The sequence below is a fragment of the Nerophis ophidion genome, linkage group LG20, assembly GCF_033978795.1.
Source record: "Nerophis ophidion isolate RoL-2023_Sa linkage group LG20, RoL_Noph_v1.0, whole genome shotgun sequence".
Lineage (NCBI taxonomy): Eukaryota > Metazoa > Chordata > Actinopteri > Syngnathiformes > Syngnathidae > Nerophis > Nerophis ophidion.
The window spans coordinates 47317068-47444567 of record NC_084630.1 but is presented as its reverse complement, the minus strand read 5'-3'; the positions used below and the strand labels follow the sequence as shown (position 1 = coordinate 47444567).

Below are 127500 nucleotides of genomic sequence, written 5' to 3'. Positions count from 1 at the left end.
GTACACAAACCACAGTGTATGTACACAAACTACAGTGTATGTACACAAACCACAGTGTATGTACCACTAGTAGTACACAAACCACAGTGTATGTACACAAACCACAGTGTATGTACACAAACCACAGTGTATGTACACAAACCACAGTGTATGTACCACTAGTAGTACACAAACCACAGTGTATGTACACAAACCACAGTGTATGTACACAAACCACAGTGTATGTACACAAACCACAGTGTATGTACACAAACCACAGTGTATGTACACAAACCACAGTGTATGTACCACTAGTAGTACACAAACCACAGTGTATGTACCACTAGTAGTACACAAACCACAGTGTATGTACACAAACCACAGTGTATGTACACAAACCACAGTGTATGTACACAAACCACAGTATATGTACACAAACCACAGTGTATGTACACAAACCACAGTGTATGTACCACTAGTAGTACACAAAACACAGTGTATGTACACAAACCACAGTGTATGTACCACTAGTAGTACACAAACCACAGTGTATGTACACAAACCACAGTGTATGTACACAAACCACAGTGTATGTACACAAACCACAGTATATGTACACAAACCACAGTGTATGTACACAAACCACAGTGTATGTACCACTAGTAGTACACAAACCACAGTGTATGTACCACTAGTAGTACACAAACCACAGTGTATGTACACAAACCACAGTGTATGTACCACTAGTAGTACACAAACCACAGTGTATGTACACAAACCACAGTGGTACAAAACATGTATTTAATATTAATACACTAAACAAGTATTTAATATTTACACATTAAACATATATTTAATAATCATATACCAAACATATATTTAATATTATACTAATTATATATTTAATACTCATACAGTAAACATGTATTTAATAATCATATGCTAAACATATATTTAGTGTTTATATAGTAATCATATATTTAACATTCATACAGTAAACATGTATTTATTATTCTCTAAATAAGGTGCACTCAGAAATAATTAATTTCTTTGTGTGCAGTTGCGGCAGAAGTCCACTGGAGGGCATACGTTCCCTCTTTATAAATCTGGTCATTCATACACTAAACAGGAATTTGAAATTCATCCACTAAACATGTAATAAATCATTATACACTAAACATATAATTAATTTATACGCCAAACATGTATTTAATATGAATACACTGAACATGTATTTAATATTAATACACTAAATATGTATTTAATATTAATACACTAACCATGTATTTAATATTTATACACTAAACATCTATTTAATAATCATATACTAAACATATATTTAATTATATACGAATCATTTATTTAATATTCATACAGTTAACATGTATTTAATATTTATACAGTAAACATGTATTTAATATTCATACACTAAACATGTATTTAATATTTATACACTAAATATGTATATAATAATCATATACTAAACATATATTTATATATATACTAATTATATATTTAATATTCATACACTAAAAATGTATTTAATATTCATACACTAAACATGTATTTAATATTTATACACTAAACATGTATTTAATAATCATATACTAAACATATATTTAATTATATACTAATATTATATTTAATATTCAAATACTAAACATATATTTATTCATATACTAATCATATTTTTAATATTGATACAGTAAACATGTATTTATCATTTTTACACTAAACATGTATTTAATAATACTATACTAGACATTATTAAATTTAATAATCCTATACTAGACATGGGCTTCACAGTGGCAGAGGGGTTAGTGCGTCTGCCTCACAATACGAAGGTCCTGCAGTCCTGGGTTCAATCCCGGGCTCGGGATCTTTCTGTGTGGAGTTTGCATGTTCTCCCCGTGAATGCGTGGGTTCCCTCCGGGTACTCCGGCTTCCTCCCACCTCCAAAGACATGCACCTGGGGATAGGCCCCTCCCACCTCCAAAGAAATGCACCTGTGGATAGGCCCCACCCACCTCCAAAAACATGCACCTGGGGATAGGCCCCTCCCACCTCCAAAGACATGCACCTGGGGATAGGCCCCTCCCACCTCCAAAGATATGCCCCTGGGGATAGGCCCCTCCCACCTCCAAAGACATGCACCTGGGGATAGGCCCCTCCCACCTCCAAAGACATGCACCTGGGGATAGGCCCCTCCCACCTCCAAAGACATGCCCCTGGGGATAGGCCCCTCCCACCTCCAAAGACATGCCCCTGGGGATAGGCCCCTCCCACCTCCAAAGACATGCACCTGGGGATAGGCCCCTCCCACCTCCAAAGACATGCACCTGGGGATAGGTTGATTGGCAACACAAAATTGGCCCTAGTGTGTGAATGTGAGTGTGAATGTTGTCTGTCTATCTGTGTTGGCCCTGCGATGAGGTGGCGACTTGTCCAGGGTGTACCCCGCCTTCCGCCCGATTGTAGCTGAGATAGGCGCCGCGCCCCCCGTGACCCCAAAAGGGAATAAGCGGTAGAAAATGGATGGATGGATGGATAAACATGTATTTAATATTCATACACTAAACATGTATTTAATAATCATATACTAAACACATATTTAATATTCATATACTAATCATATTTTTTGAATATCCATACAGTAAACATTGCGGCAGAAGTCCATTGGAGGGCGCACGTTCCCTCTTCATAAATCTGGTCATTCATACATTAAACAGGAATTTGATATTCATCCACCAAACATGTATTAAATAATTATACACTAAACATATATTTCATTTATATGCTAAACATGTATTTAATATTCACACACTAAACATGTATTTAATATTAATACACTAAACATGTATTGATTATTCATACATTAAACATGTATTTAATATTTATACACTAAACATGTATTTAATATTCACACAATAAACATGTATTTAATATTCATACACTAAACATGTATTTAATATTCAATCAATCAATCAATGTTTATTTATATAGCCCCAAATCACAAATGTCTCAAAGGACTGCACAAATCATTACGACTACAACATCCTCGGAAGAACCCACAAAAGGGCAAGGAAAACTCACACCCAGTGGGCAGGGAGAATTCACATCCAGTGGGACGCCAGTGACAATGCTGACTATGAGAAACCTTGGAGAGGACCTCAGATGTGGGCACCCCCCCCCCCCCCCCCCCCCCCCCCCCCCCTCTAGGGGACCGAAAGCAATGGATGTCGAGCGGGTCTAACATGATACTGTGAAAGTTCAATCCATAGTGGCTCCAAGACAGCAGTGAGAGTCCCGTCCACAGGAAACCATCTCAAGCGGATCAGCAGCGTAGAGATGTCCCCAACCGATACAGGCGAGCGGTCCATCCTGGGTCCCGACGAGCGGTCCATCCTGGGTCTCGACTCTGGACAGTCAGTACTTCATCCATGGTCATCGGACCGGACCCCCTCCACAAGGGAGGGGGGGACATAGGAGAAAGAAAAGAAGCGGCAGATCAACTGGTCTAAAAAGGAGGTCTATTTAAAGGCTAGAGTATACAGATGAGTTTTAAGATGAGACTTAAATGCTTCTACTGAGGTAGCATCTCGAACTGTTACCGGGAGGGCATTCCAGAGTACTGGAGCCCGAACGGAAAACGCTCTATAGCCCGCAGACTTTTTTTGAGCTCTAGGAATCACTAATAAGCCGGAGTCTTTTGAACGCAGATTTCTTGCCGGGACATACGGTACAATACAATCGGCAAGATAGGCTGGAGCTAGACCGTGTAGTATTTTATACGTAAGTAGTAAAACCTTAAAGTCACATCTTAAGTGCACAGGAAGCCAGTGCAGGTGAGCCAGTATAGGTATATATGTATGTATATATGTATATAAAGGTATATACAGTACAGGCGTAATATGATCAAACTTTCTTGTTCTTGTCAAAAGTCTAGCAGCCGCATTTTGTACCAACTGTAATCTTTTAATGCTAGACATGGGGAGACCCCAAAATAATACGTTACAGTAATCGAGACGAGACGTAACAAACGCATGGATAATGATCTCAGCGTCTTTAGTGGACAGAATGGAGCGAATTTTAGCGATATTACGGAGATGAAAGAAGGCCGTTTTAGTAACGCTTTTAATGTGTGACTCAAAGGAGAGAGTTGGGTCGAAGATAATACCCAGATTTTTTACAGAGTCACCTTGTTTTATTATTTGGTTGTCAAATGTTAAAGTTGTATTATTAAATAGAGGTCGGTGTCTAGCAGGACCGATAATCAGCATTTCCGTTTTTTTGGCATTAAGTTGCAAAAAGTTAGCGGACATCCATTGTTTAATTTCATTAAGACACGCTTCCAACTGACTACAGTCCGGCGTGTTGGTCAGCTTTAGGGGCATGTAGAGTTGGGTGTCATCAGCATAACAGTGAAAGCTAATACCGTATTTGCGTATGACGTCACCTAGCGGCAGCATGTAGATGCTGAAGAGTACAGGGCCAAGGACCGAACCCTGGGGAACTCCACACGTTACCTTAACATAGTCCGAGGTCACACTGTTATAGGAGACGCACTGCATCCTATCAGTAAGATAAGAGTTAAACCATGACAGGGCTGAGTCTGACATACCAATTCGTATTTTGATACGTTCTAATAAAATATTATGATCGACGGTATCGAAAGCAGCGCTAAGATCGAGGAGCAGCAACATAGATGACGCATCAGAGTCCATCGTTAGCAATAGATCATTAGTCATTTTTGCGAGGGCTGTCTCCGTGGAGTGATTTGCCCTGAAACCGGATTGAAAGGTTTCACATAGATTGTTAAACGCTAAGTGCTCATTTAGCTGCTCTGCAACAATTTTTTCGAGGATTTTTGAAATAAAGGGAAGGTGAGACACCGGTCGGTAGTTTACCATGAGGTCAGGATCGAGGTTAGGTCTTTTAAGGAGAGGATGAATAACCGCTTTTTTGAATGCAACGGGAACAGTGCCCGAGGAAAGTGATAAGTTTATAATATTTAGCACTGATGGACCTAATAATACAAAAAGCTCCTTGATAAGTTTCCCAGGAAGTGGGTCAAGTAAACATGTTGTTTGTTTTATTCCATTTACACGTTGTAACAATCCTTCTAATGTTATTTCATCAAAACGAGAGAAACTATTTTGGATATTTGCAGTATCCGCCGTATATACAATCGTATCTGTGTTACTATAACCCCGTTGTAGCTGGGACGCATTGTCTTTAATCTCCTTTCTAATAAGTTCAATTTTCTTATTAAAGAACTTCATAAAGTCATCTGCCGAATGGGTGGAGCTACTGGAAGGAGTCCCTTGTTGGGTTAGCGATGCTACTGTACTAAACAAAAATTTATACATACACTAAACATGTATTTAATATTTATACACTAAACATGTATTTAATATTCATACACTAAACATGTATTTAATATTTATACACTAAACATGTATTTAATATTTATACATCAAACATTATTTTACTATTTGTACACTAAACATGTATTTAATATTTATACACTAAACATGTTTTTAATATTTATACACTAAACATGTATTTAATATTTATACACTAAACATTATTTTACTATTTATACACTAAACATGTATTTAATATTCATACACTAAACATGTATTTAATATTGATACACTAAACATGTATTTAATATTAATACACTAAATATGTATTCAATATTTATACACTAAACATGTATTTAATATTTATACACTAAACATGTTTTAAATATTAATACACTAAACATGTATTAAATATTTATACACTCAACATGTATTTAATATTTATACACTAAACATGTATTTAATATTTATACACTAAACATGTTTTTAATGTTAATACACTAAACATGTTTTTAATATTAATACACTAAACATGTATTTAATATTTATACACTAAACATGTATTTAATGATCATATACTAAACATATATTTAATGTTCATACAGTAATCATATATTTAACATTCATACAGTAAACATGTATTTAATATTCTCTAAATAAGACACACTCGGAAATCCATCCATCCATCCATTTTCTACCGCTTATTCCCTTTCGGGGTCGCGGGGGGCGCTGGCGCCTATCTCAGCTACAATCGGGCGGAAGGCAGGGTACACCCTGGACAAGTCGCCACCTCATCGCAGGGCCAACACAAATAGACAGACAACATTCACACTCACATTCACACACTAGGGCCAATCTTTAGTGTTGCCAATCAACCTATCCCCAGGTGCATGTCTTTGGAAGTGGGAGGGGCCTATCCCCAGGTGCATGTTTTTGGAAGTGGGAGGAAGCCGGAGTACCCGGAGGGAACCCACGCATTCACGGGGAGAACATGCAAACTCCACACAGAAAGATCCCGAGCCTGGATTTGAACCCAGGACTGCAGGACCTTCGTATTGTGAGGCAGTTGCAGCAGAAGTCCACAGGAGGGCGCACGTTCCCTCTTCATAAATCTGGTCCTCTCTCTCTCTTTTTCCTTTTTTTTTTTGTTTCTTTTATTTTTTTTACACAAGTTTGGTTTCTCATACAATTATATTTATACACTAAATATTTATTTAATATTTATACACTAAACATGTATTTAATATTTATACACTAAACATTATTTTACTATTTGTACACTATACATGTATTATTCATACACTAAACATGTATTTAATATTTATACACTAAACAAATATTTAATATTAATACACTAAACATGTATTTAATATTAATACACTAAACATGTATTTAATATTCATACATTAAACATGTATTTAATATTAATACACTAAACATGTATTTAATAATCATATACTAAACATATATTTAATGTTTGTATAGTAATCATATATTTAATATTCATACAGTAAACATGTATTTATTATTCTGTAAATAAGGTGCACTCAGAAATAATTTATTTTTTTGTGTGCAGTTGCAACAGAAGTCCACTGGAGGGCGCACGTTCCCTCTTTATAAATCTGGTCCTCTCTCTCTTTTTCCTTTTTTTTTTAATTCTTTTATTTTTCTACATAAGTTTGGTTTCTCATACACTTATATTTATACACTAACCATGTATTTAATATTTATACACTAAACATGTATTTAATATTCATACACTAAACATGTATTTAATATTCATACACTAAACATGTATTTAATATTAATACACTAAACATGTATTTAATATTCATACACTAAACATGTATTTAATATTTGTACACCAAACATGTATTTAATATTCATACACTAAACATGTTTTTAATAATAATACACTAAACATGTATTTAATATTTATACACTAAAAATGTTTTTAATATTCATACACTAAACATGTATTTAATATTAATACACTAAACTTGTATTTAATAATTATACACTAAACATGTATTTAATATTTATACACTAAACATGTATTTAATATTCATACACTAAACATGTATTTAATATTCATACACTAAACATGTATTTAATATTCATACACTAAACATGTATTTAATATTAATACACTAAATATGTATTTAATATTTATACGCTAAACATGTATTTAATATTTATACACTAAACATGTTTTAAATATTAATACACTAAACATGTATTAAATAGTTATACACTAAACATGTATTAAATATTTATACACTAAACATGTATTTAATATGTATACACTAAACATGTATTTAATATTCATACACTAAACATGTTTTTAATGTTAATACACTAAACATGTTTTTAATGTTAATACATTAAACATGTTTTTAATATTAATACACTAAACATGTATTTAATATTCATACATTAAACATGTATTTAATATTAATACACTAAACATGTATTTAATAATCATATACTAAACATATATTTAATGTTCATACAGTAATCATATATTTAACATTTATACAGTAAACACGTATTTAATATTCTCTAAATAAGACACACTCGGAAATAATTTATTTTTTTGTGTGCAGTTGCAGCAGAAGTCCACTGGAGGGCGCACGTTCCCTCTTTATAAATCTGGTCCTCTCTCTCTCTTCTTCCTTTTTTTTTTAATTCTTTTATTTTTCTACATAAGTTTGGTTTCTCATACACTTATATTTATACACTAACCATGTATTTAATATTTATACACTAAACATGTATTTAATATTCATACACTAAACATGTATTTAATATTAAAACACTAAACATGTATTTAATATTCATACACTAAACATGAATTTAATATTTATACACCAAACATGTATTTAATATTCATACACTAAACATGTTTTTAATAATAATACACTAAACATGTATTTAATATTTATACACTAAAAATGTTTTTAATATTCATACACTAAACATGTATTTAATATTAATACACTAAACTTGTATTTAATATTTATACACTAAACATGTATTTAATATTTATACACTAAAAATGTTTTTAATATTCATACACTAAACATGTATTTAATATTAATACACTAAACATGTATTTAATATTTATACACTAAACATGTATTTAATATTTATACACTAAACATGTATTTAATATTCATACACTAAACATGTATTTAATATTCATACACTAAACATGTATTTAATATTAATACACTAAATATGTATTTAATATTTATACGCTAAACATGTATTTAATATTTATACACTAAACATGTTTTAAATATTAATACACTAAACATGTATTAAATGGTTATACACTAAACATGTATTAAATATTTATACACTAAACATGTATTTAATATGTATACACTAAACATGTATTTAATATTCATACACTAAACATGTTTTTAATGTTAATACACTAAACATGTTTTTAATGTTAATACATTAAACATGTTTTTAATATTAATACACTAAACATGTATTTAATATTTATACACTAAACATGTATTTAATGATCATATACTAAACATATATTTAATGTTCATACAGTAATCATATATTTAACATTCATACAGTAAACATGTATTTAATATTCTCTAAATAAGACACACTCGGAAATAATTTATTTTTTTGTGTGCAGTTGCAGCAGAAGTCCACAGGAGGGCGCACGTTCCCTCTTCATAAATCTGGTCCTCTCTCTCTCTTTTTCCTTTTTTTTTGTTTCTTTTATTTTTTTTACATAAATTTGGTTTCTCATACAATTATATTTATACACTAAATATGTATTTAATATTTATACACTAAACATGTATTTAATATTCATACACTAAACATGTATTTAATATTCATACACTAAACATGTATTTAATATTTATACACTAAACATGTATTTAATATTCATACACTAACCATGTATTTAATATTTATACACTAAACATGTATTTAATATTTATACACTAAACATGTATTTAATATTCATACACTAACCATGTATTTAATATTCATACACTAAACATGTATTTAATATTCATACACTAACCATGTATTTAATATTTATACACTAAACATGTATTTAATATTTATACACTAAACATGTATTTAATATTCATACACTAACCATGTATTTAATATTCATACACTAAACATGTATTTAATATTTATACAATAAACATGTATTTAATATTCATACACTAACCATGTATTTAATATTTATACTTTAAACATGTATTTAATATTCATACACTAACCATGTATTTAATATTTATACTTTAAACATGTATTTAATATTAATACACTAAACATGTATTTAATATTCATACACTAAACATGTATTTAATATTCATACACTAAACATGTATTTAATATTTATACTTTAAACATGTATTTAATATTCATACACTAAACATGTATTTAATATTTATACACTAAAAATGTATTTATTATTCATACACTAAACATGTATTTAAAAATGATACACTAAACATGTATTTAATATTAATACACTAAATATGTATTTAATATTTATACACTAAACATGCATTTAATATTAATACACTAAACATGTATTTAATATTTATACACTAAACATGTATTTAATATTTATACACTAAACATGTATTTAATATTCATACACTAAACATGTATTTAATATTTATACTTTAAACATGTATTTAATATTCATACACTAAACATGTATTTAATATTTATACACTAAAAATCTATTTATTATTCATACACTAAACATGTATTTAAAAATGATACACTAAACATGTATTTAATATCAATACACTAAATATGTATTTAATATTTATACACTAAACATGCATTTAATATTAATACACTAAACATGTATTTAATATTTATACACTAAACATGTATTTAATATTTATACATTAAACATTAATTTACTATTTGTACACTAAACATGGATTTAATATTTATACATTAAACATTAATTTACTATTTGTACACTAAACATGGAGTTAATATTTAATATCTAGCTGCTGTGTTGGATCCGCTCTGGACTGGACTCTCGCGACTGTGTTGGATCCATTATGGATTGATCTTTCACAGTATCATGTTCTCATAGTCATCATTGTCACCGACGTCCCACTGGGTCATTATTGTCACCAATGTCCCACTGGGTGTGAGTTTTCCTTGCCCTTATGTGGGCCTACCGAGGATGTCGTGGTGGTTTGTGCAGCCCTTTGAGACACTAGTGATTTAGGGCTATATAAGTAAACATTGATTGATTGATTGATTGATTGATACACTAAACATGTATTTAATATTCATACACTAAACATGTATTTAATATTTATACACTAAACATGTATTTAATATTTATATACTAAACATGTATTTAATATTCACACAGTAAACATGTATTTAATATTTATATACTAAACATTATTTTACTATTTGTACACTATACATGTATTATTCATACACTAAACATGTATTTAATATTTATACACTAAACAAGTATTTAATATTAATACACTAAACATGTATTTAATATTTATACACTAAACATGTATTTAATATTCATATACTAAACATTATTTTACTATTTGTACACTATACATGTATTATTCATACACTAAACATGTATTTAATATTTATACACTAAACAAGTATTTAATATTAATACACTAAACATGTATTTAATATTTATACACTAAACATGTATTTAATATTAATACACTAAACATGTATTTAATATTCATACACTAAACATGTATTTAATATTTATACATTAAACATGTATTTAATATTTATACACTAACCATGTATTTAATATTAATACACTAAACATGTATTTAATATTCATACACTAAACATGTATTTAATATCTATACATTAAACATGTATTTAATATTCATACACTAAACATGTATTTAATAATTATACACTAAAAATGTATTTATTATTCATACACTAAACATGTATTTAAAAATGATACACTAAACATGTATTTAATATTAATACACTAAACATGTATTTAATATTTATACACTAAACATGTATTTAATATTTATACATTAAATATTAATTTACTATTTGTACACTAAACATGGATTTAATATTCATACACTAAACATATATTTAATATTCATACACTAAACATGTATTTAATATTAATACACTAAACATGTATTTAATATTTATATACTAAACATGTATTTAATATTCACACAGTAAACATGTATTTAATATTTATACACTAAACATGTATTTAATATTCATACACTAAACATGTATTTAATATTTATATACTAAACATTAATTTAATATTTATACACTAAACATGTATTTAATATTCATACACTAAACATGTATTTAATATTTATATACTAAACATGTATTTAATAATCATATACTAAACAAATTTAATATTCATATAATAATCATATTTTTAATATTAATACACTAAACATGTATTTAATATTTATACACTAAACATGTATTTAATATTAATACACTAAACATGTATTTAATATTCATACACTAAACATGTATTTAATATTTATACAATAAACATGTATTTAATATTTATACACTAACCATGTATTTAATATTAATACACTAAACATGTATTTAATATTCATACACTAAACATGCATTTAATATTCATACACTAAACATGTATTTAATATCCATACATTAAACATGTATTTAATATTCATACACTAAACATGTATTTAATAATTATACACTAAAAATGTATTTATTATTCATACACTAAACATGTATTTAAAAATGATACACTAAACATGTATTTAATATTAATACACTAAACATGTATTTAATATTTATACACTAAACATGTATTTAATATTTATACATTAAACATTAATTTACTATTTGTACACTAAACATGGATTTAATATTTATACACTAAACATATATTTAATATTCATACACTAAACATGTATTTAATATTAATACACTAAACATGTATTTAATATTTATATACTAAACATGTATTTAATATTCACACAGTAAACATGTATTTAATATTTATACACTAAACATGTATTTAATATTCATACACTAAACATGTATTTAATATTCATACACTAAACATGTATTTAATATTCATACACTAAACATGTATTTAATATCTATACATTAAACATGTATTCAATATTCATACACTAAACATGTATTTAATAATTATACACTAAAAATTTATTTATTATTAATACACTAAACATGTATTTAATATTTATATACTAAACATGTATTTAATATTCACACAGTAAACATGTATTTAATATTTATACACTAAACATGTATTTAATATTCATACACTAAACTTGTATTTAATATTTATATACTAAACATTAATTTAATATTTATACACTAAACATGTATTTAATATTCATACACTAAACATGTATTTAATATTTATATACTAAACATGTATTTAATAATCATATACTAAACAAATTTAATATTCATATAATAATCATATTTTTAATATTAATACAGTAAACATGTATTCATTATCCTCTAAATAAGGCACACTCGGAAATAATTAATTTATTTTTGTGCAGTTTCGGCAGAAGTCCACTGGAGGGCGCACGTTCCCTCTTTATAAATCCGGTCCTCTCTCTCTCTCTTTTTCCTTTTGTTTTTGTTACGTTTATTTTTTTTTTTTTACATAAGTCTGGTTTCTCATTCACTTATATTTATACACTAAACATGTATTTAATATTTATACACTAAACATGTATTTAATATTTATACACTAAACATGTATTTAATATTTATACACTAAACGTGTATTTAATATTTATATACTAAACATGTATTCAATATTTATACACTAAACATGTATTTAATATTTTTATATATTAAAAATGTATTTAATATTCATACACTAAACATGTATTTAATATTTATACACTAAACATGTATTTAATATTTTTATATATTAAACATGTATTTAATATTCACACACTAAACATGTATTTAATATTTATACACTAAACATGTATTTGATTGATTGATTTAATATTTATATACTAAACATGTATTTAATATTTATATACTAAACATGTATTTAATATTCTTACACTAAACATGTATTTAATATTCATACACTAAACATGTATTTAATATTTATACACTAAACGTATTTAATATTAATACACAAAAATGTATTTAATATTTATACAGTAAACATGTATTTAATATTCATACACTAAACATGTATTTAATATTTATACACTGAACATCTATTTAGTATAATACACTAAACATGTATTTATTTCATTTTCAATTCAATTCATTTCATTTTTATTTGTCTCATTCATTGATGTGCATTTAGAATGATTCATAATTATATCAAAATTATACAATTTAAATTCACACAATTCCTTAGAAGGAGCAGGATGAAGAAAATCTTATAATTTCCTGCCCCCTTTGACATAGTACATTATCTGACTTCATGAATATCATTGAATAGACTAAACATGTATTTAATATTCATACACTAAACATGTCTTTAATATTTATACACTAAACGTATTTAATATTAATACACAAAAATGTATTTAATATTTATACACTAAACATGTATTTAATATTTATACACTAAACATGTATTTAATAATCATACACTAAACATATATTTAATGTTTATATAGTAATCATATATTTAACATTCTTACAGTAAACATGTATTTATTATTCTCTAAATAAGGCACACTCGGAAATAATTAATTTATATGTGTGCAGTTGCGGCAGAAGTCCACTGGAGGGCGCACATTCCCTCTTCATAAATCTGGTCATTCATACACTAAACAGGAATTTGATATTCATCCACCAAACATGTATTAAATTATTATACACTAAACATATATTTAATTTATACGCCAAACATGTATTTAATATTTATACACCAAAAAAGTATTTAATATTTATAAATAAATAAATGATAAATGGGTTGTACTTGTATAGCGCCTTTCTACCTTCAAGGTACTCAAAGCGCTTTTGACACCACTTCCACATTTACCCATTTACACACACATTCGCACACTGATGGAGGGAGCTGCCATGCAAGGCGCCAACCAGCACCCATCAGGAGCAAGGGTGAAGTGTCTTGCTCAGGACACAACGGACAGGAATTTGATATTCATCCACCAAACATGTATTACATAATTATACACTAAACATATATTTAATTTATACACCAAACATGTATTTAATATATATACAGTAAACATTTGTTTAATATTTATACACTAAAAACGTATTTAATATTTACACACTAAACATGTATTTAATATTCATACACTAAACATGTATTTAATATTTATACACTAAACATTTGTTTAATATTTATACACTAAAAACGTATTTAATATTTACACACTAAACATGTATTTAATATTCATACACTAAACATGTTTTTAATATTTATACACTAAACATTTAATATTTACACACTAAACATGTATTTAATATTTATACACTAAACATGTATTTAATATTTATACACTAAACATTTAATATTTACACACTAAACATATATTTAATATTTATACACTAAACATGTATTTAATATTTATACACTAAACATTTGTTTAATATTTACACACTAAACATGTATTTAATATTTATACACTGAACATGTATTTAGCAGAGGTGGGACCAAGTCATTGTTTTGCAAGTCACAAGTAAGTCTTAAGTCTTTGTCCTCAAGTCTCGAGTCAAGTCCCGAGTCAGAACAGGCAAGTCCCGAGTCAAGTCCAAAGTCAAGACTAGAAAGTCTCAAGTTAAGTCCCAAGTCCTGCATTTTGAGTTTCGAGTCCTTTCAAGTCATTTTAATCACAGACTAATAAAATTACACGGATTGTTCATGTTTTTAAAATGCTGTATTTATCTATTAAAACCAAGTGCATTTGAAATTGCAGGAAAAAAAACAGTGCTGACATTGCAACTCATAATAGCAATATTAACCAGTCATTTTAAACATTTAACTCATTGCTTTACAGAATAAAAACATTTGGAAAAACAAGTTCAACTGTACTTATTTGCACAAAAGTGTTAACATTGTATTTCCAATTCATATTGCATTGGAACTAGTTTCACTGCAGTTTCTATCCTGTTCTTACCTTATCTCATTGATCTCATCTCATTCTGTTTGTGTGTTGATGTGTGCGTACACATGAAAAACATCACAAATACATGAAAATAACAATGAAGAGAGTTGTACTTTTTAGATGTCAGAGCCCTATGCAATATGTACACATATTCTTAATATAGTATACATTTTAACTGACCTTTATTTGACTATGTTTGTCTTTTTGTAGGTGGCTAAAATACGCGGTGCTGCTGACCGCCGTCTAACGTTGCGTTACTGTGTGTGATACATTCCTAACGTAACGTTATGTGTAGGTACCTCATGCAACCCTGCTTAAAAAAAATCACTTGACAAAAAGTATGAATAAGGTAGCAAACTGCAGTGGATGCAACAGATTGCCGTGTTTGCAATGACGTTATAACCATAGACATCTTATAAGTAGACGCCGCATTGGCTGCTGTGACGCGAGCAATTTGGCCGCCATCTTGAAAAGGTGATGAGGAGCCGGCGAGCAGCCTAAACTGACAGTTGACAGGTAGAAAACAAAGATGCCGGGCGGTGTTCAGCAGTTTCCTGTTAAAATGAGCGGACTGTTGAAAAATAGGAATTGGGGGATTACTTTTCACAAGTAAGATTTAACATTAACGTACTATTGCCTTCCGCCTGAATGTAGCTGAGACAGGCACCAGCGCCCCCTGTGACGCCAAAGGGAATAAGCGGTAGAAAATGGATGGATGGATGGTTGTATTTTGTGAAAAGAATATCACCACAGAGTTGTGAAGGAGCAAAGATCTTCAATATTTGTATGTGAAAATCACAAAGAAATCTTCTGGGGGAGGATGACCCCGCCCCTACAGGTATTTGCTTTACAAACTTTCAGGCCCACCTAAAACAAAATTCACCAGTCGCCACTGATTATGATGCATTCTCATTTTAGGCAAAATATAAGACGATACTTTCTTAACAGTATGTATGTATCCAGGAATAAGTCTTCAAGTAACAATATTCAAATACTAACATTGTTGGGTAAAACAGAATTTAGTTTTATTCTGAATCCAGTCAAACAGATTGGTGGTTTTAGCTGATATAAAAACTTACAGGTTAAAGTAAAGTAGCAATGATTGTCAAACACACACTAGGTATGGTGAAATCTGTCTTCTGCATTTGACCCATCCCCTTGTTCACCCCTTGGGAGGTGAGGGGAGCAGTGGGCGCCCGGGAATCCTTTTGGCTGATTTAACCCCCAATTCCAAGCCTTGATGCTGAGTGCTAAGCAGGGAGGTAATGGCTCCCATTTTTATAGTCTTTGGTATGACTTGGCGTGTTAATATATGTTTATGTTGAAGTATTTGGCAGACGCATTAATCCAAAGTCCATCCATCCATCCATCCATCCATCATCTTCCGCTTATCCGAGGTCGGGTCGCGGGGGCAGCAGCCTAAGCAGGGAAGCCCAGACTTCCCTCTCCCCAGCCACTTCGTCTAGCTCTTCCCGGGGGATCCCGAGGCGTTCCCAGGCCAGCCGGGAGACATAGTCTTCCCAACGTGTCCTGGGTATTCCCCGTGGCCTCCTACCAGCTGGACGTGCCCTAAACACCTCCCTAGGGAGGCGTTCGGGTGGCATCCTGACCAGATGCCCGAACCACCTCATCTGACTCCTCTCGATGTGGAGGAGCAGCGGCTTTACTTTGAGTTCCTCCCGGATGACAGAGCCTCTCACCCTATCTCTAAGGGAGAGACCCGCCACCCGGCGGAGGAAACTCATTTCGGCCGCTTGTACCCGTGATCTTATCCTTTCGGTCATGACCCAAAGCTCATGACCATAGGTGAGGATGGGAACGTAGATCGACCGGTAAATTGAGAGCTTTGCCTTCCGGCTCAGCTCCTTCTTCACCACAACGGATTGATACAACGTCCGCATTACTGAAGACGCCGGACCGATCCGCCTGTCGATCTCACGATCCACTCTTCCCCCACTCGTGAACAAGACACCTAGGTACTTGAACTCCTCCACTTGGGGCAGGGTCTCCTCCCTATCCCGGAGATGGCACTCCACCCTTTTCCGGGTGAGAACCATGGACTCGGACTTGGAGGTGCTGATTTTCATTCCGGTCGCTTCGCACTCGGCTGCGAACCGATCCAGTGAGAGCTGAAGATCCCGGCCAGATGAAGCTATCAGGACTACATCATCTGCAAAAAGCAGAGACCTAATCCCGTGGCCACCAAACCGGATCCCCTCAACGCCTTGGCTGCGCCTAGAAATTATGTCCATAAAAGTTATGAACAGAATGGGTGACAAAGGACAGCCTTGGCGGACTCCAACCCTCACTGGAAACGTGTCCGACTTACTGCCAGCAATGCGGACCAAGCTCTGACACTGATCATACAGGGAGCGGACTGCCACAATAAGACAGTCCGGTACCCCATACTCTCTGAGCACTCCCCACAGGACTTCCCGAGGGACACGGTCGAATGCCTTCTCCAAGTCCACAAAGCACATGTAGACTGGTTGGGCAAACTCCCATGCACCCTCAAGAACCCTGCCGAAAGTATAGAGCTGGTCCACAGTTCCACGACCTGGACGAAAACCACACTGTTCCTCCTGTATCCGAGGTTCGACTATCCGGCGAAGCCTCCTCTCCAGTACACCTGGATAAACCTTACCGGGAAGGCTGAGGAGTGTGATCCCACGATAGTTGGAACACACCCTCCGGTCCCCCTTCTTAAAGAGAGGGACCACCACCCCGGTCTGCCAATCCAGAGGTACCGCCCCCCGATGTCCATGCGATGCTGCAGAGTCTTGTCAACCAAGACAGCCCCGCAACATCCAGAGCCTTAAGGAACTCCGGGCGGGTCTCATCCACCCCCGGGGCCTTGCCGCCGAGGAGCTTTTTAACTACCTCAGCGACCTCAGCCCCAGAAATAGGAGAGTCCACCACAGATTCCCCAGGCACCGCTTCCTCAAAGGAAGAGGTGTTGGTGGGATTGAGGAGGTCTTCGAAGTATTCCCTCCACCGATCCACAACATACGCAGTCGAAGTCAGCAGAACACCATCCGCACCACACACGGTGTTGATAGTGCACTGCCTCCCCTTCCTGAGGCGGCATATGGTGGTCCAGAATCGCTTCGAAGCCGCCCGGAAGTCGTTTTCCATGGCTTCCCCGAACTCTTCCCATGTCCGAGTTTTTGCCTCCCCAACCGCTAAAGCTGCACACCGCTTGGCCCGTCGGTACCCGTCCACTGCCTTCGGAGTCCTATGAGCCAAAAGAACCCGATAGGACCCCTTCTTCAGCTTGACAGCATCCCTCACCGCTGGTGTCCACCAACGGGTTCTGGGATTACCGCCACGACAGGCACCAATAACCTTGCGGCCACAGCTCCAATCAGCCACCTCGACAATAGAGGTTCGGAACATGGTCCACTTGGACTCAATGTCCCGCACCTCCCTCGTGACATGTTCAAAGTTCTCCCGGAGGTGTGAATTGAAACTCTCTCTGACAGGAGACTCTGCCAGACGTTCCCAGCAGGCCCTCACAATGCGCTTGGGCCTGCCAGGTCTGTCCGGCATCCTCCCCCACCATCGCAGCCAAGTCACCACCAGGTGGTGATCGGTAGAAAGCTCCGCCCCTCTCTTCACCCGAGTGTCCAAAACATGAGGCTGCAAATCCGATGACACAACTACAAAGTCGCTCATGGAACTGCGGCCTAGGGTGTCCTGGTGCCAAGTGCACATATGGACACCCTTATGTTTGAACATGGTGTTTGTTATGGACAATCCGTGACGAGCACAAAAGTCCAATAACAAAACACCACTCGGATTCAGATCCGGGCGACCATTCTTCCCAATCACGCCTCCCCAGGTTTCACTGTCGTTGCCAACATGAGCGTTGAAGTCCCCCAGTAGGACAAGGGAATCACCCGGGGGAGCACTTTCCAGTACTCCCTCGAGTGTACCCAAAAAGGGTGGGTATTCTGAACTGCTGTTTGGTGCATAAGCACAAACAACAGTCAGGACCCGTCCCCCCACCCGAAGGCGAAGGGAAGCTACCCTTTCGTCCACTGGGTTGAACTCAAACGTGCAGGCTTTGAGTCGGGGGGCAACAAGAATTGCCACCCCAGCCCGTCGCCTCTCACTGCCGGCAACGCCAGAGTGGAAGAGGGTCCAATCCCTCTCGAAAGAACTGGTTCCAGAGCCCTTGCTGTGCGTCGAGGTGAGTCCGACTATATCCAGCCGGAACTTCTCTACCTCGTGGACTAGCTCAGGTTCCTTCCCCCCCAGTGAGGTGACGTTTTACGTCCCAAGAGCTAGCTTTTGTAGCCGAGGATCGGACCGCCAAGTGCCCTGCCTTCGGCTGTCGCCCAGCTCACAATGCACCAGACCTCTATGGCCCCTCCTATGAGTGGTGAGCCCATTGGAGGGATGACCCACGTTGCCTCTTCGGGCTGTGCCCGGCCGGGCCTCATGGGGACAGGCCCGGCCACCAGGCGCTCGCCATCGTGCCCCAACTCCGGGCCTGGCTCCAGAGCGGGGCCCCGGTGACCAGCGTCCGGGCGAGGGAAATCTGAGTTCATTTTGTTGTAATTCCATAGAAGTATTTGAGCTGCTCTTTGTCTGATCACTCACCTAGGACCTGTTTGTCTTGGGAGACCCTACCAGGGGGTATGAAAGCCCCCAGACAACATAGCTCCTAGGATCATTGGGACACGCAAACTCCTCTACCACGGTAAGGTAGCAGCTCAGAGAGGAGATTTATCCAAAGTGACATACATAAAAAATGCATATAAAACAATCACTGAAAACATGATCATTTAAGGGAAGAATGTAATAGAAAATATCAATACAAAGTGTCAAGACAGAATAAACTCCCTGCTGCTGCAGCAACAGAGATGCAGTATATAGGTCCCTAAGATATATAGATATCTAATGTATTCATACATTGTTTATGTAGAATATATGCATATATATATAACCTAATCATATTGTTTTCTTTCACATCGAGAGGACCCAGATGAGGTGGTTCGGGCATCTGGTCAGGATGCCACCCGAACACCTCCCTAGGGAGGTGTTTAGGGCACGTCCAACCGGTAGGAGGCCACGGGGAAGACCCAGGACACGTTGGGAAGACTATGTCTCCCGGCTGGCCTGGGAACGCCTCGGGATCCCCCGGGAAGAGCTAGACGAAGTGGCTGGGGAGAGGGAAGTCTGGGTTTCCCTGCTTAGGCTGCTGCTCCCGCGACCCGACCTCGGATGAGCGGAAGATGATGGATGGATGGATGGATATTGTTTCTTCAACTTAAAAATAGCTGACCGTTTTACCCGCCTTTTCTGGGATTATTATTCCCAGTTTTGATCTTGGACGTCTGGTCACTTATAGCATATAGAATATTCTATTACTGTTAAGCAAACTATAAAAAATAAAACACACCAAAACATGTGTCCTTTTATCATAGTTACACGTATGACAAAAAAGCGGGTGAAAATCAGTGTTTTTTAGTGAGGTAAGATGAATGAAATGCGCCGACTGTTCATTGCTCCTGACAAATGAATGGCACTGAGTGGAGCGGATCACCACTCCAAGATGGCGGCCGACTGTTCATTGCTCCTGCCAAATGAATGGCACTGAGTGGAGCGGATCACCACTCCAAGATGGCGGCCGACTGTTCATTGCTCCTGACAAATGAATGGCACTGAGTGGAGCGGATCACCACTCCAAGATGGCGGCCGACTGTTCATTGCTCCTGCCAAATGAATGGCACTGAGTGGAGCGGATCACCACTCCAAGATGGCGGCCGACTGTTCATTGCTCCTGCCAAATGAATGGCACTGAGTGGAGCGGATCACCACTCCAAGATGGCGGCTGACTGTTCATTGCTCCTGCCAAATGAATGGCACTGAGTGGAGCGGATCACCACTCCAAGATGGCGGCCACGCGTCTCGTCTCCTCAGCGCCAGTAGCAGAAGTGCTCTATGCTGCGTCTACTTAGAAGATGTTTAGGATTCTAACGTTAGCTGTGAGTTTACAGCCTCACTCATTTAACTACACAGCAAATAAAAGTCACGTTACTCAGACAATAAACTTTAGCTTAAAATCAAAACTTACCCTTCTTTGTGCATCTTCAAATGTCGAACGAAATTGGAAGTTGTCGCTATTCGAACTGCATGTTTTGCGTACGGCAATTTGTTTTTTTGTTGACCAAGTCGTAGTTTTTATACCCGAACAAAACCAACTTTGGCATATTTTTATCTCAATGGCGTGTTGTTTGAGAATGATTCTTCCTTGGTTTTCCTGCAATGTGATTGGATGAGTGCTGTGGGAGCAAAAGAGCAGTACTAATGTGATTGGCTGTTGTACTGAGAGCATACAAGCTGACCTGCAATATGATTGGATGAGTGCTGTGGGAGCAAAAGAGCAGTACTAATGTGATTGGCTGTTGTACTGAGAGCATACAAGCTGACCTGCAGTGTGATTGGATGAGTGCTGTGGGAGCAAAAGAGCAGTACTAATGTGATTGGCTGTTGTACTGAGAGCATACAAGCTGACCTGCAATGTGATTGGATGAGTGCTGTGGGAGCAAAAGAGCAGTACTAATGTGATTGGCTGTTGTACTGAGAGCATACAAGCTGACCTGCAATGTGATTGGATGAGTGCTGTGGGAGCAAAAGAGCAGTACTAATGTGATTGGCTGTTGTACTGAGAGCATACAGGCTGACGGGAACAACACGCAGACACACACAAGTACTAAATGATTGATACGGAGCGCTCCTGAATAACTTTTTAATCTTTGGGTTTTGGGGAAAGTTGCAAGTCATGTCAAGTCAAAAGGCTCAAGTCCAAGTCAAGTCACAAGTCATTGATGTTAAAGTCTAAGTCGAGTTGCAAGTCTCTTTACATTTTGTCAAATCCAGTCTAAAGTCATCAAATTCATGACTCGAGTCTGACTCGAGTCCAAGTCATGTGACTCGAGTCCAAACCTCTGGTATTTAATATTTATACACTAAACATGTATTTAATATTAATATACTAAACATATTTAATTATATACTAATTATATATTTAAAATTCATACATTATACATGTATTTTTTTTAAACATGTATCTAATATTTATACACTAAACATGTATTTAATATCAATACACGGAACATGTATTTAATAATCATATGTTAAACGTATATTTAATTATATACTAATCATATATTTAATATTCATACAGTAAACATGTATTTATTATCCTCTAAATAAGGCACACTTGGAAAAAATTAATTTCTTTATGTGTGCAGTTGCGGCAGAAGTCCACAGGAGGGCGCACATTCCCTCTTAATAAGTCTGGTCATTCATACACTAAACAGGAATTTGATATTCATCCACCAAACATGTATTAAATAATTATACACTAAACATATATTTAATTTATATGCCAAACATGTATTTTTTATACACCAAAAACGTATTTAATATTCATACAATAACATGTATTTCATTTTTATACACTAAACATGTATTTAATATTTATACACTAAATATGTAATTAATATTAATACACTAAACATATTTAATTATATACTAATTATATATTTAATATTCATACAGTATACATGTATTTTTTTAAAACATGTATCTAATATTTATACACTAAACATGTATTTAATATAAATACACGGAACATGTATTTAATAATCATATGTTAAACGTATATTTAGTTATATACTAATCATATATTTAATATTCATACAGTAAACATGTATTTAATATTTATACACTAAACGTATTTAATATTAATACACAAAAATGTATTTAATATTTATACACTAAACATGTATTTAATATTTATAAACTAAACATGTATTTAATAATCATACACTAAACATATATTTAATGTTTATATAGTAATCAAATATTTAACATTCTTACAGTAAACATGTATTTATTATCCTCTAAATAAGGCACACTTGGAAAAAATTAATTTCTTTATGTGTGCAGTTGCGGCAGAAGTCCACAGGAGGGCGCACATTCCCTCTTAATAAGTCTGGTCATTCATACACTAAACAGGAATTTGATATTCATCCACCAAACATGTATTAAATAATTATACACTAAACATATATTTAATTTATATGCCAAACATGTATTTTTATACACCAAAAACGTATTTGATATTCATACAATAACATGTATTTCATTTTTATACACTAAACATGTATTTAATATTTATACACTAAATATGTAATTAATATTAATACACTAAACATATTTAATTATATACTAATTATATATTTAATATTCATACAGTATACACATATTTTTTTAAACATGTATCTAATATTTATACACTAAACATGTATTTAATATCAATACACGGAACATGTATTTAATAATCATATGTTAAACGTATATTTAATTATATACTAATCATATATTTAATATTCATACAGTAAACATGTATTTATTATCCTCTAAATAAGGCACACTTGGAAATAATTAATTTCTTTATGTGTGCAGTTGCGGCAGAAGTCCACTGGAGGGCGCACATTCCCTCTTAATAAGTCTGGTCATTCATACATTAAACAGGAATTTGATATTCATCCACCAAACATGTATTAAATAATTATACACTAAACATATATTTAATTTATACGCCAAACATGTATTTTTTATACACCAAAAACGTATTTAATATTCATACAATAACATGTATTTCATTTTTATACACTAAACATGTATTTAATATTTATACAGTAAATATGTAATTAATATTAATACACTAAACATATTTAATTATATACTAATTATATATTTAATATTCATACAGTAGACACATATTTTTTAAACATGTATCTAATATTTATGTACTAAACATGTATTTAATATCAATACACTGAAAATGTATTTAATATTAGTACACTGAACATGTATTTAATAATCATATACTAAACGTATATTTAATTATATATTAATCATATATTTAATATTCATACAGTAAACATGTATTTATTATCCTCTAAATAAGGCACACTTGGAAATAATGAATTTCTTTATGTGTGCAGTGGCGGCAGAAGTCCACAGGAGGGCGCACGTTCCCTCTTAAAAAGTCTGGTCCTCTCTCTCTCTCTCATTTTCCTTTTTTTTTGTTTCTTTTATTTTTTTTACATAAGTTTGGTTTCTCATACACTTATATTTATACACTAAACATGTATTTAATATTTATACACTAAACATTGATTTAATATTTCTACACTAAACATGTATTTAATATTCTTACACTAAACATGTATTTAATATTCCTACACTAAACATGTATTTAATATTTGTACACTATACATGTATTATTTATACACTAAACATGTATTTAATATTCATACACTAAACATATATTTAATTTATACGCCAAACATAGATTTAATATTCATACACTAAACAGGTATTTAATATTTATACACGAAACATGTATTTAATATTTATACACTAAACATGTATTTAATATTTATACACTAAACATGTATTTAATATTCATACACTAAACATGTATTTAATATTTATACACTAAACATGTATTTAATATTAATACACTAAACATATATTTAATATTTATACACTAAACATGTATTTAATGATCATATACTAAACATATATTTAATGTTCATACAGTAATCATATATTTAACATTCATACAGTAAACATGTATTTATTATTCTCTAAATAAGGCACACTCGGAAATAATTTATTTTTTGTGTGCAGTGGCGGCAGAAGTCCACTGGAGGACACACGTTCCCTCTTAATAAGTCTGGTCCTCTCTCTCTTTTTTTCCTTTTTTTAAAATTTCTTTTATTTTTTTTTACATAAGTTTGGTTTCTCATACACTTATATTTATACACTAAACATGTATTTAATATTAATACACTAAACATGTATTTAATATGTATACACTAAACATGTATTTAATATTCATACTCTGAACATGTATTTAATAATCATATACTAAACACATAATATTCATATACTAATCATATTTTTTAATATTAATACAGTAAACATGTATTTAATATTTATACACTAAAAATGTATTTAATATTCATACACTAAACATGTATTTAATATTCACACACTAAAATGTGTTAAATAATTATACACTAAACATATATTTAATGTATACACTAAACATGTATTTAATATTTATACACTAAACATGTATTTAATATTTATACACTAAACATGTATTTAATATTCATACTCTGAACATGTATTTAATAATCATATACTAAACACATATTTAATATTCATATACTAATCATATTTTTTAATATTAATACAGTAAACATGTATTTAATATTTATACACTAAAAATGTATTTAATATTCATACACTAAACATGTATTCAATATTTATACACTAAAAATGTGTTAAATAATTATACACTAAACATATATTTAATCTATACACTAAACATGTATTTAATATTTATACACTAAACTTGTATTTAATATTTATACACTAAACATGTATATAATAATCATATACTAAACATATATTTATATATATACTAATTATATATTTAATATTCTTACACTAAAAATGTATTTAATATTCATACACTAAACATGTATTTAATATTTATACACTAAACATGTATTTAATAATCATATACTAAACATATATTTAATGTTCATATAGTAATCATATATTTAACATTCATACAGTAAACATGTATTTATTATTTATACACTAAACATGTATTTAATAATCATATACTAAACATATATTTAATGTTTATATAGTAATCATATATTTAATATTAATACAATAAACATGTATTTATTATCCTCTAAATAAGGCACACTCGGAAATAATTAATTTATTTGTGTGCAGTTGCGGCAGAAGTCCACTGGAGGGCGGACTTTCCCTCTAAATAAGTCTGGTCCTCTCTCTCTCTTTTTCCTTTTTTTTTTTTTTTTTTTTTTTACATAAGTTTGGTTTCTCATACAATTATATTTATACACTAAACATGTATTTAATCTTTATACACTAAACATGTATTTAATTTTAATACAATAAACATTATTTTACTATTTGTATACTCTACCAACCGGCTTAGCTCGGTTGGTAGAGTGGCCGTGCCAGCAACTTGAAGGTTGCAGGTTCGATTCCCGCTTCTGCCATCCTAGTTACTGCCGTTGTGTCCTTGGGCAAGACACTTTACCCACCTGCTCCCAGTGCCACCCACACTGGTTTAAATGTAACTTAGATATTGGGTGTCACTATGTAAAGCGCTTTGAGTCAATTGAGAAAAGCGCTATATAAATATAATTCACTAAATATAAAAAATATAATTCACTATTCATTCACTAAACATGTATTTAATATTAATACAATAAACATATTTAATCATATACTAATTATATATTTAATATCCATACAGTATACAAGTATTTTTTTAAACATGTATCTAATGTTTATACACTAAACATGTATTTAATATTAATACACTGAACTTGTATTCAATAATCATATACTAAACATATATTTAATTATCTATTAATCATATATTTAACATTCATACAGTAAACATGTATTCATTATTCTCTAAATAAGGCGCACTTGGAAATAATTAATTTATTTGTGTGCAGTTGCAGCAGAAGTCCACTGGAGGGCGCAGGTTCCCTCTTAATAAGTCTGGTCCTCTCTCTCTCTCTTTTTCCTTTTTTTTGTTTCTTTTATTTTTTTTACATAAGTTTGGTTTCTCATACACTTATATTTATACACTAAACATGTATTTAATATTTATACACTAAACATGTATTTAATATTCATACACTAAACATGTATTTAATATTAATACACTAAACATGTATTTAATATTCATACACTAAACATGTATTTAATATTAATACACTAAACATGTATTTAATATTCATACACTAAACATGTATTTAATATTAATACACTAAACATGCATTTAATATTCATACACTAAACATGTATTTAATATTAATACACTAAACATGTATTTAATATCCATACACTAAACATGTATTTAATATTTGTACACTAAACATGTATTTAATATTAATACACTAAACATGTATTTAATATTCATACACTAAACATGTATTTAATATTTATACACTAAACATGTATTTAATATTTATAAATCAAACATCATTTTACTATTTGTACACTAAACATGTATTTAATAGTTATACACTAAACATGTTTTAATATTTATACACTAAACATGTATTTAATATTTATACACTAAACATTATTTTATTATTTGTACACTATACATGTATTATTCATACACTAAACATGTATTTAATATTTATACACTAAACATGTTTTAAATAATGCACTAAACATGTATTTAATATTTATACACTAAACATTATTTTATTATTTGTACACTATACATGTATTATTCATACACTAAACATGTATTTAATATTCAAACAATAAACATGTATTTAATATTTATACACTAAACATGTATTTAATATTTATACACTAAACATGTATTTAATATTCATACACTAAACATGTATTTAATATGTATACACTAAACATGTATTTAATATTCATACACTAAACATGTATTTAACATTTATACACTAAACATGTATTTAATATTTATACATCAAACATTATTTTACTATTTGTACACTAAACATGTATTTAATATTTATACACTAAACATGTTTTTAATATTTATACACTAAACATGTATTTAATATTTATACACTAAACATTATTTTACTATTTATACACTAAACATGTATTTAATATTCATACACTAAACATGTATTTAATATTCATACACTAAACATGTATTTAATATTAATACACTAAATATGTATTTAATATTTATACACTAAACATGTATTTAATATTTATACACTAAACATGTTTTAAATATTAATACACTAAACATGTATTAAATATTTATACACTAAACATGTATTTAATATTTATACACTAAACATGTATTTAATATTTATACACTAAACATGTTTTTAATATTAATACACTAAACATGTATTTAATATTTATACACTAAACATGTATTTAATGATCATATACTAAACATATATTTAATGTTCATACAGTAATCATATATTTAACATTCATACAGTAAACATGTATTTAATATTCTCTAAATAAGACACACTCGGAAATAATTTATTTTTTTGTGTGCAGTTGCAGCAGAAGTCCACTGGAGGGCGCACGTTCCCTCTTCATAAATCTGGTCCTCTCTCTCTCTTTTTCCTTTTTTTTTTGTTTCTTTTATTTATTTTACATAAGTTTGGTTTCTCATACAATTATGTTTATACACTAAATATGTATTTAATATTTATACACTAAACATGTATTTAATATTTATACACTAAACATTATTTTACTATTTGTACACTATACATGTATTATTCATACACTAAACATGTATTTAATATTTATTAACTAAAAAAGTATTTAATATTAATACACTAAACATGTATTTAATATTAATACACTAAACATGTATTTAATATTCATACATTAAACATGTATTTAATATTAATACACTAAACATGTATTTAATATTTATACACTAAACATGTATTTAATAATCATATACTAAACATATATTTAATGTTTGTATAGTAATCATATATTTAACATTCATACAGTAAACATGTATTTAATATTCTCTAAATAAGGCACACTCGGAAATAATTTATTTTTTGTGTGCAGTTACAGCAGAAGTCCACTGGAGGGCGCACGGTCCCTCTTTATAAATCTGGTCCTCTCTCTCTTTTTCCTTTTTTTTTTATTCTTTTAGTTTTTTACATAAGTTTGGTTTCTCATACACTTATATTTATACACTAAACATGTATTTAATATTTATACACTAAACATGTATTTAATATTTATACACCAAACATGTATTTAATATTTATACACTAAACATGTATTTAATATTTATACACTAAACATGTATTTAATATTTATACACTAAACATGTATTTAATATTCATACACTAAACATGTATTTAATATTCATACACTAAACATGTTTTTAATATTCATACACTAAACATGTATTTAATATTTATACACTAAACATGTATTTAATATTTATACACTAAACTTGTATTTAATATTTATACACTAAACATGTATATAATAATCATATACTAAACATATATTTATATATATACTAATTATATATTTAATATTCTTACACTAAAAATGTATTTAATATTCATACACTAAACATGTATTTAATATTTATACACTAAACATGTATTTAATAATCATATACTAAACATATATTTAATGTTCATATAGTAATCATATATTTAACATTCATACAGTAAACATGTATTTATTATTTATACACTAAACATGTATTTAATAATCATATACTAAACATATATTTAATGTTTATATAGTAATCATATATTTAATATTAATACAATAAACATGTATTTATTATCCTCTAAATAAGGCACACTCGGAAATAATTAATTTATTTGTGTGCAGTTGCGGCAGAAGTCCACTGGAGGGCGGACTTTCCCTCTAAATAAGTCTGGTCCTCTCTCTCTCTTTTTCCTTTTTTTTTTTTTTTTTTTTTTTACACAAGTTTGGTTTCTCATACAATTATATTTATACACTAAACATGTATTTAATCTTTATACACTAAACATGTATTTAATTTTAATACAATAAACATTATTTTACTATTTGTATACTCTACCAACCGGCTTAGCTCGGTTGGTAGAGTGGCCGTGCCAGCAACTTGAAGGTTGCAGGTTCGATTCCCGCTTCTGCCATCCTAGTTACTGCCGTTGTGTCCTTGGGCAAGACACTTTACCCACCTGCTCCCAGTGCCACCCACACTGGTTTAAATGTAACTTAGATATTGGGTGTCACTATGTAAAGCGCTTTGAGTCAATTGAGAAAAGCGCTATATAAATATAATTCACTAAATATAAAAAATATAATTCACTATTCATTCACTAAACATGTATTTAATATTAATACAATAAACATATTTAATCATATACTAATTATATATTTAATATCCATACAGTATACAAGTATTTTTTTAAACATGTATCTAATGTTTATACACTAAACATGTATTTAATATTAATACACTGAACTTGTATTCAATAATCATATACTAAACATATATTTAATTATCTATTAATCATATATTTAACATTCATACAGTAAACATGTATTCATTATTCTCTAAATAAGGCGCACTTGGAAATAATTAATTTATTTGTGTGCAGTTGCAGCAGAAGTCCACTGGAGGGCGCAGGTTCCCTCTTAATAAGTCTGGTCCTCTCTCTCTCTCTTTTTCCTTTTTTTTGTTTCTTTTATTTTTTTTACATAAGTTTGGTTTCTCATACACTTATATTTATACACTAAACATGTATTTAATATTTATACACTAAACATGTATTTAATATTCATACACTAAACATGTATTTAATATTAATACACTAAACATGTATTTAATATTCATACACTAAACATGTATTTAATATTAATACACTAAACATGTATTTAATATTCATACACTAAACATGTATTTAATATTAATACACTAAACATGCATTTAATATTCATACACTAAACATGTATTTAATATTAATACACTAAACATGTATTTAATATCCATACACTAAACATGTATTTAATATTTGTACACTAAACATGTATTTAATATTAATACACTAAACATGTATTTAATATTCATACACTAAACATGTATTTAATATTTATACACTAAACATGTATTTAATATTTATAAATCAAACATCATTTTACTATTTGTACACTAAACATGTATTTAATAGTTATACACTAAACATGTTTTAATATTTATACACTAAACATGTATTTAATATTTATACACTAAACATTATTTTATTATTTGTACACTATACATGTATTATTCATACACTAAACATGTATTTAATATTTATACACTAAACATGTTTTAAATAATGCACTAAACATGTATTTAATATTTATACACTAAACATTATTTTATTATTTGTACACTATACATGTATTATTCATACACTAAACATGTATTTAATATTCAAACAATAAACATGTATTTAATATTTATACACTAAACATGTATTTAATATTTATACACTAAACATGTATTTAATATTCATACACTAAACATGTATTTAATATGTATACACTAAACATGTATTTAATATTCATACACTAAACATGTATTTAACATTTATACACTAAACATGTATTTAATATTTATACATCAAACATTATTTTACTATTTGTACACTAAACATGTATTTAATATTTATACACTAAACATGTTTTTAATATTTATACACTAAACATGTATTTAATATTTATACACTAAACATTATTTTACTATTTATACACTAAACATGTATTTAATATTCATACACTAAACATGTATTTAATATTCATACACTAAACATGTATTTAATATTAATACACTAAATATGTATTTAATATTTATACACTAAACATGTATTTAATATTTATACACTAAACATGTTTTAAATATTAATACACTAAACATGTATTAAATATTTATACACTAAACATGTATTTAATATTTATACACTAAACATGTATTTAATATTTATACACTAAACATGTTTTTAATATTAATACACTAAACATGTATTTAATATTTATACACTAAACATGTATTTAATGATCATATACTAAACATATATTTAATGTTCATACAGTAATCATATATTTAACATTCATACAGTAAACATGTATTTAATATTCTCTAAATAAGACACACTCGGAAATAATTTATTTTTTTGTGTGCAGTTGCAGCAGAAGTCCACTGGAGGGCGCACGTTCCCTCTTCATAAATCTGGTCCTCTCTCTCTCTTTTTCCTTTTTTTTTTGTTTCTTTTATTTATTTTACATAAGTTTGGTTTCTCATACAATTATGTTTATACACTAAATATGTATTTAATATTTATACACTAAACATGTATTTAATATTTATACACTAAACATTATTTTACTATTTGTACACTATACATGTATTATTCATACACTAAACATGTATTTAATATTTATTAACTAAAAAAGTATTTAATATTAATACACTAAACATGTATTTAATATTAATACACTAAACATGTATTTAATATTCATACATTAAACATGTATTTAATATTAATACACTAAACATGTATTTAATATTTATACACTAAACATGTATTTAATAATCATATACTAAACATATATTTAATGTTTGTATAGTAATCATATATTTAACATTCATACAGTAAACATGTATTTAATATTCTCTAAATAAGGCACACTCGGAAATAATTTATTTTTTGTGTGCAGTTACAGCAGAAGTCCACTGGAGGGCGCACGGTCCCTCTTTATAAATCTGGTCCTCTCTCTCTTTTTCCTTTTTTTTTTATTCTTTTAGTTTTTTACATAAGTTTGGTTTCTCATACACTTATATTTATACACTAAACATGTATTTAATATTTATACACTAAACATGTATTTAATATTTATACACCAAACATGTATTTAATATTTATACACTAAACATGTATTTAATATTTATACACTAAACATGTATTTAATATTTATACACTAAACATGTATTTAATATTCATACACTAAACATGTATTTAATATTCATACACTAAACATGTTTTTAATATTCATACACTAAACATGTATTTAATATTTATACACTAAACATGTATTTAATATTTATACACTAAACATGTATTTAATATTCATACACTAAACATGTATTTAATATGTATACACTAAACAAGTATTTAATATTTATACACTAAACATGTATTTAATATTCATACACTAAACATGTATTTAACATTTATACACTAAACATGTATTTAATATTTATACATCAAACATTATTTTACTATTTGTACACTAAACATGTATTTAATATTTATACACTAAACATGTTTTTAATATTTATACACTAAACATGTATTTAATATTTATACACTAAACATTATTTTACTATTTATACACTAAACATGTATTTAATATTCATACACTAAACATGTATTTAATATTCATACACTAAACATGTATTTAATATTAATACACTAAATATGTATTTAATATTTATACACTAAACATGTATTTAATATTTATACACTAAACATGTTTTAAATATTAATACACTAAACATGTATTAAATATTTATACACTAAACATGTATTTAATATTTATACACTAAACATGTATTTAATATTTATACACTAAACATGTTTTTAATATTAATACACTAAACATGTATTTAATATTTATACACTAAACATGTATTTAATGATCATATACTAAACATATATTTAATGTTCATACAGTAATCATATATTTAACATTCATACAGTAAACATGTATTTAATATTCTCTAAATAAGACACACTCGGAAATAATTTATTTTTTTGTGTGCAGTTGCAGCAGAAGTCCACTGGAGGGCGCACGTTCCCTCTTCATAAATCTGGTCCTCTCTCTCTCTTTTTCCTTTTTTTTTTGTTTCTTTTATTTATTTTACATAAGTTTGGTTTCTCATACAATTATGTTTATACACTAAATATGTATTTAATATTTATACACTAAACATGTATTTAATATTTATACACTAAACATTATTTTACTATTTGTACACTATACATGTATTATTCATACACTAAACATGTATTTAATATTTATTAACTAAAAAAGTATTTAATATTAATACACTAAACATGTATTTAATATTAATACACTAAACATGTATTTAATATTCATACATTAAACATGTATTTAATATTAATACACTAAACATGTATTTAATATTTATACACTAAACATGTATTTAATAATCATATACTAAACATATATTTAATGTTTGTATAGTAATCATATATTTAATATTCATACAGTAAACATGTATTTATTATTCTCTAAATGAGGCACACTCGGAAATAATTTATTTTTTGTGTGCAGTTACAGCAGAAGTCCACTGGAGGGCGCACGGTCCCTCTTTATAAATCTGGTCCTCTCTCTCTTTTTCCTTTTTTTTTTATTCTTTTAGTTTTTTACATAAGTTTGGTTTCTCATACACTTATATTTATACACTAACCATGTATTTAATATTAATACACTAAACATGTATTTAATATTTATACACTAAACATGTATTTAATATTTATACACCAAACATGTATTTAATATTTATACACTAAACATGTATTTAATATTTATACACTAAACATGTATTTAATATTCATACACTAAACATGTTTTTAATATTCATACACTAAACATGTATTTAATATTTATACACTAAACTTGTATTTAATAATTATACACTAAACATGTATTTAAAAATTATACACTAAACATGTATTTAATATTAATACACTAAATATGTATTTAATATTCATACACTAAACATGTATTTAATATTCATACACTAAACATGTATTTAATATTTATACACTAAACATGTATTTAATATTTATACAATAAACATGTATTTAATATTTATACACTAAACATGTATTTAATATTAATACACTAAACATGTATTTAATATTTATATACTAAACATTAATTTAATATTCATACACTAAACATGTATTTAATATTCATACACTAAACATGTATTTAATATTTATATACTAAACATGTATTTAATATTTATACACTAAACATGTATTTAATAATCATATACTAAACATGTATTTAATAATCATATACTAAACACATATTTAATATTCATATACTAATCATATTTTTTTAATATTAATACACTAAACATGTATTTAATATTTGTACACTATACATGTATTTAATATTCATACACTGAACATGTATTTAATAATCATATACTAAACAAATTTAATATTCATATAATAATCATATATTTAATATTAATACAGTAAACATGTATTCATTATTCTCTAAATAAGGCACACTCGGAAATAATTAATTTATTTTTGTGCAGTTGCGGCAGAAGTCCACAGGAGGGCGCACGTTCCCTCTTTATAAATCCGGTCCTCTCTCTCTCTCTTTTTCCTTTTGTTTTTGTTACGTTTATTTTAATTTTTTTACATAAGTTTGGTTTCTCATTCACTTATATTTATACACTAAACATGTATTTAATATTTATACACTAAACGTGTATTTAATATTTATACACTAAACATGTATTTAATATTTATACACTAAACATGTATTTAATATTTATGCACTAAACTTGTATTTAATTGATTGATTTAATATTTATACACTAAACATGTATTTAATATTTATTCACTAAAGGTGTATTTAATATTTTTATATATTAAACATGTATTTAATATTCATACACTAAACATGTATTTAATATTTTTATATATTAAACATGTATTTAATATTTACACACTAAACATGTATTTAATATTCATACACTAAACATGTATTTAATTGATTGATTTAATATTTATATACTAAACATGTATTTAATATTTATACACTAAACATGCATTTAATATTTTTATATATTAAACATGTATTTAATATTCATACACTAAACATGTATTTAATATTTATACACTAAACATGTATTTAATATTTTTATATATTAAACATGTATTTAATATTTAATATATTAAATACATGTTAATAAAAACGATCCAAAATTTTTGTTTAGTACAGTAGCATCGCTAACCCAACAAGGGACTCCTTCCAGTAGCTCCACCCATTCGGCAGATGACTTTATGAAGTTCTTTAATAAGAAAATTGAACTTATTAGAAAGGAGATTAAAGACAATGCGTCCCAGCTACAACTGGGTTATAGTAACACAGATACGATTGTATATACGGCGGATACTGCAAATATCCAAAATAGTTTCTCTCGTTTTGATGAAATAACATTAGAAGGATTGTTACAACGTGTAAATGGAATAAAACAAACAACATGTTTACTTGACCCACTTCCTGGGAAACTTATCAAGGAGCTTTTTGTATTATTAGGTCCATCAGTGCTAAATATTATAAACTTATCACTTTCCTCGGGCACTGTTCCCGTTGCATTCAAAAAAGCGGTTATTCATCCTCTCCTTAAAAGACCTAACCTCGATCCAGACCTCATGGTAAACTACCGACCGGTGTCTCACCTTCCCTTTATTTCGAAAATCCTCGAAAAAATTGTTGCAGAGCAGCTAAATGAGCACTTAGCGTTTAACAATCTATGTGAAACCTTTCAATCCGGTTTCAGGGCAAATCACTCCACGGAGACAGCCCTCGCAAAAATGACTAATGATCTATTGCTAACGATGGACTCTGATGCGTCATCTATGTTGCTGCTCCTCGATCTTAGCGCTGCTTTCGATACCGTCGATCATAATATTTTATTAGAGCGTATCAAAATACGAATTGGTATTTCAGACTCAGCCCTGTCATGGTTTAACTCTTATCTTACTGATAGGATGCAGTGCGTCTCCTATAACAGTGTGACCTCGGACTATGTTAAGGTAACGTGTGGAGTTCCCCAGGGTTCGGTCCTTGGCCCTGTACTCTTCAGCATCTACATGCTGCCGCTAGGTGACGTCATACGCAAATACGGTATTAGCTTTCACTGTTATGCTGATGACACCCAACTCTACATGCCCCTAAAGCTGACCAACACGCCGGACTGTAGTCAGTTGGAAGCGTGTCTTAATGAAATTAAACAATGGATGTCCGCTAACTTTTTGCAACTTAATGCCAAAAAAACGGAAATGCTGATTATCGGTCCTGCTAGACACCGACCTCTATTTAATAATACAACTTTAACATTTGACAACCAAATAATAAAACAAGGTGACTCTGTAAAAAATCTGGGTATTATCTTCGACCCAACTCTCTCCTTTGAGTCACACATTAAAAGCGTTACTAAAACGGCCTTCTTTCATCTCCGTAATATCGCTAAAATTCGCTCCATTCTGTCCACTAAAGACGCTGAGATCATTATCCATGCGTTTGTTACGTCTCGTCTCGATTACTGTAACGTATTATTTTCGGGTCTCCCAATGTCTAGCATTAAAATATTACAGTTGGTACAAAATGCGGCTGCTAGACTTTTGACAAGAACAAGAAAGTTTGATCATATTACGCCTGTACTGGCTCACCTGCACTGGCTTCCTGTGCACTTAAGATGTGACTTTAAGGTTTTACTACTTACGTATAAAATACTACACGGTCTAGCTCCAGCCTATCTTGCCGATTGTATTGTACCGTATGTCCCGGCAAGAAATCTGCGTTCAAAAGACTCCGGCTTATTAGTGATTCCTAGAGCTCAAAAAAAGTCTGCGGGCTATAGAGCGTTTTCCGTTCGGGCTCCAGTACTCTGGAATGCCCTCCCGGTAACAGTTCGAGATGCTACCTCAGTAGAAGCATTTAAGTCTCATCTTAAAACCCATCTGTATACTCTAGCCTTTAAATAGACCTCCTTTTTAGACCAGTTGATCTGCCGCTTCTTTTCTTTCTCCTATGTCCCCCCCTCCCTTGTGGAGGGGGTCCGGTCCGATGACCATGGATGAAGTACTGACTGTCCAGAGTCGAGACCCAGGATGGACCGCTCGTCGGGACCCAGGATGGACCGCTCGCCTGTATCGGTTGGGGACATCTCTACGCTGCTGATCCGCTTGAGATGGTTTCCTATGGACGGGACTCTCACTGCTGTCTTGGAGCCACTATGGATTGAACTTTCACAGTATCATGTTAGACCCGCTCGACATCCATTGCTTTCGGTCCCCTAGAGGGGGGGGGTTGCCCACATCTGAGGTCCTCTCCAAGGTTTCTCATAGTCAGCATTGTCGCTGGCGTCCCACTGAATGTGAATTCTCCCTGCCCACTGGGTGTGAGTTTTCCTTGCCCTTTTGTGGGTTCTTCCGAGGATGTTGTAGTCGTAATGATTTGTGCAGTCCTTTGAGACATTTGTGATTTGGGGCTATATAAATAAACATTGATTGATTGATTGATATTTACACACTAAACATGTATTTAATATTCCTACACTAAACATGTATTTAATTGATTGATTTAATATTTATATTCTAAACATGTATTTAATATTTATATACTAAACATGTATTTAATATTCATACACTAAACTTGTATTTAATTGATTGATTTAATATTTATATACTAAACATGTATTTAATATTCACACAAAAAACATGTATTTAATATTTATACACTAAACATGTATTTAATATTTATTCACTAAACATGTATTTAATATGTATATACTAAACATGTATTTAATATTCATGACAAAACATTTATTTAATATTTATATACTAAACATGTATTTAATATTCACACAAAAAACATGTATTTAATATTTATACACTAAACATGTATTTAATATTCACACACTAAATATGTATTTAATATTTGTACACTAAACATGTATTTAATATTCATGACAAAACATTTCTTTAATATTTTTATACTAAACATTAATTTAATATTTATACACTAAACATGTATTTAATATTCATACACTAAACATGTATTTAATATTTATATACTAAACATGTATTTAATAATTAATATTTATACACTAAACATGTATTTAATATTTATTTACTAAACATGTATTAAATATTTATACACTAAACATGTATTTAATAATCATATACTAAACACATATTTAATATTCATATACTAATCATATTTTTAATATTAATACAGTAAGCATGTATTTAATATTTATACACTAAACATTATTTTACTATTTGTACACTATACATGTATTCAATAATCATATACTAAACAAATTTAATATTCATATACTAATCATATTTTTTAATATTAATACAGTAAACATGTATTTATTATTCTCTAAATAAGACACACTCGGAAATAATTAATTTATTTTTGTGCAGTTGCGGCAGAAGTCCACTGGAGGGCGCACGTTCCCTCTTTATAAATCTGGTCCTCTCGCTCTCTCTTTTTCCTTTTGTTTTTGTTACGTTTATTTTTTTTTTACATAAGTTTGGTTTCTCATTCACTTATATTTATACACTAAACATGTATTTAATATTAATACACCAAACATGTATTTAATATTTATACACTAAACATGTATTTAATATTTATATACCAAAAATGTATTTAATATTCATACACTAAACATGTATTTAATAATCATATACTGAACACATATTTAATATTCATATACTAATCATATTTTTTAATTTTAATACACTAAACATGTATTTAATATTCATACACTAAACATGTATTTAATATTCATACATTAAACAATATTTTACTATTAATACACTAAACATGTATTTAATATTTATACACTAAACATGTATTTAATATTCATACATTAAACATGTATTTAATATTCATACACTAAACATGTATTTAATATTTATACACTAAACATGTATTTAATATTCATACATTAAACATGTATTTAATATTCATACACTAAACATGTATTTAATAATTATACACTAAAAATGTATTTAATATTTATACACTAAACATGTATTTAATATTAATACACTAAACATGTATTTAATATTTATACACTAAACATGCATTTAATATTTATACATTAAACATTAATTTACTATTTGTACACTAAACATGTATTTAATATTTATACACTAAACATGTATTTAATATTTATACACTAAACATGTATTTAATATTTATATACTAAACATGTATTTAATATTCACACAATAAACATGTATTTAATATTTATATACTAAACATGTATTTAATATTCATACACTAAACATGTATTTAATAATCATGTACTAAACATGTATTTAATAATCATATACTAAACACATATTTAATATTCATATACTAATCATATTTTTTAATATTAATACAGTAAACGTGTATTTAATACTTATACACTAAACATGTATTTCATATTTATACACTAAACATGTATTTAATATTCATACACTAAACATGTATTTAATATTCATACACTGAACATGTATTTAATATTTATATACTAAACATTAATTTAATATTTATACACTAAACATGTATTTAATATTCATACACTAAACATGTATTTAATATTCATATAGTAAACATTAATTTAATATTCATACACTAAACATGTATTTAATATTCATACACTAAACATGTATTTAATATTTATACACTAAACATGTATTTAATATTTATACACTAAACATGTATTTAATAATCATATCCTAAACACATATTCAATATTCATATACTTATCATATTTTTAATATTAATACAGTAAACATGTATTTAATACTTATACACTAAACATGTATTTAATATTTATACACTATACATGTATTTAATATACATACACTAAACATGTATTTAATATTTATACACTAAACATGTATTTAATATTTATACATTAAAAATTAATGTACTATTTGTACACTCAACATGTATTTAATATTTGTATACTAAACATGTATTTAATATTTATATACTAAACATGTATTTAATAATTATACACTAAAACGGAATTTAATAATACACTAAACATGTATTTAATATTCATACACTAAACATGTATTTAATATTTATACACTAAACATGTATTTAATATTTATACACTAAACATGTATTTAATATTCATACTCTGAACATGTATTTAATAATCATATACTAAACACATATTTAATATTCATAAACTAATCATATTTTTTAATATTAATACAGTAAACATGTATTTAATATTTATACACTAAACATGTATTCAATATTCATACACTAAACATGTATTTAATATTTATACACTAAACATGTATTTAATATCCATCCATCCATTTTCTACCGCTTATTCCCTTTCGGGGTCGCGGGGGGCGCTGGCATTTAATATTCACACACTAAACATGTATTTAATATTTATAAGCTAAACATGTATTTAATATTTATATACTAAACATGTATTTAATATTTATATACTAAACATGTATTTAATATTTATATACTAAACATGTATTTAATATTCATACACTAAACATGTATTTCATATTTATATACTAAATATTAATTTAATATTTATACACTAAACATGTATTTAATATTTATATACTAAACATATATTTAATATTTATATACTAAACATGTATTTAATATTTATATACTAAACATGTATTTAATATTTATATACTAAACATGTATTTAATATTCATACACTAAACATGTATTTCATATTTATATACTAAATATTAATTTAATATTTATACACTAAACATGTATTTAATATTTATATACTAAACATATATTTAATATTTATACACTAAACATGTATTTAATATTCATACATTAAACATTGTTTTACTATTTGTACACTAGACATGTATTTAATATTTATACACTAAACATGTATTTAATAATCATATACTAAACACATATTTAATATTCATATACTAATCATATTTTTTAATATTAATACAGTAAACATGTATTTAATACTTATACACTATACATGTATTTAATATTCATACACTGAACATGTATTTAATAATGATATACTAAACAAATTTAATATTCATATACTGATCATATTTTTTAATATTAATACAGTAAACATGTATTCATTATTCTCTAAATAAGGCACACTCGGAAATAATTAATTTATTTTTGTGCAGTTGTGGCAGAAGTCCACTGGAGGGCGCACGTTCCCTCTTTATAAATCTGGTCCTCTCGCTCTCTCTTTTTCCTTTTGTTATTGTTACGTTTATTTTTTTTTTTACATAAGTTTGGTTTCTCATTCACTTATATTTATACACTAAACATGTATTTAATATTAATACAGTAAAAAAATGTTTAATATTTATATACTAAACATGTATTTAATATTTATACACTAAACATGTATTTAATATTCATACTCTGAACATGTATTTAATAATCATATACTAAACCTTTATTTAATTATATACTTTGATTATTTAATGTATATAATTATTTAATTATATACATTATTTTACTATTTGTACACTATACATGTATTTAATATTCATCAATCAATCAATCAATGTTTACTTATATAGCCCTAAATCACTAGTGTCTCAAAGGGCTGCACAAACCACCACGACATCCTCGGTAGATCCACATAAGGGCAAGGAAAACTCACACCCAGTGGGACATCGGTGACAATAATGACCCAGTGGGACGTCTGTGACAATAATGATTATGAGAACCTTAGAGAGGAGGAAAGCAATGGATGTCGAGCGGGTCTAACATGATACTGTGAAAGTTCAATCCACAATGGATACAACACAGTCGCGAGAGTCCAGTCCCGTTCATACACTGAACATGTATTTAATAATCATATACTAAACACGTTTAATATTCATATACTGATCATTTTTTTAAATATTAATACAGTAAACATGTATTTAATATTAATACACTAAACATGTATTTAATATTCATACACTAAACATGTATTTAATATTTATACACTGAACATATATTTAATATTAATACACTAAACATGTATTTAATATTATACAATAAACATGTATTTAATTTTAATAAACTAAATATATATTTAATATTTATACACGAAACATTTATTAAATAATTATACACTAAACATGTATTTCATATTAATACACTTAACATGTATTCAATATTAATACAAAAAACATGTATTTAATTTTAATTAACTAAACATGTATTTAATATTTATATACTAAACATGTATTTAATATTCATACACTAAACATGTATTTAATATTCATGCACTAAACATGTATTTAATATTTATTCACTAAACATGTATTTAATATTAATACACTTATCATGTATTTAATATTTATACACTAAACATGTATTTAATGGTAATACACTAAACATGTATTTAATATTAATACACTAATCATGTATTTAATATTTATACACTAAACATGTATTTAATATTCATACACTAAACATGTATTTAATATTAATACACTAATCATGTTTTTATATTTATACACTAAACAGGTATTTAATATTCATACACTAAACATGTATTTAATATTAATACACTAAACATGTATTTAATATGTATACAATAAACATGTATTTAATATTCATACACTAAACATGTATTTAATATTCATACACTAAACATGTATTTAATGGTAATACACTAAACATGTATTTAATATTAATACACTAATCATGTATTTAATATTTATTCACTAAACATGTATTTAATATTAATACACTTATCATGTATTTAATATTTATACACTAAACATGTATTTAATGGTAATACACTAAACATGTATTTAATATTAATACACTAATCATGTATTTAATATTTATACACTAAACATGTATTTAATATTCATACACTAAACATGTATTTAATATTAATACACTAATCATGTTTTTATATTTATACACTAAACAGGTATTTAATATTCATACACTAAACATGTATTTAATATTAATACACTAAACATGTATTTAATATGTATACAATAAACATGTATTTAATATTCATACACTAAACATGTATTTAATATTCATACACTAAACATGTATTTAATGGTAATACACTAAACATGTATTTAATATTAATACACTAATCATGTATTCAATATTTATACACTAAACATGTATTTAATATTCATACACTAAACATGTATTTAATATTCATACACTAAACATGTATTTAATATTAATACACTAAACATGTATTTAATATGTACACACTAAACATGTATTTAATATTCATACACTAAACATGTATTTAATATTTATACACTAAACATGTATTTAATATTCATACACTAAACATGTATTTAATATTAATACACTAAACATGTATTTAATATTCATACACTAAACATGTATTTAATATTTATACACTAAACATGTATTTAATATTCATACACTAAACATGTATTTAATATTAATACACTAAACATGTATTTGATATGTATACACTAAACATGTATTTAATATTTGTACACTAAACATGTATTTAATATTTATACACTAAACATGTATTTAATATTTATACATTAAACATGTATTTAATATTCATACACTAAACATGTATTTAATATTTATACACTAAACATGTATTTAATATTCATACACTAAACATGTATTCAATATTCATACACTAAACATGTATTTAATATTTATACACTAAACATGTATTTAATATTCATACACTAAACATGTATTTAATATTTATACACTAAACATGTATTTAATATTCATACACTAAACATGTATTTAATATTTATACACTAAACATGTATTTAATATTCATAAACTAAACATGTATTTAATTGATTGATTTAATATTTATACACTAAACATGTATTTAATATTTATTCACTAAACGTGTATTTAATATTTTTATATATTAAACATGTATTTAATATTCATACACTAAACATGTATTTAATATTTTTATATATTAAACATGTATTTAATATTTACACACTAAACATGTATTTAATGGTAATACACTAAACATGTATTTAATATTAATACACTAATCATGTATTTAATATTTATACACTAAACATGTATTTAATATGTATACACTAAACATGTATTTAATATTTATACACTAAACATGTATTTAATATGTATACACTAAACATGTATTTAATATTTGTACACTAAACATGTATTTAATATTTATACGCTAAACATGTATTTAATATTTGTACACTAAACATGTATTTAATATTCATACACTAAACATGTATTTAATATTCATACACTAAACATGTATTCAATATTCATACACTAAACATGTATTTAATATTCATACACTAAACATGTATTTAATATTTATACACTAAACATGTATTTAATATTCATACACTAAACATGTATTTAATATTTATACACTAAACATGTATTTAATATTCATACACTAAACATGTATTTAATATTCATACACTAAACATGTATTTGATATTAATACACTAAACATGTATTTAATATTCATACACTAAACATGTATTTAATTGATTGATTGATTGATTGATTTAATATTCATACACTAAACATGTATTTAATATTTATACACTAAACATGTATTTAATATTCATACACTAAACATGTATTTAATATTCATACACTAAACATGTATTTGATATTAATACACTAAACATGTATTTAATATTCATACACTAAACATGTATTTAATTGATTGATTGATTGATTGATTTAATATTCATTCACTAAACATGTATTTAATATTTATACACTAAACATGTATTTAATATTTATATACTAAACATTAATTTAATATTTATACACTAAACATGTATTTAATATTCATACACTAAACATGTATTTAATATTAATACACTAAACATGTATTTAATATGTATACACTAAACATGTATTTAATATTTGTACACTAAACCTGTATTTAATATTCATACACTAAACATGTATTTAATATTTATACACTAAACATGTATTTAATAATCATATCCTAAACACATATTCAATATTCATATACTTATCATATTTTTAATATTAATACAGTAAACATGTATTTAATACTTATACACTAAACATGTATTTAATATTAATACACTAATAATGTATTTAATATTCATACACTAAACATGTATTTAATATTTATACACTAAACATGTATTTAATATTAATACACTAAACATGTATTTAATATTTGTACACTAAACATGTATTTAATATTCATACACTAAACATGTATTTAATGGTAATACACTAAACATGTATTTAATATTAATACACTAATCATGTATTTAATATTCATACACTAAACATGTATTTAATATTTATACACTAAACATGTATTTAATATTCATACACTAAACATGTATTTGATATTAATACACTAAACATGTATTTAATATTCATACACTAAACATGTATTTAATATTCATACACTAAACATGTATTTAATATTCATACACTAAACATGTATTTGATATTCATACACTAAACATGTATTTAATATTCATACACTAAACATGTATTTGATATTAATACACTAAACATGTATTTAATATTCATACACTAAACATGTATTTAATATTCATACACTAAACATGTATTTGATATTAATACACTAAACATGTTGTGGAGAGGGGCGTGTCCTACGCGTCCCCTGAGGGCGAAGTGTTGCAGGGGCCGGCCACGAAGCAGCAGACAGGTGAGCAGATACCTCAGCTGGAGCGAGTCATCTAATCACCTGTCCCCTTTATCAGCAGCGTTGGAGATATTTGAGAGGGGAGATGATGAGAGTGACGGAGGAAAAAGAACACACAGCGAGAGACAGTGGACGCATTGGAGAGCAATGGACTGATGCAGGTGTTTGTACTGCAAGTCATTAAAGAGTGGGATTCACTGAGGCCCAGTGTGGTCATTCCAGCCAAGCAACGGGGGATCTGGGAAAGAGTCCTCCCACACATGTATTTAATATTTATGCACTTAACACGTTTTTAATATTCATATATTAAACAGCTGTTTAATTCATACTTATACACTAAACATGTAAAGGAGGAATTGGAAGTCTGGGACACTAAATAAGGCACACTTGGAAGCAATGAAGTTCTTTGTGTGTGCAGTTGCAGCAGAAGTCCACAGGAGGGCGCACGTTCCCTCTTAATAAGTCTGGTCGTCTCTCTCTCTCTCTCTCTCTCTCTCTCTCTCTCTAGCGTGCTCTTCCCCCCCAGTCCTTGTCTACTTTTATCGGCCAGCCCTATTGGCCATTTTCTTATTTTTTTTAACATCAGTTATGTGTCTATCATTATATATATTATATTGTTTTACAGCCCAGCCCTATCGGCCTTTTTTTTTTTTTCCACATAAGTTAGGTTTCTCATACTCTTATATTTATACACTAAACATCAGAGGTGGGTAGAGTAGCCAGAAATTGTACTCAAGTAAGAGTACTGTTACTTTAGAGATTTATTACTCAAGTAAAAGTAAGGGGTAGTCACCCAAATATTTACTTGAGTCAAAGTAAAAAGTATGTTGTGAAAAAACTACTCAAGTACTGAGTAACTGATGAGTAACCTGTTTGTTTAATGATCACGGCAACAAATAATGCACAAAAACATAAAAATAGCAACGAGCAAATTCAGAGCCAGGAATATCTCTTAAGCAACTAAAACAATATTATATATTAAATAATAGTACATTAAAATAAAATTTAAAAAATGTTTGTTTAATGATTTTGATTGATTGATTGATTGATTGATTGATTGATACTTTTATTAGTAGATTGCACAGTACAGTACATATTGCGTACAATTGACCACTAAATGGTAACACCCCAATAAGTTTCTCAACTTGTTTAAGTCGGGGTCCACGTTAATCAATTCATGGTACAAATATATACTATCAACATAATACAGTCATCACACAAGTTAATCATCATAGTATGTACATTGAATTATTTACAATCCGGGGGGTGGGATGAGGAGCTTTGGTTGATATCAGTACTTCAGTCATCAACAATTGCATCAACAGAGAAATGTGGACATTGAAACAGTGTAGGTCTTATTTAGTAGGATATGTACAGCCAGCAGAGAACATAGTGAGTTCACATAGCATAAGAACAAGTATATACATTAGAAGTACATTTGATTATTTACATTAGGTTATATATAATCCAGGGAGTGGGATGTGGAACTTTGGTTGATATCAGAGAAGTTAAGTCCCTACCTTTAGTCAAAAGTGATTTATGACCCCCCATAAAACAATGATTTATGACCCTCAAGGTCAAAGGTCAATGATTTATGAGGGGTCAAGTTCAAAGGTTAATGATTTATGAGGGGGTCAAGGTTAAAGGTCAAAGTCAAAGGTCAAAGGTCAGGTTCAAATGTCAAGGTCAAGTGGGTGTGGCTTACCCGGAAGAGGGTGGAGTTAAGACCTGCGGTGGGAGTGGTTAAACCAGGAAGAGGGTGGAGTTTTAAACAGAAAGAGGGCAGAGTTAAGACCTGCGGTGGGAGTGGTTAAACCAGGAAGAGGGTGGAGTTAAGACCTGACAGGGAACAGAGGAGGGTTCAGTTTTTTTAAGAAAGCAATGTCATCTGAGCAGCATGTGACCATATATTTGATAGTTTAAATGTTTACGATCGTTTGAAACAACTTCCAGATTTCGATGTATTGATGGCTGGGAATGTTACGTGTGGAGATGTGGACACGCACGCACTTCACACACACACACACACACACACACACACACACACACACATTCGTACGCACTGTTATTACCATGTTATTAGACATTGTCTTAGTCATTATTTGGAGCTTTATACGTTAGCGTAAAGACTTTGTTCGATTCGGTCATGATTAGTGAAACGCCTGTTTCGATTGATAAAAATAATAAAACTTACATTGACGCTCCGCAAAAAAGTCGAGTGTTTCTAAATCGTATTCAGTTTTCAGCTAAAAGAAAGAAGAGACGGAAGCCCTTTCTCGATATTTTCATCGTTATCTACCGTGGATTGGGAAGTTTTTGGTGGACACGCACACACGCACACACACACACACTTCACACACACACACACACACGCACGCACGCACGCACGCACGCACACACACACACACACACACACACACACACACACACACACACACACACACACACACACACACACACACACACACACTCGTACGCACTGAAACAACTTCCGTACCTCACGAAAACATATTTAAACAGATGGAAAAAACTATCGCAGAACACAGTGTCACGTAGCAACTGGTCTTTACGGTCGTTTGAATCAACAGGTCAGTTTGGGGGACAAAAGGAGGGTTCAGTTTTTACTGACTTCCCATCTGACAGTTTAAATGTTTATGACCGTTTGAATCAACAGGACACGCACGCACACACACACACACGCACGCACACACACACACACACACACACATACACACACACACACACGCACACACACACACACACACACACACACACACACCATTACCTCTGCTTTACCATGTTATTAGACATTGGTTTAACTCCATTTAAGCATTTAAACGTTAAAAGCATTGCACTTGTACGACGATGTAATACCTTTTTTTTTTTAACAACCGATGACGACGAAGTGAAAGACGATGAACTTTGCTTAAACGGTCTTACAAAGTTGGAAGATGATTTTCGAGGTGTGTTTAAACCTTCAAATTATTTAATATTATGTGTATTCATTATTTAGTTTCATAGAGGATTTGCCGTAAGATCCTAACGCGATCGTTTTAACACAATCGCAGTCTGGTGAGTCAAATGATTCTCATTTTACAAGAAAAAAAACATGCGGTATACGATACATATATACATATATTTACTTACAGATTTTCCGTTTACATCTCTTGCTCACTGGTCTCCCTTAAAGCTGGCGGGTCCGTCAACGGCCGTTCCAGGCAGAGGAGAAGGCTTGATTGCGCCAAAGACTCCAGACATCGAATCCTTGCTCCGAGGGGAAATCATCGAAAACGACGGTGAATGTCCGACAGGCACCCGCTGTAAGTTTTTCTCGTTTTCTGTAAGCTTTTTAAGATTCTCAGGAGCTTTAAAGAGCTCCTCTCATTCCAATGTCTTTCGCTCAAATGAATTTCGCGCCTAAGGGGAATGGGCGGGGACTGATTCCGGAGGTGGGCGGTTGTTTCCGCCAAGCAACCTTCTGGTTGAAATGGAGTGTGGATCAAGATGGATCCCTACTCTATATTCTTTTATTTAACCCAATGTTTTTTAAATACGTGTATAATGCTTTATATCCTATGTGTTGTGAATTCCATCCTACAATATCTTCCAAGGAACCCAAAGAAATGTTACCACACCTCCCGCTTTATTTATTCTATAGATTGCCTGAACTATTTCATAAACTAAATCTTGTCTTGTTTCTGATGCTATGTTTTTTATGCTCATCAATGCACTGTTGGACTGCGAGCACACAACTACTTTCCTTGCTTTGTTTTCCTCTATCCAGTTAACTGCCATATAAATTGCTACCAATTCCCCCGTAAAAACAGATAGTTTATCACTGATTATTTTATTTAATACTATGTTTCCTTGTGGGATAACTGCTACAGCTCTTACCTTTATTTTTTTTTATATAGTTTTTGATGCATCCGTATATATCATATCTCAATCCATTTTTCTATCCGGTAACTATTTAAATTTCTATTCTTTAGTAATTGCATGTTTTCTTTTGGGTTATCAAACATCCACGGTGGTATTGCAGGCATTGGTACTGTAGGACTAACTTTAATATTGTCAATTTTAACTTTATTACATATGACTCCTATAATCCACCCAAAACTATTCTTTTTTGTTTTCTCTTTTTCTTGGCAGATTGGTAGCACTGGACAAGTCGGATATCCTTGCTTGGATCCTTTTAAAGTTGCCCGATAAACTGCTGAGAGTTGATCTCTCCTCTTGTCCAAAGGTTTTTCGTTCATTTTTACTTGTAATACTGCCACTAGGGTTGATGTAGTAGCTCCACAACATAACCTTAAAGCCTGTGACTGGATCCGGTCTATTTTCCCAAGTCATGTTTTTGAAGCAGATTGGTAAATAATGCATCCGTAATCAATAACAGATGGAATTAAAGTTATAAATACATACATGTATTGTTTTCAACGTTAACCTATCAGCCCCCCAATCATTACCCCTCAAAGACCTCATTATATTTAACACCTTTTTACTTTTTCCCCTATTTTTTTATTTTCCGGAAGGAACACTCCTGAAGGAATAAATAAAGTACTATCTAATCTAATCTAATCAAATCTATTTTGCTGATGTGGGTTGACTAGTTCATATTTTTATCAAACCATATTCCTAAATATTTAAATACTTGTACCTCTTCTATATTTTCACCTTAGAGTTTTTATTTGGAGCTTGTTTGGTACTTTTGTCTTTGTAAAATGTATGACTTTTGTCTTTCCAACAGAGAATCTTAAACCTCAAGCCGTTCCCCAGTCTTGAACATTATTTACCACTTTGTTAGTTTTTTGATTATTTCTTTTGACTCTAAATAATATACTAGTCTTTCATTAATCTTTTTTTTTTTCCATTACTTTTCCCCAAATTTATAATTTCCTGCCTCTTCCGGGTCTTACCCTGACTTGCATATTGGAATTGTTACCGCTAATTTTCCCCTCTGCCGGTCATTCTCCTTCTTCATATATCCTGTCATATCATTTCAAGACCACTTCTTTGACGATGCCACCTAAGTTTTTGATCATTTGATAACCCGCTAGGTCTTTCCCCGGTGACGTATTTTTAACCTTTTTCAAAATTCGAACCATTTCATTCAAAGAAAATGTCATATCCATAGTGTTGGTAAAGCTATTAACGTTGTCTTCCATCATTTCCCCAATATTTAAACTCATTGTTTTTTCTCTCTTTTGTTTTTCCACATTTCTCAAATTATCATTACTGTGCACTTCAACAAATGTTTTTGCTAAAGGTTCTGCTGTTTCTTTACCCGTGACTACATCTTCTTTGATAAATGTGGCACATCATCCTCTTTACCCTTCATTCCTATCTTTACGAATCGTTATATATCCTTTTATTATAAAGTTTAATTTTGGCTTCAGCCCTGTTTCTTGAATACAAATTATACGTGGTTTAGTTTTCATATTTTTAATATATCCCTTTAATTCATGTTCGGTTGCTATACAACTTCTGGCATTCCACCGGACCATTAACAGGGTGTTGGAATGTGGTGACATGACTCCGTCACGTCTACTCTCCGTAGTACAGCTTGCACCCGGTACCAAGATAGTTCTTTCAACAACTTTGATGCTGCTTTGACAATTATTTTGATCTTCTCAGTCTTATTTTTACTTTCATTTTGTATCAAAGCTGAGTTGTGCTCTCTGGTTTATTTTGCAAATGAACCGACAGAACATGATCATGTACAAGACTCGCCTACCCACAATGCACTGCAGCCCAACGCTCCTGGTCGGATGTTTTTTCGGGGTTCATGGAGAGATGCGGTAAAGAGTGGTAGCCAAGACACACGGTCACACACGGTCACACACGGTCACACACGGTCACACACGGTCACACTCCGCAATTATTTTGACCTGGGGAGCAGATATAGAGGAAAAAATGTGTCTGGGGGGCCGGGATATCTGATTTTCAGGTACAAAAAAATTCACAATGACACAAAATAAACACAACAGTTAAACCTCACACTAAAAACAAGACATTGACTTGTACGTTCAAAAGACAGAATAGAACAAGTCAAGACATGCAATGCCATCTACAAAATGTTATGTAAATGTTAGTCATTACACACGCGGCTATGGTTTTGATGTATTTGTTACAGACATGTTTACGTCAAGTAACATCACATGGTTCCATTTGCACCTTTCAACAAATCTGAAAAGGAATATTAAGAAGTAAAACTTATATTTAATCCTACCTCTTCTCCGAGCACACGGTGACCGTACATACGGGTCGAAAAATGTTGACCTAATTCAGCATTTCTCAAAGTGTGGGGAATAGAGACATGACAGGTGGGGCGCGAGGAAAGGGAGGGAATTTTTTATTTTTTATTTTTTTTTACTATGCTTTCATTTTCTATACACACTGTAAATCACTTTGTGATTCTGTCTGTGAAATCCGCCGTATAAATAAATGTAAATTACTTATTTTTCCTGTAGGCTTTAAATTTCTCGGCAGGAGCGAAAGTTTGACAGACATAGCAACAGTAACTTTTGCAGGCAGGGCTAAGAGGAACAAACTTTCGCGCGGATGGGTAGCAGGCTAATGTGCGAACCACAATTACACAAAATGGATACATTTGCAACTCGCACCTCAAAGGTCTGCGGAGAAACAAAAATATGACGGGTCTAATCAACCAAAAAGTCAACCTAAAAGAAAATATGGCGAAGGGTATCTTGCTCTTGGATTCACGGCAGCGGAGGTGGGGGCAGAGGAGAGACCCCTGTGTGTTCTTTGTCTAAAACGGCTAGCAGCAGACAGCCTGAGACCCAACAAAGCAAAGAGACAACTCGAGACCACACATGATGTCCAATAAATTGTTTTGTTGGGGCGATGGGGGTAGGTGGGCCTTGAGTCTAAAGTGCTGATGACAGAAAAAAAAAAGTTTGAGAAGCCCTGACCTAATTGTACGGATCTCACTTTAAACGGCAAACCGATCATTTAAATGTTTTCACTTTGAATATGAAACGAGGAGTAAAATGTACAATATTATCAATTATTTCACAAGGACATGTTTTAAGGATATTGTACAGTATAATTAAATCTAAAATGAATGTGATCACTTTCAGGATCATTTTATTTTTAGCCAGTAAACAACTGTTATGTACTTTTGAATCGGGTTTTCAAAAAAAAAAAAAAAGGGAGGGACAATCAAGGATCAACAATGGCACGACTTTAACTAACTTGCGTGAGGTCAAAAGACAAGAGATTTTAGACCAATGCTGCTTTGGATCTGTTCCTGCTAAACTAGTAAGTGACTTTCAATGCTCAAATCAGAATAATAATACTAATTTTAGCTACTGGAAATTTGTGTGGTAGCAATAAATACCCACCAGCGCGATACTTTGCAGTTCCACACTGACCAACCACGCAACAAACTCAAAATAACTGTACAAGGAAAAAACAATGCAGTGACTTCAAACTGCAAATATAAGGTTTGAGTAAAATATGTAGGTTGGTGTGAATGTTGTCCGTCTATCTATGTTGACCCTGCGATGAGATGGCGACTTGTCCAGGGTGTACACCTCCTTCCACCCGATTGTAGCTGAGATAGGCGCCAGCGACCCCCACGTCCCCAAAAGGGAATAAGTGGTAGAAAACGAATGTAGGTTCCTACTGTGGAAAGTTCAGTAATACAGAATCATTGTGGCATTATCGTGTCAGTTGGACGCTATATGCGCTAGTCCTCATGGTAAATGTGGTTTTCCTTTTGGGAAAACGCCATCGCTTTGGTTCACTGGTGCGGCCAATATAAACCAAAACTGAAAATTCTTAAGTGGGGCTTTAAGTAGAGTTTATAAATCTTGTATCTGTGCCACATATAGCCTTATTTCAGTGTCAACAGTCTCCAGCTTACTTGCTACACATGTTTTGGCTCTGCCCATCCCTGTGCAGTTATTGGACCGACATTTTTAATACTTTGTCTGATGTTGTAATTACCTACTAGGCCTTCTTTGCCTTTATTTGTTGTTGTATCTTTATGTTAGCAATTGGGACTTTTTGAATGAAATTGTCTGTGGCTCCATGTTAACGAAGTTGCCTGTACTATTTGACTGATGCATTTTATTGATTGATTTATTAGCAGTAATTGCACAAAGGCATTCTTCTTATTTTAGTTTTCTGACAGCACGTAGGCGTTCGCATCAACTTTCGTCTTTTTAACAAATGGGTAAAGGGGGAATGATGTATGCCGTAAAACTAGTTGGCACATTTAATATTTAATAATAATGAATATTGTAAAATTCTATAATTTTTGTTATTTAAAGGGGAAAACCCGATTCAAAAGTACATAACAGTTGTTTACTGGCTAAAAATAAAATGATCCTGAAAGTGATCACATTCATTTTAGATTTAATTATACTGTACAATATCCTTAAAACATGTCCTTGTGAAATAATTGATAATATTGTACATTGTACATTTTACTCCTCGTTTCATATTCAAAGTGAAAACATTTAAATGATCGGTTTGCCGTTTAAAGTGAGATCCGTACAATTAGGTCAGGGCTTCTCAAACTTTTTTTTTTTCCGTCATCACCACTTTAGACTCAAGGCCCACCTACCCCCATCGCCCCAACAAAACAATTTATTGGACATCATGTGTGGTCTCGAGTTGTCTCTTTACTTTGTTGGGCCTGATGCTGTTTGCTGCTAGCCGTTTTAGACAAAGAACACACAGGGGTCTCTCCTCTGCCCCCACCTCCGCTGCCGTGAATCCAAGAGCAAGATACCCTTCGCCATATTTTCTTTTAGGTTGACTTTTTGGTTGATTAGACCCGTCATATTTTTGTTTCTCCGCAGACCTTTGAGGTGCGAGTTGCAAATGTATCCATTTTGTGTAATTGTGGTTCGCACATTAGCCTGCTACCCATCCGCGCGAAAATTTGTTCCTCTTAGACCTGCCTGCAAAAGTTACTGTTGCTATGTCTGTCAAACTTTCGCTCCTGCCGAGAAATTTAAAGCCTACAGGAAAAATAAGTAATTTACATTTATTTATACGGCGGATTTCACAGACAGAATCACAAAGTGATTTACAGTGTGTATAGAAAATGAAAGCATAGTAAAAAAAAATCAAAAATAAAAAATGTCCTCCCTTTCCTCGCGCCCCACCTGTCATGTCTCTATTCCCCACACTTTGAGAAATGCTGAATTAGGTCAACATTTTTCGACCCGTATGTACGGTCACCGTGTGCTCGGAGAAGAGGTAGGATTAAATATAAGTTTTACTTCTTAATATTCCTTTTCAGATTTGTTGAAAGGTGCAAATGGAACCATGTGATGTTACTTGACGTAAACATGTCTGCAACAAATACATCAAAACCATAGCCGCGTGTGTAATGACTAACATTTACATAACATTTTGTAGATGGCATTGCATGTCTTGACTTGTTCTATTCTGTCTTTTGAACGTACAAGTCAATGTCTTGTTTTTAGTGTGAGGTTTAACTGTTGTGTTTATTTTGTGTCATTGTGAAGTTTTTTGTACCTGAAAATCAGATATCCCGGCCCCCCAGACAAATTTTTTTTCCTCTATATCTGCTCCCCAGGTCAAAATAATTGCCGAGTGTGACCGTGTGTGACCGTGTGTGACCGTGTGTGACCGTGTGTGACCGTGTGTCTTGGCTACCACTCTTTACCGCATCTCTCCATGAACCCCGAAAAAAACATCCGACCAGGAGCGTTGGGTTGCAGTGCATTGTGGGTAGGCGAGTCTTGTACATGATCATGTTCTGTCGGTTCATTTGCAAAATAAACCAGAGAGCACAACTCAGCTTTGATACAAAATGAAAGTAAAAATAAGACTGAGAAGATCAAAATAATTGTCAAAGCAGCATCAAAGTTGTTGAAAGAACTATCTTGGTACCGGGTGCAAGCTGTACTACGGAGAGTAGACGTGACGGAATCATGTCACCACATTCCAACACCCTGTTAATGGTCCGGTGGAATGCCAGAAGTTTGATAGCAACCGAACATGAATTAAAGGGATATATTAAAAATATGAAAACTAAACCACGTATAATTTGTATTCAAGAAACAGGGCTGAAGCCAAAATTAAACTTTATAATAAAAGGATATATAACGATTCGTAAAGATAGGAATGAAGGGTAAAGAGGATGATGTGCCACATTTATCAAAGAAGATGTAGTCACGGGTAAAGAAACAGCAGAACCTTTAGCAAAAACATTTGTTAAAGTGCACAGTAATGATAATTTGAGAAATGTGGAAAAACAAAAGAGAGAAAAAACAATGAGTTTAAATATTGGGGAAATGATGGAAGACAACGTTAATAGCTTTACCAACACTATGGATATGACATTTTCTTTGAATGAAATGGTTCGAATTTTGAAAAAGGTTAAAAATACGTCACCGGGGAAAGACCTAGCGGGTTATCAAATGATCAAAAACTTAGGTGGCATCGTCAAAGAAGTGGTCTTGAAATGATATGACAGGATATATGAAGAAGGAGAATGACCGGCAGAGGGGAAAATTAGCGGTAACAATTCCAATATGCAAGTCAGGGTAAGACCCGGAAGAGGCAGGAAATTATAAATTTGGGGAAAAGTAATGGAAAAAAAAAAAAGATTAATGAAAGACTAGTATATTATTTAGAGTCAAAAGAAATAATCAAAAAACTAACAAAGTGGTAAATAATGTTCAAGACTGGGGAACGGCTTGAGGTTTAAGATTCTCTGTTGGAAAGACAAAAGTCATACATTTTACAAAGACAAAAGTACCAAACAAGCTCCAAATAAAAACTCTAAGGTGAAAATATAGAAGAGGTACAAGTATTTAAATATTTAGGAATATGGTTTGATAAAAATATGAACTAGTCAACCCACATCAGCAAAATAGATTTGATTAGATTAGATTAGATAGTACTTTATTTATTCCTTCAGGAGTGTTCCTTCCGGAAAATAAAAAAAATAGGGGAAAAAGTAAAAAGGTGTTAAATATAATGAGGTCTTTGAGGGGTAATGATTGGGGGGCTGATAGGTTAACGTTGAAAACAATACATGTATATATTTATAACTTTAATTCCATCTGTTATTGATTACGGATGCATTATTTACCAATCTGCTTCAAAAACATGACTTGGGAAAATAGACCGGATCCAGTCACAGGCTTTAAGGTTATGTTGTGGAGCTACTACATCAACCCTAGTGCCAGTATTACAAGTAAAAATGAACGAAAAACCTTTGGACAAGAGGAGAGATCAACTCTCAGCAGTTTATCGGGCAACTTTAAAAGGATCCAAGCAAGGATATCCGACTTGTCCAGTGCTACCAATCTGCCAAGAAAAAGAGAAAACAAAAAAGAATAGTTTTGGGTGGATTATAGGAGACATATGTAATAAAGTTAAAATTGACAATATTAAAGTTAGTCCTACAGTACCAATGCCTGCAATACCACCGTGGATGTTTGATAACCCAAAAGAAAACATGCAATTACTAAAGAATAGAAATTTAAATAGTTACCGGATAGAAAAATGGATTGAGATATGATATATACGGATGCATCAAAAACTATATAAAAAAAAATAAAGGTAAGAGCTGTAGCAGTTATCCCACAAGGAAACATAGTATTAAATAAAATAATCAGTGATAAACTATCTGTTTTTACGGGGGAATTGGTAGCAATTTATATGGCAGTTAACTGGATAGAGGAAAACAAAGCAAGGAAAGTAGTTGTGTGCTCGCAGTCCAACAGTGCATTGATGAGCATAAAAAACATAGCATCAGAAACAAGACAAGATTTAGTTTATGAAATAGTTCAGGCAATCTATAGAATAAATAAAGCGGGAGGTGTGGTAACATTTCTTTGGGTTCCTTGGAAGATATTGTAGGATGGAATTCACAACCCATAGGATATAAAGCATTATACACGTATTTAAAAAACATTGGGTTAAATAAAAGAATATAGAGTAGGGATCCATCTTGATCCACACTCCATTTCAACCAGAAGGTTGCTTGGCGGAAACAACCGCCCACCTCCGGAATCAGTCCCCGCCCATTCCCCTTAGGCGCGAAATTCATTTGAGCGAAAGACATTGGAATGAGAGGAGCTCTTTAAAGCTCCTGAGAATCTTAAAAAGCTTACAGAAAACGAGAAAAACTTACAGCGGGTGCCTGTCGGACATTCACCGTCGTTTTCGATGATTTCCCCTCGGAGCAAGGATTCGATGTCTGGAGTCTTTGGCGCAATCAAGCCTTCTCCTCTGCCTGGAACGGCCGTTGACGGACCCGCCAGCTTTAAGGGAGACCAGTGAGCAAGAGATGTAAACGGAAAATCTGTAAGTAAATATATGGATATATGTATCGTATACCGCATGTTTTTTTTCTTGTAAAATGAGAATCATTTGACTCACCAGACTGCGATTGTGTTAAAACGATCGCGTTAGGATCTTACGGCAAATCCTCTATGAAACTAAATAATGAATACACATAATATTAAATAATTTGAAGGTTTAAACACACCTCGAAAATCATCTTCCAACTTTGTAAGACCGTTTAAGCAAAGTTCATCGTCTTTCACTTCGTCGTCATCGGCTGTTAAAAAAAAAAAAGGTATTACATCGTCGTACAAGTGCAATGCTTTTAACGTTTAAATGCTTAAATGGAGTTAAACCAATGTCTAATAACATGGTAAAGCAGAGGTAATGGTGTGTGTGTGTGTGTGTGTGTGTGTGTGTGTGTGCGTGTGTGTGTGTGTGTATGTGTGTGTGTGTGTGTGTGTGTGCGTGCGTGAGTGTGTGTGTGTGCGTGCGTGTCCTGTTGATTCAAACGGTCATAAACATTTAAACTGTCAGATGGGAAGTCAGTAAAAACTGAACCCTCCTTTTGTCCCCCAAACTGACCTGTTGATTCAAACGACCGTAAAGACCAGTTGCTACGTGACACTGTGTTCTGCGATAGTTTTTTCCATCTGTTTAAATATGTTTTCGTGAGGTACGGAAGTTGTTTCAGTGCGTACGAATGTGTGTGTGTGTGTGTGTGTGTGTGTGTGTGTGTGTGTGTGTGTGTGTGTGTGTGTGTGTGCGTGTGTGCGTGCGTGTGTGCGTGTGTGTGTGTGTGTGTGCGTGTGTGTGTGTGAAGTGTGTGTGTGTGTGCGTGTGTGTGCGTGTGTGCGTGTCCACCAAAAACTTCCCAATCCACGGTAGATAACGATGAAAATATCGAGAAAGGGCTTCCGTCTCTTCTTTCTTTTAGCTGAAAACTGAATACGATTTAGAAACACTCGACTTTTTTGCGGAGCGTCAATGTAAGTTTTATTATTTTTATAAATCGAAACAGGCGTTTCACTAATCATGACCGAATCGAACAAAGTCTTTACGCTAACGTATAAAGCTCCAAATAATGACTAAGCCTTACACCGCCCTTTTGTACACATCCTCTGCGTGTGTGTGTGTGTGTGTGTGTGTGTGTGTGTGTGTGTGTGTGTGTGTGTGTGTGTGTGTGTGTGTGTGTGTGTGTGTGTGTGTGTGTGTGTGTGTGTGTGTGTGAAGTGCGTGCGTGTCCACATCTCCACACGTAACATTCCCAGCCATCAATACATCGAAATCTGGAAGTTGTTTCAAACGATCGTAAACATTTAAACTATCAAATATATGGTCACATGCTGCTCAGATGACATTGCTTTCTTAAAAAAACTGAACCCTCCTCTGTTCCCTGTCAGGTCTTAACTCCACCCTCTTCCTGGTTTAACCACTCCCACCGCAGGTCTTAACTCTGCCCTCTTTCTGTTTAAAACTCCACCCTCTTCCTGGTTTAACCACTCCCACCGCAGGTCTTAACTCCACCCTCTTCCGGGTAAGCCACACCCACTTGACCTTGACATTTGAACCTGACCTTTGACTTTGACCTTTGACTTTGACCTTTAACCTTGACCCCCTCATAAATCATTAACCTTTGAACTTGACCCCTCATAAATCATTGACCTTTGACCTTGAGGGTCATAAATCATTGTTTTATGGGGGGTCATAAATCACTTTTGACTAAAGGTAGGGACTTAACTTCTCTGATATCAGTACTTCAGTCATCAACAATTGCATCAACAGAGAAATGTGGACATTGAAACAGTGTAGGTCTTATTTAGTAGGATATGTACAGCCAGCAGAGAACATAGTGAGTTCACATAGCATAAGAACAAGTATATACATTTGAAGTACATTTGAGTTGTTTATAATTCGGGGAGATGGGATGTGAATGGAGGAGGGTATTAGTAATGTGTTGAAGTTGCCTGGAGGTGTTTTAGAGCGCTTTTGAAGGAGGATAGAGATGCACTTTCATACCTGTTGGAAGTGCATTCCACATTGATGTGGCATAGAAAGAGAATGAGTTAAGACCTTTGTTAGATCGAAATCTGGGTTTAACGTGGTTTGTGGAGCTCCCCCTGGTGTTGTGGTTATGGCGGTCATTTACGTTAAGGAAGTAGTTTGACATGTACTTCGGTATCAAGGAGGTGTAGCGGATTTTATAGACTAGGCTCAGTGCAAGTTGTTTGACTCTGTCCTCCACCCTGAGCCAGCCCACTTTGGAGAAGTGGGTTGGATTGAGGTGTGATCTGGGGTGGAGGTCTAAAAGTAACCGGATTAGCTTATTCTGGGATGTTTGGAGTCTAGATTTGAGGGTTTTGGAGGTGCTGGGGTACCAGGAGGTGCAAGCGTAATCGAAGAAGGGTTGAATGAGAGTTCCCGCTAGAATCCTCAAGGTGCTTTTGTTGACCGGCAACAAATCATGCACAAAAACATAAAAATAGCAATGAGCAAATTCAGAGCCAGGAATATCTCTTAAGCAACTAAAACAATAATATATATTAAATAATGATACATTAAAATAAATAAAAAATTAAGGCAAATTGGGCCACAATAACTTAACAGCACCATAGGCACAGTAGGCATTCATTGATTGATTGATTGAAACTTGTATTAGTAGATTGCACAGTACAGTACATATTCCCTACAATTGACCACTAAATGCTAACACCCCAATAAGTTTTTCAACGTTAATCAATTACTTAATCAATGACCAAGTCGAGGTGATCTACCTCATATATACATACACACACATATCATATATATATATATATATATACATATACATACACACATATCATATATATATATATATATATATATATATACATTTATATATACAGTATATAATTTATATTTATTTATTTTGCCGATTTTGTTGACATGTTAAAGGTGTTTTAATGAATATACATGCATGTTTAACACATAGATTCCTATCTTTAATGAAGACAAGAATATAAGTTGGTGTATTACCTGATTCTGATGACTTGCATCGATTGGAATCAGACAGTATAGTGCTGATAAGTCCCGGTTTTCAAATGGAGGAGAAAAAAAGTTCCTCCTTCCTGTCTAATACTACATGAAAGTCGTTGGTTTTTGGCATCTTATTTGTCCAGCTTCCATATTCGTTTTTATACACTTTACAAGAAATACATTGGCGGCAAACTCCGTAGCTTGCTAGCTTGTTTGCGCTGGCTTTCGGAGACTCTTATTTTGTTAGCGCAGGCGCGATGGAGCGGCGCTTTTATTGTGAAGACAGGAAGTGTGCGATCAGTCTTTAGGCTTGTGACGGGAAGTACGGTTGAAATAAAAAGTGTCTTTTTTCCTTTACACTTTTGATTGATTGGTTGATTGATTGAAACTTTTATTAGTAGATTGCACAGTACAGTACATATTCCGTACAGTTGACCACTAAATAGTAACACCCCAATAAGTTTTTCAACATGTCCGGTTCAACGTGTGACGGTCACGTGACCACCTGGCTCTCTTTGATTGGTCCAACGTCACCAGTGACTGCATTTGATTGGTGAAACGCAAGCGTGCGTAGTTCCTACTTTGAATGCGTGTCTGACAACATCAAAACAAACAAAGCGTGCATTAACAGATCGATATAAAAAAAAAAAAGTAGCGAGTAGCGACCTGATTGCAGATAAATGGAGCGGAGTAAAAGTAGCGTTTCTTCTCTATAAATTTACTCAAGTAAAAGTATGTTGCATATAAACTACTGTTAGAAGTACAATTTATCCCAAAAGTTACTCAAGTAGATGTAACGGAGTAAATGTAGCGCGTTACTACCCACCTCTGCTAAACATGTATCTGATATTCATACACTAAACATGTATTTAATATTCATACACGAAACGTGTATTTAATATTCATATACTAAACATGTATTTAATATTTATACACTAAACATGTATTTAATATTCATACACGAAACGTGTATTTAATATTCATATACTAAACATGTATTTCATATTCATACACTAAACATTTATTTAATATTTATACACTAAACAGGTATTTAATATTCATACATTAAACAGTTATTTGATTAAAATGTATACACTAAACAAGTTTTTAATATTCATATATTAAACAGCTGTTTAATTAATACTTATACACTAAACATGTAAAGGAGGAATTGGAAGTCTGGGACACTAAATAAGGCACACTTGGAAGTAATTAATTTCTTTGTGTGTGCAGTTTCGGCAGAAGTCCACAGGAGGGCGCACGTTCCCTCTTTGTAAGTCTGGTCGTCTCTCTCTCTCTCTCTCTCTCACCCCCCCTCCCATCCCCCCACATAAGTTATGTGTCTATCGTTATTTATATTGTATTGTTTTACAGCCCAGCCCTATGTTTTTTTTTCAAATGACTGTTTTTTTAAATGGTTTCAATTTGATGTCTTTTGCAATATATATTGACATCGTTTAATCGCCCAGTCCTATCGGCTTTTTTCCATTTTTTTTCCATTTTTTCTATCTATGTGTCATGCTATTAAATTGATATATCGGAGGCGTGTGTGGACTAATGGAGGGGGTGTTTCCACCAGGCGTGTATGGAGGCCTATTTCATTCAGGGGAGGAGCCAGAAATGATGACGTAAGAAGCCCCGTGACCGCTTCGGGAAGCAGTACAGATTTGCCGGGAAATTCGACAACTTATAAACCGCCCAAGCTCCATCGAAAATGTTGGCTTTTGAGTCTTGTGGTCAGTTGGGAATATGGAGAGAGAATAAAAACAGTTTTTTAAATGCCACTAGAATCAAAGAAGGATGACAAACTGAATCAAAACAACAAACTTGATGTCCATTTCATAAACATTAGATTACTGATTGTTGTTGGTAACGTCAACACAACTTTGATAGCACAATGGCTTGCGCGTTGGCCTTTTATTCTACAAGACATGAGTTCTATTCTTGGCAACGTCAGTTCCCAATTGTGTTTACCAATGGAAAACAATACACTTATTAAAGTAAAGCTTTCTGTATTAATTATTTTTAAGCAGCTACCAGAAATCCATAGCTGAATAATAGAGAGGTTTTGTGAAAAAATAATAATACAAAAGAATTGCCTAAAACCAAAACTAAAAATGAACTAAATCTCCTCTGTTCTGTACATCATTGTCCAAGTGACATTAGATTGTCATCTTCCTCTTTATGCCATTTCCTCAAGGTGACAGAAAAACATGATACAACCTGCCTATCATGTGATTCTACCATGTTGGCAAAATACAAACACACAATATATTGACATATATAACACATAAAACATGGAATTAGAAGTGAACAATACCCATCCCTACCAGCAGGTGTTGTTGTACTGGAAACTAATTTACAAACACAACTTCATCACACACAATACTCCACTATGGAATTGTTTTTATACTAAAATGAGAAACAAATCCATCTTTGTACAGCAATGGTTTGAAAATGGCATTTGGTCACTGATGCACTTATTGACTGATAAAAGTATTTTATTATCTGAAAATTTCATTAAGTGCAACCTGCAATTAAAAATATTACAACATTAAAAAGGCTTTCATTCAAAATATTTTAATTACAGTGTATCATTCTTTTTAATTATTTACTATTTCTTCTTTACTGTATGTTCTCTGGAACAAAACAAAACTCATAACTTGAAAGTTTCCATTCTTCCTAAGGCAAAGGAGTTCATTTAAGAAAAAAAGACGGAATTGACCACTTAAAAAAATCTTTAGGGTGTTTTTTTTGCAATTGAATACAACATTTGTTCATTCTGTGATAGGAAAACAAAATAAACAGTTTATTTTAAGAATGTATGCAAAGTAAATTTCTGTGGGATGATGTACAATATTGGCTTTTGTCCGACACTCCGAACTTTGATTGATATTGATGTTGTTTTGGGGATGTTAAAAAGAAAAACAACCATAAAAAATGTTGAAAACACAATAAAGGGAGTTTTTTTTTAATCCACAAATGTAAGTTTGTAAAAACAAAACCATATTTCCTTCACACAAACAATTCAGTCATTCTCTGTCACTTTTATATTGCATAAAGGTCTGGGGACATACATATAAAACAATCACAACACAATCATCATATTACAAAAAAGTAATATAATTAATAAAATGGATGAATAGAGACGCAACAAATGATTCATAAAGTCACATTTCAAAACTGTATAAAAGACAACTGTTCAAATGATGTATAAAGTAAATAATAATATGCTTCCTGAAGTGGTCCAGAAGATGTTTCAGATGTGAACCAGTACATATGTATATCATATAAAGGTGATAATCTATGGGATTATTAACAATTGGAAATAACATTATGTAACACTTCAATATTCCAAACACGTATAAAAACAGTATTATGAATAAGTCTAAAATTGTATTATGAATATATACACACATACAATGTTTATTGTGTGTAAAAAAATGTATTGTACTGTTTACTCTCACCTTTTCAGTCAAACTGTTCCGTTAATTTTTTTAATAAAAGTACACAATGTTGCATATTAATGCATGTATTTGACTGAAAAAAGCCCTGTAATAAAATATCTCAGCAATAAATGTAGAAGCATATTAAAAAGGTTGTTACACAACAATGTCACACATGTTATATGTGCTGATGTTGTTAGAAAGTCAAAATGAAAGTCTGGACAGTTTATTTCAAATCCTGCAGTTTCATTTGCTGCTGCTGTTCTCACCAGCACACTTGTGTTTCTTACACTGGTACTTAGAAGACAATCTTTCACCACACACACTGCAACTCAACACTTTCTCTCCTGGGTGTGTTCTCATGTGTCTTTCAAGCTTTGATCGTTCCCCAAAGCTTCTGTTGCAGATTAAACAGGAAAAAGGTTTTTCACCAGTGTGTATTCTCTTGTGTCTTTTCAAAGTTAGACTGTCTGTAAAACCTTTACCACAGCTTGAACAAGAAAAAGGTTTTTCACCGGTGTGTGTTCTCTTGTGTACATTCAAATTATGACTTTGTGTAAAACCTTTACCACAGACTACACAGGAAAAAGGTTTTTCACCAGTGTGTGTTCTCAAGTGTACTTTCAAATCCTGACTTTGTGCAAAACCTTTACCACAAATTGAACAAGAAAAAGGCTTTTCTCCAGTGTGTGTTCTCATGTGTTTTTTCAAATCCTGACTTTGTGCAAAACTTTTACCACAGATTGAACAAGAAAATGTTTTTTCACCAGTGTGTGTTCTCATGTGGACTTTCAAATTCTGACTTTGTGTAAAACCTTTACTACAGAGTGAACAAGAAAAGGGTTTTTCTCCAGTGTGTCTTCTCATGTGGGTTTTCAGAAGACTATGGTATTTAAAAGTTTTGTGACAGTGAGAACATGTGAAGTGAGTGTTGTCAGTGTGACATGTCGTATCATCTTTAGAGTCTTCATCATCAGTGTCAGGAGAGTGTGACGTTGTGTCCTCACTATCTGATAGTGGAGCTAAGAGCTTGTCTGCTTGTGATCCTCCACAGTGGTCTCCATCAGCTTCTGTTGTCATGTGTTGTGTTGAGCTGCTGCTTGGAGGCTCCCCCCCTCCCCTCTCCTCACTTTCACCTTTCACCTCATCATCTTCACTCTTCACAGGGACACCAGTCACTGGGAACTCCTCCAACCATTTAGGCTGACTGATGCCCTCTTCCTCCTCTTCCTCTTTAATGTGTGGCGGCCCTCGGTCCTCCTTTTCCTCTTTAAAGTAGGGGGTCGGTGGGTCCTCCTCTTCCTTTTTAATGTGAGGGGTCAGCAGGTTCTCTTGCGCCTTAAAGTGAGGGGTCAGTGGGTCCTCCTCTTCCTTTTTGATGTGTAAGATCAGTGAGTCCTCCGCTTGCCCTTTAATGTGAAAGGTCAGTTTAACACGATGGGTCTGTGGCATCCCGTCTTCCTCTTTAATGTGGGGGGGCTGTGGCTCCTCTATTCCCTCTTTAATTTGTTTGGGATGTGGTACCTCTTCTTCCTCATGTATGTTGGAGGACTGTGGTTCCTCCTCCTGTTCATTAGGTAGAGGTTCTTCTTCGACGTCTAACAATACAGGAGAAAAAAACATTCTTAGAAAAGTTCAACTTTGCTCAGTCTTATGAGACATTGTTCTGCACCAACATTAAATAGGATGAAGTAATCAGATTACTGACTACTCCTTCAAAAGGTAACTTGTTTATCATTAATAATAGTAATAATGGATTAGATTAATTTAGTGCGTTTCTGGACACTCAAATTGCGTTATAGTGAGAACTGAGAAGGCATTATTCATGCAGTCCACACATGCAATGTGGTGAGCTACATGTAATTATAATAATAATAACAATAACAATAATAATAATAATAATAATAAGTAGATGAAGCAATTGCTGAAGGAATTGTGTGTGAAAGCTCAAATACTGAAGTTGAACTGAAATGCTGACAGAATGTAGTATGAATGTAAGAATAGTTTGAATATTAGAGAGGTTTGAATGTTGAAGAGTTGGAATTCCCAGGAAAACTGGAATTTGGTTTAAAACTTGGGAACATGTTAGTTTGAATGTCCAGGATGAGTGGAATAAGTTGATGTTGGAATGGTTTGAATGGGTTCATATCAATGGTAACTTCTTGGAAATTTGGGCAAAGCGGGATTTTTTTGAAAATGATGAAGAGCATGAACAAGTTGAATTGGTTAGTGTTGGAATTGTTTAAATCTGTCAAGAAATGTTGAAGTAGTAACAGTTTTTTAATTGAAAAATGGTATTACTGAAGTTTGTGAAAACCGGGAATTTTTCTAGTTCTTAAAGGCCTACTGAAATGAGATTTTCTTATTCAAACGGGGATAGCAGCTCCATTCTATGTGTCATACTTGATCATTTCGCGATTCTGCCATATTTTTGCTGAAAGTATTTAGTAGAGAACATCCACGATAAAGTTCGCAACTTTTGGTCGCTAATGAAAAAGCCCTGCCTTTACCGGAAGTATGTGCTTGTGACGTCACGAATTGCAGGGCTCCACACATATTCACAGTGTGACCGGGCAGTAATTCAAGGCAGGCGCATACTATATGCCCGGCGGCAATTCAAGGAAATACGGTTGTTCTGAAGGTTTGCATGTTTGTTTAATAGTTACTTTAAGTTCTCCAGTTAGTAGATAATTTCTGTTAAGGGATTATTGTTATTATTATTATTATTTATTTCTATTTAATACGTATCATATGGGAAAGCCAAAATGTGTATATTTAAGTTGTTTAACCGTTGCTATGGCTTCCGTTGCCGCAGTAACGGGCAGTTCCTTTTCCGCTGGTAGAAAAAGGTTTAAAAGAGTTCCGGCACTAGCAGTGCAGTGTCGGTAGTTCTACATGGAAGACAGTTTACCACGACTGCAGATTGGCGAAAGAACCACAGTAAGAGTATTATTTCCAAGTGTAAGTGACAGTGTATCATTTGCACTGGTTTAAGTTTAGGACATTTGGGCACTTCACGTTGCCAGTATACGTGAAGTGCATGCTAACCACTAGGAAGCTAACCGCAGCTCGTACTTGTGGTTGTGTGCTGCACCATGACTTAAAGAACGGCATCTTTAGTCACGTTTGCTTTCAGTTTGTTAGAGAGACCCTCTCCCCGTTGACTGTGTAGTTTGGAGAGCGAGTGTGGGACAATATAATGAGCTTAGTTGCGTGCTACTGTTGCTACGTCGCTGCGAGGGACCCAGACAGCGCTAGGTTGGCGTGTCCATTGCACGCGCTCACGGACTAGTCGACAGAGAGGTGACCCAGGACGAGGCTGGTTCTCCTCTCGCTCCAGACTGGACCTCCTGAGTCGTGCTAAAGGAAGCACGGCCGTGCTTTCCTCTCCCCATCTCTACTCCACAACGGGAGGTGTCCCCCCCCTCCAACACCCCCTTTGTATCCAGCAGTTTCAACTCACCACCACACCCCTAAGTGCACCACCGATTCATCAGGCCCGCAACAGACAATCTTCTGGCCCAACCAAGGGGCCCAGGTTGGACTGTGTGAGTGATTGGTTTAGTGTGGGTTGTTCAAATGGGGAGGTAGCGTGTGAGTGGGGAAGAGTGTATGAGTGTAATCAATGTCTGATTATTGTATTTTAATCCGGTTATTGTAAAGTAAATTGTTCAACTTTATAAGCCGTCTCCTCTCGCTCTCTCTTAGAGTAGATTCTTACATAAATATTGAATAATTCGAGTCATCCCAATAAGGTGAAATACAGTCCTTTACAGGCTCCCGTACAACGGTATTATATATATATATAAATATAAATGTGGAAAATGTGGGTGAATGTGGAAGTAGTGTCAAAGCGCTTTGAGTACCTTGAAGGTAGAAAAGCGCTGTACAAGTACAATCCATTTATCATTTATATATATACATACCCCGCCTTCCACCCGATTGTAGCTGAGATAGGCTCCAGCACCCCCCGCGACTCCGAAAGGGATAAGCTGTAGAAAATGGATGGATGGATATACCGTATTTCCTTGAATTGCCGCTGGGGCACTAATTAATTTAAAACTTCTTCTCACTTCTGCACTTACCAAAAGCATGCGGTAGAAGTAAGCATGTAACTTAGATATTAGGTTTCACTATTTAAAAGCGTTTTGTGTCACTAGTGAAAAGCGCTGTATAAATATAATTCATTTCACTAATTCACACGATTGATGATCATTCATTTTTAAATGGTGGTGTTAAAAAGCAAATAAATCTCCATCTTTAGTGATAAATGTGGCCCCCGGATGAACATGTGTCACAAACATTGTATTAGATGATATGTGGATGTTGTGCTTACTTGGACTGTGATGAAGCTGTGAGGACTCAGGTGGTTTGTCTTCATGCTCTTCAGTCTTCACAGAGACAACAGTCAGTGGAAACTTGCTGACATCAGCCTCCTCCTGCCCTACAGGACACTCTCCCTCCTGACTGATCCACACTTCCTCCTCTTCCTCTTTAATGTGGGGGGGCTGTGGATCCTCCTGCTGCTGAAGGGGACGTTCTTCTTGACGAGCGTTCATCTGTTGGACGTCCGCAAGACAACACAAACAAACTTCAGCTCAGATGTGTCAAATGTTGTTTAGTCTATCAAATATAAAATTTTCCAAGTGGACTGACACCAATTTGTGGTGATGTTCTTCTACACATGGAATAATCATCAGTTATTGATTATTATGAATTGTGTAATTGATCTTGTTTTCCGCATTTACATTAATTATTGATAAAAAGTAACAACTTATAGAAAACCTCCTGCTGGGATTTTAATACCGTCATGACTGCAAGAAGTCAGTCTGCACGTATAAAAGTTTCATTGTGCTGCAGCATCAAGTGACGCCAACTGGCTCCTCCCACTACCAACCTACCAGCCAACCTTGACGTGCACCTCCAAAATAGTCCCACCTCACGTCAACGGTGACCAGGACTACAGAGCTGTGGTCGGTTGGCTTTACTTTTATGCGCAATATCCTCTCCTTGTTTTTCCTTCTGCGAAAGCAACATTTTTAGCCCAACAGAAAACGAACAGAAGTGCAGCGAAGCACGTGTAACAAGTGCAAGCAAGTGTGGCCGTGTGATAGTATGTTGGGTGATAGTATGTTGGGTGATAGTATGTTGGGTGATAGTATGTTGGGTGATAGTATGTTGGGTGATAGTATGTTGGGTGATAGTATGTTGGGTGATAGTATGTTGGGTGATAGTATGTTGGGTGATAGTATGTTGGGTGATAGTATGTTGGGTGATAGTATGTTGGGTGATAGCATGTTGGGTGATAGTATGTTGGGTGATAGTATGTTGGGTGATAGTATGTTGGGTGATAGTATGTTGGGTGATAGTATGTTGTGTGATAGTATGTTGGGTGATAGCATGTTGGGTGATAGCATGTTGGGTGATAGCATGTTGGGTGATAGTATGTTGGGTGATAGTATGTTGGGTGATAGTATGTTGGGTGATAGCATGTTGGGTGATAGCATGTTGGGTGATAGCATGTTGGGTGATAGCATGTTGGGTGATAGCATGTTGGGTGATAGCATGTTGGGTGATAGTATGTTGGGTGATAGTATGTTGGGGGATAGTATGTTGTGTGATAGTATGTTGTGTGATAGTATGTTGGGTGATAGTATGTTGGGTGATAGTATGTTGGGTGATAGTATGTTGGGTGATAGTATGTTGTGTGATAGTATGTTGTGTGATAGTATGTTGTGTGATAATATTTTGGGTGATAGTATGTTGGGTGATAGTATGTTGTTTGATAGTATGTTGGGTGATAGTATGTTGGGTGATAGTATGTTGGGTGATAGTATGTTGGGTGATAGTATGTTGGGTGGTAGTATGTTGTGTGATAGTACGTTGGGTGATAGTATGTTGGGTGATAGTATGTTGGGTGATAGTATTTTGGGTGATAGTATGTTGGGTGATAGTATGTTGGGTGGTAGTATGTTGGGTGATAGTATGTTGGGTGGTAGTATGTTGGGTGATAGTATGTTGGGTGATAGTATGTTGGGTGGTAGTATGTTGTGTGATAGTATGTTGGGTGATAGTATGTTGGGTGATAGTATGTTGGGTGATAGTATTTTGGGTGATAGTATGTTGGGTGATAGTATGTTGGGTGATAGTATGTTGGGTGATAGTATGTTGGGTGATAGTATGTTGGGTGATAGTATGTTGGGTGATAGTATGTTGGGTGGTAGTATGTTGTGTGATAGTATGTTGGGTGATAGTATGTTGGGTGATAGTATGTTGGGTGATAGTATTTTGGGTGATAGTATGTTGGGTGATAGTATGTTGGGTGATAGTATGTTGGGTGATAGTATGTTGGGTGGTAGTATGTTGGGTGATAGTATGTTGGGTGATAGTATGTTGGGTGATAGTATGTTGGGTGATAGTATGTTGGGTGGTAGTATGTTGGGTGATAGTATGTTGGGTGATAGTATTTTGGGTGATAGTATGTTGGGTGATAGTATGTTGGGTGATAGTATGTTGGGTGATAGTATGTTGGGTGATAGTATGTTGGGTGGTAGTATGTTGGGTGATAGTATGTTGGGTGATAGTATTTTGGGTGATAGTATGTTGGGTGATAGTATGTTGCTTGAACCTTTTAATCTTGATGCTGTAAAGCGTTTTTGAGTATGTGACTTATTCCAGACTTAAAGTACAAGACGTTCGTTTCTTTCTAGTAACAAATGTTTAATGTCTTTAAGCGTGACTGTAATATACAAAAAAAACTGTTAAATTATTAAATAAGTCAATGTAATTCTCATAGAGAAGATATAAAATACACTCCTAAGAAAAAAACGCTTATATATATATATTTGCTACAAAGGCCTGCTAGCGGGCTAACGCTAGCACGTTAGCTTCGAACAACATATCAGGTAAATAAGATAAATAATATGAAAATATATCATGTATATTACCTCATAAGCCGCGTGTAGAAGAGAGGAGTGGAATATATTCTTCCTATTGTTACACCAGCAACTCTTTCTTTTTTCTTCTGTGGCCGGGCGAAGGAAATGTGCACCACTCACTATTGTCCCAGTGAAACACGTGTTTGAAGGAAGTGTGCACCACTCACTATTGTCCCAGTGAAACACGTGTTTGGCAAACAATTGTTCCGCGGTTGAGAACACCTCGATGACGTCACACAGAAGGAAGAACAAAACAAGATGGCGACTGGCGAAGAATACGTTGTTTTGGTTATTATGGTTTTTAGGTCTTAATTACAACGTACATGTGCACATTTGTGTCGTTTAACACAGTAAACGTCGTCATTAATTGTTTGTATGCGGATACATTAGTCTGAGTGCACTTTGACGTGCTAGCCCAGCCTGCTGGTTAGCTTAGCTTGTTAGCTGCTAACAAAGAGAGGCGGAAGTGATCGACACATCAAAGCAGAGATCCAATGTAAGTGGAAAGTGTTTTTATTGTGTGAACATGTCTACATTACAAATGATGTGAGTGTTGCATAATCAGCGACTAACTGCTGCCGTTGAAGAAATATTTGTGATGTTAGAAAAAAAGAAAAAATGATAGCAAAGTACAAGGTGGAACTTTGATCAACAAAAGAGGAGAAGGAGCGACAACATCAACTACTGGACGCTGTTTTCAAGAAACATCAAGTTGTGTTACACATCCATCCATCTATCTTCTTCTGCTTATCCGAGGTTGGGTCGCGGGGGCAGCAGCCTAAGCAGGGAAGCCCAGCCTTTCCTTTCCCTAGCCACTTCGTCCAGCTTTTCCCGGGGGATCCCGAGGCGTTCCCAGGCCAGCTGGGAGACATAGTCTACCCAACGTGTCCTGGGTCTTCCCCGTGGCCTCCTACCTGTTGGAAGTGCCCTAAACACCTCCCTAGGGAGGCATTTGGGTGGCATCCTGACTAAATGCCCGAATCACCTCATCTGGCTCCACATGATGGGGAGGAGCAGCGGCTTGCTTCTCACTCTATCTCTAAGGGAGAGCCCTATTTCAGCCACTTGTACCCGTGATCTTGTCCTTTCGGTCATGACCCAAAGCTCATGACCATAGGTGAGGATGGGAACGTAGATCGACCGGTAAACTGAGAGCTTTGCCTTCCGGCTCAGCTCCTTCTTCACCACAACGGATCGATTCAGCGTCTGCATTACTGAAGTCGCCGCACCGATCCGCCTGTCGATCTCACCATCCACTCTTCCCTCACTCGTGAACAAGACTCTGAGGTACTTGAACTCCTCCACATGGGGCAGGGCACTGCACCCTTTTCCGGACTAGAACCTTGGACTCGGACTTGGACGTGCTGATTCTCATCCAAGTCGATTCACACTTGGCTGCGAACTGATCCCGTGAGAGCTGAAGATCCTGGCCAGTTGAAACCATCAGGACCACATCATCTGCAAAAAGCAGAGACCTAATCCTGCAGCAACCAAACCGGATCCCCTTGACTGCGCCGAGAAATTCTGTCCACAGAATCGGCGCCTTGGCGGAGTCCAACCATCACTGGAAAAGTGTCCGACTTACTGCCGGCAATGCGGACCAAGTTCTGACACTGATCGTACAGGGATCGGACCGCCACAATAAGACAGTCCGATACCCCATACTCTTTGAGCACTCCCCACAGGACTTCCGAGGGACACGGTTGAATGCCTTCTCCAAGTCCACAAAGCACATGTAGACTGGTTGGGCAAACTCCCATGCACCCTCACTGACCCTGCCGAGAGTATAGACCTGGTCCACAGTTCCACGACCAGGACCAAAACCACACTGTTCCTCCTAAATCTGAGGTTCAATTATGTGGCGTAAACTCCTTTCCAGTACTTCTGAATGGAGGCTGAGGATGCTTGTACATATTGACACAAATATATAAAAAACACTAACCTTATGACGGATGCTCTTGCAATTGTTCTCTTTGATCTTTCACAACACCTGGTGGCCACAATAATTCATGAAGTCAAGCTCATGGCTCAGAATGTTGGCTAATGCGGACATGTTTGTTACTGGATACTTTCTATCAGACTTCTGTTCTGGAGACTTTTTGTACGTATTAAGCAACTATAATTATTTGATATGCTTAAAAGTGCTGTTTTAGCTTAGCTGTTGAGTAGCTGCTAACTCCTGGCGTGTCCAAAGTGCAGCCCATAGCTATGTTTTTTACCGACAACGGGGAGTGTTGAAAATGTGGTATTTGCGTGTCGGTCCAATCAGCGGCAGCTACGCCCTGTTTTGTGATTGGACCTAAGTCTTTGGCTTGGTAGGCGGGTACGAGGCTACCAAGCCAGGTGGTACGAGCACGAGCACGGAGGAGCCTTTGTAGTGGTGTCGCAGCTCGGTGGTCGTGCCGTCAGGTAACACCAGGAAGGTTCTTTCTGTGCGACATTCACCGGTGCTTTTTTTCTCCCTGGACTCCGACTTCATATCTGGTGTTGTCCTTCAGACCTCGGCCAAGAAGCCACGTAAACAGTGTGAAGAATGTGGGCGATAAGAGTGTGTGTGGGTGGGCATGAACTTGCACCCACTTTCAACTGGAACTCAGGACATATGATTAGTTGCACGGCCTATTCTTATCTATATTAAACATTTCTTAATCACTTCATCCTTCATTATCTTAATTGTATCCCAACTTCATCCATCCATCCATTTTCTACCGCTTATTCCCTTTCGGGGTCACGGGGGGCGCTAGCGCCTATCTCAGCTACAATCGGGCGGAAGGCAGGGTACACCCTGGACAAGTCGCCACCTCATCGCAGGGCCAACACAGATAGACAGACAACATTCACACACTAGGGCCAATTTAGTGTTGCCAATCAACCTATCCCCAGGTGCATGTCTTTGGAAGTGGGAGGAAGCCGGAGTACCCGGAGGGAACCCACGCATTCACGGGGAGAACATGCAAACTCTACACAGAAAGATCCCGAGCCTGGATTTGAACCCAGGACTGCAGGAACTTCGTATTGTGAGGCAGACGCACTAACCCCTCTGCCACCGTGAAGCCCAACTTTAACTACCTGTAAAAATGAGTGACTTATTGTTGTCCATTTGTAAATAAATTGTTTTTCTAAATTATAGTCTCCTCACTTTAACCAGACAGTCGATAGGACAAAAGACCCTGCGAGGACTTTGCCCTTTAAAAGGTAAAGCCCAAAAAAGGACAGTATTAAGATGAGTTCATTACATTTGCTATGAGGCATTTTGTTATTGATATATTTTTTTTTTGTTACTTGGGGCGGTATAGCTCGGTTGGTAGAGTGGCCGTGCCAGCAACTTGAGGGTTCCAGGTTCGTTCCCAGCTTCTGCTATCTTAGCTGTTGTGTCCTTGGGCAAGACACTTTACCCACCTGCTCCCAGTGCCACCCACATTGTTTTAAATGTAACTTAGATGATGGGTTTCACTATGTAAAGTGCTTTGAGTCACTTCACATGACATGTTGTTGTTCTATTTTGTAATATCAAGGGGAACTGCACTTTTTGGAATCATTCACAGTCCCTATGTAAGGTAAAGTTAAGGTCCCAACGGTAGTCACACACTAGGTGTGGTGAAATGATCCTCTGCATTTGACCCATCCCCAAGTTCACCCTCTGGGAGGTGAGGGCAGTGGAGGCCGCGCTCGGGAATCTTTTGGTGATTTAACCCCCAACCCTTGATGCTGAGTGCCAAGCAAGGAGGCAATGGGTCCCGTTCTTATAGTCTTTGGTATGACTCGGCCAGGATTTGAACTCACGACTCTCCAGTCTCAGGGCAGACACTCTAACCACAAGGCCACTGAGCAGGTCAATGGTTAATGCATCCTAAATAGAAAATAAACCTTAGCAAAAGTTAGCTAACAATTAAATCATTGGTAGCCCTTCTATTCTGCCTATAAAGTGCTCCAAATAACATCCTAAAACCTTCAACATTTTAAATACACACTGTAAGTATATATGTAATGTAGTAACATTCTTATTAAAGGGGAACATTATCACAATTTCAGAAAGGTTGAAACCAATAAAATTCAGTTCCCAGTGGCTTGTTTTATTTTTCAAAATGGTTTTCAAAATTTTACCCATCATGGTATATCCCGAAAAAAGGCTTTAAAGTGCCTGATTTTCGCTATCTGTATATCCACCCGTCCATTTTCCTGTGACGTCACTGCGTGACGCCAATACAAACAAACATGGCGGATAGAACAGAAAGATATAGCGATATTAGATCGGATTCAGACTCGGATTTCAGCGGCTTAAGCAATTCAAAAGATTACGCATGTATTGAAACGGATGGTTGGAGTGTGGAGGCAGATAGCGAAAACGAAATTGAAGAAGAAACTGAAGCTATTGAGCCATATCACGACAGACAGCGGCAACGAGTACGAATTCGGTGATCGCCGTCTAACCAACGATTGCATCTTTTGAACACTGGAACAACTTAAATCCGTCGATTGGTATGTGTTTGTTTGGCATTAAATGTTGGTGGAGGGAAAGGCTGGATGCAAATATAGCTACAAATGAGGCATAATGATGCAATATGTACATACAGCTAGCCTAAATAGCACGTTAGCATCGATTAGCTGGCAGTCATGCCGTGACCAAATATGTCTGATTAGCACATAAGTCAATAACATCAACAAAACTCACCTTTGTGATTTAGTTGTCTTTATTGTTGGAAATGCATCTGCTTTGGGTGTCGCAGGATATCCACACATCTCTGTGCCATCTCTGTCGTAGCAGCGCTATCGTCTGTAAAATGTGCGGAACAAACGAGGGACTTTCACATCTTTTGACCACTGGTGTACTTGAATCCGTCGATTGGTATGTGTTTGTTTGGAATTAAATGTGGATGGAGGGAAAGGCTGGATGCAAAAATAGCTACAAATGAGGCATAATGATGCAATATGTACATACAGCTAGCCTAAATAGCATGTTAGCATCGATTAGCATGCCGTGACCATAATGTTTCCAAGGTACGGAAAACAGTCGAAAAAACGGAAAATAATCAATCAATCAATCAATGTTTATTTATATAGCCCCAAATCACAAATGTCTCAAAGGACTGCACAAACCATTACGACTACGACATCCTCGGAAGAACCCACAAAAGGGCAAGGAATACTCACACCCAGTGGGCAGAGAGAATTCACATCCAGTGGGACGCCAGTGACAATGCTGACTATGAGAAACCTTGGAGAGGACCTCAGATTTGGACAACCCCCCCCCCCCCCCTCTAGGGGACCGAAAGCAATGGATGTCGAGCGGGTCTAACATGATACTGTGAAAGTTCAATCCATAGTGGCTCCAACACAGCCGCGAGAGTTCAGTTCAAAGCGGATCCAAGACAGCAGCGAGAGTCCCGTCCACAGGAAACCATCCCAAGCGGAGGCGGATCAGCAGCGTAGAGATGTCCCCAACCGATACACAGGCGAGTGGTCCATCCTGGGTCTCGACTCTGGACAGCCAGTACTTCATCCATGGTCATCGGACCGGACCCCCTCCACAAGGGAGGAGGGGACATAGGAGAAAAATAACAGTGCTGATTTGACTTGCTGTGTGTAATGTGTTTGAGAAAATGGCGGATTGCTTCCCGTTGTAACGTCACGGATGAAAGGTCATTTCTCCGGCAGCGAACAATGGAAGGGCGTTTCAATCGCCAAATTCACCCTTTTAGAGTTCGGAAATCGGTTAAAAAAACATGTGGTCTTTTTTCTGCAACATCAAGGTATATTTGGTATATGATTGATGAAAGAATAATTTTAAAAGAGGTTACAAAATCTCCTAATTTGGCAGCTGACATATGCAGTCACATATTGTATCATTTGTAATTGTATTATTTTGTCGAAACAATTCTTTTTAATGTACTTGTTTATTTACTGTTAACATCTGGTTACTTTATTTGAGAAAATATTACTGGAAGTGATGTAATATTTTACTGCATATTTCAGCAACCAAATTAGGAGCCTGTGTAGCCTGTTTTAAAATGGTTCTATTATTAATTCAATACGAAATAATATATGGTAAAATAAATTTTAAACCAAATCGTCTATCCATAGTAAAAAGTCCTGTTATTCTAGTTGGTTTTTAGTTTCCTGTGAATAATGTTGTAAGAGCAGTGTGTTTGTGCATCACTGAGATTTCAAGACAGTTCATATGATAACTTGTTTTTCCTAAGTACTGAATGCATTGTGTGACTGAGCAGAGATGGATGTTTCTCAAACTTGTGTTTGTCTTGCAGACGTCTGTGAAGAACATCTTCACCCTGAGCAACAGAAGTGGAGCTTTAGGATGCGGACGGAGGAGCCACAGCACAACCTCATTAGGAAGGAAGAGGAATACCAACTGATCCCCCATTTTAAAAATGAAGAGGAACACCAACGGATCCCCCATTTTAAAGACGAGAGAGAAGACCCACTCACACTCCATTTTAAAGAGGAAGCGGTGGATCCACTAAGCCTTCCCATTAAGGAGGAAGAGGAGGATCCACTGACCCCTCACATTAAAGAGGAAGAGGAAGAACACAGCATCAGTCAGCAGGGAGAGCATCTAGAAGGACTGGAGGAGGTTGATGTCCCCAAGATGCCAGTGACTGGTGTCCCTGTGAAGAGTGAAGATGATGAGGTGAAAGGTGAAAGTGAGGAGAGGGGAGGGGGGGAGCCTCCAAGCAGCAGCTCAACACAACACATGACAACAGAAGCTGATGGAGACCACTGTGGAGGATCACAAGCAGACAAGCTCTTAGCTCCACTATCAGATAGTGAGGACACAACGTCACACTCTCCTGACACTGATGATGAAGACTCTAAAGATGATGCAACATGTCACACTGACAACACTCACTTCACATCTTCTCACTCTCACAAAACTTTTAAATCTCTTAGTAAATTGAAGACACATGAGAACACACACTGGAGAAAAAAGGTTTTCATGTTCAATCTGCGGTAAAGATTTTACTCATAGGCACCATTTAAAGGCACACATGAGAACACACACTGGAGAAAAACATTTTTCGTGTTCCATCTGCCGTAAAGATTTTCATCAAAGACAAAATTTGAAAGCACACATGAGAACACACACTGGAGAAAAACCTTTTTCATGTTCAAACTGTAGTACAGGTTTTACTCAAAAGCAAAATTTTAAAACACACATGAGAATACACACTGAAGAAAAACCTTTGATATGTTCAGTATGTGGTAAAGATTTTTGGCAAAGGCACTATTTCAAAGTACACATGAGAACACACACCGGAGAAAAACCTTTTATATGTTCAGTCTGTGGTAAAAGTTTTATAGAAAGACAGCAATTAAAAGCACACATGAGAACGCACTCTGATATAAAAACATACTCCTGTTCAAACTGCAACAAAACCTTTCGTCACCTAATCACTCTTAAAGTACACATAAGAACACATACAGGAGAAAAACCTTTTTCATGTTTAATCTGCAGTAAAGATTTTACTGGAAGGCAGTATTTCAAAATACACATGAGAATACACACTGGAGAAAAACCGTTTTCTTGCTCAGAATGTGGCAAAAGTTTTGTAATAAAGCAAACATTAAAAGTACACATGAGAATATACACTGGAGAAAAACCTTTTTCCTGCTCAGAATGTGGTAAAAGTTTTGCAATGAATCAAAGTTTAAAAATACACATGAGAACACACACTGGGGAAAAACCTTTTTCATGTTTAATCTGCGGTAAAGATTTTACTCTAAGGCCCCATTTCAAATCACACATGAGAACGCACACTGGTGAAAAACCATACTCCTGTACAAGATGCAATAAAAGTTTTCATCATCCAAACTCTCTTACAGTACACATGAGAAGACACCCAGGAGAGAAAGTGTTGAGTTGCAGTGTTTGTGGTGAAAGATTGTCTTCTAAGTACCAGTGTAAGAAACACAAGTGTGCTGGTGAGAACAGCAGCAGCAAATGAAACTGCAGGATTTGAAATAAACTGTCAAAACTTTAACTTTGACCTTCTAAGAACATCAGCACATCGATTCTAACAGTTGTAGATTAGATATTTTAAATTATTTCCTTTTTTTCAGTCAAGTACATGTTTTAATATACGACATTGTGTACTTTTATTTAAAAACAAACAACATTTTGACTGTAAAGGTGAGAATAAACAGGAGAAAACATGTTACAAATACGTTTTATGTGAGATTTAGAAATCAATTTTAACTTTTAATGATGTTATAGATGAACTCCTTTAAATGATGTACATATTTGTTTTACATGTGTTCATACCTTTGCTTTTGAATACTCATAAATCCCTCTTAGTTCATATTTACTGGTTCACACCTGAAACATCTTCTGGACCTCTTCTGGAAGCATATTATTATTTACTTTATACAACATTTGAAATGTTGTGTTTTATACAAGATCATTTACTTTTAAAATGTGTGACTTAATAAAGGATTTGTTGGGTCTCGATAATCCATTCTTTTAATTATCTTTGTTACTCTCTTTCTTAATATGATTATTTTTTTATATGCATGTCCCCTTTATGCAATAAGTAGATGAGATAAAATATCAACATTATATGTGGAAGGTTATGAAGAGTAATTTTGTTTTTAATAATCTACATTTCTTATTAAAAAAACTACACATGACAATTGTTTTTTGAAGTGGTTCATGATTTTTTTCTACCACTTGTCCCTTTCATTTATATGTATAGCAAACTTGTCCGCCAAAGGGTGTTGCGTTTTGGAGAAACTCCTTCTGTCAGAGTGCTGTTCAACACAGTAAAGAGGAACCCAAAGATGCACAGGACGCTGAGTAAAACACTTCTTTTACTGCGGAAATCTACTCACAGAAACAATCCAAACAGGAGGTAACAAAAAGCGACGGTGCGAAAGAGAGAAGACAAAATGTGCATCGTGGAAAAAAGAACAAAAGATACTTATAAAATAAAATAAACTCAACTTGGTTTGGAGTTAGAAGACGTGCACACTACCAAACAACACCAAGATGGATGGCACTGGGAATGGCCAAGGGAGCAAAATATTGGAAGCATAAAATCAGGTGGCGGGGAGCGGATTCACCGAGTGCCATCCGGCTGTCAAGGTGCTGCTTAAAGGCCTACTGAAAGCCACTACTACAACCACGCAGTCTGATAGTTTATATATCAATGATGAAATATTAACATTGCAACACATGCCAATACGGCCTTTTTAGTTTACTAAATTGCAATTTTAAATTTCCCGCGATGCATCCTGTTGAAAAGGTTGCGGAAGGATGACGCGTGCGCGTGACGTCACGGGTTGTAGCGGACATTTTCTTCCACACCGATCACAGCTACAAGTCGTCTGATTCAATGGCATAATTACACAGTATTCTGGACATCTGTGTTGCTGAATCTTTTGCAATTTGTTCAATGAATAATGGAGACTACAAAGAAGAAAGCTGTTGGTGGAAAGCAGTGAATTGTGGCCGGCTGTAGCAACACAAACACAGCCGGTGTTTCTGTGTTTACATTCCCTAAAGATGGCGATGAAGCTCAAGCGAACACGGTTGGATTGGACCACACACACAAAGTACAGTGTATTATGCAGCCATCATTTCGAAAGATCGTGTTTCGAAGAGGGTCCCTTGCGAAGGGCAGAGATGGGCGTCGCCACCACCTGTCGACTGCTGCTAAAGAAAGGTGCGAGGCCAACTATTTTCAACAGACCACAACCAGCCATCAGTGGCAGTGCTTCCACAAGTTCAGACCATCCCACGCCGTCCACAAGTGGACAGACCATGCACATGAGGTCTGCATTTGCCAAAAGGGAAAAGGAGAGGGTAAAGATCTTAATTTCTAGTTTCGATAGTCATACTCACAGACATATATAGTCATAGACTACTCCATGAACAATGAAATAAATTAACAATAAAATAGTCTACATATAATTATTGCTCCAAGTTCTAGTCAAATTCCTCTGCAGTATAAAGTATCATACATTTACTGACATTACTGTCAATAGATTACAACAGACCAGTGGTTTTCAAATGGGGGTACACTTGTTTAACAGTGCAAAATATTGCTCATTTGTAGTGGTCTTTCTTCAACTATTTGGGAAAAAAAATGTAAACACTGAATATTGCATTGTTGCATTTATTTTCACAGTTTATGAACTTACATTCATATTTTGTTGAAGGACACTCGACACTTTGTATCATGATAAGTTTATTATGTTGTGAGCAGGAAAATGTACAATTGTAATTTGCAGGCTACGTAGACGACTTGATCAGGGAGGTTTTTGCTGGCTCCAGACAGACCCCTGACGAGAGAAGACCAGTCAGCGTCACCGTGGATGTGCCTCCCTTCCTCTGCGACGAACTGGAGAGACAAGGAGGAAGCCTTCACCAAGCACAGGAGTCGCTTCGCTAAGCGTTAACTACAGTGGCCATGTGGATTCTGTTGCAGTCACTGCACGTCTTGGAACCCCGTGTAGTCCATCCATGGATATGTTGTTCTGATCTTATGTACTACACAAGCTGGTAGTGCCACCCTTATCTCCTTCCCCTGATATCCCCAGCAGAAGCGGACAGACTGTCGACATGCTGTGTATCGTCTCCACCTGGAAGTACAAAATAGTTAATAGCAAATTATGGCACCTGTTATTATCCAGACATGGATACACAGTGACTCACTGTTCTCAAAAGACATTGTCATGCATTCTATTCATTTGTCATTTACTGTTGCAGTAAATCGTAAATATTGTTGACATCTACGGTCCATGTATGTACTACTTCTATGATATATAATGTCATGTACATTGTAGCACAGTACATTTCACAGAATAAGAATACGATAAGAAATTGCTCATTCTGACTTATCTTCCAAAGGTTGATAGAATAAAGAATAATTTAAACCTCTCTCATTTTGCTGTTGCTGCGGCACACCATATTGCTGTTTGTAGGCGTAATACGCTGTCTGCAGCACCCATTCATCCAAACATACAGATTGAAAGCCAGGGTGGTCTCAGATGCACGTCTCCACCCCCTCCTGCTCCATGGTTGTGGCCACTGCCTGTATCTCATGACAGCAGGCACACTCAGCCACTGTCTCCATGTTCACGCAGTTGTGACATTTACACCTGGAAATAGAAATATTCATAATATTTGTAAATCAATTCATATTTTTGACACCTGCAATCTGCATACATGTGCTAAAATTAAAATGATCATTGTCTTGTTGTGGATCTTATTAATCTACATGTTTTTTTTTACGTGCATGTTTTTAATATTGGTATATGGAGCTGTGGCCCATAGGAATAATGTCTCCCAGCTGGCCTGGGAACGCCTCGGGACCCCCCCGGGAAGAGCTAGACGAAGTGGCTGGAGAGAGGGAAGTCTGGGCTTCCCTGCTTAGGCTGAAGCTGCGGCTAAGTGGAAGAAGATGGATAATTAGTTTTGACATTGTGTCAATGATAGATACTTAGTCCTGTGCCTGGGGTGTAAGTTGTAACACTAACAATAACAGTGCAAGACTAGGCCACAAGCTAAAACTAGTCTATAAATAAATAACATTTTACCATTCTGTATTCTGAAGGCGATCTATGTGGTGTGCTACTCCAGCATCAATATCATCAGCGTCCTCCTGACCGTCACTGTCAGCGTCGGGTTCAAAACGGTATGGCTCTATCCCTTGTTGGAGGTGGCCGAGTAGTAGCTGCCACCCCCATGGCTGCCATGGCGCCTCTCACAGCATCTTCCCTATCTGAATCGCTCCCACTGGCCTCTAATCCTTCACTCTCACTTTCCTCATCCACAAATCTTTCATGCTCGCTCCAATTAATGGGGAAATCGTTGCTTTCTCGGTCAGAATCGCTCGGGCTGCTGGCGTCCATGATTGTAATTAAAGTGTGGATGTGAGGAGTCAGACAATCTGTGATGTCACGCGCACAACTTCCGGGAAAGGCAAGGCTTTTTTATTAGCGACCAAAAGTTGCGAACTTTATCGTCGATATTCTTTACTAAATCCTTTCAGCAAAAATATGGCAATATTGCAAAATGATGAACCTGCTATCCCCGTTTAAATAAGAAAATCTCATTTCAGTAGGCCTTTAAGTCCTGTCGGTTTGCTATCAAACTTCTGGCATTCAACTGAACAATGAACATGGCGTTGGATTGTGGTCACATGACTCAGTCTCATCTACTCTCTGGAGTTCACATCGCACCGGTTCCCATGATAGTTCTTTTACATTTAAAAACTTTGACCATTATTTTGATCTTCTCAGTCTTATTTCTTGCCTGTTCTGTACAGTTTATTATGTATGCCGGGAAGACAACTAGTTTGTCCATAGAAATTTCTGTATTTGTTGTTTTTTATCACTTGAACTGTTCTCACTTCTGCCTTGTTCTCCACTATCTTGTTATCTTACTTTAACTGCCTCTGCATATGTAATATTTCTTTCTACTTTGATATGCTGTACTTCTGTTGCTTGTTTCCTTCTGACAGAGCCCCCATATGCTGCTGTGTGATTCCCCCACAGTTCATCTGTTCATGACTTCCACATTGTCCATACTCCTGCTCCCCTCCACACCTTCCACATCTCATCTTAGCATGACACACACTAGCAATGTGCCATAGTGTTGCCACTTAAAACAAGGTAGTGGTGGTGGGACGTAAAGTCTAATTTAGAAGCTTAAAAACCCTATCATGATTCTTTCCGGGAGGATTTCCTCGACAAAGTGCACTAGCACAGATTCGCTCTCCATCGTTTCTAAATGCCATCAAACTCATCATCATTGTGACAGTTCCCCCTTGTATTTATTTCTCTTTTCAAATCTTTTAAGTTTTCTTTTTCATTTCCTCACTTCTATTATTTCCTTCAGTATCTTATTGCACAGCTTTTGCAATCGCATTGCTTTGTTCTTTTAGCCTCGATTTTTACATTTAATCCAAAGACTTCCGTCCTTTAGCACTGTGGCCATCTCCACCTCTCCAATGTCCTTCTTTCATCCCTTAACCAGTGTCATCAAACTAATATCTTTCATGTCTTCATCTGACTTCAATTCATATATAATCTAGCAATTATCTACCATAATCTTTTTCCTCCTTTCTACTCTCTTAGCGCTCTACTTTCCTTCATGACCTCCTCTCCCCTTCTTTCGTCTCTCCCTTCTAGTCCTATCTATGTCCATATCTTCCTCATACATCAGCTGACTATCCCCTTCCATGTCTTTTTATCCAGCTACCAGAAATCCATAGCTGGGTAATGGTGAGGTTTAATGAAACAAAAACAAAAAAGAATCGCCTAAAACCAAAACTAAAAATGAACTAAATCTCCTCTGTTCTGTACATCATTGTCCAAGTGACATTATATTGTCATCTTCCTCTTTATGCCATTTCCTCAAGGTGACAGAAAAACATGATACAACGTGCCTATCATGTGATTCTACCATGTTGGCAAAATACAAACACACAATATATTGACATATATAACACATAAAACATGGAATTAGAAGTGAACAGTACCCATCCCTACCAGCAGGTGTTGTTGTACTGGAAACTAATTTACAAACACAACTTCATCACACACAATACTCCACTATGGAATTGTTCTTATATTAAAATGAGAAACAAATCCATCTTTGTACAGCAATGGTTTGAAAAAGGCATTTGGTCACTGATGCACTTATTGAGTGATACAAATATTTTAATATTTGAAGATTTCATTAAGTAAGACCTGCAAGTAAAAACTATTACACATTTTAAAAAGGCTTTCATTCAAAATATTCTAGTTACTGCATATTTTTAAATTCTTTACTATTTCTTCCTTGTTATTGTTTTGTCTGGAACAAAAAATACTCATAAATTAAAAGTTTCCATTCTTTCTAAGGCAAAAAAGTCAATTTAAGAAAAAAAAAGATGGAATTGACCACTTAAAATAATTTTTGGGATGTTGTTTTGCAATTGAAGACAACACTTGTTCGATCTGTGACTGGGAAACACAATAAACAGTTTATTTTAAGAATGTATGCAAAGTAAATCTCTGTGGGATGATGTACAATATTGGCTTTTGTCTGACACTCCAAACTTTGACTGATATTGATGTTGTTTTGGGGATGTTAAAAAGAAAAAAAAAAGTTTAAAACACAAAACTGGATTTATTTGATGTATCCACAAATGTAAGTTTGTAAATACAAAACCATCCTTTCACAAAAAAAATCTGCCGTTTTCTCTCACTTTTATATTGCATAAAGGTCTGGGGACATACATATAAAACAATCACAACACAATCATCATATTACAGAGTAATAACGATAATGAATAAAATAGATTATAGAGACCCTGTGACGTTTGGCTGGCATGGTGTTGCGGGTCGTTCTCTTAAGATGCAGTTCGGGCTCGGACACAGCGTAAGGTAAGAAATATAGATTTATTTACACTTATAAAACAGACTAAGAACAGAAAAACTGGCACCAGGCACAAAAGGCAAAACCAACAGAACTAGCATGAGAGCTAGAAAAAAACAAAAGCATAGCGCAGAAGCTAGCAAGTACAAAATCGGGAATCAGCGTCGTCACTCTAAACATTTCTTCAGAGAAAATAAAATCCTTAACATGAATATTTATGAAACATGTCCACAAAAAAAATCTAGCTGTCAACACTGAATATTGCATTGTTGCATTTCTTTTCACAGTTTATGAACTTACATTCATATTTTGTTAACGTATTATTCAATAAATATATTTATAAAGGATTTTTGAATTGTTGCTATTTTTAGAATATTTTTTAAAAATCTCACGTACCCCTTGGCATACCTTCAAGTACCCCCAGGGGTACGCGTACCCCCATTTAAGAACCACTGATCTACGGGATTATTAACAAGTAGAAATACAAATATGTTATACTTCAATATTTCATATGAATAGGTCTAAAATTGTATGATGAACATACACAAAATATATATTTATATATGAGTGTGTGTATACATACACACATGTTTATTGCATGCAAAATATGTATTTCATTGTTTACTCTCATCTTTTTGCTCAAATTGTTCTGTCAATTTTTTAATAAAAGTACACAATGTTGCATATTAATGCATGTACTTGACTGAAAAAATGGTAATATAAAATATCTAATCTATAAATGTAGAAGCATATTAAAAAGATTGTTAGACAAACAACAATGTCACACATGTTATATGTGCTGATGTTGTTAGAAAGTCAAAATGAAAGTTTTGACAGTTTATTTCAAATCCTGCAGTTTCATTTGCTGCTGCTGTTCTCACCAGCACACTTGTGTTTCTTACACTGGTACTTAGAAGACAATCTTTCACCACACACACTGCAACTCAACACTTTCTCTCATGTGTCTTTCAAGCTTTGATCGTTCACCAAAGCTTCTGTTGCAGATTGAACAGGAATGTGATTTTTCACAAGTGTGTTCTCATGTGTCTTTTCAAATTCTGACTTTGTGTAAAACCTTTACCACAGGTTGAACAAGAAAAAGGTTTTTCTCCAGTGTGTGTTCTCATGTGTTTTTTTAAATCCTGACTTTGTGTAAAACCTTTACCACAGGTTGAACAGGAAAAAGGTTTTTCTCCAGTGTGTGTTCTCATGTGTACTTTCAAATCTTGACTTTGTGTAAAACCTTTACCACAGATTGAACAGGAAAAAGCAGTTTCTCCAGTGTGTCTTCTCATGTGTACTTTTAAATATTGACTTTGTGTAAAACATTTACCACAGATTGAACAGGAAACAGATTTTTCACCAGTGTGTGTTCTCATGTGTCTTTTCAAAGTATTACTGTGTGCAAAACCTTTACCACAGATTAAACAGACAAAAGGTTTTTCACCCGTGTGTGTTCTTGTGTGTGATTTCAAATGTTCACTTAGAACAAAACCTTTACTACATACTGAGCAAGAAAAAGGTTTTTCACCAGTGTGTCTTCTCATGTGGACTTTCAAATTCTGACTAAGTCCAAAACCTTTACCACATAGTGAACAAGAAAAAGGTTTTTCTCCAGTGTGAGTTCTCATGTGTCTTTTCAGACGACTTTGGTATTTAAAAGTTTTGTGACAGTGAGAACATGTGAAGTGAGTGTTGTCAGTGTGACATGTTGCATCATCTTTAGAGTCTTCATCATCAGTGTCAGGAGAGTGTGACGTTGTGTCCTCACTATCTGATAGTGGAGCTAAGAGCTTGTCTGCTTGTGATCCTCCACAGTGGTCTCCATCAGCTTCTGTTGTCATGTGTTGTGTTGAGCTGCTGCTTGGAGGCTCCCCCCCTCCCCTCTCCTCACTTTCACCTTTCACCTCATCATCTTCACTCTTCACAGGGACACCAGTCACTGGGAACTCCTCCAACCATTTAGGCTGACTGATGCCCTCTTCCTCCTCTTCCTCTTTAATGTGTGGCGGCTCTCGGTCCTCCTTTTCCTCTTTTAAGTAGGGGGTCAGTGGGTCCTCCTCTTCATTTTTAATGTGAGGGGTCAGCAGGTTCTCTTGCGCCTTAAAGTGAGGGGTCAGTGGGTCCTCCTCTTCCTTTTTGATGTGTAAGATCAATGGGTCCTCCGCTTGACCTTTAATGTGAAAGGTCAGTTTAACATTATGGGTCTGTGGCGCCTCGTCTTCCTCTTTAATTTGGGGGGGTTGTGGCTCCTCTCCTCCCTCTCTGATGTGTTGGGAATGTGGTACCTCTTTGTCCTCATGTATGTTGGGGGACTGTGGTTCCTCCTCCTGCTCACGAGGAAGATGTTCTTCATCAACGTCTGCGGGACAGGAGAAAACAAACATTCTTTAGAAAAGTCCAGCTTTGCTCAGTCACATGAGACATTGTCCTGCACCAACATATGATCTCACACTCTCATCAGTTTCCCCTCACAGCAGTCAGGGTACTTCCAGCTGACACATGAAGAAGACTTTCAGGAGAATGCCTTCCCAGGCCAACCCCCAATCCACCTTATTCATATAAAAACATCCTAAAAGTCATTCCTGCAATCCTTAATGGTAGATGCCATACGTGAAAGTGTGCTGTTCTCCCTTTGAATAAATCATACACACACAGGAAATAATGTACCACATGCCAGCCTCCACACAGTAGTACTAGTGATGAGCTCCCCCTGCTGGTGGACAATAATTACAGTGATTTTCACATACATCTTTAGAGACATGTCTGCTCTACAAAAGCATGAGCATAGTCAACATCCGTCCATCCATTTTCTACCGCTTCTTCCATTCTGGTTACGCATATTGGCCAAAAAACAAGGCATCTGTTTTGCTTTCATTTAGATAGTGTCGCTACTAGGGCTGGGCGATATTGCCTTTTTTTAATATCGCGATTTTTTTAGGCCATATCGTGATATACGAAATATATTACGATGTTTACCTTATTATTATTAATAATAATGGATTGGATTAATTTAGTGTGTTTCTAGACACCCAAATTGCGTTACTCTGAGAACTGAGAAGGCATCATTCATGCAGTCCACACATTCTGTATGGTAAGCTACATTTAATTATGATAATAATGATCAGATGAGGCAATTGTTCAAGGAATTGCTTGTGAATGCTGAAATTTAACTGAAATGCTGACAGAATGTAGTATGAATGTAAAAATAGTTTGAATGATGAAAAGGGGTTAAATGTTGAAGAGTTTGAATTTCCAGGAAAACCAGAATTTGGTTTGGAACTTGGGAAATTGTTAGTTTGAATGTCCAGGATGAGTGGAATGAGTTGATGTTGGAATGGTTTGAATAGGTTGAAAAATGTGGGGATTGTTCAACTTGGAAAAGTGTCACTCTGGTGGGTGTACGGATGTGTGGAAGGTACGTAGACACAGAAAACTCCCCCACAAGCATGTTTGTGTGACTGACAGAAATATTTCAAGTCAATGTCCAGAAGTATTAGAACATTAGTCAATCAATCACACAAACGGTCAATGAACTTTGCAGTCATGGATACACTGTGTGTTTATTTTCTCCGGCTGCGGCTCTCAAACTGCACACAAAATGTCTTCTTTTGTTCGTTTAGTCCGAAAGTGTAACAAAGCGCTGCCTCAATACGGAAAAAATAAAGCGCGTCTGGGGGCCCAAACGTTGCCATTCTTTTGTGAGTGTAGGCGTGTCGTCCTTATGTGACATCATCACGTCACCTTCATGAGGAAGCTGAGCTTGTTTCATACACGACTCCCCTCAGCTGTCTCCACTCCAACACACGAGCAGCTAACTTGGCTAACATTAGCAGGTGTGGTGATGCACCACACGTGACCTACGGTGGCCTGGGATGGACAAACCAGACAATTCTCACAAGACCACAACTCTTCATCTCTCACCTTTCCAAAGTAATAATCCAATCAATAATCACTGAACTCAACAAAAAAAATAAGGCATATTATTTCAACAATGACTTACGGAGTCAAAGAATTGGCTAATATAACAAAATCTACTGTTCATTGCAGAATATCAGGGAAACGGACATAAATGTAAGAGAAATGTTGTCATTGTGAGGAGAAGCAACATTTTTAGGGAAAATAATGTGTTCTCGACCACTCATTCATCCTATAAACACTCAACCGTCCCATCCTTGAGGCGGTCATTCGAAATAGCGACTAAACTACGAAGCTAAAGCTATCAAAGAAAATCCATACACCCACAACACATCTCATCTGCTTGTGTTGTTGTGAACGACATCATCCATGTTGCAACAGTCGCCTCCACAAATTAAGCTGAGAACAGCAACACACTTTCCCCTTCACAATAATAGGTATATTATTAATAAAAGTTTAAAGAAAAAAAACCTTACACAAGCATAATTAACTTATTGATGCATTTACACTATTATACTTTGACCCAAAGTATGGGTCAAAATTGTCCAAAGATTTATTGCACAAATAAATGTGAGCGATTCTGCATTTAATTAAACTGGAAAGAAAAAAACCTTTGCTTTGGAGACCTTCTAACTTGCCTTGGTGCCCTAAAATATGAGCCCTCCTTTAAGGCAACACTTGTCTTGACCTTAAAAAGTAAAAATTTGAGGCCTGTCTATGATGGGCCTTTTTCCCATCCATCCATCCATTTTCTACCGCTTGTCCCTTTTGGACTCACAGCAGGGCAGAAGGCGGGGTACACCCTGGAAATTTCCATAAAACCTTTACACTATTTATTTAAATCGTATCCTAACTAAAAATGTATCCTCCAGTTTGTGGCTATTGTAAGGCATATTTCCAGAGGATATGCATTTTTACAGCATGTTTTAAAGAGATAGCGATTAAAAAATGACTTCTGGGTATATTATATTGATCAACTAATTATTATTTAGGGGGCTTAATGAGCGGAATAGAGGCGCTCCCATTGACTCAATGGATACATCTAGGACAGTTAAGATTTTGCTGACGTTTCTTTAGAACTTAGAATGCATAAAATAAAAAACAAAACATGTTATTGTTTAACATAAGGTTCGTGAACGATAGGCAAAGTTAAAAGAAAAAATCTGATCCCCTTTGATTTGTTTTCTACATCTTGTGAACGGGTTGATGCTGTGGTGAAAGTGAGAAAATAAATGCATGTCGGGAAAATGAAAATTTCAGCAAAAATGGCTGGGAAACGTTTTAAAACCTGGTTAAAGATACACATGGCAGAAAGGCATGTGTATGTTGTCAAATGATGGTAGAATTAGCTTTATTATTTGGGTCATGCCCCTGGCCCGGCTCTGACCTGTTCCACCACTGACAGTTTGTAGTACAAATGGACTGGGATATGTAACTCCTCTTTAGTAGTTACATTCCACAGAACACCAACAACCACGTGGTTGCAAGACCACGTTGCAAGTAGCAGACGGAATGCATCATCCTCACAAGACAACACAACTTCATATACACAATATATTAAACATAGTGTTACTAATGAAATATAAAGTTAGTGAAGATGTGAGAGTAAAAAGTAAACAAACCTGTTCTGTGTAACACAACTTGATGATGTTTCTTATAATAAACATCCAGTAGTTGATGTTGTCGCTCCTTCTCCTCTTTGGTTGGACAAAGTTCCTCCTCATACTTTGCTATCATTCTTTCACACATTTTCACACAATCACAACACTTTACTCCCACACTTGATCTCTACTTAGCGATGTGTTGATAACTTCTGTGTCTTCTGTTAGCAGCTAACAAGCTAAGCTAACTAGCGAGCTAAGCTAACTAACAAGCAAAGATAGCACGAGAAGCGGCACAGTGCTTCTAGCGCATCGAGACCACTTTATCCTTAAATAAAGATTCAAAGATGTATTTTATACGACGTAAATATTTCAAACTGGAGAACAAATAATAAGACTGACTTATTAGTCCTGCTCGCGGCTTTCTGCGTCGATGTGCTTTCACGACAGTTGGCACACTTCCGCTGCCTTCTGTTTACGCCGGAAGCTGGGAATGACGTCACAGCCGAGTGGACGAAGAGGTAAAATATTGCCTGCTGTCACTGTTACCATGCTTTTCTTTCCTGTAATATTTATTTGAATAACAATGTGATATAAAAGAGTGTCTTTTAAAAAAAAAAAAATTAAAAGTATACCAGACAACGCTTTAATGTTGGGGTTCAGTGGCGCCCCCGTGCGACATTCATTGCAATGACAGGAGTGAAAGTGCTAGAAATTGTAGCGATATTACTGCCTGATTTATTTAGATTTACCCTTCCACGTGTTTTTATTGTTGTTCCCTACACCTCATTCCTACTTGCTCATTTCATCCCTAATACTCTCATTTATTTCTTCTCATTATTATTGACGCTCTTCTCTTTTCAACAACATCAATCAGTGAATAGTTTGCATCTTCATTTGTTGCTCAAACTTTTAACGAGTCAAACTTGTTCAAGTTGTCTCACTTAAACAGCAACATACATCAAACTTTTTACTTTAGCATTTCCGGAATCGTTGGTTTCATTTCTAAATAAGAAAATAACAATAATATAATCCAGGAAACAATGAGTAGTATCAGTTATGAGATGAGATGTAGATCAGAATAATTTAATGTACACAAAAATCACTCTATTGGTGGGAATTATTCCGAAATAATGGACATAATTGACCCCAAAGGGACAAGCGGTAGAAAATATTAATATAAAATAAGAGTACACAGATCCAGTTACAATAAAAGAAAGGAAAAATGGAAAGAGAGGAAAAAAAAGTTCTCAAACTGATAATATGAAAGATGAACTGTTAAGTCTAAAAAGTGACTGTGGCGGCCAACAGCTGTCTCGTCAGCTGATGCGCGTGCTCGTAACCTCGGCGACCTGGCAACCAGCCAAAACCCATTTAAAAAAATAAAATAAAGTAATATTTTATGGTAAAGTACATCGGCACCCCCTATTCGCCTTGGCAACCCCAGGTAAATAATAAATCATCCGGCATTAGTTCAGCCAGTCTGTTTATATGATCACCCCATCTATTCACGTTCACGCGCAGGTAGAGCGCCGCGCGCTCCCGTCTCACCTGCTGGTGCGCGAGCCCGATAATTAGACTGCTGCGTCGAATCAAGGAGAGCATAAGTCAGAAGACGCCACCGCAGCGCAGAGTGGGAGAAAGTTTGCTATCCTTGACGATAACCCACAGTTGTGACAAAAGCAAAAGCTGAACGGACAGCCGGTAAGATTACGCTTTATTACCCAAAAATATGTAAAACTATTGAAAAAATACTCGTTGACTTTATTTGGAAAAACAAAATTCAGTATATTTGTAGGAGCCAAATAGAGGGCCATACTTGAATTGATGTTTATTTGATTGTTGTTGAGTGATTCATGCGTGTATGTCAGTGTGCACACTTTGCAGGTGGTGTAAAGTTCCCACGCAGGCCTATAAGGGGCAGGAGCGCGCTGGGCGCGTGATTGGCAGTCGGGCACCAGCATACCGTCTGTAGACCTCACCTGTCTGTAGACCTCACCTGTCTGTAGACCTCACCTGTCTGTAGACCTCGGCTTCATATAAGCTACCATTTATTTTGTTTCCCGAGTATTCTAACCCTTGATTATTGTAAATAAAACAATCTTCAGTTGCGCTGCTGGATCAGTTTGAATTAGTGGAGGGAAAGCGGGAAAAGGAAGAATACGTGACAAGGAAGGCTGTGTAAAAGGTGTGAGTCAGACAAGATGCCCGCGCCCCAAGTGGAACAAACATTTGAAACAAAGGGGTTATAGGAACAATCACGTTCAGTGTTTTATGCCACTACAAGTTGTCAAAGACGCGCTGTGAAAGTTGTCAAAGACGCGCTGTGAAAGTTGTCAAAGACGCGCTGTGAAAGTTGTCAAAGACGCGCTGTGAAAGTTGTCAAAGATGCGCTGTGAAAGTTGTCAAAGATGCGCTGTGAAAGTTGTCAAAGACGCGCTGTGAAAGTTGTCAAAGACGCGCTGTGAAAGTTGTCAAAGACGCGCTGTGAAAGTTGTCAAAGACGCGCTGTGAAAGTTGTCAAAGACGCGCTGTGAAAGTTGTCAAAGACGCGCTGTGAAAGTTGTCAAAGACGCGCTGTGAAAGTTGTCAAAGATGCGCTGTGAAAGTTGTCAAAGATGCGCTGTGAAAGTTGTCAAAGACGCGCTGTGAAAGTTGTCAAAGACGCGCTGTGAAAGTTGTCAAAGACGCGCTGTGAAAGTTGTCAAAGACGCGCTGTGAAAGTTGTCAAAGACGCGCTGTGAAAGTTGTCAAAGACACGCTGTGAAAGTTGTCAAAGACGCACTGTGAAAGTTGTCAAAGACGCGCTGTGAAAGTTGTCAAAGACGCACTGTGAAAGTTGTCAAAGACGCGCTGTGAAATACAGCCGACAGGATTGCGCACCAAACAGGAAGTGTTTTATGCCACTACAAGTTTAATAAATCTGTTATAATGAACAATTACTATCAGGGTGGTCTAAACTTTCTTGACTTCACTACACTAAACCACACCTTTAAAATTAATTGGATAAGACACTACTTGAAAGAACCTACCTCAATTTGGAACTTTATTTCTCATCATGTGTTCTCTAACCTTGGAGGCCTAACATTTTTGCTCTTGTGTAATTCTAACATTGACAGGATTCCTGTTGCACTCTCAAACTTCCACAAACAAGCCCTTCTAGCATGCTCTCTTGTATACAAGCACCACTTCTCACCTACCAAATATTTCATCATGAACAATAAAGACATATGTTACAAAGGAAATCTCTGTTCCTCAACAATCGGTTTAACAATAACATTATTTTAGTGAGTCAGCTTTTCAATAAGGAAGGTCAACTTTTTAATTACCAAGAATTTCTCAACCAATTTAAGATACCTGTGACTCCCAAACAATTTGCTATTGTATTTGATGCCATTCCAACACCTGTTATTATGTTGTACATTCCAACAGGTGTTATTATGTTGTACATTCCAACACCTGTTATTATGTTGTACATTCCAACAGGTGTTATTATGTTGTACATTCCAACAGGTGTTATTATGTTGTACATTCCAACACCTGTTATTATGTTGTACATTCCAACAGGTGTTAGTATGTTGTACATTCCAACACCTGTTATTATGTTGTACATTCCAACACCTGTTATTATGTTGTACATTCCAACACCTGTTATTATGTTGTACATTCCAACACCTGTTATTATGTTGTACATTCCAACACCAGTTATTATGTTGTACATTCCAACACCTGTTATTATGTTGTACATTCCAACAGGTGTTATTATGTTGTACATTCCAACACCTGTTATTATGTTGTACATTCCAACACCAGTTATTATGTTGTACATTCCAACACCTGTTATTATGTTGTACATTCCAACAGGTGTTATTATGTTGTACATTCCAACACCTGTTATTATGTTGTACATTCCAACACCTGTTATTATGTTGTACATTCCAACAGGTGTTATTATGTTGTACATTCCAACACCTGTTATTATGTTGTACATTCCAACAGGTGTTGTTATGTTGTACATTCCAACACCTGTTATTATGTTGTACATTCCAACAGGTGTTATTATGTTGTACATTCCAACACCTGTTATTATGTTGTACATTCCAACAGGTGTTATTATGTTGTACATTCCAACACCTGTTATTATGTTGTAAATTCCAACAGGTGTTATTATGTTGTACATTCCAACACCTGTTATTATGTTGTACATTCCAACAGGTGTTATTATGTTGTACATTCCAACACCTGTTATTATGTTGTACATTCCAACAGGTGTTATTATGTTGTACATTCCAACACCTGTTATTATGTTGTACATTCCAACAGGTGTTATTATGTTGTACATTCCAACACCTGTTATTATGTTGTACATTCCAACACCTGTTATTATGTTGTACATTCCAACAGGTGTTATTATGTTGTACATTCCAACACCTGTTATTATGTTGTACATTCCAACACCTGTTATTATGTTGTACATTCCAACAGGTGTTATTATGTTGTACATTCAAACACCTGTTATTATGTTGTACATTCCAACACCTGTTATTATGTTGTACATTCCAACAGGTGTTATTATGTTGTACATTCCAACACCTGTTATTATGTTGTACATTCCAACACCTGTTATTATGTTGTACATTCCAACACCTGTTATTATGTTGTACATTCCAACACCTGTTATTATGTTGTACATTCCAACACCTGTTATTATGTTGTACATTCCAACAGGTGTTATTATGTTGTACATTCCAACACCTGTTATTATGTTGTACATTCCAACACCTGTTATTATGTTGTACATTCCAACAGGTGTTATTATGTTGTACATTCCAACAGGTGTTATTATGTTGTACATTCCAACAGGTGTTATTATGTTGTACATTCCAACACCTGTTATTATGTTGTACATTCCAACACCTGTTATTATGTTGTACATTCCAACACCTGTTATTATGTTGTACATTCCAACAGGTGTTATTATGTTGTACATTCCAACACCTGTTATTATGTTGTACATTCCAACACCTGTTATTATGTTGTACATTCCAACAAATGTTATTATGTTGTACATTCCAACAGGTGTTGTTATGTTGTACATTCCAACAGGTGTTATTATGTTGTACATTGCAACACCTGTTATTATGTTGTACATTGCAACACCTGTTATTATGTTGTACATTCCAACAGGTGTTGTTATGTTGTACATTCCAACACCTGTTATTATGTTGTACATTCTAACAGGTGTTGTTATGTTGTACATTCCAACACCTGTTATTATGTTGTACATTCCAACAGGTGTTGTTATGTTGTACATTCCAACAGGTGTTATTATATTGTACATTCCAACACCTGTTATTATGTTGTACATTCCAACAGGTGTTATTATGTTGTACATTCCAACAGGTGTTGTTATGTTGTACATTCCAACAGGTGTTATTATGTTGTACATTCCAACAGGTGTTATTATGTTGTACATTCCAACAGGTGTTATTATGTTGTACATTGCAACACCTGTTATTATGTTGTACATTCCAACAGGTGTTGTTATGTTGTACATTCCAACACCTGTTATTATGTTGTACATTCCAACAGGTGTTGTTATGTTGTACATTCCAACAGGTGTTATTATGTTGTACATTCCAACAGGTGTTATTATGTTGTACATTCCAACAGGTGTTATTATGTTGTACATTCCAACAGGTGTTGTTATGTTGTACATTCCAACAGGTGTTATTATGTTGTACATTCCAACAGGTGTTATTATGTTGTCCATTCCAACAGGTGTTGTTATGTTGTACATTCCAACAGGTGTTATTATGTTGTACATTCCAACAGGTGTTATTATGTTGTACATTCCAACAGGTGTTGTTATGTTGTACATTCCAACAGGTGTTGTTATGTTGTACATTCCAACACCTGTTATTATGTTGTACATTCCAACAGGTGTTATTATGTTGTACATTCCAACACCTGTTATTATGTTGTACATTCCAACACCTGTTATTATGTTGTACATTCCAACAGGTGTTATTATGTTGTACATTCCAACACCTGTTATTATGTTGTACATTCCAACACCTGTTATTATGTTGTACATTCCAACAGGTGTTATTATGTTGTACATTCCAACAGGTGTTATTATGTTGTACATTCCAACAGGTGTTATTATGTTGTACATTCCAACAGGTGTTATTATGTTGTACATTCCAACACCTGTTATTATGTTGTACATTCCAACACCTGTTATTATGTTGTACATTCCAACAGGTGTTATTATGTTGTACATTCCAACACCTGTTATTATGTTGTACATTCCAACACCTGTTATTATGTTGTACATTCCAACAAATGTTATTATGTTGTACATTCCAACAGGTGTTATTATGTTGTACATTGCAACACCTGTTATTATGTTGTACATTGCAACACCTGTTATTATGTTGTACATTCCAACAGGTGTTGTTATGTTGTACATTCCAACACCTGTTATTATGTTGTACATTCCAACAGGTGTTGTTATGTTGTACATTCCAACACCTGTTATTATGTTGTACATTCCAACAGGTGTTGTTATGTTGTACATTCCAACAGGTGTTATTATATTGTACATTCCAACACCTGTTATTATGTTGTACATTCCAACAAATGTTATTATGTTGTACATTCCAACAGGTGTTATTATGTTGTACATTCCAACAGGTGTTATTATGTTGTACATTCCAACAGGTGTTATTATGTTGTACATTCCAACAGGTGTTATTATGTTGTACATTCCAACAGGTGTTATTATGTTGTACATTGCAACACCTGTTATTATGTTGTACATTCCAACAGGTGTTGTTATGTTGTACATTCCAACACCTGTTATTATGTTGTACATTCCAACAGGTGTTGTTATGTTGTACATTCCAACAGGTGTTATTATGTTGTACATTCCAACAGGTGTTATTATGTTGTACATTCCAATAGGTGTTATTATGTTGTACATTCCAACAGGTGTTGTTATGTTGTACATTCCAACAGGTGTTATTATGTTGTACATTCCAACAGGTGTTATTATGTTGTCCATTCCAACAGGTGTTGTTATGTTGTACATTCCAACAGGTGTTATTATGTTGTACATTCCAACAGGTGTTGTTATGTTGTACATTCCAACAGGTGTTGTTATGTTGTACATTCCAACAGGTGTTGTTATGTTGTACATTCCAACAGGTGTTGTTATGTTGTACATTCCAACAGGTGTTGTTATGTTGTACATTCCAACAGGTGTTATTATGTTGTACATTGCAACACCTGTTATTATGTTGTACATTGCAACACCTGTTATTATGTTGTACATTGCAACACCTGTTATTATGTTGTACATTCCAACAGGTGTTATTATGTTGTACATTCCAACAGGTGTTATTATGTTTTACATTCCAACAGGTGTTATTATGTTGTACATTCCAACAGGTGTTGTTATGTTGTACATTCCAACAGGTGTTATTATGTTGTACATTCCAACAGGTGTTATTATGTTGTACATTCCAACAGGTGTTGTTATGTTGTACATTCCAACAGGTGTTGTTATGTTGTACATTCCAACAGGTGTTATTATGTTGTACATTCCAACAGGTGTTGTTATGTTGTACATTCCAACAGGTGTTATTATGTTGTACATTCCAACACCTGTTATTATGTTGTACATTCCAACAGGTGTTATTATGTTGTACATTCCAACAGGTGTTGTTATGTTGTACATTCCAACAGGTGTTGTTATGTTGTACATTCCAACAGGTGTTGTTATGTTGTACATTCCAACAGGTGTTGTTATGTTGTACATTCCAACAGGTGTTATTATGTTGTACATTCCAACAGGTGTTGTTATGTTGTACATTCCAACAGGTGTTATTATGTTGTACATTCCAACAGGTGTTGTTATGTTGTACATTCCAACAGGTGTTGTTATGTTGTACATTCCAACAGGTGTTATTATGTTGTACATTCCAACAGGTGTTATTATGTTGTACATTCCAACAGGTGTTGTTATGTTTTACATTCCAACAGGTGTTGTAATGTTGTACATTCCAACAGGTGTTGTTATGTTGTACATTCCAACAGGTGTTATTATGTTGTACATTCCAACAGGTGTTGTTATGTTGTACATTCCAACAGGTGTTATTATGTTGTACATTCCAACAGGTGTTATTATGTTGTACATTCCAACAGGTGTTGTTATGTTGTACATTCCAACAGGTGTTATTATGTTGTACATTCCAACAGGTGTTATTATGTTGTACATTCCAACAGGTGTTATTATGTTGTACATTCCAACAGGTGTTATTATGTTGTACATTCCAACAGGTGTTATTATGTTGTACATTCCAACAGGTGTTGTTATGTTGTACATTGCAACAGGTGTTGTTATGTTGTACATTCCAACAGGTGTTGTTATGTTGTACATTCCAACAGGTGTTGTTATGTTGTACATTCCAACAGGTGTTGTTATGTTGTACATTCCAACAGGTGTTATTATGTTGTACATTCCAACAGGTGTTGTTATGTTGTACATTCCAACAGGTGTTATTATGTTGTACATTCCAACAGGTGTTGTTATGTTGTACATTCCAACAGGTGTTGTTATGTTGTACATTCCAACAGGTGTTATTATGTTGTACATTCCAACAGGTGTTATTATGTTGTACATTCCAACAGGTGTTGTTATGTTTTACATTCCAACAGGTGTTGTAATGTTGTACATTCCAACAGGTGTTGTTATGTTGTACATTCCAACAGGTGTTATTATGTTGTACATTCCAACAGGTGTTGTTATGTTGTACATTCCAACAGGTGTTATTATGTTGTACATTCCAACAGGTGTTGTTATGTTGTACATTCCAACAGGTGTTATTATGTTGTACATTCCAACAGGTGTTATTATGTTGTACATTCCAACAGGTGTTATTATGTTGTACATTCCAACAGGTGTTATTATGTTGTACATTCCAACAGGTGTTATTATGTTGTACATTCCAACAGGTGTTGTTATGTTGTACATTCCAACAGGTGTTATTATGTTGTACATTCCAACAGGTGTTATTATGTTGTACATTCCAACAGGTGTTACACACCTCCTCTTTCTGCTGTAAAAATAGTGAATGATCCACTTGACACTCCTGTGGGGAAACTTTGCTTTGATCAAAAAAATAACAGAAAAATCCTCAGCTTATTCCAAAATGATTGTGTGTCTGTCTCCTATGTCATTTCCCTCTGGAATAATGTTGTAAATGACATCTGTTGGATCAAAAAATTGTGGTCCCTTCCTAACAGGTATTTACTTCCCAACAAAGTCAAAGAGATATCATTTAAAATCATTCCTGGTTATTACCCTGTAAAGACTGTAATGGTTAGATAGAAGAAGGACATTGATGTTATGTAACATGCACCCAGAGACTGTTAACCACTTGTTTTATACTTGTGAAAACACTCCATCACTATGGCAGGCATCTGTCGCTTCATCCTGGACAATATTTATGACAAATTTGTGCTTTGCTTTAAATATGTGATTTTTGGTTTTACACTTTATGAACAAAAAATTTAAAAGGAATTCTACCTTTGCAACCTCATTATTTTATTGGCTAAGTTTTATATTCATAAATGTAAGTTTCTCAATACCCGACCTATCTTTTGTGCCTTTAAAAAAGATTTTGAACTTTAAATTAAAACAATCTCTACCTCTAACAACAAAAAAGCTGTGAAAACGATGATGCTGTGTTCCAAATTTAAGTTATTTAATGAATCTGAATGAACCTATGGCTTTGCACTTTGTTTATTATATATATATATATATATATATATATATATATATATATATATATATATATATATATATATATATATATATATATTTGTTTGTATTCTATTTTTGTTATTTTGAATTTACAACCCCCTGGCGCTGTTTTGTACTGTTTTCATAATGTTTTATAATGTTTTATATTGTTGTTCGGCTTACTGTTTTTAATTGTTGAAATGTATAAATAAACATAAAAAAAAAAAAAAAGGAAGGCAGCAGAACAGAGCAGTACTGCTTTGTAACGTCAAGTGTGCCAACTGTCGTGAAAGCACATGGACTGAGAAAGACGTGAGCAGGACGCTAATAAGTAGTGATGGGTTGATGAGGCTTCATGTATCGTTTGGACACATTGCAAAACTGTATTGATACAGTGTCAATACTGTGTCACTAAATAATGACATCTGCTGGACAGTAAAAATTCCTACAGGCAACCTATGGACCGACTCAACTGACACTGATTTTATGACCTAGTACATACAATAATATAACCCAAGTCATTGTATTTCATTTAGGATTATTTCATATCTTCATTTAAATCAAACTATATTTTTATCTTTTTTAGATACAGTCAATAAATAATGTGAACATGATTGATTGATTGAAACTTTTATTAGTAGATTGCACAGTTCAGTATTCCGTACAATTGACCACTAAATGGTATGCACATGTATCATAACAAGGAAATGTAAGAGAACGTGTTGTGAATGAGGATACTGGGGGGGGGCAGTACATCTAAGAAGGACAGCTCCACCCTGGAGAAACTGATCAGGCGGGCCGGTTCTACAATCGGAATGAAACTGGACTCACTGGTGATGGTGGCAGAGAAGAGGACTGTTGACAAACTAGTGAGCATCCTGGATGATGCCAGTCACCCTCTGCATAGTGTTATCAGCAGCCAGAGGAGCCTGTTCAACATCAGGACTAATAGACTCAAGAACTCCTTTGTCCCACACGCCATTAGACTGTACAACTCCTCTCTGGGACGGGGGACGGGGGGGTACTAGGATGACAGGGGATGCAAAACAATAACAGTGCAATACGTTTTCATAACATGGTCACTACTGCCTACTTTGTCTTGTTATATTCTTATTTTACTGTTATATTGTTATTCCCATTGTTGCTTTTTAGTTTTTATTCTCATTGTAATATTTCTCTTTTTTGTTTCCTTTTAAACCCCCATTATTTACTTTTTACTTTTATTTAAATTGATCTCAACTCTGTACACTGCTGCTGGAATTTTAATTTTACTGAAGGAACTCTCCTGAAGGAATCAATAAAGTACTATCTATCTGTCTATCCATCTATCTATCTATCTATCTATCTATCTATCTATCTATCTATCTATCTATCTATCTATCTATCTATCTACTTGTGGACTGGGATTTTGTTTTAACATGCGCTCTGAATACGCACTGTTGATTGATTGATTGAAACTTTTATTTATTAGTAGATTGCACAGTTCAGTACATATTCCGTACCATTTACCACTAAATAGTAACACCCCAATAAGTTTTTCAACTTGTTTAAATCGGGGTCCATGTTAAGCAATTCATGGTAAAAAGTAAGTGGGGCCGAGCTGGACTCGAACAACCGCCCTAAGTGAATCAATATGAACATTTATAGTCCTTCACTCTACCAACTCAGCTACCTGAGAAATCAATTATGATTGTGTTTTAATGTCATTCATAGGATGGTTGTGTGGGCGGGACAATACCGGAGAGTCTCCAGTGGAGACTTAATGAAACGACAAGAAAATGAACACAAATACCTTTTTTTCCGATATATGATCAAAATATTCCCAGACGGCGGAAATGATCTCCGACGACGATAAATGACACACCCAAAAAAACAAGGACAGAAGTTGGCAGCAGCATCTCCTTGACAGATGCACTTCCTTCTAAACACAGTTTGGCGCGCAGGTGCCAGTGCGACACAGTTCGCCTATCGGTCACGTGACCAAAAGGGCTCATGATTGGTCACGTGACTTTCGAAAGGCGTCACGCACACCGACACAAGGTTTCGCTCTACGAGCTCGACGCATGAGCCGATGCATCTGTGTTGCCGGACCCATCACTATTGTTTAGTCGAGGATAAAGTGGTCTCCATGCCGCTTCTCCTGCTATCTTTGCTTGGTAGTTAGCTTAGCTCGCTAGTTAGCTTAGCTTGTTAGCTGCTAACAGCAGACACAGAAGTTATCAACACATCGCTAAGTAGAGATCAAGTGTGAGAGTAAAGTGTTGTGATTGTGTGAAAATGTCTACATTACAAATGTTGAGAGCGTTGGTGGATCAGCGACTAACTGCTGCCGTTGAAGAAATATTTGTAGTGTTGGAAATAAATATTACGTAAAAGAAAAGCATGCTAACAGTGACAGCAGGCAATATCTTATATAGAGCTACCTCTTCGTCCGCTCGGCTGTGACGTCATTCCCAGCTTCCGGTGTAGACGGAAGCCAGCAGAACAGAGCAGTACTGCCTTGTAACGTCAAGTGTGCAGGACGCTAATAAGTCAGTCTATTTAAGTCTATTTACGGCGCATAAAACACATCTGTGATTCTTTCTTTAAGGATAAAGTGGTCTCGATGCGCTAGAAGCTCTGTGCCGCTTCTCGTGCTGTCTTTGCTTGTTAGTTAGCTTAGCTCGCTAGTTAGCTTAGCTTGTTAGCTGCTAACAAAGAGACGCACATTTGATCAACACGTCGCTAAGTAGAGATCAAGTGTGAGAGTAAAGTGTTGTGATTGTGTGAAAATGTGTGAAAGAATGATAGCAAAGTATGAGGAGGAACTTTGTCCAACAAAAGAGGAGAAGGAGCGACAACATCAACTACTGGACGCTGTTTTCAAGGAGCCTCAAGTTGTGTTACACAGAACAGGTTTGTTGACTTCTTACTCTCACATCTTTATTAACTTTACATTTCATTATTAACACTATATTTTTTAATATATTTTTTATAAGAAGTTGTGTTGTCTTGTGAGGATGATGCATTCCGTCTGCTACTTGCAACGTGGTCTTGCAACCACGTGGTTGTCGGTGTTCTGTCGAATTTAACTACCCTTAGAAATAAGTTTCATATATTTCCATTTGTACAATAAACTGTCAGTGGTGGAACAAGCGTTAGGGCCGTGGATGGCCCCCGTAATAATAAAGCTAATTCTGACATCATATTACAACATGGCTTCACGGTGGGTCTGCCTCACAATACGAAGGTCCTGCAGTCTTGGGTTCAAATCCAGGCTCGGGATCTTTCTGTGTGGAGTTTGCCTGGGGATAGGTTGATTGGCAACACTAAATGGTCCCTAGTGTGTGAATGTGAGTGTGAATGTTGTCTGTCTATCTGTGTTGGCCCTGCGATGAGGTGGCGACTTGTCCAGGGTGTACCCCGCCTTCCGCCCGATTGTAGCTGAGATAGGCGCGACCCCAAAAGGGAATAAGGGGGAGGAAATGGATGGATATTACAACATTCACATGCCTCGCTGGGTTTACTAACAACAATCTCTAACCAGGTTTTAAAAAGTTTGTCAGCCATTTTTGCTGATACTTGCATTTTCCTGACAAGTATTTATTTTCTCACGTTCACGACAGCATCAGCCCGTTCACAGGATGTAGAAACATTATCAAAGGGGATCTGATTTTTTTTTTAATTTTGCCTGTCATTCACAATCCATATGTAAGACAATGATGTTTTTATATTTTATGCATTCTAAGTCGTAAACAAACGTTAGCAAAATCTTAACTATCCTAATTCTAACAATGGAGTCAATGAGAGCGCCTCTATTCAGCTCACTAATAAGAATTATTTGATCAATATAATATACCCAGAAGTCATTTTTTAAATGCTATCTCTTTAAAACATGCTGTAAAAATGCATATCCTTTGGAAATATTACTTATATTAACCACAAACTGGAGGAAACATCTTTAATTAGGATACAATTTAAATAAATAGTGTAAAGGTTTTATGGAATTTTCCAGGGTGAACCCCACCTTCTGCCCCCCTATGATCCCAAAAAGGACAAGCGGTAGAAAATGGATGGATGGGAAAAAGGCACATCATAGACAGGCCTCAAATGTTTACTTTTTAAGGTCAAGACAAGTGTTGCCTTAAAGGAGGGCTCATATTTAGGGCACCAAGGCAAACGTTATTTTCTTTCAAGGCAGGATATTTGATAATTTGCCAAAAGTATTTGGCCACCCATACGAAATTATGATAATCGGATGTCCTAAAATCAAGCACTTAGGCATGGTGACTGATTCTACAAACGTTTGTGAAAGAATGGCCACTCTCATTGATTTCCAGCATGGAAATGTCATAGGAGGCCACCTGTGCAACAAATCCAGTCATGAAATTTCCTCACTCCTAAATTTTCCAAAGTCAACTTTATTATAAGAAAAGTGAATAGTTTGGGAGCAACAGCAAGTCAGCCACCAAGTGGTAGGCCACGTAAACTGACAGAGAAGGGTCAGCGGATGCTGGAGCGCGTAGAGCAAAGACTTTCTGCACAGTCAGTTGCTACAGAGCTCCAAACGTCGTGTGACCTTCCAATTAGCCCACGTACAGTACGCAGAGAGCTTCATGGAATAGGTTACCATGGCCAAGCAGCTGCATCTACGCCATACGTCACCTAGTCCAATGCAAAGTTAAAAGATAAAGTTAAAGTACCAATGATTCACACACACATTAGGTGTAGCAAAATTATTCTCTGCATTTGACCCATCACCCTTGATCACCTCCTGGGAGGTGAGGGGAGCAGTGGGCACCAGCGGTGTCACGCCCGGGAATCATTTTTGGTGATTTAACCCCCAATTCCAAGCCTTAATCCTGAGTGCCAAGCAGGGAGGTAATGGGTCTCATTTTTTTCTATAGTCTTTGGTATGACTCGGCCGGGGTTTGAACTCACAACCTACCGATCTCAGGGCGGACACTCTACCCTCTGGGCCACTGAGTAAGTGTCACTGTCAGATACAGTGGTGTAAAGCATGTCGCCACTGGACTATAGAGCAGTGGCGATGCCTTCTCTGGACTGATGAGTCACGCTTTTCCATCTGGCAATCTGATGGACAAGTCTGGCTTTGGAGGTTGCAAGGACAATGCTACATTTTGGACTGCTTTGTGCCGAGTGTTAAATTTGGTGGAGGAGGAATTATGGTGTGAGATTGTTTTTCAGGAGTTGGGCTTGGCCCCTTAGTTCCAGTGAAAGGAACTTTGAATGCTTCAGGATACCCAAACATTTTGGACAATTCTATGGGATGCCACTTCAAGTTCATATGTGAGTAAAGGCAGGTGGCCAAATACTTTTATCAACATAGTGTGTATATATATATTAGTGTTCATGTATGAGATCTAGGGCTGCCAATTACAGCCAAAGTAATAATTAAGATTATTGTTATCAACATTGAAACCATGATTGATGATTGTTAGGTAAAGCATTGTTGGGGTGTGAACGTAATACCATCATGTCATTTGTAATGTCTAATAAAATGACTATAGATAAACGTTATCCATATATTTATAGACAATTATTAGTTTAAAATATTATTATTCTTTAATAACATGGACTTGCCAGCTTTTTGTCACTTCATGATGCCTTTTGATACAGAGACTTTTTCTCTTTGTTTTTTAAAATGATGTACATCATATAAATGATGTAGTAGGACAGATTAATTGAGTTTGAGCAGAAGTATGTCGTATAGAAATTAACTACACACAATAACACATTAAAAAAATGATGTGACAAGAATGATTTTTGAAGTGACATGAAAAAAACCACAAGTAATGTAAACAAAACCTGGTATTTACATTTTGATATCAAAATAAAACACAAAGCAGTTTGGTTAATGAAGATGAAGTCTGATAAACAAGCTTTGTTCTTCTCCAACACCTCCCAAGTGTTTCAGTACAACAGTTTGGCCAACAACAAATAAAAAAACTGTGATACCTCACACATCAAATAAACAATCTTCACTACCTGAGTTCAATTCAATGAGATGACAAAACATCTGAGCTAGCATTGATGTTATTTGACCATTGATACAATTAAATAAAGGAGTGAACATCCCAGTAAACAAAGTAAAGACTTTCTAAAAAAGTTGTAACAACGTTCACAACACATCACCTGCTGCAAAACATCAAATAGTTTTCTCCTTCGCTGTATACTTTTAGTGTGGGGACAAGTGTCTCCAATATTGTCCACACCTGTCTCCATCCAAACACAGCAGTGTTCTTTAAATGCACGGCGGGAAGTGAGGGAAAATGAAGTTAAACCAAGCGCTGGGCTCCGTTTACTCCGAGGGGAAATCTCCGCAGCAAAGTCTGTGTCGTTGGTCCGCCTTTTATTATCCAGCCAAACCACGCTAGTGCACATGCACCTGTCTGTGTTGCCAACAATGCATTAATATCATTATTATTATTATCCAGCCAAACCACGCTAGTGCACATGCACCTGTCTGTGTTGCCAACAATGCATTAATATCATTATTATTATTATCCAGCCAAACCACGCTAGTGCACATGTGCCTGTCTGTGTTGCCAACAATGCATTAATATCATTATTATTATTATCCAGCCAAACCACGCTAGTGCACATGTGCCTGTCTGTGTTGCCAACAATGCATTAATATCATTATTATTATTATCCAGCCAAACCACGCTAGTGCACATGTGCCTGTCTGTGTTGCCAACAATCCATTAATATCATTATTATTATTATCCAGCCAAACCACGCTAGTGCACATGCACCTGTCTGTGTTGCCAACAATGCATTAATATCATTATTATTATTATCCAGCCAAACCACGCTAGTGCACATGTGCCTGTCTGTGTTGCCAACAATGCATTAATATCATTATTATTATTATCCAGCCAAACCACGCTAGTGCACATGTGCCTGTCTGTGTTGCCAACAATCCATTAATATCATTATTATTATTATCCAGCCAAACCACGCTAGTGCACATGTGCCTGTCTGTGTTGCCAACAATGCATTATTATTATTATCCAGCCAAACCACGCTAGTGCACATGCGCCTGACTGTGTTGCCAACAATGCATTAATATCATTATTATTATTATCCAGCCAAACCACGCTAGTGCACATGTGCCTGTCTGTGTTGCCAACAATGCATTATTATTATTATCCAGCCAAACCACGCTAGTGCACATGCGCCTGACTGTGTTGCCAACAATGCATTAATATCATTATTACTATTATCCAGCCAAACCACGCTAGTGCACATGTGCCTGTCTGTGTTGCCAACAATGCATTATTATTATTATCCAGCCAAACCACGCTAGTGCACATGCGCCTGACTGTGTTGCCAACAATGCATTAATATCATTATTATTATTATCCAGCCAAACCACGCTAGTGCACATGTGCCTGTCTGTGTTGCCAACAATGCATTATTATTATTATCCAGCCAAACCACGCTAGTGCACATGCGCCTGACTGTGTTGCCAACAATGCATTAATATCATTATTATTATTATCCAGCCAAACCACGCTAGTGCACATGTGCCTGTCTGTGTTGCCAACAATGCATTAATATCATTATTATTATTATCCAGCCAAACCACGCTAGTGCACATGTGCCTGTCTGTGTTGCCAACAATGCATTATTATTATTATCCAGCCAAACCACGCTAGTGCACATGCGCCTGACTGTGTTGCCAACAATGCATTAATATCATTATTATTATTATCCAGCCAAACCACGCTAGTGCACATGTGCCTGTCTGTGTTGCCAACAATGCATTCATATCATTATTATTATTATCCAGCCAAACCACGCTAGTGCACATGCACCTGTCTGTGTTGCCAACAATGCATTAATATCATTATTATTATTATCCAGCCAAACCACGCTAGTGCACATGTGCCTGTCTGTGTTGCCAACAATGCATTAATATCATTATTATTATTATCCAGCCAAACCACGCTAGTGCACATGTGCCTGTCTGTGTTGCCAACAATCCATTAATATCATTATTATTATTATCCAGCCAAACCACGCTAGTGCACATGCACCTGTCTGTGTTGCCAACAATGCATTAATATCATTATTATTATTATCCAGCCAAACCACGCTAGTGCACATGTGCCTGTCTGTGTTGCCAACAATGCATTAATATCATTATTATTATTATCCAGCCAAACCACGCTAGTGCACATGTGCCTGTCTGTGTTGCCAACAATCCATTAATATCATTATTATTATTATCCAGCCAAACCACGCTAGTGCACATGTGCCTGTCTGTGTTGCCAACAATGCATTATTATTATTATCCAGCCAAACCACGCTAGTGCACATGCGCCTGACTGTGTTGCCAACAATGCATTAATATCATTATTATTATTATCCAGCCAAACCACGCTAGTGCACATGTGCCTGTCTGTGTTGCCAACAATGCATTATTATTATTATCCAGCCAAACCACGCTAGTGCACATGCGCCTGACTGTGTTGCCAACAATGCATTAATATCATTATTACTATTATCCAGCCAAACCACGCTAGTGCACATGTGCCTGTCTGTGTTGCCAACAATGCATTATTATTATTATCCAGCCAAACCACGCTAGTGCACATGCGCCTGACTGTGTTGCCAACAATGCATTAATATCATTATTATTATTATCCAGCCAAACCACGCTAGTGCACATGTGCCTGTCTGTGTTGCCAACAATGCATTATTATTATTATCCAGCCAAACCACGCTAGTGCACATGCGCCTGACTGTGTTGCCAACAATGCATTAATATCATTATTATTATTATCCAGCCAAACCACGCTAGTGCACATGTGCCTGTCTGTGTTGCCAACAATGCATTAATATCATTATTATTATTATCCAGCCAAACCACGCTAGTGCACATGTGCCTGTCTGTGTTGCCAACAATGCATTATTATTATTATCCAGCCAAACCACGCTAGTGCACATGCGCCTGACTGTGTTGCCAACAATGCATTAATATCATTATTATTATTATCCAGCCAAACCACGCTAGTGCACATGTGCCTGTCTGTGTTGCCAACAATGCATTATTATTATTATCCAGCCAAACCACGCTAGTGCACATGCGCCTGACTGTGTTGCCAACAATGCATTAATATCATTATTATTATTATCCAGCCAAACCACGCTAGTGCACATGTGCCTGTCTGTGTTGCCAACAATGCATTAATATCATTATTATTATTATCCAGCCAAACCACGCTAGTGCACATGTGCCTGTCTGTGTTGCCAACAATGCATTATTATTATTATCCAGCCAAACCACGCTAGTGCACATGCGCCTGACTGTGTTGCCAACAATGCATTAATATCATTATTATTATTATCCAGCCAAACCACGCTAGTGCACATGCGCCTGTCTGTGTTGCCAACAATGCATTAATATCATTATTATTATTATCCAGCCAAACCACGCTAGTGCACATGCGCCTGACTGTGTTGCCAACAATGCATTAATATCATTATTATTATTATCCAGCCAAACCACGCTAGTGCACATGCGCCTGACTGTGTTGCCAACAATGCATTAATATCATTATTATTATTATCCAGCCAAACCACGCTAGTGCACATGTGCCTGTCTGTGTTGCCAACAATGCATTATTATTATTATCCAGCCAAACCACGCTAGTGCACATGCGCCTGACTGTGTTGCCAACAATGCATTAATATCATTATTATTATTATCCAGCCAAACCACGCTAGTGCACATGTGCCTGTCTGTGTTGCCAACAATGCATTATTATTATTATCCAGCCAAACCACGCTAGTGCACATGCGCCTGTCTGTGTTGCCAACAATGCATTAATATCATTATTATTATTATCCAGCCAAACCTTGCTAGTGCACATGTGCCTGTCTGTGTTGCCAACAATGCATTATTATTATTATCCAGCCAAACCACGCTAGTGCACATGTGCCTGTCTGTGTTGCCAAAAATGCATTAATATCATTATTATTATTATCCAGCCAAACCACGCTAGTGCACATGTGCCTGTCTGTGTTGCCAACAATGCATTAATATCATTATTATTATTATCCAGCCAAACCACGCTAGTGCACATGCGCCTGTCTGTGTTGCCAACAATGCATTAATATCATTATTATTATTATCCAGCCAAACCACGCTAGTGCACATGTGCCTGTCTGTGTTGCCAACAATGCATTAATATCATTATTATTATTATCCAGCCAAACCACGCTAGTGCACATGTGCCTGTCTGTGTTGCCAACAATGCATTGATATCATTATTATTATTATCCAGCCAAACCACGCTAGTGCACATGTGCCTGTCTGTGTTGCCAACAATGCATTATTATTATTATCCAGCCAAACCACGCTAGTGCACATGTGCCTGTCTGTGTTGCCAAAAATGCATTAATATCATTATTATTATTATCCAGCCAAACCACGCTAGTGCACATGTGCCTGTCTGTGTTGCCAACAATGCATTAATATCATTATTATTATTATCCAGCCAAACCACGCTAGTGCACATGTGCCTGTCTGTGTTGCCAAAAATGCATTAATATCATTATTATTATTATCCAGCCAAACCACGCTAGTGCACATGTGCCTGTCTGTGTTGCCAACAATGCATTAATATCATTATTATTATTATCCAGCCAAACCACGCTAGTGCACATGTGCCTGTCTGTGTTGCCAACAATGCATTAATATCATTATTATTATTATCCAGCCAAACCACGCTAGTGCACATGTGCCTGTCTGTGTTGCCAACAATGCATTAATATCATTATTATTATTATCCAGCCAAACCACGCTAGTGCACATGCACCTGTCTGTGTTGCCAACAATGCATTAATATCATTATTATTATTATCCAGCCAAACCACGCTAGTGCACATGCGCCTGTCTGTGTTGCCAACAATGCATTAATAAATGAAGTTTTTTTGGTCATTATAAAAAAATTAAACGGTATTACTAACCGTCGGGAATTATCGCAAATTATCATTATACCGTTCACTGTTACATCGGTCCTCCATTAACAAGTTAAAAAGTCAAGGGCAGTCACGGCATGTTCTTGCCGCGAATTGTAGTCAATTATTGGGGCATTACAGCAAATGACAAGGGTAGCAGATTTTGCCGAGGTGCCGCAGTAAAATTCGAGCGCTACATAGAATGATATTTATATCCTTCAGATGCATGAAAGATAAACTTGAGTTAATGAAACATGTAGAATAGATGGTTTTACAACCTCTGTTGTTTAAAAAGGGCACAGTCAGGGCTGGACCATTATGGCTTAAATAATAATAATTTTGATTGATATTGTAATCATGATTAATTACACCAATTAAAGATAATTTAAAAACACCAGTATTTACTTTACCACCAAAACTCAACTTTAACTATAGTTTAAAAAAGTGGATATTAGTTAGTAACGAATAAACCACAACAAGTAAAATAATAGTACAAATACATTTAAATAGCAATGGCAATATAAAAAAACAATTAAGTTTTATTTTTTATTTTTTTAGTCAGCTTTTTTTTACCTTTTACACTTATTTTGTTACCATTTCAGTATGTGCTTTTTGTGTCAAACATAAATGGGACGTCGTGGCGCAGTGGGAGAGTGGCCGTGCGTAACCCGAGGGTCCCTGGTTCAATCCCCACCTAGTACCAACCTCGTCACGTCTGTTGTGTCCTGAGCCAGACACTTCACCCTTGCTCCTGATGGGTGCTGGTTAGCGCCTTGCATGCCAGCTCCCTCCATCAGAGTGTGAATGTGTGTGTGAATGTGGAAGTAGTGTCAAAGCGCTTTGAGTACCTTGAAGGTAGAAAAGCGCTATACAAATACAACCCATTTATCATTTATAAATAAATGTATAAAATGTTTGTTCAGTAAATGCAGAATCTTTTACATTTATTTGTGCAATACATCTTTGGACAATTTAGACCCGTACATTGGGTCAAAGCATAATAATTGTGTAAATGCATCAATAAGTTCATTATGCTTTTGTAAGGTGCTTTTTTTGAAGCCTTTTTTTGTTAGCGCAGTCAGACCTATTATTGTGAAGGAGGAAGTGTGCTGCTGTTCCCAGCTTGATGCTGTCCTTTTTCTACATTATTCCTACATGGATGATGTCGTTCACAACAACACAAGCAGATGAGATGTGTTGTGGGTAATGGATTTTCCTTGCTAGCTTTAGCTTCATAGTTTAGTCGCTATTTGGAATGACCGCCTCAAGGACGGGACAGTTGCGTGTTTAGAGGATGAATGAGTGGTCCAGAACATATTATTTTCCCTAAAAAATGTTGCTTCTCCTCACAACGACTAATGGCTAATAATGATTATTGTTATTATTGTTGTTGTTGTTATTATCATCATCATCTTCATTATTTTATATGTATTACTGTCATCATTTATTGTCATTGCTATTGATATGGTTCATATTATTATTATTGTTATCATTATCGATATTATAATTGTTTAGTCATTGTTGATATTATCATTATTATTATTACTTCTATGACATCACCCAACTAGTTAAACTATATGAATTAGTATCAACAAGAGGAATACATTGAATTGTGTGTGTGTGTGTGTATTTTGGGTATATGCATGTGTGTATGTATGTGATTATGTGTATGTATGTGTGTATATATATATATGTATATATTTATGTATATATATAAATTGTATATATGTGTGTGTTGTGTACATATGTGTGTGTACATATGTATATATGTAAGTGTGTGTGAATTAAATGTATTTTATATAGACAATATATAGCAGCAACCACTGAATTGAATTATATTATATATATTAATGTATTATATATTGTATATGTATAGGGGTGGGACCTAATAAGTTGACTTCTTCCCACTCCCTTTTGAGCCAATCTTGACATCTACAAAAGATTAGTCACATGTATTGTTTTCAATGTAGGTGTAAAAATAATGTATCTATATATTTCTTTTGTATTTTATGTCATTCTCTTGTTTTGTTTGCATGGCTCAAAATAAACCATTCATTCATTCAATGACAACATTTCTCTTACATTTATGTCAATTTCCCTGATATTCTGCAGGGAACAGCAGATTTTGTTATATTAGCCAATTCTGTGACTCCGTAAGTCATTGTTGAAATAATATGCCTTATTTTTTTGTTGAGTCCAGTGATTATTGATTGGATTATTACTTTGGAAAGGTGAGAGAAAAAAAGTTGTGGTCTTGTGAGAATTGTCTGGTTTGTCCATCCTAGGCCACCGTAGGTCACGTGTGGTGCATCACCAGACCTGCTAATGTTAGCCAAGTTAGCTGCTCATGCGTGTTGGAGTGGAGACGTTTGGGCCTCCAGTATTGAGGCTGCGCTTTTTTACGTTTTCGGACCAAACGAACAAAAGAAGACATTTTGTGTGCAGTTTGAGAGCCGCAGCCGGAGAGAATAAACACACAGTGTATCCATGACTGCAAAGTTCATTGACCGCTTGTTTGATTGATTGACTAATGTTCTAATACTTCTGGACATTGACTTTAAAAATTTCTGTCAGTCACACAAACATGCTTGTGGGGGAGTTTTCTGTGTCTACGTACCTTCCACACATGCGTACACCCACCGCAGTGACATTTGTCCAAGTTGAACAATCCCCACATTTTTCAACCTATTCAAACCATTTTAACATCAACTCATTCCACTCATCCTGGACATTCAAACCAACACTTTCCCAAGTTCCAAACCAAATTCTGGTTTTCCTGGAAATTCAAACTCTTCAACATTTAACCCCTTTTCATCATTCAAACTATTCTTAAATTCATACTACATTCTGTAAGCATTTCAGTTCAATTTCAGCATTGGGGTATTCACATGCAATTCCTTGAACAATTGCCTCATCTACTTCCATCCATCCATTTTGTACCGCTTATTCCCTTTGGGGTAGCAGGGGGCGATTGTGCCTATCTCAACTACAATCAGTCGGAAGGCGGGGTACTCTCATCTACTTATTATTATCATAATTAAATGTAGCTTACCATATTGAATGTGTGGACTGCATGAATGATGCCTTCTCAGTTCTCACTAACGCAATTTGAGTGTATTGGAAATGCACTAAATTAATCTAATCCTTTATTATTATTAATAATAAGGTGAACAAGTTGTCTTTTGAAGGAGTAGTCCGTAACGTAAGCTGATTGCTTCTTCCCAGTTTAACTGTGGCAGCACTATCTAAAATGAAAGCAAAACAGATATCTTTTTTGGTCAGCATGTTGACTGTGCTCATGCTTTTTTTTAGAGCAGACATGTCTCTAAAGATGAATGTGAAAATCACATATTATTGTCCACCAGCAGGGGGAGCTCATCACTAGTACTACTGTGTGGAGGCTGGCATGTGGTACATTATTTCCTGTGTGTGTATGACTTATTCAGAGGGAGAACAGCACACTTTTATGTATGGCGTCTACCATTAAGGATTGCAGGAATTACTTTTAGGATGTTTTTATATGATTAAGGTGGATTGAACTTTGGCCTGGGAAAGCATTCCCCTGAAAGTTTTCTTCATGTGTCAGCTGGAAGTACCCTGACTGCTGTGAGGGGAAACTGATGAGATTGTGAGATCATATGTTGGTGCAGGACAATGTCTCATGTGACTGAGCAAAGCTGGACTTTTCTAAAGAATGTTTGTTTTCTCCTGTCCCACAGACCTCGATGAGGAACATCTACCCCATGACCAGCAGGAGGAACCACAGTCCCCCCACATACACGAGGAAGAAGAGGTACCACATTCCCAACACATCAAAGAGGGAGGACAGGAGCCACAGCCGCCCCACATTAAAGAAGAAGACGAGAAGCCACAGACCCATCGTTTTAAACTGACCTTTCACATTAAAGGTCAAGCGGAGGACCCACTGATCTTACACATCAAAAAGGAAGAGGAGGACCCACTGACCCCTAACTTTAAGGCGCAAGAGAACCTGCTGACCCCTCACATTAAAAATGAAGAGGAGGACCCACTGACCCTCTACTTAAAAGAGGAAAAGGAGGACCGAGAGCCGCCACACATTAAAGAGGAAGAGGAGGAAGAGGGCATCAGTCAGCCTAAATGGTTGGAGGAGTTCCCAGTGACTGGTGTCCCTGTGAAGAGTGAAGATGATGAGGTGAAAGGTGAAAGTGAGGAGAGGGGAGGGGGGGAGCCTCCAAGCAGCAGCTCAACACAACACATGACAACAGAAGCTGATGGAGACCACTGTGGAGGATCACAAGCAGACAAGCTCTTAGCTCCACTATCAGATAGTGAGGACACAACGTCACACTCTCCTGACACTGATGATGAAGACTCTAAAGATGATGCAACATGTCACACTGACAACACTCACTTCACATGTTCTCACTGTCACAAAACTTTTAAATACCAAAGTCGTCTGAAAAGACACATGAGAAAACACACTGGAGAAAAACCCTTTATCTGTTCAATATGTGGTGAAGGTTTTACACAAAGTTGGAGTTTAAAAAGACACATGAGATTGCACCGTGGTGAAAAACCTTATATCTGTTCAATCTGTGGTAAAGGTTTTACACAAAGTCAACATTTGAAAAGACACATGAGAACACACACTGGTGAAAAATCACATTCCTGTTCAATCTGTAGCCAATATTTTGTACAAAGTCGAGATTTGAAAGTACACATGAGAAAACACACTGGTGAAAAACCTTTTTCCTGTGTAGTCTGTGGTAAAGGTTTTACACAAAGTCATAATTTGAATGTACACAAGAGAACACACACCGGTGAAAAACCTTTTTCTTGTTCAAGCTGTGGTAAAGGTTTTACAGACAGTCCAACTTTGAAAAGACACAAGAGAATACACACTGGTGAAAAACCTTTTTCTTGTTCAATCTGCAACAGAAGCTTTGGGGAACGATCAAAGCTTGAAAGACACATGAGAACACACACATGAGAGAAAGTGTTGAGTTGCAGTGTGTGTGGTGAAAGATTGTCTTCTAAGTAGCAGTGTAAGAAACACAAGTGTGCTGGTGAGAACAGCAGCAGCAAATGAAACTGCAGGATTTGAAATAAACGGTCAAGACTGTCATTTTGACTTTCTAACAACATCAGCACATATAACATGTGTGACATTGTTGTTTGTGTAACAACCTTTTTAAAGGCCTACTGAGACCCACTACTAGCCACCACACAGTCTGATAGTTTATATATCAATGATGAAATATTAACATTGCAACACATGCCAATACGGCTTTTTAAGTTTACTAAATTACAAATTTAAATTTCCCGGGAGTTTCGTCTTAGAAACGTCATGTAATGATGACGTGTACGCATGACGTCACAGGGTTTTAGGAAGTGTGAGCACTACACACACACACACAGCTAAAAGTCGTCTGCTTTAACGGCATAATTACACAGTATTTTGGAGATCTGTGTTGCTGAATCTTTTGCAATTTGTTCAATTAATATTGCATAAGTCAAAGTAGAAAGATGGAGTTGGGAAGTTTTAGCCTTTAGCCACACTAACACACGGTGTTTCCTTGTTTAAAATTCCCGGAGGTGAAAATTTACTCTAGATCAGAGCGCGGTCAAGCAGACATGGATCCTACCGAATGTTAACCAGCAGGTTTCGGTGAGAAAATTGTGGTTAAAAAGACAGTTCTTACCGGAGAAAAGCTGAGCTTGTGCTGTCCATAGCTGCCGTTGACTCCCCTGAGACATTGGTGTCAACACCCGGCCGTGGACACACACCTCCGACTATATATCAAACTCACTAAAACACTAGCAACACAATAGAAAGATGAGGGATTTCCCAGAATTATCCTAGTGAATGTCTTTAACTTAACTTCTGGGCGGTCTTTATGACCGCCCAGAACAGCTTTTACCCAAGAGCCATAGTAGCATTAAACAGGCACTGAGTGAGCACAATATGTCCATCATGTCCTCATGTGTCATGTTTAAATGTTTTTCTATTTTTTCGGACTACAATGTGCAATAATGTTTTATGTATGTGTGTACATGTATTCATATGCATGCAGATATGCATCTGTGTGGATACATATACATATACATATACATCTGTCATCTCTATCTTTTTTTTTTTTACTATTTATATTACCATATTGTATATGCACCTTAGGAGGAGCTGCTCCATTTTCGTTGTTCTTTGAACCTGTTCATTGCAATAATGACAATAAAACTCTATTCTATTCTATTCTATTCTATTCTATTTAAAAACATCGGAATATGTCCCAATGCTATCGCGTTTTTTAAATTTGTTATTCTTTATTTTATTTTTTTTCTAGTCCGTCGCTATCAATATCCTCAAACACGAATCTTTCATCCTTGCTCAAATTAATGGGGAAATTGTCGTTTTCTCGGTCCGAATAGCACTTTTTGTTGAAGGCTCCCATTAGAATCAATGTGAATATGTGAGTAGCCATCAACATGTGACGTCATCGTCTGCAACTTCCGGCAAAGGCGAGGCTTTTTCAGGAAGTACCAAAAGTGGCGAACTTTATCATCGATGTTCTCTACTAAATCCTTTCAGCCAAAATATGGCAATAACGCGAAATGATCAAGTATGACACATAGAAAATGGCATGCTATCCCCGTTTAAATAAAAAAATCTCATTTCGGTAGGCCTTTAAATTGTTTCTATATTTATTGCTGAGATATTTTATATTAATGCTTTTTTCAGTCAAATACATGCATTAATATGCAACATTGTGTACTTTTATTAAAAAAATTAACGGAACAGTTTGACTGAAAAGGTGAGAGTAAACACTACAATACATTTTTTTACACACAATAAACATTGTATGTGTGTATATATTCATAATACAATTTTAGACTTATTCATAATATTGTTTTTATACGTGTTTGAAATATTGAAGTGTTACATAATGTTATTTCCAATTGTTAATAATCCCATAGATTATCACCTTTATATGATATACATATGTACTGGTTCACATCTGAAACATCTTCTGGACCACTTCAGGAAGCATATTATTATTTACTTTATACATCATTTGAACAGTTGTCTTTTATACAGTTTTGAAATGTGACTTTATGAATCATTTGTTGGGTCTCTATTCATCCATTTTATTAATTATATTACTTTTTTGTAATATGATGATTGTGTTGTGATTGTTTTATATGTATGTCCCCAGACCTTTATGCAATATAAAAGTGACAGAGAATGACTGAATTGTTTGTGTGAAGGAAATATGGTTTTGTTTTTACAAACTTACATTTGTGGATTAAAAAAAAAACTCCCTTTATTGTGTTTTCAACATTTTTTATGGTTGTTTTTCTTTTTAACATCCCCAAAACAATATCAATATCAATCAAAGTTCGGAGTGTCCAGGAAGTCCTCCCAGGAAAAAGTCATGTTTTATGCTTTTTAAGTTTTTAAGTCAGACCTTACCTTGTTTCAAGTGCCAACACTCTGGGCACATTGCTAGTGTGTGTCATGCCAAGGTGACATGTGGACGGTGTGGAGGGGAGCAGGAATATGGACAATGTGGAAAATAATGGTGACTGGGAACAATTTATGGAAATAACAGACATGATATTAAAGGAAGTGGATACAAATCAAGTTATTGTGCAAATGAATGTAGATGTTACAAAGTGCATAATGGAAGCAGCCAAATAGAGCATACCAAGGAGTAGAACAGGGAGAAGAAGGAAGATGGTGGACACATGTGTGACACTTACAATTAGTAGTCACAAGTGTTTTGTCAAATGAATGCGGAAATATAGTATCCTAATCTAGCTGGAGGTATTTTCATATCTAAAGTAACAGTTAAAGTCCTACTGAAAGCCACTACTAGCCACCACGCAGTCTGATAGTTTATATATCAATGATGAAATATTAACATTGCAACACATGACAATACGGCCGCTTTAGTTTACTAAATTACAATTTTAAATTTCCCGCGAAGTGTCGTGTTGAAAACGTCGCGTAATGATGACGTGTGCGTTTGACCTCTCGGCTTGTAGCGGACATTATTTTCCAGCCCGATCCCAGCTATAAGTAGTCTGCTTTAACCGCATAATTACACAGTATTCTGGACATCTGTGTTGCTGAATCTTTTGCAATTTGTTCAATTAATAATGGAGAAGTCAAAGTAGAAAGATGGAGGTGGGAACCTTTTTGCCTTTAGCCACACAAACACAGCCGGTGTTTTCTTGTTTACATTCCCGAAGGTGAAGGTTTACTATGGATCAGAGCAGTCAAGCGAACATGGATCTCGACCACATGTCAACCGGCAGGTTTCGGTGAGAAAATTGTGCTAATAAGTTGGCTCTTACCGTAGTTATGAGCGAAGCCACCGTCGTCCTGCAGCTGCTGCAGCGACTATTAACTCCTCCCACGAACACACTGGCCGTCACCACACCCGTGGCCACACCCCTCTGACTTTCAGGTACTGTATAATGTCACTAAAAGACTAGCAACACAATAGGCAGATAAGGGATTTTCCAGAATTATCCTAGTAAATGTGTCTAATAACATCTGAATCGCTCTCACTGCAATCGCCTTTTTTTTTTTCTGGTCCTTCACTGTCAATATCCTCATCCACAAATCTTTCATCCTTGCTCAAATTAATGGGGAAATCGTCGCTTTCTCGGTCCGAATAGCTCTAGCTGCTGCTGGCTATGATTATAAACAATGTGTGGATGTGAGGAGCTCCACAACCCGTGACGTCACGCGCACATCGTCTGCTACTTCCGGTACAGGCAAGGCTTTTTTATTAGCGACCAAAAGTTGCAAACTTTATCGTCAATGTCCTTTTTCTTTCTTTTCTTAGTTTATTTCGAATATGAATATTTACAACACAATACAATACGGACAATACAATATTACCTCACATTTCATCAGGAGTAGGAAGAAGCAAAGCTTATTTAATTCTACCCCTTTCCCACTTCAGAGCGCCCACAAATACATACATACATACATCTACTCACCCTCTTTACAGCAGAATATCAAAATGACATCCGTGAATAAGCAATACAACGATTCTGTTACATGCAATTAACTAATCCAGTCGTTAGCAACATACTAAGATGAAGAATATCTTATTTTCAATAAGGTTGAAAGTGTTTCTCATAATTCTTCTTCTTTGTACTTTGTAAGCACTATTAATTTAAACATCTTCTTAAAATGGATCATATCAGTAAAATGTTTAATTTCTTTACTTAATTCATTCCATAATTTAATTCCACATACTGATATGCTAAAGGTTTTAAGTGTTGTATGTGCATGTTTTAAATTAGATTTTCCTCTAAGGTTATATTTGTTCTCTACTAAATCCTTTCAGCAAAAATATGGCAATATGGTGAAATGATGAAGTATGACACAGAATGGACCTGCTAGCCCCGTTTAAATAAGAACATCTCATTTCAGTAGGCCTTTAAAACTCTGATTGTTAAGACCTTTTCTAGGTATAGTCAAGTAACAAAATGTGTAATTGTAATTGATTTATAGTGACGGTGACAATCTAGAAAAAAGAAAGCAGCAATATTAAAAGGAGGCCATGTCAGGATACAGTACAAACATGTCAAGTGAAGAGGTTTATTCAAGCAACAGTAGACATGTTTAATACAAGAGTCAGGCCACACCCTGCCATGAGAAGACTATAAAGCACTTTGTGTCTTCTTTTTATTCCTGTAAAAGAGAACAGGACACATGATTGGGAACACTGGGACCAGGCTACTCAGTGCGAGGCCTGTAACATGAGCACTGAAGTGAACACTAGGACCAGGCTACTCAGTGCGAGGCCTGTAACATGAGCACTGAAGTGAACACTAGGACCAGGCTACTCAGTGCGAGGCCTGTAACATGAGCACTGAAGTGAACACTAGGACCAGGCTACTCAGTGCGAGGCCTGTAACATGAGCACTGAAGTGAACACTAGGACCAGGCTACTCAGTGCGAGGCCTGTAACATGAGCACTGAAGTGAACACTAGGACCAGGCTACTCAGTGCGAGGCCTGTAACATGAGCACTGAAGTGAACACTAGGACCAGGCTACTCAGTGCGAGGCCTGTAACATGAGCACTGAAGTGAACACTAGGACCAGGCTACTCAGTGCGAGGCCTGTAACATGAGCACTGAAGTGAACACTAGGACCGGGCTACTCAGTGCGAGGCCTGTAACATGAGCACTGAAGTGAACACTAGGACCGGGCTACTCAGTGCGAGGCCTGTAACATGAGCACTGAAGTGAACACTAGGACCGGGCTACTCAGTGCGAGGCCTGTAACATGAGCACTGAAGTGAACACTAGGACCGGGCTACTCAGTGCGAGGCCTGTAACATGAGCACTGAAGTGAACACTAGGACCGGGCTACTCAGTGCGAGGCCTGTAACATGAGCACTGAAGTGAACACTAGGACCGGGCTACTCAGTGCGAGGCCTGTAACATGAGCACTGAAGTGAACACTAGGACCGGGCTACTCAGTGCGAGGCCTGTAACATGAGCACTGAAGTGAACACTAGGACCGGGCTACTCAGTGCGAGGCCTGTAACATGAGCACTGAAGTGAACACTAGGACCGGGCTACTCAGTGCGAGGCCTGTAACATGAGCACTGAAGTGAACACTAGGACCGGGCTACTCAGTGCGAGGCCTGTAACATGAGCACTGAAGTGAACACTAGGACCGGGCTACTCAGTGCGAGGCCTGTAACATGAGCACTGAAGTGAACACTAGGACCGGGCTACTCAGTGCGAGGCCTGTAACATGAGCACTGAAGTGAACACTAGGACCGGGCTACTCAGTGCGAGGCCTGTAACATGAGCACTGAAGTGAACACTAGGACCGGGCTACTCAGTGCGAGGCCTGTAACATGAGCACTGAAGTGAACACTAGGACCGGGCTACTCAGTGCGAGGCCTGTAACATGAGCACTGAAGTGAACACTAGGACCGGGCTACTCAGTGCGAGGCCTGTAACATGAGCACTGAAGTGAACACTAGGACCGGGCTACTCAGTGCGAGGCCTGTAACATGAGCACTGAAGTGAACACTAGGACCGGGCTACTCAGTGCGAGGCCTGTAACATGAGCACTGAAGTGAACACTAGGACCGGGCTACTCAGTGCGAGGCCTGTAACATGAGCACTGAAGTGAACACTAGGACCGGGCTACTCAGTGCGAGGCCTGTAACATGAGCACTGAAGTGAACACTAGGACCGGGCTACTCAGTGCGAGGCCTGTAACATGAGCACTGAAGTGAACACTAGGACCGGGCTACTCAGTGCGAGGCCTGTAACATGAGCACTGAAGTGAACACTAGGACCGGGCTACTCAGTGCGAGGCCTGTAACATGAGCACTGAAGTGAACACTAGGACCGGGCTACTCAGTGCGAGGCCTGTAACATGAGCACTGAAGTGAACACTAGGACCAGGCTACTCAGTGCGAGGCCTGTAACATGAGCACTGAAGTGAACACTAGGACCAGGCTACTCAGTGCGAGGCCTGTAACATGAGCACTGAAGTGAACATTAGGACCAGGCTACTCAGTGCGAGGCCTGTAACATGAGCACTGAAGTGAACACTAGGACCAGGCTACTCAGTGCGAGGCCTGTAACATGAGCACTGAAGTGAACACTAGGACCAGGCTACTCAGTGCGAGGCCTGTAACATGAGCACTGAAGTGAACACTAGGACCAGGCTACTCAGTGCGAGGCCTGTAACATGAGCACTGAAGTGAACACTAGGACCAGGCTACTCAGTGCGAGGCCTGTAACATGAGCACTGAAGTGAACACTAGGACCAGGCTACTCAGTGCGAGGCCTGTAACATGAGCACTGAAGTGAACACTAGGACCGGGCTACTCAGTGCGAGGCCTGTAACATGAGCACTGAAGTGAACACTAGGACCGGGCTACTCAGTGCGAGGCCTGTAACATGAGCACTGAAGTGAACACTAGGACCGGGCTACTCAGTGCGAGGCCTGTAACATGAGCACTGAAGTGAACACTAGGACCGGGCTACTCAGTGCGAGGCCTGTAACATGAGCACTGAAGTGAACACTAGGACCGGGCTACTCAGTGCGAGGCCTGTAACATGAGCACTGAAGTGAACACTAGGACCGGGCTACTCAGTGCGAGGCCTGTAACATGAGCACTGAAGTGAACACTAGGACCGGGCTACTCAGTGCGAGGCCTGTAACATGAGCACTGAAGTGAACACTAGGACCAGGCTACTCAGTGCGAGGCCTGTAACATGAGCACTGAAGTGAACACTAGGACCAGGCTACTCAGTGCGAGGCCTGTAACATGAGCACTGAAGTGAACACTAGGACCAGGCTACTCAGTGCGAGGCCTGTAACATGAGCACTGAAGTGAACACTAGGACCAGGCTACTCAGTGCGAGGCCTGTAACATGAGCACTGAAGTGAACACTAGGACCAGGCTACTCAGTGCGAGGCCTGTAACATGAGCACTGAAGTGAACACTAGGACCAGGCTACTCAGTGCGAGGCCTGTAACATGAGCACTGAAGTGAACACTAGGACCAGGCTACTCAGTGCGAGGCCTGTAACATGAGCACTGAAGTGAACACTAGGACCAGGCTACTCAGTGCGAGGCCTGTAACATGAGCACTGAAGTGAACACTAGGACCAGGCTACTCAGTGCGAGGCCTGTAACATGAGCACTGAAGTGAACACTAGGACCAGGCTACTCAGTGCGAGGCCTGTAACATGAGCACTGAAGTGAACACTAGGACCAGGCTACTCAGTGCGAGGCCTGTAACATGAGCACTGAAGTGAACACTAGGACCAGGCTACTCAGTGCGAGGCCTGTAACATGAGCACTGAAGTGAACACTAGGACCAGGCTACTCAGTGCGAGGCCTGTAACATGAGCACTGAAGTGAACACTAGGACCAGGCTACTCAGTGCGAGGCCTGTAACATGAGCACTGAAGTGAACACTAGGACCAGGCTACTCAGTGCGAGGCCTGTAACATGAGCACTGAAGTGAACACTAGGACCAGGCTACTCAGTGCGAGGCCTGTAACATGAGCACTGAAGTGAACACTAGGACCAGGCTACTCAGTGCGAGGCCTGTAACATGAGCACTGAAGTGAACACTAGGACCAGGCTACTCAGTGCGAGGCCTGTAACATGAGCACTGAAGTGAACACTAGGACCAGGCTACTCAGTGCGAGGCCTGTAACATGAGCACTGAAGTGAACACTAGGACCAGGCTACTCAGTGCGAGGCCTGTAACATGAGCACTGAAGTGAACACTAGGACCAGGCTACTCAGTGCGAGGCCTGTAACATGAGCACTGAAGTGAACACTAGGACCAGGCTACTCAGTGCGAGGCCTGTAACATGAGCACTGAAGTGAACACTAGGACCAGGCTACTCAGTGCGAGGCCTGTAACATGAGCACTGAAGTGAACACTAGGACCAGGCTACTCAGTGCGAGGCCTGTAACATGAGCACTGAAGTGAACACTAGGACCAGGCTACTCAGTGCGAGGCCTGTAACATGAGCACTGAAGTGAACACTAGGACCAGGCTACTCAGTGCGAGGCCTGTAACATGAGCACTGAAGTGAACACTAGGACCAGGCTACTCAGTGCGAGGCCTGTAACATGAGCACTGAAGTGAACACTAGGACCAGGCTACTCAGTGCGAGGCCTGTAACATGAGCACTGAAGTGAACACTAGGACCAGGCTACTCAGTGCGAGGCCTGTAACATGAGCACTGAAGTGAACACTAGGACCAGGGCTACTCAGTGCGAGGCCTGTAACATGAGCACTGAAGTGAACACTAGGACCAGGGCTACTCAGTGCGAGGCCTGTAACATGAGCACTGAAGTGAACACTAGGACCGGGCTACTCAGTGCGAGGCCTGTAACATGAGCACTGAAGTGAACACTAGGACCGGGCTACTCAGTGCGAGGCCTGTAACATGAGCACTGAAGTGAACACTAGGACCGGGCTACTCAGTGCGAGGCCTGTAACATGAGCACTGAAGTGAACACTAGGACCGGGCTACTCAGTGCGAGGCCTGTAACATGAGCACTGAAGTGAACACTAGGACCGGGCTACTCAGTGCGAGGCCTGTAACATGAGCACTGAAGTGAACACTAGGACCGGGCTACTCAGTGCGAGGCCTGTAACATGAGCACTGAAGTGAACACTAGGACCGGGCTACTCAGTGCGAGGCCTGTAACATGAGCACTGAAGTGAACACTAGGACCGGGCTACTCAGTGCGAGGCCTGTAACATGAGCACTGAAGTGAACACTAGGACCGGGCTACTCAGTGCGAGGCCTGTAACATGAGCACTGAAGTGAACACTAGGACCGGGCTACTCAGTGCGAGGCCTGTAACATGAGCACTGAAGTGAACACTAGGACCGGGCTACTCAGTGCGAGGCCTGTAACATGAGCACTGAAGTGAACACTAGGACCGGGCTAC

General features: G+C 35.6%; 3 protein-coding genes and 1 long non-coding RNA gene across 4 annotated transcripts; 3 read left to right on the top strand and 1 right to left on the bottom strand.

The window, feature by feature from the left end:
* The first annotated feature begins 49546 nt into the window (after positions 1–49546).
* LOC133538619 (uncharacterized) lies at positions 49547–51013 on the top strand. Its single transcript, XR_009803058.1, has 3 exons — positions 49547–49621; positions 49849–49978; positions 50808–51013. It is a non-coding gene; the product is annotated as an uncharacterized LOC133538619 (long non-coding RNA).
* A 13915-nt stretch (positions 51014–64928) lies between these two features.
* On the bottom strand, positions 64929–92733 carry LOC133538579 (oocyte zinc finger protein XlCOF7.1-like). Its single transcript, XM_061880232.1, has 5 exons — positions 92278–92733; positions 87775–89099; positions 72367–72579; positions 69756–69978; positions 64929–67017 (listed from the first exon to the last, which is right to left on the bottom strand). The coding sequence occupies exons 1-5, from the start codon at positions 92402–92404 to the stop codon at positions 65666–65668; spliced, it is 3240 nt and encodes a 1079-aa protein (XP_061736216.1). The 5' UTR covers positions 92405–92733; the 3' UTR covers positions 64929–65665.
* On the top strand, positions 72566–80824 carry LOC133539231 (uncharacterized). The gene is made up of 2 exons (XM_061881407.1): positions 72566–72853; positions 78621–80824. Exon 2 carries the CDS (start codon positions 78671–78673, stop codon positions 79325–79327), a length of 657 nt encoding a protein of 218 aa, XP_061737391.1. The 5' UTR covers positions 72566–72853; positions 78621–78670; the 3' UTR covers positions 79328–80824.
* An 11343-nt stretch (positions 92734–104076) lies between the features above and the next one.
* LOC133539230 (oocyte zinc finger protein XlCOF8.4-like) lies at positions 104077–120616 on the top strand. Its single transcript, XM_061881406.1, has 2 exons — positions 104077–104962; positions 116761–120616. The coding sequence occupies exons 1-2, from the start codon at positions 104839–104841 to the stop codon at positions 118011–118013; spliced, it is 1377 nt and encodes a 458-aa protein (XP_061737390.1). The 5' UTR covers positions 104077–104838; the 3' UTR covers positions 118014–120616.
* The last annotated feature ends 6884 nt before the right edge of the window (positions 120617–127500 follow it).

What these genes read in the sequence shown, in the direction of transcription:
- LOC133539231 (XM_061881407.1), top strand. Translation starts at nt 78,671, where the DNA reads ATGCGGACGGAGGAGCCACAGCACAACCTCATTAGGAAGGAAGAGGAA.
- LOC133538579 (XM_061880232.1), bottom strand. Translation starts at nt 92,404, where the DNA reads ATGTGTGAAAGAATGATAGCAAAGTATGAGGAGGAACTTTGTCCAACC. An exon ending in AGTTGTGTTACACAGAACAG is followed by an intron (nt 89,100 to 92,277) that starts GTTTGTTTACTT and finishes CCTGTCCCGCAG; the next exon opens with ACGTTGATGAAGAACATCTT. An exon ending in TTCTACACGCGGCTTATGAG is followed by an intron (nt 69,979 to 72,366) that starts GTAATATACATG and finishes GACGTCCAACAG; the next exon opens with ATGAACGCTCGTCAAGAAGA.
- LOC133539230 (XM_061881406.1), top strand. Translation starts at nt 104,839, where the DNA reads ATGTGTGAAAGAATGATAGCAAAGTATGAGGAGGAACTTTGTCCAACA. An exon ending in AGTTGTGTTACACAGAACAG is followed by an intron (nt 104,963 to 116,760) that starts GTTTGTTGACTT and finishes CCTGTCCCACAG; the next exon opens with ACCTCGATGAGGAACATCTA.